General features: G+C 39.2%; 5 protein-coding genes across 5 annotated transcripts; 2 read left to right on the forward strand and 3 right to left on the reverse strand.

The window, feature by feature from the left end:
- Positions 1-16,762: 16,762 nt before the first annotated feature.
- LOC143218354 (uncharacterized) lies at positions 16,763-22,185 on the reverse strand. Its single transcript, XM_076443487.1, has 8 exons — positions 22,136-22,185; positions 18,424-18,540; positions 18,233-18,357; positions 17,873-18,156; positions 17,648-17,797; positions 17,374-17,571; positions 16,969-17,087; positions 16,763-16,856 (listed from the first exon to the last, which is right to left on the reverse strand). Exons 1-8 carry the CDS (start codon positions 22,183-22,185, stop codon positions 16,763-16,765), a joined length of 1,137 nt encoding a protein of 378 aa, XP_076299602.1.
- Positions 22,186-38,161: 15,976 nt separating this feature from the next.
- LOC143218355 (uncharacterized) lies at positions 38,162-42,606 on the forward strand. The gene is made up of 3 exons (XM_076443488.1): positions 38,162-38,215; positions 39,423-39,630; positions 40,514-42,606. Exons 1-3 carry the CDS (start codon positions 38,162-38,164, stop codon positions 42,604-42,606), a joined length of 2,355 nt encoding a protein of 784 aa, XP_076299603.1.
- Positions 42,607-48,469: 5,863 nt separating this feature from the next.
- LOC143218356 (uncharacterized) lies at positions 48,470-55,699 on the reverse strand. The gene is made up of 3 exons (XM_076443489.1): positions 54,259-55,699; positions 53,243-54,185; positions 48,470-48,581 (listed from the first exon to the last, which is right to left on the reverse strand). Exons 1-3 carry the CDS (start codon positions 55,697-55,699, stop codon positions 48,470-48,472), a joined length of 2,496 nt encoding a protein of 831 aa, XP_076299604.1.
- A 4,058-nt stretch (positions 55,700-59,757) lies between these two features.
- On the forward strand, positions 59,758-65,279 carry LOC143218357 (uncharacterized). Its single transcript, XM_076443490.1, is given in 11 exon segments — positions 59,758-59,793; positions 62,448-62,581; positions 62,651-62,857; positions 63,303-63,467; positions 63,754-63,940; positions 63,942-63,979; positions 64,062-64,325; positions 64,410-64,514; positions 64,617-64,761; positions 64,825-64,903; positions 64,906-65,279. Coding segments are annotated over 11 exon segments (1,734 nt in total).
- A 179-nt stretch (positions 65,280-65,458) lies between these two features.
- On the reverse strand, positions 65,459-69,295 carry LOC143218431 (melanization protease 1-like). Its single transcript, XM_076443583.1, has 5 exons — positions 68,935-69,295; positions 68,614-68,789; positions 66,748-67,060; positions 66,063-66,334; positions 65,459-65,981 (listed from the first exon to the last, which is right to left on the reverse strand). Exons 1-5 carry the CDS (start codon positions 68,993-68,995, stop codon positions 65,634-65,636), a joined length of 1,170 nt encoding a protein of 389 aa, XP_076299698.1. The 5' UTR covers positions 68,996-69,295; the 3' UTR covers positions 65,459-65,633.
- Between the last annotated feature and the right edge of the window lie 52,691 nt (positions 69,296-121,986).

Below are 121,986 nucleotides of genomic sequence, written 5' to 3' on the forward strand. Positions count from 1 at the left end.
ATCCGTATTTTTAAAAACGGGTCCGTAAAGAGGACACTTGGGGCTATATTATTATTATTTTTATTTTTTTTATTTTCTGATGCTTTCATAGCAATGCACCTGTTTAAAACAATTGCAAAATAAACTATGAAAACAAATATTTTCTGAACTGAAATAATTTTTATTAAATACTCTGATGGTTTCACTATGAGTACCCAAAACTAAGTTTCATCAATTTGCTAGTTTAGCCGTTATAATTTAATGAAAAACTTGTGACACACACCTCATATTACACGTCCGTAAAACCAACAGTTTTCAAGATTTAAAAGAATTCTTCGAGATACGTGTATACATTTGCTAAAGACTGCAACATATTCAAATTTGAACAAAATTCGAAACAGTAGTCCTATCTCGCATGGAAAGATTCATGTGCACTAATTGTATACATATAGATTAACTCTCATGGAAGTATGGATACTCGAAAATAATTAAAAATTAAAACAATTAGAAGAAACTGCGATTTACATAGATCAATCGTAAGTAAAAAAATTCAAATTGCAATTTTTGAGAGAAAACCTCTTTTAAATCCATTTAGTTCGTTATTACTTTATTGTCGGAGCCACGAAGAAAGACTCAGACATCTCCCTATACCTCAATAGAAATTATGTGCTATAAACCTTGCAGACCTCCACGGTCAGTTCTGCGCACACCATGTGCAGTGACTCTTTTATCTGTCTTCCAACTGGAAGACACTTTTGGCCAAGTTGAGATGGGACACCTTTCATGTAGTGAAAAAACATTTTCAATTTGTTTATGTCCAACAAGTAGTCCAATACAATGCCCGTACGAAGCGATAGCGGAACAGCAGTGGGTTCAAAGTTGTGCAGAATTACAATTGAATTACTCGAGGAATCATAATTATTAGGCCGAAACGAAAATTCTCGCGGTTTTAATTAAAATCAAAATAACAAAAACCGTAAGGACTTTCTCTCCGACTTAATACAAACTAATTGATTACATTGTAATTCAGTCATATTGTAATTTATAATTCATATCTTCATTCAATTAAAGTACAATGTAATTCGTAATTGCAATTGGAGTACAATTATAAAATAGCGGTACGTATTCTGAAGGAGGACGAGGAATAGAAACTACACCGCATGGACAGCAAACAAGAGCATATGAAAGAAAAACATAAAAATATATCCGCACTTCTTCGAAGTTCTGGACTATAATTTGGAGAGCTGTATTTTAATGTAATATGTAATTCAGTGATGACGTAGATGAATTACTATATAATTGAAATACAATGTAATTCAATTGTATAATTGAATTAGGAAAACTCTGAGTGGGTTAAGATATTACACCGTTACCCGCCCACTACTACGCGATTGTCGGGGGTGGCAAGGCGCCATCTCGTATGGGTCCGAACTGGTGACATTGTATTGATGCGAGCGTGAGAAGAAGCGTCCCAGGCAGGACTACGGTGACGTGTCTCTAGGAACGAATGAGCGGCCGATTGGATCAGAGCGGAGGAGGCAGACCTCGTTTCACACGCATTTTCGGCTGTCGACGAAATATTGGCTACAGCGGCCACACATACCATGTAGCGTGCAGCGTCGAAGTCGAAGCATTGGGACTATACTCTATCCAACGAGAGAGCAGTACCGCGTGAAGACCAGTTTTCGTTTGTCGCTGCGCATCTTCGCCCTAATTGGTTCAAGAAAGTGGGGAGGGGATAGTGGAGTGAGAGATGATAGGCTCGCTGCGCCCCCACCATCTTCCAAGCTGCGCGCAACGGTACTGTTCTATCGTTGGATATAGTTTACGGGCGCGGCTGTGGTGGGGATAGGCAGACCTAGCGATCATAGGCTCGATTTGTTTATGTGCCGTTCCCGGGGCTGTTCTCTATGGAGAGGTTTATGACAGGTCATTACTATTGAGCTGGAAGTCGACACTTTCTCGGACAACACGTGTTGACTTGTGTTAACTTAAAAATTACTTTACAGTAAAACATTATGAATCGGACGCGCTAAAAACTGCTTTCTGAAAAATAGCTTCGCCGTCGATCGCTTAATAATGACCCGTCCATTTGCATGCCCAATGTTTTATTGCACGTGCCGATAGCCGCTACGCTATCGTACGTCGCACAGTGGTGCTAAATCCCCAAGACGTGGCAATAATTCGTTCATTATGGTAATGTAATTTTAAAAAATCTATGTGTATTGAAATACATTGCAGTATTAATACGTTACAGTAATAATGCATCGATCGTAGAGATTATAATAGAACCTAAGCACAAACACTGACATTGGAAACAACTGCAACATACACTATTGAAGGAAAAAATTTTTTCTCATTTCTTTGTTGTTTTTGCGTATATGCACTCCTTGATTTTCAAAAGTTTCATAGTGTAAATATTATTCAGTGCGGTGAGTACATTACTTTAAATTATAAAAAATGCAAAGCTTGTTGAATTTTATCTGTTGTAATAACAGTATTACTTTTACTGGGTATGAGCAGAGTAGGAATATATAGACTGGTTTTAATATAACACTTTAATCTGATACTTGTATATAAGACCTTCTGGTTGTGCGGTCGTACAGAGACTGTATTAGATACATTGTTCAGAGTATACACAACACGCAGTAGTACACAACAGGTGTCACTACAACTATCTGTTCAGATGATAATTGTTTGCACCTACTTTATCGACAGACTTGCCGTTATTACAATCAACACTTCCTCTTAACGGTAAGTTTGTCTAAGAGATTTATTAATTTTTTATTTCTATAATTACAACATAGATTGAATATTATTTCTTTTAGAAACCAAAAAATATTACTGAATTGCCTTGTCTATAGCTTTTAACATATGTAGTCACAAGAATAATAAACCAAACTGAGTAATACACATCATTGATTCATGAGCGCTGTTAATTAATGCTTGTTTCTACATAGTATATTGTAAACTATTCTTAAATTCTTTAAATTTTACATTGCTTAAGGGTTTAGTTAGTAGATCAGCTAACTGTTTTTCAGATGGACAGTATTCTATGTCAATAGTCCCTTCATTATATTTTTCGCTGATAAATTGAAATCGTACATCAATATGCTTGCTTCTTTTATGAATTATTCCGTTTTTAATTAGGCTCAAAGCGCTCTGATTGTCTATTAATAGTGTAGCCTTTACCTTTGAATTAGTTAAAGTTTCTAACACAGTTTTTAGGTATGTAAGTTCTCTACAACATTCTGCAGCAGCGATGTATTCGGATTCGGTGGTTGACAGTGCAACTATGGATTGTTTGTGAGAGCACCAGCTGATAGGTCCATTTCCATAAAATATGACAAAGCCAGTAGTACTCTTTCTTGTGGATACGTCACCAGCAAAGTCCGAATCGCTGTAGCCAATTAATTCATTTTCTCGTTGAGCGTTTTGTTTTGAAAACTGAATACCAATGTTTTTAGTTCCCTGTAAATATCTGAGAATACGTTTTATATTACTTATATCTAAGTTTGTTGGTTTGTCTACGAATCTGCTTACGTAATTGACAGCGAACGCGATGTCCGGTCGAGTTTTCGACGTTAAATATTGTAAATTACCAACTAATTCTCTATAAGGAAAACGAGTATCTGATGTTTCATCATTTAAATTAGTATTCGTATGAATACTTACTATAGGAGTGGAAACAGCCTTTGAATTTCCCATTCCATATTCTGTTAATACTTTTTCAACAAATTTACTTTGATCTAATATTAACGAAGTATTATTTCTAGTTATATTAACACCTAAGAAATTTTCAAAAGAGCCAAAAAATTTTACCTCAAATTCTTTTGACAGTTTTTCTTTAATTTGATTCAAATATTTAGTATTTTTACTTAGTATTATTCCGTCGTCTACGTATATTGCCAATATTAAATGACCTCCCTTTGATTTGAAAATACATTGGTCTGAAGGAATCGGATCTAGCCCGTTTTGTTTTACAAATGATTTGAAACGTTGATTCCAATTTATTGGAGCTTGTTTCAGTCCGTACAAAGCTTTTTGCAACTTACAGAATTTGTTTGTGTTTCCGAATCCTTCTAGTAACTTTATACATATAGACTTCCTCATCTAAGTGTCCATACAGGAACGCAGTTTTTATATCAAATTTCAGAATTTTGTAATTTCCTAAAACAGATAAGGCCATTAACAGTCTGAAAAGATTTGCATGTAGCACAGGACTATAGGTTTCGTTGAAGTCAACTCCTTTTTGTTGTTCACATCCTCTGACTACTAAACGTGCCCTGTGTCTTCCATCATCCTTTATTTTGAATATCCATCTTGCACTCAAAATCTTTTTGTCTGATATGTGATTAGGATCTACCTCAATCCATGTTTTATTTTTTTTTAAGGATGACTTTTCCTCTTCGATTGCAGCTTTCCATTTTTCTGCATCTTCTCCATAGATTGCTTCCTTGTACGTTAGATGTACATAGTACTCTCCAAGTCTTTCTGGTAGATTTCTTTGTCTTTCACTTCTTCTTGGCATTTCTTGTCGATCTTGATCAGTATTTTGTATATCTTCATCCTCATTTGCAGATGTTTCGTTTTCTTCCGAGTTTTCTGATCTGTCTGTCTCTTCAGAGTTTTCTGATCTGTCTGTCTCTTCCGAGTTTTCTTCTTCTTGATTTTCTTCTGTATTCTCTGTTTGATGTTCGTCTGTTTTACTGTCTTCTATTCTAATCATGACCTTTGATATTTTACTTTCATTGTTTTCTTGTTCTTCTTTATTCTCATTGTTAAAGATTACATCTCGTGCTAGTGTTATTTTTCTATTTTGTTCATCCCATAAGCGATATCCGCAAGTGGAGTAGCCAACCATAACATATTTAGTACTCCTTTCATCTAATTTTTTTAGTCGTCCAAGCTTTTTTGCATAGGCGTTACATCCGAAGATTTGTAAATTATCCAGGTTAGGAATTGTTCCATGCCAATTTTCCGCTGGCGTTTTATCACTCGTGGTGGTAGGACTTCTGTTTAACAAATAAACTGCTGTTCTTACAGCTTCTCCCCACATCTCTTTGTTTAATCCGGAATCCAGCAAAAGAGCTCTTGCTTTTTCCATAATTGTCCGGTTCAACCTTTCGGCTTTGCCGTTTAGCTGTGGAGAATAAGGTATCGTAAAATCTAATACGGTTCCATTGTTTTTACACCATTGTTCTAGATCTTTATTTGCAAATTCTCTACCATTGTCACACCGCAGCTTTGTTACTTGTTTTCCCCATTTAGTTTTACATTGATTTAAATAGTATTTAATTGTTTCTGTTACCTCATATTTTCCTTTGATGGGAAATACAGCTGTGAAATGCGTGAAGTCATCGAGAATTGTTACAAAATATCTCATCCCGTCCCAGGTAGGTGGTTCTATCGGTCCACACACGTCGGAATGTATGATTTCCAATGGTTTTGAGGCTCTGTTTCTCTCCGTATTAAACGGTTTTCGCGTTTGTTTCGCTCTCATGCATATGTCACATGTTTCTAGGTTATTAGTAGATATAGACATTGAGTTCATACCTTTACTTAATTTTTCCAATTTCTTCATGTTTGCTCCGCTCAAATGCCCAAGTTTTCGGTGCCATAGTAAGGTCTCGTTTTGCAATGTTAGCAAACTTGTAGTTTTGTTTGTTTTATTGAAATCGATTGCATATAGTCCATTCTGTCCTCGAGATCGTTCAAGTACCGTTGTATTATTTTTTGAAATCTCTACTTTGTCCTTGGTGAACACAACCTTTCCATTGTTTTGAGTGATTGCATTTACAGACAATAAATTTTTCGTGAGTTCTGGAATCAGTATTACATTGTTTAGTGTGCAATTTTCAGTTATTACTTGCCCTGTTGCTTTGGCCTTCATAGTTACCGACTTTTTTGCAGTAGATATTTCGGACTCTACAGTTTTTACATCACTTAGAAGATTAATGTTGTTAATCATGTGGTTCGATGCACCTGAGTCAACTACCCATTTATTTTCACAGTCATTGTTTTTATTAACGTAGAAACATACCTTGTCTTGAGTACGTCTAGCAGTTGATACATTTTTATTCTTTCTAAAATAACAGTCTCTCTCTAAGTGGTTAGATTTCTTACAGATTCCGCATCTTTGTGATGATTGGTCACTCGCCGATTCGAAAGATTTCTCCTTATATCCTCTTTCGTTGCGATTACGTTCTGTTGACCTGCAATACTTAGCCAAATGGTTAAAACCATTGCATTTGAAACACCTTCTAACAGAAGCTTTAAAGGCAACATTGTCGGGCGAATCGTCCTTTTGTTTGTTTCTGTTTTCTTCTAGCTGTAACCTTGTTATTAAATTCGTCAAGGTCCTTTCGGCCAATGGCGTCGAATCCCACGCGCTTGCGAAATGTTTGAACTGAACAGGAAGAGTAGCTAATATTTTTGTTATTAACATTGTATCGTCTATTGTTTGATCCAATGAATTTAATCGATGAGCTAAATTTTCAAGAGTACTCACGTGAGTCGATATATCGCTTCCTTTTTCGAAAGTACAGTTAAAGAATTCTTGCAGCAATGTACATTTCATTTGTTCCGTATCTTTTCCGTATATGGCCGTTAATTTCTTGAACATTTCCATTGAGGTTTTACAATGCAGGAGATGCATTTGCGGTTTTTTCTCACTTGAAAGTATGATAACTTTTTGCGCTTTTGCATCCTTAAGTTCCCAGTCTAGCTTCTTTTGCTCGTTCCAATCGTTTGCTGGCACAATTTTCCCAGTCGCTACATCGAGTATGTTTTGCGACTTAAACAGAATCGTCACTTGGAATTTCCAGAACTGAAAGTTGGTTTCGTCCTTCAGTTTTTCTATATGATCTGCTTCATTATAACCGTTTCTGGCAGCCATTTTCACTTTTGTTTCACGACCACGTGTATTTGAATTTCGAACAGAACACTTATGGTTTAACTTGTTAGCCTTATTAATTTTTTCACTTTCCTACAGTTTTACTTATTACTGCTCTTTATTTTTTCTTACTTGATTTTAATTTTGCTTAGACTTTTCGACAGCTCTTAGTATTAGGTTAGTTTTTAGTTTTTACCTTTTTTACTTTTCTTTGGACTTGGGCCCATAACCTGTTGAATTTTATCTGTTGTAATAACAGTATTACTTTTACTGGGTATGAGCAGAGTAGGAATATATAGACTGGTTTTAATATAACACTTTAATCTGATACTTGTATATAAGACCTTCTGGTTGTGCGGTCGTACAGAGACTGTATTAGATACATTGTTCAGAGTATACACAACACGCAGTAGTACACAACAGGTGTCACTACAACTATCTGTTCAGATGATAATTGTTTGCACCTACTTTATCGACAGACTTGCCGTTATTACAATCAACAAAGCTAATCATTAATTTTTTTTGTATATGTATTATTGAGACCCTATGGGTGCCACCGATTTTTATTTGGTTATAATCCAAAAATTTGCGACTTTATGTTACTTTTCCACAAATAAGGTCACAATGGTTTTAGAAAGTGCGAGATAAACGATTATTTCGAATCCACATTTATTAAGATTAAGATTTTTAAAACTAAGAAAATATGAAAACACTATCCGAATACGCAAAGTCACAAGTTTTTCATTAAATTATATCATAGTGTAACCATAAGAGTATTTAATAAAAATGACTTCAGTTGAAAAAATATTTGTTTTCATAGTTTATTTTGCAATTGTTTTAAACAGGTCCATAGCTATCATAGCACCAGAAAATAAAAAAAATAAAAATTATGATAATATAGCCCCAAGTGTCCTCTTTACGGCCCCGTTTTTGAAAATACGGATACTTCAAAATTGGCGACATGAAAATTATTTGAAGTGAACGCTGTTCCGTCCTACGCCGGACGAAAATCAAAATTATTTGATTTTCCTCCTACGTCGTCAGACGTCAAGGCCCCATGGGGTTTGTCCATTGTTACCCTTCTCGAAGTACCTGAAAAAGGTTCGGCTCCCCGTGATTTTGACCATTTCGTCAGACGACGGGCCCACTGTAAGAACATTTTCCGGCAAAGTCGGCCGTACTGGCACCAACACATGCCTCTCGAGGCGCTCGAAACTCTCGTCTGTGTGGTCGGTTGTAGGACGAAGGACGAAAACGGCTCCACTGTAGGCGAACCCTAAATAGGCAAGAATGCGCGCCCGATTGGTAGGCTTGAAGGGGGCGCCCCTAGGCACACACGCAGTTTCGACTAGAGCGTTCTATTGGCCGACGCAGTCACACCCACTACTCGAGTCGCGTGTCGAATAGCGAATCAGACGTACGAGCGATTCGAGGAACCTCAACGGCGTAGGCGTCACTCTCTCTCCCTCTCTCGTAGCCCCCCGTAAATACGGGAATCCCATTACTATGCGTCGTATGCAGGCTTGCCATATTCCGCGCGGTACCAGGCCCCATCTCGCCACGCTACTACGCTGAGCCCGCCCCACTCTTTCCACTAACACTGACGCGTACCGTTAACTTAGCTTGCTCCACGCGGTACGCGTCAGTGTAGTGGGAAGAGTGGGGCGAGCTCAGCGTAGTAGAGTGGCGAGGGGCGCAGCGGTAAGGGGCCTGGCACGCGCGGAATATGGCAAGCCTGGTCGTATGACGCAAGTAGCTGAAAGGACGTGATCACGCGGCGAGTACGGGACTGTCAGAGGTGGGGGTAGGCGGCGCTAGCTGGTGACCCCTCTTGCCTCTGTGCCCCACCGGGGACCATTTTGTCACCTCACAGCAATACTTGTTAGTGGTTTCATGCCGATATACCTGGCTGGCCGTCGCGCGTCGGGTTGCCTGGCCGTGTTTATTGCACCACTTGGCCACGGCGACCGAAGCCTTTGCCGCCCTGGCAGAAAATTATTCGAAGCTACACCGTTTCTGGTTTCCAGATGGCTGGGAAACCCCAAGGCTTGGTCGCCACATATGCGGTCTCGGCGAATCCTAGGGCCCGCTTCAAGCACTTCAAGCGGCAATAATAAGTGGACACCCTTAAAAATCGCATAACTTTTTAGAAATTGGTCCAAAGGACTTGAGTTTTTTTAAGATGTTAGATCGGCTAGTTCGCTAGAGAATAGGGGATCTAGGGCACTTCGTCGAAAGACATTTCGTCGAATCGACATTTCGTCGAAGTGACATTTCGTCGAAGTGACATTTCGTCGATGGGAAATTTCGTCGAATGGACATTTCGTCGAAAATACATTTCGTCCAATTTCTTGACCCAAGTTTTTGTTTTAATTTTTTGTTTTGTTTTTGGTTTTGGTTTTGGTTGCCCAAACCCCCCTATATTGGAAAAGGAAAAAGTTGTTCAAAATGTCCATATCTATATCATATATAAATTTTATCAAAATCGGAGAGGGTGGTGCTTTTGTAAATAATTACCGAAACCTTCTTTTTAAAAACACTGGGTGCGTGTTAAGCACTGGGTGGGTGTGTGTGGTGTCAGGCTGGACCTTTCCGCCCCCCCCCTGTTTTCTCTCTTATCTCTACAGCGTCAAAATGTAAACAAACGTCGCACCGAAACAGTCTACGTTGCAGCGGAGCGTTCAGGAATATGAAAAATTGAATACAGTATTCGCGATAGTTTTTTGCAAATATCTCGAAAACTAAAAGCGACCCCCCTATATTGGAAAAGGAAAAAGTTGTTTAGAATGTGTTGCTGCATAACATATATAAATTTCATCAAAATCGGAGAGGGTGGTGCTTTTGTAAATAATTACCAAGGTTTCCGTTAAGAAATTAACATTTGCACCAATTTTCACTATCATATTCGTAATCAGCACGTGAAAATACGTAAGAATCTAGAGTATAATTTAGAAACAGTGGTTGCGTGTTAAGCACTGGGAGTGTGTGTGAGGTGTCAGAGAGAAAACAGGGGGGGGGGTGGAAAGGGCCAGCCTGACAACCAAACCAAACCAAAACCAAAACCAAAACCAAAAACAAAAAATTAAAACAAAAACTTGGGTCAAGAAATTGGACGAAATGTATTTTCGACGAAATGTCCATTCGACGAAATGTCCGAATTCGATTTTTGACGAAATATCCTTCGACGAAATGTCCGGGTCCCGAGAATAGGTAAACAAAAATTTATTACGATTGCAATTGGTAGGAATTATACAAAATTTTAAAAAATGATGTTTCGTCAACTTTTTTATCTGGGCCATTAACGATAATTTAAAAAATGCGTTTTATAGATTTCAGTAACTTATATGCATACTGAAAATTTCATCGGAATCGGTCAACATTGCAATGAGCTACAAACGTTTAAAAATGAGAGCTTGAGGGTGAAAGTCGCAGATTTTCAGCCTTGCCAGGGCATTTCGCCCTTACGTGATCATCTTTATACGCGTTTGTAGCTCATTGCAATGTTGACCGATTTCGATGAAATTTTCAGTATGCATATGTTACCGAAATCTATAAAACGCATTTTTAAATTATCGTTACAGGCCCAGATAAAAAAGTTGACAAAACATCATTTTTTAAAATTTTGTATAATTCCTACCAATTGCAATCGTAATAAATTTTTGTTTACCTATTCTCTAGCGAACTAGCCGATCTAGCATCTTAAAAAAATTCACGCCCTATGGACCAATTTCTAAAAAGTTATGCGATTTTTAAGGGTGTCCACTTATTATTGCCGCTGACTGTATATGTATGTATATCTAATTAAAAATTCTGGCAAAATTCTGGCCGCAGGGAGTTGGTGAAGGGATGATCGGTGAATGGCACAGGGAATAGTGAATCTCTCTTGTAACTTTTAATTTACTATTATTATTCTTTATTGTACCAAATGAAACAAAGTCAAAATCTTTACACAAATCAAAACCTATCTCATTGTGGCCAGTAGCATGTTCTGGAATAGGCGGGATACCTAAACAATACAAAGAAAATCAGTAATGTACAATATATTTATACGTGCGTTGAATGGCATAATTAGATATACGTACCACACCAGCAAATTAGAGGTCTTCCTCTTCGTCGCAGCTTCCTGCTCCTCCATCCCTGGACAACACATTATACTTTTCCTCAGATTCCAATAGATTTCCACATTACCACGGAGGTACTATTGTCAATGCGGTTTTTTTTCAGTGGTATCCCCAGTAGGCCTATTCCACTATGTCGTCGCGTTGACCAACGAAGTGGCCAACCTAAAAAAAAACCTAAAAAAAATAAACATTAGTTTAATAGATTACATATACTTACTTTTATTACAATATAGGGTAATTAACTTGCTGTACCAGCATTTGCTGGCCGTTCCCGGGGTTGTTCTCTATGGAGAGGTTTATGACAGGTCATTACTATTGAGCTGGAAGTCGACACTTTCTCGGACAACGCGTGTTGACACAGTAAAAAATTATGAAGTGGACGCGCTAAAAACAGCTTTCTGAAAAATAGTTTCGCCGTCGATCGCCCAATGACCCGTCCATTTGCATGCCCAATGTTTTATTGCACGTGCCGATAGCCGCTACGCTATCGTACGTCGCACAGTGGTGCAAAATCCCCAAGACGTGGCAATAATTCGTTTATTATGGCAATGTCATTTTGAAAAATCTATGTGTATTGAAATACATTGCAGTATTAATACGTTACAGTATTAATGCAACGATTGTACATTATAATAGAACCTAAGCACAAACACTGACATTGGAAACAACTGCGACATATACTATTGAAGGAAAAATTTTTTTCTCATTTGTTACGTCCCGCGATTCAAATTTGTTGCTTAAGGCAACCTGCGAGCTCGCGGATCAAGACGCTAATAATTAATTCAGCTTTTGAGTCCACACGGCGAGTCTAACCGTGTCTGACTCGGGTCACGACGCAACGGATTCCCTACGGTTTACAAATAGCACTCACCGGATCTTGACCTAGATGATAACGATACTAGCCGCTGCTCTCGTAAGATGATCCTTCCAGGCTCCGTTCTTTTTAGGGAGCCGGGCACGTCGCGTGTTTGGCCGGCTGATAAGAAGATCGGTCTCGGGCGAGGTCGACGGCCGGATCCTGACCCAGACAACAGCGATACTGATCGCTGTTTTCGTAATATGAATCCCTCAGCCTTCGCTCGTCTTGGGGAGCCGGGTAGACAGCGTGCTCAGCTGACTGATAGGACGATCGATCTCGGATGAGATCGATAGGCTGTAGCGAAAGTCGAGCAGGTGTCCTCCAAAGAATCTGCTCCTTCTGGATCGAAACGATGCGAACCTTTCGCGTGAATATCGTGTCGCGAATGATTATTATCGGAACTCCGCGCACACCGATGACTCTAGTGAATTCGTCTTTGACGGCCTCTTCACGGAAGTAATCGCGTAGGATCTTCCGCAATTGGTATTTACGCCCGGCGCGACGAGGCATGTGATATCGTACGAGCAACAAACGGGAATTTACGTTAATGGAAGCAATAGCTGGCTTCGCACTGAATCCGTAGATCGTACCGAGCTACCTGATGGGCTCTGTCGCACAATATTGTATAAAGAATCTGTGTGAAGAATGCAACGAAGGATTCGATACCACATACGACGAGTGTTAGGGAGTCGGAATGATTAGAGACCGATTAAAATGTAAAATATGAACTTTAATAAAAGGAAACTGAAGGAATATGCCGTTGACGACTACACAGAATACTTAATGTTAATAACGCAAGAACTAGAGTAAGGTATCAGAACGCGAGATTGAAAGTGAGGGGATGACTCCAGGTGGAGTCCGGAATGGAACTGAAAGAATGGGATGCTCCATTGAGCTCCTTTGATTTGGGAGGTGTCAATGGAGTGGGTAATTAGGAGTGGGAATGGGCGGCAGGTTAGGGAGCGCTAACGCGAGGAGTAGGGATCGCTGGACGCGATGACGCATGACGTACTGCCGAGCGCCGCGTGGCAACAGGGACAGTTGACGGGATTGGATTTGGAGTAAGATTTATGAGTGGAATGGGAAAGGAAAATGAAAGATAGAGCGGAGAGTAGGCGGTGCGTGGATCGCTTACGCACGACGGTGAACATGCACTTATAATTGTGTTTGTGTTACAATGGGTGTGTACTTATTGCTAGCAATATGTATACATATACAGGGTGTCCCAAAACTCGTGAAAATCCCGAAAGGGGGTGGTTCCTGAGACCATTCTAAGAGACATTTTCCTTTGCACCAAAGTCAACTGCGGCTTTGTTTAGGAGTTATTAACGAAAAACACGGACCAATCAGAGCGCGCCCTGGGCCGCCGCGCCGTCACGATGCGATGTCACGGCGTACCGCGACACTCGCTTGCCGGCGCGGCTTGGCGCGCCGGGCCAGGGCGCGCTCTGATTGGTCCGTGTTTTTCGTTAATAACTCCTAAACAAAGCCGCAGTTGACATTGGTGCAAAGGAAAATGTCTCTTAGAATGGTCTCAGGAACCACCCCCTTTCGGGATTTTCACGAGTTTTGGGACACCCTGTATACATATATGATAATACACGATTATATGTATAGTCTTATAACTACGCAATACGTCATCGGACGTAACACAACTTTTACTATTTCCTCTACAATTCCAACCAATCGCAATTTCTGGAAGAAAAAGGTTCAAATCGTATAATATTAGTCCAATATTAAAAATGTTATGTCCGTTCTTAGAACTTAGGGGAATGAACCGACAAAAACCTCCGCCATTATGTGTGACTTATACTTATTTTTGAATCGTTTAATTTTACCGTTCTTTTTCAGTTGCCAAAATTGCTGTCACTGTAGGAAAAATCCCAAAACCGAAACACTCGCAGAAGAACGAAGATTGTAATGGAAAATGAATTATACATATGCGGCGAGTAGCCTGATCCTGTGCACAGTAATATGTAAGGGGCATGAATCCTTGCGGCCAGAGTGAGCGTAGTGAGGGTAGCTACCCTTGAGGCTATACATATGTATAATGAGACCCGTCAGGGCTGATTGGTTCATTTGCGGTACGAAATTTGTGGAACGTTGACCTGCGGCTCTGTTGATTTTCAGTTTATATAGATAGTTTAACAAATAGAACTCGTGTGCGACTAATGATACGTAAATGTTTGTTTAAATACTATTATTATATAGACTGCAGAATTATAAATTTGTGATAAGAATGGGTAGGTCTAATTTCTGACACCAAAAAAAATTTGTGAAGGATTTAAATTTACTACTATATTAGTTTTAACCTATTAAATATATATTCAACAAGATATTAAATATTTATTTCACACCAGAGCTTGTTGCAATTCAGGAGAAAGCTTTTATTTTGCATAAAGATCCGCAGTCTAACTATTATAAATGGACTGCTAAATTTGTTCGTTAGTTCTCACGTTGGTAATCATGGTATTTTTATAATTTCCTTTCCAAAAATAACACAGTCAGCAGGACCGTCTCGAGCAGAAATCGAGCAAAGCCTGGCGAGGAGATGGCGGGCATCTGCCCGGCAGAAGCTGCTCGGGCTGAACGAAGGCAGAGGTCAGGAGTGTCAGGACCGAGCTGCCTTCGTTCTGCCCGAGCAGCTTCTGCCGGGCAGATGCCCGTCCAAAATCGAGCATTTTGCTTACTGGCAAGTGAACTCATTTTTACGGGATTAGTTCTATGCTCTTGTAGCATTCGCAATCATTTAACATTCAGTTACACGCACTCCACTTTCTACATAATTTCTATATTAAATAAAATGACTGCTTCAATAGGCAAAATGAATATTTGTCAGTGTAGTATCCGACACCTTTGTTCACGCTTGTAACACTAAATTTAAAGTTTTGAGTTAAATATTCGATATACTACGTTTATTATAACAAAATTTAGCGTGATTTCTAAGTGAAATGATTTCCGGCTAACTTCAAAAATTAATATTTTCGTAAAAATTCTGGATGATCGTTATACTGATTGTGTTTACCTGCGACTATCGCACCTGTATGAAAACATCGATGCTCGCGAGGTTCAACGTATTTGTTAAGACATGCATGGAAAATTCCATGTAAAATACCGTTGGTCCTCGGCAGAGTTGGGCAAAATGTAATTTCAATTACAGTTACAATTACTTGCCAATTACTGTAATTTGGAATTGCAGAAATACAATTACAATTACATGTAATTGTAATTGGAATTGCAATTACTTGACGAATCACTGTAATTGTAATTGTGGTCCGCAATTACAATTACTGGTTGAGCGAAAGTAATTGCAATTCCAATTCCAATTACATGTAATTGTAACTGTAATTGTTAGTAGCAGTTACAAGACTTACAAGTAATTGTAGCTGGTAGTTGCAATTCCTTTCCAAACTCCAAGCAGACGACGCTCGCGCGTCGCGTGTGAATGTTCATGTTCACGCGCGACGCGCGAGCGTCGTCTGTTTGGAGTTTGGAAAGGAATTGCAGCTACCAGCCACAATTACTTGTAACTGCTACTAACAATTACAGTTACAATTACATGTCATTGGAATTGGAATCGCAGAAATACAATTACAATTACATGTAATTGTAATTGGAATTGCAATTACTTTCGCTGAACCAGTAATTGTAATTGTGGTCCGCAATTACAATTACTGGTAGAGCGAAAGTAATTGCAATTCCAATTACAGTTACATGTAATTGTAATTGAAGATGTAATTAATTACTCATGTAATTAATTCCTGCCCAACTCTGGTCCTCGGGACACTTCTACAAGGGTCTCGAGGAGGCCAGCACTTTCTTATTTTTTATGAGGGTCCGAGGCTCAAATTGCACACCCTTGGACCATCGTCTTCGGGACCATCATTAAGCGCAACTCCTTGAGAGTTCCGGATAAATAACTCTGTCTGCCGAGTCCTTGGAAAATACGTTTTTCAAAGAAGCATTGTCCCCGAAGTCGATGGTCGTCGTCCGCGTGAGACCAGGGGTCATAAATTAAACGCACGTGTTGGCCACTTGGGCCTTTCGTTGTTACGCGACTCTGGGTCCGTTGCTAGTACCGTCTTTGTTTGTACACTTGCTTTCCGCGATTGGCTTGAGGTGGGGATGTCCTCCCCCGCCGATAGGGATGCATAGGAATAGCTCCTCCCTCGGGTCAGTCAACGAATGGGATGTTCTTTCCCTCAAAAATGTACCATTTTCCCCACTTTTAAATCTCACCACCGAGGTGAGGAACGAGCTGACGCAGGGACAGCGACAGACACAATTTCTCTCTGAAGATATACAGTCTTCCGCAAAAAAGCTCGATTCGAGACAGAACTTCCAGTTCGAACAAGTGTAAGATATTGTAAATATAGTGAATAAACCAGAGGTTCGTTAAGGCAAAATAGGTGTCGAGCTGTCGTTCATTGAAATTTACAACGCAGAACCTCTCAAATACATATATTAAGAGAAGCTGCGTACATAACAGTATTCGAGTTACATGGCAAAGAAACAAACAGTGACACTGCCTTCTTAGACATTGTTCTTATTAAAATAACTTGTTTTTATTTTATATTCGAACTCGTAAGATTGCTATTGAAAAAATAAAATTTTCATTTATGATTTGAAGAGTAGGATTTTCTTCAGTCGATTATATGCATAAAACGGAACGGCATTCTAATGTTTATTGTTTTTCTACAGGGGAGACAATTGACAGAGGCAGAATTGGAGGTTCAGAGATCTCTACATAGAGAGTCTTTCCATTGCGGAGTGGTATCTGAACAAGCGCTCAAACCCGCCTAAAATTTTAATCAACACCCCGGTTGATTGTCGCCCACCATCTTGGAAGCATCGTGATTGGAAAACAACTTCTGTGACGAATTTGAACACATTAACTATATCAAGTATCTATAGGAAGGTAGGTTTCTCGATGAGGGCGGTGGCATCCTTTTCAATTCGTTTCTGTTTAATATTATCCGGGGATGCATAGGCAAACATGTATCTAATAAACAGAGCAAGTTACATAAATAAAAGTATCAAGTTAGGTCATTACAAATCATATATGTGTACACACACGCACGCGCATGCACACGTACATACATGCATATACATACAATGATGGATGGAAGGCTACAGCTCTAACACTCTTTTTACGATTCGTTAAAGTTGCTCTGGATTTTCCAGCTGCTAAATCCCACAACCTTATAGTGCAATCATGGCTTCCAGTAACAATCTGGTAAGAAAAATAGAAACGTATTACAATGTTATAATTAGACTCCGGATCTTTATGCAAAATAAAAAGTTTGAGCATCAATTACAAGACACAGGAGCTAAATATAAATTTATATTTTTTACTAATAATTTTGATGTAGTAATAATAATATATTAATACTTTTAAAGTATATTAATCTTTTCACTGTTTCAAATTGCTCGTACTCATTTTTGTGATAAATGCATAAAATCCGTCGTATAGTTATAAATCTTTAAACAATTTCAAAAGTTCTTGGCGAAGAATATACCTGTGGTTCTACAGCTTGATAAATAACACTAGCAACTGTATTAGTGTGACCTGCCAGTGTGTGTACATTGGCTTTGGTACGCATATCCCATACTCTTGCAGTGGAATCTCTACCAGCAGTTACTAATACATCTATTGTATTAGGATGTAACGCCATGGAGTACACTGCTGATAAATGACCATGATAATGTCTTATAACCTGTACACAGAACACAGTTAGTTACAACTATAAAATTGATGTTATATGTATATTTCAGATATGTCAATTTACTTACCTTATTGTATTCAAGATCCCAACATTTTACTTGTCGATCTTCTCCGCAAGAAAATAGGTACGGGTGACGTTGAGAAAATGTTAATCCACGAACACTGCTTATGTGCCCAGTCAAAGACACTTTTAGTTTACCACTTGCAAGATCCCATATCTACATTATTCATGTATAAATAGGATTACATGTTTTGAAATATGTACCTTGTATAAATAATAAAACATGTCTTACCTTAATAACTCTGTCTGCTGAGCCGGTAGAGAACCATTCGTTTCCTGGTTCGACAGCACAGCATCGTACCCAACCGAGATGGCCACTGATAACTCTGTATAATTTCCATGGCGCATGCCATTTTGGTTTTGCCAATGACGGTGTCTTGTTCTGTGGTATCATCAAGATGTTATTAACTGTATTCCCTCCTCTCTCTGTATTTATTTGCGTTACGACTCCATTGTTATTGTGTAATGGATTATAAGGTATCACTGCACTGTTATTGGTTCCACCAAACGATTCGTCTGTAAATCAGATTCTTATATTTAATAACACTATACCAATCAAATTTATGTAAACATAAACAATTAATACACGTACCGCCAGGTGGTGGAGGATCTGCATTCTCATGTACGTTTTCCATTTTTGATAAATTACTGGTTTTCACTCGCTCCAATATGGGGCCATAACAGTCTTTTGCTTTCAAGGTTTTTTTCATTCTCAACCTACAGAAAATTAGCATATTATTTACGAAATAGTACATGAAATAGAATGAAGTGGTATGTACTTACAACTTAGGATCCACTGGTGGCAAAGTACCTTGATTTGTTAGGAACATGTCATGAGTTCTTTTTAATGATCTGAAGACAAGAGTGTGCACACAGTGAAACAGTGAAAAGATTAAAAGACTTTAAAACTATTAATATATCTATTTTTCTTACTAGATTGCTACTTGAAGTCATGATCGCACTATAAGGTTGTGGGATTTAGCAGCTGGAAAATCCAGAGCAACTTTAACGAATCGTAAAAAGAGTGTTAGAGCTGTAGCCTTCCATCCATCATTGTATGTATATGCATGTATGTACGTGTGCATGCGCGTGCGTGTGTGTACACATATATGATTTGTAATGACCTAACTTGATACTTTTATTTATGTAACTTGCTCTGTTTATTAGATACATGTTTGCCTATGCATCCCCGGATAATATTAAACAGAAACGAATTGAAAAGGATGCCACCGCCCTCATCGAGAAACCTACCTTCCTATAGATACTTGATATAGTTAATGTGTTCAAATTCGTCACAGAAGTTATTTTCCAATCACGATGCTTCCAAGATGGTGGGCGACAATCAACCGGGGTGTTGATTAAAATTTTAGGCGGGTTCGAGCGTTTGTTCAGATACCACTCCGCAATGGAAAGACTCTCTATGTAGAGCTCTCTGAACCTCCAATTCTGCCTCTGTCAATTGTCCCCCTCTAGAAAAAGAGTAAACATTAGAATGCCGTTCCGTTTTATACATATAACACTGTCCAACACCAAACTTGTTTTCAATATACTGTTGAGTCCTACTTATAGAGTTTTTTGCGCTGATTCCGAATCTGTCCTTAATTTTTCTCCTATACGCACAGTTTTTGAAAAACATGGCTTTGAAAAAAAACATATTTTTCAACTTTAAACAAATAGTGTGATGTTATTATAAAAGATATTGAATTGTTCTTTACAGCAAAAGATTCTGTAGACTTTCCCGAATACAGTGATATCCAATATTAATACATTATGATTGTTTAAACATGTTTAAACAATGATTAAAGACGGAGAGACGCCACTTTTGCACCAATTTTTGAGGATATTTTTCAATTTATCTAAAAAAATCAGGGTCCAGCGGAAAATCGAACTATACCACGCGATAGAGCAGACTTTTATCTTGAGTTGTCAGCAGTGGCGCTCACCACCAGAACGGTCGTTCGCCGCTCCGTATCCCGTCGCTGCGCCGTATCCCGTCCCGAGCGCCACTGGCGGAAACTCATGTCGGGCGAAGATATTTTGCTTTCTGGTTCGTAAAAAACGTCGACGTTACAAACTTGATAGGGTGGTTTCTCAAGATAAAAGTCTGCTCTATCGCGTGGTATAGTTCGATTTTCCGCTGGACCCTAATTTTTTGAGCTAAATTGAAAAATATCCTCAAAAATTGGTGCAAAAGTGGCGTCTCTCCATCTTTAATCATTGTTTAAACACGTTTAAACGATCATAATGTATTAATATTGGATATCCTTGTATTCGGGAAAGTCTACAGAATCTTTTGCTGTAAAGAACAACTCAATATCTTTTATAATAACATCACAATATTTGTTTAAAGTTGAAAAATATGTCTTTTTTTTAAACTGCATTTTCTCAAAAACTGGACGTACAGGAAAAAAATTAAAAACAGATTCGGAATCAGCGCGAAAAACTCTATAAGAATCGCATAGTGGGAATCGAAATACTTTTTGGCTGTTGGACAGTGTAATTAACCCTTTGCAGCTGTTTTAACTTCGGAGCTGTTTTAACTCGAAAATGAAACATCTCGTTCTAGGTAGAATAATTTCGTTCTATACGATTCTTTTCATTTGATGGATTTGAAATTGATATACACTCCGAGACAGAAAGATAGCACATCGTCTATTTCTCCTCATTTGGTAAATTACACTAAAGAAAATGAGTTTTTCTCAAAAACTGATTTATTTTGACATAGTATGAACATTGTTTTAAATCGATATGAAGCAGTGAATTTTTCGATTTTTGTCAATGGTTCGGCGCACTGTGGCGAGCGTGCGATTCGTACGAAACGAACGGCATGCATGAAGGAATTGATTCGAAATAATTTCAAGCGTAATACGACATTGAAGTTCTCGCCGTGCCACGTTTAAATTATTATATTGTACAAACTTTAAAAAACGCAATACTCTTAAAAAAATAATTTTAAAAATATTTTATTTGTCTATATTTCAATATATGAACAATACTTCCAGCAGATACGATTAGAATCCCACACCGAATGATTTTCTTTTTCGTTAAACACTTTTTTTTCTTCTTTCTTAACCATATAATTGTTGTAGTGATATTTCTCAAATATATTGTCAAAGCAATATTTATATTGCATTTTTACGTTTGTTAAAAATGTTCAATATTACATAATACACATACAAAAGGTAAAGAAATATCGAAAAAGTTGATTTTTATTTTTTTTAAGTACATTGCACTATATATATATGGTATATATAAAATTCTGAAAAACATTAAGAAAAATGATTTCGACAATATCCCATTACTGAATTTTTATAAAACTGTTATCTCCCATACTTCAATAGGAAATATGCATTTTTTTCGAATGTTTTAAAATATGCAATTTTTTAAAGACGTTCGCATAATTCGAAAATCTGAAAAGCATATGCATTAATAATCACGATGGGACACAACTAACATATTAATATAAATAAACGAGTTATGTACTTTGGAAACTTTAAAATAAAACTCATTTCACGGCTACACATCAGATACATTGTATACATTGTTCGTTTCGTGTAAGCCGTTCGCTTCGGTGCGAGTAAGCTATCTTCTCGCATCGGTGAGATCGGTGCTTTGAAAAATATATTTAATATATTTCTACAACAATTATATGGTTAACAAAAAAGAAAAAAAGCGGGATTCGATTCGCAGCGGGAGACCTTGCCGTCTGCACTAATTGTATCTGCTGGAAGTATTCTTCATATTAATTGAAATATAGGCAAATAAAATATTTTTAAAATTATTTTTTTAAGAGCATTGCATTTTTTAAAGTTTGTACTTTATTTTTCTGAATACAAGAATGTTCACTATTACATAATACACCTACAAAAGGTAAAGAAATATCGGAAAAGATTATTTTTATTTTTTTTAAGTACGATGCACTACATAAAAAATTCTGGAAAAAATTAAAAACGGTTGTTTTAACAATATCTCATTATTGAATTTTTATATACCTGATATTTCCCAAACTTCAATAGGAAATATGCATTTTTCCGAATTTTTGGTAATTTCCAATTTTTTAAAACCTGTTCGCAAAGTCTGTAAAATCTGAAAAAATATACATTAATAATCATGATAAGACACATCCAACATAATAATTTAAACGTGGCACTGCGAGAACTTCAATGTCGTATTACGTTTGAATTTATTTCGAGTCGATTCCTTCATGCAAGCCGTTCATTTCGTACGAATCACACGCTCGCTGCAAGCCGCGGTAAGCTCGACTGGACTCGCATCGATGCAAGTAACTCGCACCGATGCGAACCGATGACGTCGACGCGAGTAGCTCGCATCGATGCGGGTAGCTTGCATCGATGCGAGCTACTCGCATCGTGCGAGCCGCTCGCTTCGTGCGAGTACTCGACTCGGCTCGACCAATCGAGTCTCGACTCGACTCGACCAGTCGAGCTCGAGCTTAGCTCGGCTCGCCTGCAGCCCTAGTCCTGACACTCCTGACCTCTGCCTTCGTTCAGCCCGAGCAGCTTCTGCCGGGCAGATGCCCGCCATCTCTTCGCCAGGCTTCGCTCGATTTCTGCTCGAGACGGTCTGGCTGACTGTGTTATTGTTGGAAAGGAAAATATAAAAATACCATGATTACCAACGTGAGAACTAACGAACAAATTTAGCAGTCCATTTATAATAGTTAGACTGCGGATCTTTATGAAAAATAAAAGCTTTCTCCTGAATTGCAACAAGCTCTGGTGTGAAATAAATATTTAATATCTTGCGGAATATACTTAATAGGTTGAAACTAATATAGTAGTAAATTTAAATCCTTCACAAATTTTTTTTGGTGTCAGAAATTAGACCTACCCATTCTTATCATAAATGTATAATTCGTCAGTCTATATAATAATAGTATTTAAACAAACACTTACGTATTATTAGTCGCACACGAGTTCTATTTCTTAAACTATCTATATAAACTGAAAATTAACAGAGCCGCAGGTCAATGTTCCACAAATTTCGTACCGCAAATGAATCAATCAGCCCTGACGGGCCTCATTATACATATAGCCTCAAGGGTAGCTACCCCTACTACGCTCACTCTGGCCGCAAGGATTCATGCCCCTTATTACTGTGCACTGTGCACAGGATCAGGCTACTCGCCGCATAATTCATTTTCCATTACAATCTTCGTTCTTCTGCGATTGTTTCGGTTTCGGGATTTTTCCTACAGTGACAGCAATTTTGGCAACTGCAAAATAACGGTAAAATTAAACAATTCAAAAATAAGTATAAGTCACACCACACACACAGCCTACTCTAGTAAGTACAGTAAATGTTCTATAAACGCGAAAATCTTTCAACGATAAACGCGAAAAAAATATCCCCTCCAAACTAATACACTGACTCGGCTCGGTATATCGGTGTGAACCACTACAAACGCGACGCGGAGAGTCGCAGTCGTCGGCAGAGTTCAAACGCACCCGTGAGTCATCATAACGTTACACCACAGTCAAACTTCTTCATTTTCCATGATTCTGTTATGGGATTTTCACTACCTTATTTCTGGCATTTTTCTGATTAGAATGATACCAAACACGATATAATTTAAGCAGAATTTAGTGGTTTAATTGACGTTGAAAGTGTCGAGCGCAAGGAAGGACAGCGTATGTGATAGAAAGAGACGCAGAGTCGCAGCGCGCCGGCACAGTTCAAACGCCCGTGAGTCATCATAACGTTACACCAACAATGAATGAAGATCGAAACGTTGAAAGTTCCTAACTAACGTGCAAATTTTGCTTTTTTCCTATTAACTGATCGAACCGTTGCGCCGAGAACATTTGAATATTATACGTTACACCAACAGTCAAACTTCTTCATTTCCGATGATTCTGTTATGGGACTTTCACTACCTTATTTCTGGCATTTTTCTGATTAAAATGATACCAAACACGATATAATTTGAAAGAATTTAGTGGTTTAATTGACGGTACGTACATATGAAGTGACTTTAGAACATGAAAAAGAAAGAGAAATTGCGATCTCGACGCTATGCAAAGATTAAAAAACGAGAAAAATTACTTTATAAAATATGCTGAACTGTTTTATATTTTTATTATTTAACGTTCGGTTTCGCAAATATAAAGACGCGATGAACTATGACCGATCATGTCGCAAAACCGAACACCGTGTCAAGTCACGGGCGTCGCTCGCTCCATTACAATTTTTTTATAAGAAACAAAATTAAATAAATCTTAAATAAATCTTAAGTACATTACTTAAAACAGTTAAAAAACTACAAAAAGTGTGTCTTTTCCTGACGGATGCAAACGCTCCGATTCGATAGTTTTCCTTCGATGGTATTAAACTGTAGAGGTTTAAATGACGATGGACGTTTCGGGCGCAAGGAAGGATAGCGCGTATAATTCGCTTGGACAAATCAAATCTCTAGTCCACTGGAGACTCGAACAGCGACGATAACATAATTCAGGTTTTAGTAGGAGAAACACAATGTAATTGAAAGCAACACAACGAGTAGTAAACGACGAACACGCGAGGAGGTTTTTGTCCTCAATTAACGACCTTGTCTATACAATTAGGTCCAAGTGGTTTTCCAGCATTACGTGATAAGCAAACTGGACAAGTACATACTTTCCATGAAGCAGTGAATTCCTTCCGGAACGATGCTTGCATGCCGATGGTGTTCGTCATGGTTTCGCATCACTTCCGTTTGGTTATGGGAGGAGGATGTGTTTGAGACGACGATTTGCTGAATTGGAAATGGTGGTGGCCATTAGGAAAGTAATTATACCTATTATCTTAATGCTGAAAAAATTGAAATCAATTAATATAAATCTTGGAAAATCGAACATCTTCTATTGAAAAATAAAAAATGAAGGTGACCTTAAAATCTCCGGAAATCTTTCACCTACAAAACAACTCTTTATACTGAAAAACTTCGGTTAACACGTTCAGGCCATTTGCTTTGTTCTGTACTGCATTTTAGGTATTATAATACCTCATTCTCTCTCTATTGGTGGAAAGAAGAGGAAAGGAAAAAGGAGTTAAAGAAGTGGGGAACAGAATTTCGGAGTTATATTACAGTGCGCTCGTTACGTACAGTTCCCGTTAGCGTCCTCGGTGGTCACTGTAAATGCTCAGGAACAATAAACCGAGAATTCGCCGTTTATTACCGGGGAGGATTAGGCTTGTTGGGATGCCTTAAGACTCGTTTCCGGGATTGCAGAGGTGCGGGATTCGCGCTCTCATTTCTCGATAATACAAAAATGGAGTGTTACTATCTTTTTTCGTTTACGAGGCGTAATTTGCATTATTCGGCAGCATGTAGCTATGAGAATAGCTACATGCGCAGTTGTATGCTTCCGAATAATGCAAATTACGCTTCGTAAACGAAAAAATGGGACTTTTGAGGGCGACAGCGCCCTAGATCGATTTTTTATCTAGCGTTTTTGACTACTGAAAACCCCCATTTTAGTATTACATCGAGAAATGAGAATGTGAGTGCCGCACTCTTGCAATGCTGGAAAAGGGAGTCTACTCCCTTAATCTGCTACCTAGGTGCCGCGATAATGCGACGTATACCTGGCTGTAATGCGGACCTTTAGTTCACCTAGGCACGTCTCCATCATTAACGCGCGTTTTCAGTAAGCAAAATTCTCGGAATTTGCTTTGAATTGGACAGGACACTGTTCAAGCAGAATATTATATATCTATTTCCGAATAAAAAGTAGATGAAAAGCACACTCAGCTTCGAGCATCGAGTGCAGGCTGCAATCGATATCGGCTCGAAGCAGATCTGACTTACTGACTGACGTATAGTAAACGTACGGACACTGATCGCGTATATTTGTTGCCATTTCCAGAATTTCCAAGAACAGCAATAATAGAAATTCGAACCGTTTCACGATATTCAAAATTACTTTCGCTGTTTTATACCAGGGTACGCGACGAAGTAATAAAACGTCAATAAAACTGGGCAATTACTTCGACCGTCGCGAGGGCCAATAAATCATGGGTAGTTACCAAAACAACCCTGGATTTTCGGACTCTGTTTATTGCGCGCGCTGTGCTTCCCCACAATGAAACCCCTGCACGAAATTACCTGAACCTTTTCCCGGAATGTTCGTTTGACAAACAAATTTTCACATAATCATCCATTTCATTTCCAAAGTACAGTACCAGGACCTCGACGAACCGGCTTGATCGAGAGACAAACAGCCCGGACAAATTAAGGCCCGATGGATAATTGAGACCCGAGGGAAACCAATAAAGCTACAGAAAACGAAGAAAAGAGCGGGAGAGACGACTCGCAGGTGTGTGCATGTAACAAATTTTTGTAACTGGCTACTAAATAACTAAATAACTACATCGTGCGATTCGTTTAGTTCAGTATCGGATTATTTAATTTTCCAAGTGAGAAAAGAGCTGCTTTTTAATGAAATTGAATACACGTTGTTCTTTTAAGTATATCTTCATGTTCGATTGTTATAAAATTGATCTTGTTCCAGATTCTCCAGCGTTATCAGACTGAATATCATTACGAGAACCTGGATTACCATATCAACTCTATGTACACGCCTAAAGGACCCCTGAACTTGAAATTCATCGACAGGTAGGCCGCTTCGAAGAAGCAGCGAACGATAAATCCATTATTTCTAGATTGGGGATTTTAGGCTATACATTTTTGCATACGCATTCGCCGTCTAGTTATTTATTACCACGTTTTTATTAGCTCGCTTTCTTGTCTGTCTATCTGTCTGTCTGTTTGTTTGTTCGGTACAAATTTTGCAATTCATTTTATTTTGGTATATGTACAAAAATAAAAAAAAAGAAAACAAGTAGCAAGGTGACTTTACACATTTAACGAATGTCTTCGACGATCTATCTATACTCTATACGATTCTTATTCATTATCTTCGTATCACCTTGAACTCCAGTTCACCATCAGGAGCGTACATGAACGTGATTTTGTATTCGAGTGGTTCGCGGTGGGTACTCCAATTTGTAGGAGCGTATTAACTGAAACATACAGTGACTCCCACTAATATGTATATTCGGACACTCTTAAAAACACCATAACCCCTTTTCAATATTAAACTATGCGATTTGAACTTTTTTGGGAAGCTAAAGCAGGATGTGAAAAGGAATTTTTTCAAAAATTGCATTTGGTCGGAATTGTAGAGAAAATATTGAAAGTTGCATTTTACAACTTTTTTGTATAGACCTATGTATATTGAAATTTTAAGAAATACGTTTTGTAGATCTGTGTAAATTATATGCACCGTGGAAGTTTCATAGAAATCGGTTGATGCGGGAAAAAATGACAGGCATTGAAAGATGTAAGAATCCTTAGAATTATACTGCAGATGGAGGCCGAAAATCGTGAAAAACTGCAAGTTTTACCATCTTTAAGCGTTTGTAGCTCATTACAACGTCGACCGATTTTGATGAAATTTCCAGAATATGTTTAATTGATACAGATCTACGAAACGTGTTTTCTAAATTTTCCATATAAGCCCACATAAAAAAGTTGAAAAATACAACTTTTAGTATTTTCTCTGCAATTTCGACAACTTGCAGTTTTTTTTCAAAAAATTTTGTCACGTTCTGTAGAAAACCAATTGTTCTAACTTCTCCAAAAATTTCAAGTCGTATATTCCAATATTAAAAAAGTTATGGTAATTTTAAAAGTGTCCGAATATTAGTGGGAGTCACTGTAATTGTTTCGGAAATATAAATTGACAGGAATTAGTCGGATTCATTCAAAAAATATCAATTAATCTTGCATCTCCAAATCGGCAAACCTTCTACCTAAACACATGCGAGCACAATGACCATAGGGCAACACTCTAGAGCCCATTTGTGGATCTCATTATCGAAGTCGCCAGGTAGTTCTCCATCCTCTGTTTTAATCTCTTTTCGATCCTGAAACAAATCGTTCGCAATAATATGTTTATACTTCTAATCACATCTCTAATCATTAGACTGCGGATCTGTATGCAAAATAAAGAAATGTTTGCATTGATTGCAAAACACAGGAGCCAAATAACAATTTCATTCTTCTTTTAATTATCTTATTGAGGTGAAACTAATACACTGGTGGCCTTAAATCTTTTTAATACCTCGACTGTTTTAAATTGTACGTATGTAAAAATGTTATTATAATTATTAGATATTATTAAATGTTATTATATGATAAGGAGATCTCGTTGAATAATTTGTATCGTCAATTTTTTCGCCGGTCAGGTGAATCTTTCGGGATTTAGACGAGTCAAGGCTGTCGATTGCGATAGTATGGACCACGAAACGTAAGGTCAACCGAAATTACCTTTTTATGAAATCGACGGTGACCACTTCGATGGGGGCGTGTGATGTACGTTCGAACAGTATGCGGTTGTAGAGCTGGTTTCTGCACACGCGTACGAAATTTTCGACAAAATCTCGCAGTGTTTAGAACAATCAAATATTTCAGCATGTTATCTCCGGTAAGATAAAAGTCTACTCTATCGAGTGGTATAGTTCGAATTTCCTCTGGACTCTTATTTTTTGAGATAAATTGAAAAATATCTTCAAGAATTGGTGCAAAAGTGGTGTCTCTCCGTCTTTAATCATTGTTTAAACATGTTTAAACAATCATAATGTATTAATATTGGATATCACTGTATTCGGGAAAGTCTACGCAATCTTTTGCTGCAAAGAACAAGTCAATATCTTTTATAATAACATCACAATATTTGTTTGAAGTTGAAAAATATGTCTTTTTTTCAAAGCCTTGTTCCTGAAAAACTGCGCGTATAGGAAAAAAATTAAAAACAGATTCGGAATCAGCGCGAAAAACTCTATAAGAATGACCCTATAGTAATTGGGGAACATAAAAAAAGTTGAAATTTGTTGGACAGTGTAATTCTACTCCATTCAATAAAAATAGATAAGTTAATGAAGCCTTGTTTCATTTAATTCATACATGTTAAGAAAGACACACTAAAAATATGTGTTAAAAAAAATTGAATTTCTAATGTTTCATAAACAGAAATTTTTTACATTAATTTCAGATTGTGCTATTTTTTCGTCCCGGTGTGTACTAACGATCTTCTCTCATTGAGAAGCGCACTTCGCGCGAGACTCGACGTCAAATGAGACTACTGGATCTTGCCCCGCGTCCAGCCCTCCCTTCCACACATACGTTTGATCGCCCGCTAAGTGGGTAACGTTGCGAATTCCGGGCGCGCTACGAGGAAGAGCTTCCCACCCGACTATTTTCTTCACGCCCTCCCTTTCACTCCAACTCTAATCTCTATTCCACTTTCTTCGTTAAGGGTGCGCCTACAGTGCATCCTACGACCGACAGACATGGTGACGTCAGAGCCGTCTGGCAGACATTTCAAATGTGTGGGTAGGCCCAGGTAGGCCCAGGTAGGCCCAGGTAGGCCCGTCTGTGAGGCCCTTCTAGTTTTGTCCTGCATCAACCGACAGGACGGCCCTCGCGCCATATATTTCGGTGCAGCGTTCACTTCAAATAATTTTCATGTCGCCAATTTTGAAGTATCCGTATTTTTAAAAACGGGTCCGTAAAGAGGACACTTGGGGCTATATTATTATTATTTTTATTTTTTTTATTTTCTGGTGCTTTCATAGCAATGCACCTGTTTAAAACAATTGCAAAATAAGCTATGAAAACAAATATTTTCTGAACTGAAATAATTTTTATTAAATACTCTGATGGTTTCACTATGAGTACCCAAAACTAAGTTTCATCAATTTGCTAGTTTAGCCGTTATAATTTAATGAAAATCTTGTGACACACACCTCATATTACACGTCCGTAAAACCAACAGTTTTCAAGATTTCAAAGAATTCTTTGAGATACGTCTATATTTTGCTAAAGACTGCAACATATTCAAATTTGAACAAAATTCGAAACAGTAGTCCTATCTCGCATGGAAAGATTCATGTGCACTAATTGTATACATATAGATTAACTCTCATGGAAGTATGGATACTCGAAAATAATTAAAAATTAAAACCATTAGAAGAAACTGCGATTTACATAGATCAATCGTAAGCAAAAAAATTCAAATTGCAATTTTTGAGAGAAAACCTCTCTTAAATCCATTTAGTTCGTTATTACTTTATTGTCGGAGCCACGAAGAAAGACTCAGACATCTCCCTATACCTCAATAGCAATTATGTGCTATAAACCTTCCAGACCTCCACGGTCAGTTTTGGGCTGCAGCTAATCATCTTGGGGTTTCCCGTCAAACCCGCACACCATGTGCAGTGACTCTTTTCTCTGTCTTCCACTTGGAAGACACTTTTGGCCAAGTTGAGATGGGACACCTTTCATGTAGTGAAAAAACATTTTCAATTTGTTTATGTCCAACAAGTAGTCCAATACAATGCCCGTACGAAGCGATAGCGGAACAGCAGTGGGTTCAAAGTAGTGCAGAATTACAATTGAATTACTCGAGGAATCGAAATTATTAGGCCGGAAAGAAAATTCTTGCGGTTTTAATTAAAATCAAAATAACAAAAACCGTAAGGACTTTCTCTCCGACCTAATACAAACTAATTGATTACATTGTAATTCAGTCATATTGTAATTTATAATTCATATCTTCATTCAATTAAAGTTCAATGTAATTCGTAATTGCAATTGGAGTACAATTATAAAATGGCGTTACGTATTCTTAAGGAGGACGAGGAATAGAAACTACACCGCATGGACAGCAAACAAGAGCATATGAAAGAAAAACATAAAAATATATCCGCACTTCTACAAAGTTCTGGATTATAATTTGGAGAGCTGTATTTTAATGTAATATGTAATTCAGTGATGACGTAGCTGAATTACTATATAATTGAAATACAATGTAATTCAATTGTGTAATTGAATTAGGAAAACTCTGAGTGGGTTAAGATATTACACCGTTACCCGCCCACTACTACGCGATTGTCGGGGGTGGCAAGGCGCCATCTCGTATGGGTCCGAACTGGTGACATTGTATTGATGCGAGCGTGAGAAGAAGCGTCCCAGGCAGGACTACGGTGACGTGTCTCTAGGAACGAATGAGCGGCCGATTGGATCAGAGCGGAGGAGGCAGACCTCGTTTCACACGCATTTTCGGCTGTCGACGAAATATTGGCTACAGCGGCCACACATACCATGTAGCGTGCAGCGTCGAAGTCAAAATATTGCGACTACGGGCGCGGCTGTGGTGGGGATAGGCAGACCTAGCGATGATAGGCTCGATTTGTTTATGTGCCGTTCCCGGGGCTGTTCTCTATGGAGAGGTTTATGACAGGTCATTACTATTGAGCTGCAAGTCGACACTTTCTCGGACAACACGTGTTGACTTGTGTTAACTTAAAAATTACTTTACAGTAAAACATTATGAACAGGACGCGCTAAAAACAGCTTTCTGAAAAATTGCTTCGCTTTCGATCGCCCAATAATGACCCGAACATTTGAATGCCCAATGTTTTATAGCCGCTACGCTATCGTACGTCGCACAGTGGTGCAAAATCCCCAAGAAATGGCAATAATTCGTTTATTATGTCATTTTTAAAAATCTGTGTGTATTGAAATACATTACAGTATTAATGCATCGATCATAGATTGTAATAGAACCTAACCCAAACACTGACATTGGAAAGAACTGTGACATACATTTGAAGGAAAAAATTTTGTCTCATTTCTTTGTTGTTTTTGTGTATATGCACACTCCTTGATTTTCGAAAGTTTGATAGCGTAGATATTATTCAGTGCGGTGAGTACATTACTTTAAATTATAAAAAATATAAAGCTAATTATTAATTTTTTTGTATGTTATTGGGTCTCCGAGTCCCACCGATTTTTATTTGTTTATAATCCAAAAGTTGGCGACTTTTTGTGACTTTCCGACAAAATAAAGTCACGATGGTTTTGGAAAGAGCGAGGTAAACGATTATTTCGAATCCACATTTATTAAGATTAAGATTTTTAAAACTAAGAAAATATGAAAACACTATCCGAATACCCAAAGTCACAAGTTTTTCATTAAATTATATCATAGTGTAACCATAAGAGTATTTAATAAAAATGATTTCAGTTGAAAAAATATTTGTTTTCATAGTTTATTTTGCAATTGTTTTAAACAAGTCCATAGCTATCATAGCACCAGAAAATTGAAAAAAAAAATTATGATAATATAGCCCCAAGTGTCCTCTTTACGGCCCCGTTTTTAAAAATACGGATACTTCAAAATTGGCGACATGAAAATTATTTGAAGTGAACGCTGTTTCGTCCTACGCCGGACGAAAATCAAAATTATTTGATTTTCCTCCTACGTCGTCAGACGTCGAGGCCCCATGGGGTTTGTCCATTGTTACCCTTCTCGAAGTACCTGAAAAAGGTTCGGCTCCCCGTGATTTTGACCATTTCGTCAGACGACGGGCCCACTGTAAGCACATTTTCCGGAAAAGTCGGCCGTACTGGCACCAACACATGCCTCTCGAGGCGCTCGAAACTCTCGTCTGTGTGGTCGGTTGTAGGACGAAGGACGAAAACGGCTCCACTGTAGGCGCACCCTAACGCGACCAACATCGATTTTCCCGATCGTGGGACCCCCTCTGTCCAGCTTCTCTCTTCTCGTTTAACCCCCATTCTCGTTTTTATACAGGTTCCGCACTCCGAAGTCGCCCTTTTGCAAGTCAATTTCACCCTTTCGCAAATCAATTTCACCATTGAGCATTCAGACCTGCGTATAATTTAATCGAAATAAATAAATAAAATCAATTTTATATATTCTTAATGGGTGAAATTGATTCGCTAAAGAGTGAAATTATTTTCGCAAAAACCTATAAAGTTTTTAGCGTCAGAATCTGCTCCTTTCCGAAGTTTTTCTTCTGTTTTATGCGACCGAGCAACATTTTGCTCGCATGATCATCCAATTAAGCGAGCACAATGAACTCGAGTGCTTGTCTATGATAAATCGCATGCATGGTAAAATAATTATACATATCTCGCTCGCAGTAATACACTGTGATTCCTGTCAACAGTTTCGCGTTTAGAGAGCTTTTCACGTTGATCGAAACGGCAACTCGGATGGAAACAAACGTGCAATACGGCAAGGAAAGGTCAGACAGACAGGTATAGACGCTTCCGAGGATTTATATTGTTTTCAATGTCGCCGGTCGTTTACCCTGCCATAGTCCGGCCACTCTAAGCGACCGTAATTATCCTTACGGGCACCGTCGTGTCGCTTCGGTTCTTCCACGCCATAATTAATCCTCCGGCAACCCTCCCTCTTCCAAGTTTTCCCCGAAATTCTATACAATTGTACTTGCAGCTGGCAGCTATTCCTTCTGACGCGTTAACGGTAACGTTAGCGTTTCCGCTTTATAATATTTGTCATTGTTGTAATATCCTGCAGTTTCTACCGTCTTTAACTCTTAGCACTCCAGTGGTGACTTGAAATCACCACGAAAAATTGCTGTACCATTATTCAAAAGATTGTTTACATTCTTAAACATGTTGGTAGCTAATCAATTACTAAACCTTTAATTATTGTATGAGGTATTACACTCCGGGACGAAGATATAGCACACTTTGAAATTAATGTAATTTCTGTTTATGAAACATTAGAAATTCCATTTTTTTATACACATATTTTTAGTGTGTATTTCTTAATATGAATGAAATGAGACGAAGCTTCATTAACTTATCTTTCTTTATTGAATGGAGTAGAATTACACTGTCCAACAAATTTCAACTTTTTATATGTTTTCTAATTACTGTTGGGTCCTTTTTATAGAGTTTTTCGCGCTGATTCCGAATCTGCTTTTAATTTTTTTTCTATATATACGCACAGTTTTTCAGGAACATGGCTTTGAAAAAAAAACATATTTTACAACTTTAAACAAATATTGTGATGAAACCACCCTTTGTCGTTTGCAACGTTGACGTTTTTTCGAACCAGAAAGCAAAATATCTTCGCCCGACATAAGTTGCCGCCAGTGGCGCTCACCATTGGTACGGCCGTTCGCGCGCCGCGCCGTATCCCGCCACTGGCATTTTGCTTTTTTGTTCGAAAAAACGTCGACGTTGCAAACTTCTAAAGATAAAAGTCTGCTCTATCACGTGGTATAGTTCGATTTTCCGCCGGACCCTTTTTTTTTTGAGATAAATTGAAAAATATCCTAAAAAATTGGTGCAAAAGTGGTGTCTCTCCGTCTTTAATCATTGTTTAAACATGTTTAAACAATCATAATGTATTAATATTGGATATCACTGTATTCGGGAAAGTCTAGAGAATCTTTTGCTGTAAAGAACAGTTCAATATCTTTTATAATAACATCACAATATTTGTTTAAAGTTGAAAAATATGTCTTTTTTTTAAACTGCATTTTCTCAAAAACTGGACGTACAGGAAAAAAAATTAAAAACAGATTCGGAATCAGCGCGAAAAACTCTATAAGAATCGCATAGTGGGAATCGAAATACTTTTTGGCTGTTGGACAGTGTAATTAACCCTTTGCAGCTGTTTTAACTTCGGAGCTGTTTTAACTCGAAAATGAAACATCTCGTTCTAGGTAGAATAATTTCGTTCTATACGATTCTTTTCATTTGATGGATTTGAAATTGATATACACTCCGAGACAGAAAGATAGCACATCGTCTATTTCTCCTCATTTGGTAAATTACACTAAAGAAAATGAATATTTTAATATGTCAACACATTCTGACATGGCTGTACGTGCAATGTACTGAATATCATCCACCATATTTACTTCAATAGAATTTTCGAAATGAAAACGTAAATCAAAGTGTGATGATATCGGCGCACAGGTTCGATCAATGATAAAACACAAGCAATTTTGCAAATTAATTAAACACTCAACGTTTCGATCCTGATGTGGATCATTTTCAAGAGTAAAATTTTGCGTCTGAAAAATAATGATCGAACATTGATCGAACCTGTGCGTCGATATCATCACACTTTGATTATCAAAATTACGATCGACAAACATATTGAATTTATGAAAACGTAAATATTGGGGCACACAAGCGGGACAAAATGATAGCACAAATAACAGTTTTACATTTGTCAGTTGTACAGAAGTTACTGAAGAGCAAACATTCATTGCAAAACGTAATTGATATAGTGGGTACTAGCTTCTTTCGTGCTTATTTAATAAAACAACATACTTAAGTGTCAAGAATGGGTCGTGGAAAAACACTAAGCGTATGTGAAAATACGATATTGAAGTCAAAGGAAGAACAAGATTGAATTACACAAATATCAAAAACTGTAAATAGATGCCGAAAATTTATGAGCTTGTTAAAAAATCCTGAAAATTACGGGAAACAGAAAAGTTCTGGGCGCCCACAAATTTTAACTGCCCGTGAAAAACGTGCAACATTGAGAATAGCACCAAATTCGAGGATGACTGTGTCATTTCTACTGACGTGTTGCCATAGATTATAAGCATAGTTAATAAGAGTAGGATATTGTAACCGTAATTATTAAGAATATTCATTAGTTATAAATAGTCATACTTCGCTACGTTCATCTGATCCGATTCTCACATCATACGATACACCCATTCTTATCTTAACCCTTGTATAATCATAATATCGTAATGTATTCCCCGTAGCAGTATCACGTAGCATTCACCGTAATCATTAATCGCGCATCTCATAACATCCGTAGCGTTATGTCTAACGAGACATCGCGTAGAAGATAAGACACCTATGTGTTCGACCTCACGATCCTAAAAAGAGTTCAGTTAATTCAGTTCAATTCGGACAGCCAGTCTGTCACGTTCGTTCAAGACTCCAGCGAGGCTCGTCGCCTCCTGGATGTCCCGGTCCGGACTCCGACGAGTCCTCGCTCTCATCCGCCTTTGAGCGGTCTTGCTATATCACGCGCTTCTAATTCATTGTAATTTCATTTCATACGTTACAAATATATTCCCAGTTATTAATTGAATAAGTGAGTCTCGCTTAGTTCTTCTCCCTACATCCTCGCGCTTGCGATACTCTCCTATTCGATTAGCGTTCGTCGCTATCAATTACGAAAGCTCGTGCGCGTCAACGAACGCGAGACGGAGGACAACAGCGGGGTATCCTCCGTCAACCGAGGACCACCAACGACGTGATCTTCCCAGGACGAGTGAGGGTCATCGTTCTACCTACGACGACCCAGCCTGATTCGACTGTAGCCGTCAACGAGCAAACGAAGGCAGTTCGCATAAAGGAAACCTGCCTGTATTCACCGATCGCCATATAAGTAGCTAAATATTTCCCTGCAAAGATTCACGCCGTCTCAGTTATCTCTGTTCTCGTCCGCCGCTTTGGGCGAATCTACTACCTGTAAGCGTTAAGTAGTACATATACCCATGTTCGCGAAAGTCGTGGTTCCCAGTCAGACGTCGGACGTAACGTGCCGCGTGGACAAAAGGTTGTATCGCATTTGAGCGTCCAGTAAGGGGAATGGGTCGCGGAACGATAGTTTCGCGAATGTCAGACTCCGGGACGTAACAACTGCGAGACAAATTGCCGAAAGTGTTGGCGTAAACACGAACGGGGAGAATGTACGTTGTGTTTTACAAAAATGCAAGCACTTAGCGCGAAGAGAATAGAAAAATATACCTTGGTTAAAGAAGGAGCACAAAGGTTGTCGCACACTAGACCGACACGGCGTCTACCTGCACCGCGCCGCTAGGCCGTTTTGGGTTTCTTCTGTGTATTTCAATGGGGATGCGGACAATAGGCCGTACCGACGCGGCAGGTAGACGTGCTAGAGCGGCTATGTATCGGGAGGGAAAAAATGCGCACACGATACCTGCCAGCGCCGACATTTGACTTTCTTCTATATAGTTTCAATGGAGGTGCGCGCACTAGACCGTCACCGCTCAGCACCGACACGACGTGCAACGTCTCGGCAAAAGGGACATTCTCGGCGAGAATGTTTTGCCGGCCGCTCGATGTGGTGTTCGAACGGAAAACGACTAAACGACTAAAATGAAGATCGCAAACAATAGAATTGGTTCGTTGATTTCGTATATTTGTCAATTCATGACAATTTTAGTTATACTATAGTTAGTTATTTAAAGTTTTAAATATTTATAAAAGAAATTTTACTCGCATAACTTAAAAATACTGCAAATTTTGCGATAATTGTTATCCAGACGGCATAAACAATAGTCTCTTTTTAATTTGATAAAAAAAATCATTTGTAAAAAGTTCATATTTTATCACAAGAAATGCAGTAATCGTTGAATTTCACAGAAGTTATTCGGGAAATCTAGTTAATTGAAAATATTTGTTCTATTTACAAACAATCATTATCGATGATAGACATTATCTTTGACTGATAAATATCCATTATAAAGGACAACAATTCTTTTTGGTCATATGGAACCGTTATCGATGATGGAAATAATTTTTGGCTATTAGTATTATAGTCTTATTTATTATAGTCGAACTGAACTCTTTTTAGGATCGTGAGGTCGAACACATAGGTGTCTTATCTTCTACGCGATGTCTCGTTAGACATAACGCTACGGATGTTATGAGATGCGCGATTAATGATTACGGTGAATGCTACGTGATACTGCTACGGGGAATACATTACGATATTATGATTATACAAGGGTTAAGATAAGAATGGGTGTATCGTATGATGTGAGAATCGGATCAGATCTAGTATAGAACGAAATTATTCTACCTAGAACGAGACGTTTCATTTTCGAGTTAAAACAGCTCCGAAGTTAAAACAGCTGCAAAGGGTTAATTATTATAACTATCTTTTAAATCTTCAATATAGGCCCACATAAAAAAGTTGTGAAATGCAACTTTTAGTATTTTCTCTACAATTCCGGCCCAACTGCAATTTCTGGAAAAATATCTTTTCACATCCTGCAGTGAACTAATTGCTCTAGCTTCACAAAGAAGTTCAAATCGTACAGTTCAATATTGAAAATGTTATGCCTGTTCATAAAACTTGGGGGAATGAATCGACAAAGCTCCGGCATTATGCGACCTCTACTTATTTATTATTTGTTTAATTTCATCGTTCTTTTTCAATTGCCAAAATTTCTGTCACCGTAGAAAAAATCCCGAAACCGAAACATTAGCAGAAGAGCGAAGATTGTAATGGAAAAATGAATTACGCGGCGAGTAGCTTGATGCTGTGCACAGTCAGGGATGAGAATCCTTGCGGGCAGAGTGCGCGTGGTGGGGGTAGCTACCCTTGAAGGGTATATAATGAGGCCCGTCAGGGTTGATCGGTTCATTTGCGCCACGAAATTTGTGGAACGTTCATCAGTCGACTAGTTATCCGTACTTACCTGGCAAAGTTGTGGTTCTGTTGATTTTCAAAACAGCAACATGACGGAGGCGATCTGACGACTCTATTTGTAAACACGCGTTTAGTTTAGCATCGTGCCGTTCATAGTTTAACAAATAGAACTCCGAAGTTGTGATAATTATCCCTTTTGTTGCATTGTGCTTGACTTCGAATTTGTTACGGAAATGTCTGTGCCGGTGACGTGGATTAGAAACAACATGCTGAGCTGCGACCAACACGTAAGTGTTTGTTTAAATACTTATTATTAGACTGCGCATCTTTATGCAAAATAAAAAATGTTTGCATTGATTGCAAGACACAGAAGCCAAATAGAAATTCCTTTCTTCTTTTAATTGTCTTATTTAGCTCAAATTAATACACTAATGTCTTCAAATCTTCTTAATTCGTCCACTGCTTTAAATTGTACGTGTCCATTTTCGTTATAAATGCATAAAATCCACAGTCTACTTATTATTAGACTGCGGATTTTATGCATTTTTAATAAAAATGGGTAATTTCTCACTGTAAACAAATTTGAATGATTTAAACGTACTGCTATACTAGTTCTAATCTGTTAAATATATTCAACAAGATATTAAATATTTATTTCACACCAGAGCTTGTTGCAATTCAGGTAGAAAGTTTCTATTTCGCATAGAGATCTGCAGTCTAACTACATTGTAAATGGACTGCTACATTTGTTTGTTGATTTTCACCTTGATACTCGTGGTATTTTTATATTTTCCTTTCTAACAATAAATCAACTCATTTTTACGGGATTAGTTCTACGCTCTTGTAGCATTTGCATTCAGTTACTCGCACTCCACTTTCTACACATAATTTCTATATTAAATAAAATAGCTGCTTCAATGCGCAAAATGAATATTTGTCAGTGTAGTAGTCGACACCTTTGTTCACGCTTGTAACACTAAATTTAAAGTTTTGAGGCTGAAATTATTGTACGCGAGTAATTAAAAGTTAAATATTCGATATACTACGTTTATTATAACAAAATTTAGCGTGATTTCTAAGTAAAATGATTTCCGGCTAACTTGAAAAATAAGTGTTTTGGTAAATTCTGGGTGATCGTTATACTGAGTATGTTTACCTGTGACTATCACGCCTGTATGGAAACATAATACTCGCGAGGTTCAACGTATTCGAGAGTTACATGGCAAAGAAACAAACAGTGACACTGCCTTCTCAGGCATTGTTCTGATTAAAATAATCCCAATTATCAATCGTAAATGTTGAATATCTAATTTAAAGATGCCTTCGGCGCTATCGTGTCGATCAATTAATGCATCTTATTAAAATAACTTGTTTTTATTTTATACTCGAACTCAGATTGCTATTTAATAAAATAAAGTTCTCATTCATGATTTGAAGAGTAAGATTTTCTTCAGTTGATTATATAATACGGAACGGCATTCTAATGTTTACTCTTTTTCACAGGGGAGACAATTGACAGAAGCAGAATTGAAGTTTCAGAGATCTCTACAGAGTCTCTCCATTCCGGAGTGGTATCGGAACAAACGCTTGAGCCCGCCGAAAATTTTTAACAACACTCCGGTTGATCGTCGCTCACCATCTTGGAAGGATCCTGATTGGAAAAGAACTTCTGTGACGAATTTGAACACATTAACTATATCAGGTATCTATTGCCATTCAATCTAATTAATAAAACTATATAGAGTTGAAAGTTCGATTTAAATTGGGTCGCTGAAAGTTGAATTTGAATTCGTATGTAAATATAATGATTAAAAATTGAATTTAAATTGATATTTACAGTAGCGGACGAAAGTTTAAGACCGCTCTAAAGAAGACGATAACTTTTTTAATATTGTACTATACGAATTGAACTTTTTTGGGAAAGCTAGAGCAATTAGTCTACTACAGGATGTGAAAAAAACCTGTTCAAAAATTGCAATTGATTGGAATTGTTGGAAAAACACTAAAAGTTGAATTTTTAACTTTTTTATGTGGGCCTATATTGAAAATTTAAAAAATACGTTTTGTAGATCTGTGCGTATTAAACGTATTTTATAAATTTTCAATATAGGCCCACATAAAAAAGTTAAAAATTCAACTTTTAGTATTTTTCCAACAATTCCGATCAATTGCAATTTTTGAACAGGTTTCTTTTCACATCCTTTAGTAAACTAATTGCTCTAGCTTCCCAAAAAAGTTCAAATCGTATACTACAGTATTAAAAAAGTTATAGTCTTCTTTAGAGCGGTCTTAAACTTTCATCCGCTACTGTATCTGAATATAATGATTAAAAGTTGAATTTGAATTGGGATTTAAATACATATAATGATTGAAAGTTGAATTTCGATTTAAATTGGGTCGCTGAAAGTTGAATTTGAATTCGTATATGAATATAATGAATAAAAGTTGAATTTGAATTGGGATTTAAATATAATGTTGGAAAGTTGAATTTGAATTTCGATTTAAAAGAATTATGTGACTTAAACCACTTCCACAATTATCGTCACATTTGTCATTTACTAACAAACTTCTGCCATCGTTTACAGACGCACCAGCACGTAGATCGCAGGAAAAGCCAGAACCGAGCAATCCGTCTACAGGCACCTACAAGATTCAACGCCACCAAAAATCTCCAAACTCGAAACAGCAGAAAGCTCCATCAACAACGACAGAAAAGATGGACACAAGTATCCCACACATAACACCAAGACGTGACATCAGCAAGACATTCCCAAAAATGTCTCCGTCTCGAAAGGTGAGCAACATCAACATCGTGCTCAGTCGAAAGCCTTATCCTTTAGAGCTACCGCGTCAAGATGACGTGGATCAAATTGACGCATCGAATTACGGTACATACGTGATAATAAAACGTGGGAAAACTGCCAAGAAGACCAAAAACGACTTGTCCAAGTCTGCAGAAGACTCTGAAATCACTCCGCAGAAGACAAGCTCGTCTAACAAGAGAGAGAGCGAGAGAGAAGAGCAACCGCGCGCGCGCAGAGTCCGCACAGCTTCGACACCAAAATTCTCTCCGGGTAGTCTGCTCTCGTCAACGATCCTTGAAGAATCTCCGAAAGGAAAAAGCCTGCCTTCGGAGAACATTCTGAGGAAACTCTCAATCTTCGAGGACAGCTGGAAGGACGCATCGATGCGCGATGACTCTAACAAGGCCTCGCAGAGTATGGAATATAGAAGTTCGACTTTGAAATCAGAGTGTGATAAACCACTATCGGTCAGCTACGAAGAGATATGCAAAGATGGACAGAAACTGAGAAACTTATTAGACAATAACATCCGGTCAATCGAACCAATCCTCTTCGAGCCAGTGGACTCTCCTAATTCATCAACTTCGGTTCGAGAGATCGTGAAGAAGGTGGAGAACATTAATATCAGCGAGAGAACTCCTGCGAAGCGATCCCACCTGAAATGGAAGAAATCGATGGTTCCTGCGGAGTCGAAGGATCTTGCAGAGTCTCCGAAGACTCCGGTGCGGCTGGAGAAGGATGCGAAGTCTCCCTGCGCCAGGACCCATAACTCCAGAAGGATGTCGACAGTTCCTGAGGAGTTGAAGGAGCTTCAAGAGGTTTCAACAATGCTGGCGCAACAGAGGAAGGAGATGGAGAGAAATAATGCAGACTCTCCCGCTACTAAATTCTTCAACTCGAGAAGAACGTCATGGGGGTCTTGCGAGATAAAGAACGTTGAAGAGTCCTCGAAGAGGAAGGACACTGGCCAGGATCCGGATCAGGCAAACTCTCCGAGCACCAGGTTCCTGACCTCGAGGAGGAAGTCGATGGAGCTGGAAAACTTGGTGAGGAGCAAACAGCCTCCTAAAGAGAAGAGCGTGGTCCGAGAGATCATCACAGCTGTGACAGCGAGGGCTATCAAGAAAGCCCTGTTGCGAGAGCAGAACAACGTTCCTAAAGCACAGCAGAATTATGTGAAGGCCGTGGTGGACGCTTTGGAGAAAGGGAACTCGTCGCTCTTGGATGAGACTATTCAGGAATCGTTCACTTCGACGATCAGAAATGAAGTCGAGTTAGGAAGTGCTAGCGAGTCGGATGCGAAATCCTCCTCGACGGCACTGTATTCCAACGACACCGAGAACAGCGACTCTGAAGGAAGGTCTCCAGTTTTGGTGGAAAGCGATGACAGTTGCAAAACCATCGACTTCGATATGTCTTTGGACCAAGGCAAGGCTTCGGAGCAGAAACATTGTCAAGAAGACGACTCCGTTTATTGGATTCCGGTGGCCAGGTGCAAACTACCCAGGACTAGCTCCCTTCTGAGCATGATGTCGAGACTCTCGACAAATGGCAATTCATCTCCGTGCGTCAGCCCCATCAGGAGCGACAGTGAGAACGAAAACGCGCATTCCGTTCCATGGGGAGCAACGTTCAGAAAAAATCCTGCGCTGTCCAGGAACCTCTTCAAGATCGACGAGACCGTCGTCATCGATTCTGGGTACTCGGATAAATCCGATAAATCACCGGCCGGCTGCACGACCACAGATAGCAACTGGTCCGAAGACGCACAGTATGAGAGTGCAAACGAAGTTGGTAAGAACAGGATCACGAGAGCGTCCAGGAGGAAGTCTGGCATTGGAACCACGTTCCGGGTTAGCAAGTTTTTGCGATAAAAGGAAAATAGTTTTCTTACGGATAACGAGTTAGACAGCGGATTTGATGCGTTTATTAAAAACATTAGGAGAATTTAGAAGTGCTGTTATACTGTTTTCAGCCTGTTCGATTTATTTTACGGTTTCAATAATTAGAACGTTTGTGTGGTTCGTAATTTCTGTACATTAACAAAACCAAAATGGCGATATATTATTCATTGTTGCTTGAGAAATAGAATTTTAGCGGTAATAACAGATTAGCTTCCTCAACGATAGCGAAAAGGGTAATCGCGGCTCCTAGCAACATTTATGTACATACCCTCCAGGGCAATTTGTTATTCACTACTGAAGAAATCGAATTGTAATTTTGCTAAAAGGAGACTAGTTTCCGGGACGAGAAGAATAATTTTCTTAGCAATGGTAGTAAGAGAGGTTTTGGCCCTTAGGAGCGCCGTTGACTTGCCGTACGGGGTAATTTTCTACTTATCATTGACTTTGTGATAGAAAAAGTTGGGGCAATATATTATCTACTCTTAAGAAAAGAGACTTTTAATGTTTATAATCTTTGTAATTAGTACCCTCCTGAGAATGAGGGTAGTAGAAGATTATTTTTAGATCTATAGATCACTGTAAAAGCCAGAATCATTCCCCCCGGGGCAATGTTTGTTCTGCGTTCGCGTTTTGCGGTTCTTCTGCGAGTTTCTTGTGATATTAGATTCGCTTGTGATCGAGTATTGATAGATTTAGAAACGTTCTTGCAACGTTTCTAAGCTGCGTTTTGCGTTTCGTCGTTGAACGGACCACTGATTTTCATATTTTAATCCGCCGAGGACGAGTTAACTCGTCGATTGTCATCGACTCGGACTTCCTAGATATCATTGATGTTATTGTATATGCTAAAAAAAGTCGCACTGCAGTGGCCGAAATAATGTATAATGTATGTTCATTATGTATTTTTACATAAAAAATTAAAAAAAATAAAAATTCAATACTTAGTTGTAAATTAATTTTTGTAGTGTTTTTAATTTTAATTTCAGACTACGCCTCTCTAATCCCATTTTCCAATTCTGAAACAGTGCTGTACTGTTTCCCATTGTCGTATAACTTTCCTGCTAATATTCCCCAAAGATTTTCAATCGGATTTAAGTCCAGATTCCTTGATGGCCAGGGTAAAACTTCAACTTTTACCCTCTCAAAATAGTTCTTAATTGTTTTTGTACGATGTATTGCTGCATTATCGTGTTGAAATATTAAATTAGGTCCACCAATTTTGTCGGCATATTCATCCAGTATGCATTCCAATAGTTTCTGATATTTTTAGCATTGGTTGTTGGAGGGAGCACATTATCGGAGCCTTACCGTTCCACCCGAATACAGCCCGACCAGGTCTCTCTCCCTCCCTCCCGCCCTCCCACCCTCCCTCCCTCCCTCCCACAAATCGTTTGTCGTCGCAACGACCATATACATACGTTCACTAAAAACTTGGAAGTTGACCGACAATTGCAAAGGACATCGCTTTGCAACAATTATACAAAGGCGCATAACGTTCTCTCGCTTAAGACTAATGATAGGTTCACATAGCCGCATCGGCTGATTTACTGCATCTACTCTTATTTTCGTTTTCGTAAGTGTTATGCATTTATATGTTTTTATTTCGCAAGAATGTATTCTACACATTATGTATGCAGTCAGTCGACTATCAACAGTATTAGTGTAATGATGTACCTGTTTCAAAAATTCTTTGAAAACTATCGAGTACAAGATACGAAATAATATTAGGTGTTCACGGAGAAATATTTAAAACTTACTATTGAGAGTGCAATTTTTTGAAAGTTTTTGTATGGTAAGTACACAGATTTATAAAGTTTAAGAATTACCAAAAATATTTCATGTTCGTTTAATATTAAAGCACAATGACACGGGGAAATCGTTAAATGCTAGCGAAAAGTGCCAAATTATTGCTTTCCACAATTTATGAGTCTCTCTAACAGAGAAATTGCAAGAAGATTGAAAAGGTCATTAAATGTCATAAACAATTTTTTAAAATTAAAAGAAAAATACGGCAGTAAAAAATCTACAGGTAATCCAAAAAAATTAACGCATATAATAGGGACAAAGATAAAATTTTTCAAGAAGCACGGCAAAATATATGCTCAATGCCTCTAAAATAAAAATGAAATTACATTTGCCAGTTGGTGTTCGACGTGCACAGCAAGTTGTGAGATCGAGTGGGACACTTAAATATTCTAAAAAAGCGAAAAAACCTCCGCTAACTGCATGAATTTCACAAGGAGGAGAGATTAAAGTTTGCAGAATATCATATGTCATGGACCGAAAAGTGGAAGACGGTGATTTTTTCTGATGAAATAAAATCTAATTTGGACGGCCCAGATGGGTATTAATATTACTGGCACGATCTGCATGATGAGAAAGTGTAAAAATGACAAGAGTCCATGGAGGAGGATGTGTAATGGTTTGGGCTGCATTCGGCTGGAACGGTAAGACCCCGATAATGTGGTTCCCTCCAAAAACCAATGCTGAAAAACAGGGATTCATACCGGTATAATACCGGTATACAAAATAAGGGTATTATACCGGTATTACCCCAATAACCTTTATAGAAACCGAAATACCGGTATTTTCGGTTGTACGTTGTACCGAAATACCGGTATGATACTATTTGAAAGTACCGATATATTTTCTCATATTTGCCGGTAATTTTTTAAATTTTCTTATTTTATTCAACAACAACAGACGTCTTGCGACAACGAACAAGCGATACCGCGACGACGCACGGAGACCGCCGCGCTGCGGAGCGCGGAAGGCGGAAATAATTGAATACGCGGCAAGGCCAAAGGCACATAGGATTTTTGTTTTAATAAAGCAATCTTTCATTTTGTCATTAGCCATCACGAACGACATACGTTTTCTCAGATCCCTCACCACCTCCATTTTTCCTCCGTATATACCACTTTTTCGATATCGGAACGTTATCCGTTATTGTATATATTTAATACTTTATACTTACTTTTTAGTTGATATTAGAATATTTCTTATTCATTATAGTTCATTAGTGCGTTATTTTAGTTCGTTTTTAGTTTTTCTAGCATTAATCTTAGTACAATTAGAGTCAGTGTCAGTGTAAGAAATGGGTCGAAGGAAGATAAATGCTGTTTTTGAATACTTCGAGTCAGGGCTTGAAAACAGTTATGATATCGGTTTCGGTCCTTGAAACAGTTATGAAGGACCGATATTCTGAATAACTGTTATGAAGGCCCGAAATTTTGGTTGATATCGCTTTCGATTACGGTCCTTCGTACATGGATATCGGTCCTAGCATAACGGTCTAGGTCTAACCAACTGCATCGACTGGTGCAGTCAAAAATGTAGGTTTCCGTTTTAAAAAAAAGTGCAGTTGCATTGTTCTGATGCACCGATGCACAAAAGTGCTTAAAATTAATTATGTAGTATGCACCGTCTGATGCCATTCAACTTTTTCTTATAACATTTTCCTCTATTCCCGACCGTTTAGGAGGTACAGTGTTGTATACCCGATAACCTATGTAAACGCCGATACATCACGACAACCAAGCCACGGACACGTCAGCCTAAACTTATAAGTTATTAGAACTAGATAGGACTATACAACCCTCAGACCTTGTCCTTTCCACGTCATACTTTCGACAACGCATCCTTCCCACTCCCTTCCACATTCTCCTCTCCAAAATAGGTTATATTTATTATATATAACCTATTATATATAACCTATTTGTGTATATAAAAATATAGGCCGTTTATTACCGGGGAGGATTAGGCTTGTTGGGGTGCCTTAAGACTCGTTTCCAGGATTGCAGGGGTGCGGGATTCGCGTTCTCATTTCTCGATAATACAAAAATGGAGTGTTTCTATCTTTTTTCGTTTACGAGGCGTAATTTGCATTATTCGGCAGCATGTAGCTATGAGAATGTTCTTCGCCTTGGCTACTGGGAGACCAAGGAAGAATCTTTTTCGTTATGTCAAATGGAAGTGTCGCGGTGCGAGCTTCGAAAACGACTGACGAAAAAATTGACTTCTAGCCGTCGAGCGTTTTCAAAGGTCCCTCTATGTATTCGAGAGGGGGTATTGCGTGAAGAACCTTCTATGTGGTGAGAAGGTGTCGTTGTGAGGACTCTTCTATGTATGCGAGAAGAGTGTTCCTCGAATGGAACAGTTGAAGATCGCCGATTGCCTTTTGATGTGAAACGACCACGGATTTGTTTTGACAAAATAGCATCAACCAAATGAGAACACCATGGTCGCTCGGCGTTTCTTTCCAGAGGCTTCCAAGAAGGCCTGACTGGAAGGCGAAGTAGGGTGACACCCGACTCGGACAACACATACATTGTCTCTGTGATTTGAAACTATCTAAAAGGTAGCGTCTGTATGTGACGGAACATACATCGTGTGATTCGTTTAGTTCAGTGTCGGATTATATTTAATTTTCCAAGTGAGAGAAAAGAGCTGCTTTCTAATGAAATTGAATACACGTTCGTCTTTTAAGTATATCTTCATGTTCGATTGTTGTAAAATTGTTCTTGTTCCAGATTCTCCAGCGTTATAAGAGTCAATATCATTACGAGAAGCTAGATTACCATATCAACTCTATGTACACGCCCAAAGGACCCCTGAACATGAAATTCATCGACAGGTAGGCCGCTTTGAAGCAGCAGGGAACCATAAATCCATTATTTCCAGATTGGGGATTTTATATAGGCTATACATTTTTGCATACGCATTCGCCGTCTAGTTATTTATTACTACGTTTTTATTAGCTCTCTTTTTTGTCTGTCTGTTTGTTTGTTTGTTCCGTACAAATTTTGCAGTTCATTTTATTTTGGTATACATACAAAAATAAAAAAAAAGAAAACAAGTAGCAAGGTGACTTTATACATTCAACGAATGTCTTCGACGATCTATCTATACTCTATACGATTCTTATTCATTATCTTCGTATCACCTTGAACTCCAGTTCACCATCAGGAGCGTACATGAACGTGATTTTGTATTCGAGTGATTCGCGGTGGGGACTCCAATTTGTAGGAGCGTATTAACTGAAACATACTGTGACTCCCACTAATATTCGGACACTCTTAAAAACACCATAACCTTTTCAATAATAAACTATGCGATTTGAACTTTTTTGGGAAGCTAAAGCAATTAGATGACTACAGGATTTGAAAAGGAATTTTTTCAAAAATTGCATTTGGTCGGAATTGTAGAGAAAATATTAAAAGTTGCATTTTACAACTTTTTTGTATAGGCCTATATTGAAATTTTAAGAAATACGGTTTGTAGATTTGTGTAAATTATATGCACTGTGGAAGTTTCATAGAAATCGGTTGATGCGGGAAAAAATGACAGGCATTGAAAGATGTAAGAATCCTTAGAATTATACTGCAGTTGGAGGCCGAAAATCGTGAAAAACTGCAATTTTTACCATCTTTAAACGTTTGTAGCTCATTACAACGTCGACCGATTTTGATGAAATTTCCAGAATATGTTTAATTGATACAGATCTACGAAACGTGTTTTCTAAATTTTCCATATAAGCCCACATAAAAAAGTTGAAAAATACAACTTTTAGTATTTTCTCTGCAATTCCGACAACTTGCAGTTTTTTTTCAAAAAATTTTGTCACGTTCTGTAGCAAACCATTTGTTCTAACTTTTCCAAAAATTTCAAGTCGTATATTCCAATATTGAAAAAGTTATGTTGTTTTTAAGACTGTCCGAATATTAGTGGGAGTCACTGTAATTGTTTCGGAAATATAAATTGACAGGAATTAGTCGGATTCATTCAAAAAATATTAATTAATCTTGCATCTCCAAATCGGCAAACCTTCTATCTAAACACATTCGAGCACAATGACCATAGGGCAACACTCTAGAGCCCATTTGTTGATCTCATTGTCGAAGTCGCCAGGTAGTTCTCCATCCTCTGTTTTAATCTCTTCGATCCTGACACAAATCGTTCGCAATGATATTTTCATACTTCTAATCACGTCTCAAATTATTAGACTGCGGATCTGTATGCAAAATAAAGAAATGTTTGCATTGATTGCAAAACACAGGAGCCAAATAACAATTTCATTCTTCTTTTAATTATCTTATTGAGGTGAAACTAATACACTGGTGGCCTTAAATCTTTATAATACCTCGAGTGTCTTAAACTGTACGTACCCATTTTTGTCATAAATGCATAAAATCCGCAGTCTACTAATCATGATTGAGTGTATGATATAAAAATGTTATTATAACTATTAGATATCATTAAATGTTATTAAAAGATAAGGAGACCTCGTTGAATAATTTATATCGTCAATTTTTTCGTCAGTCAGGTGAATCTTTCGGGATTTAGACGAGTCAAGGCTGTCGATTGCGATAGTATGGACCACGAAACGTAAGGTCAACCGAAATTACCTTTTTATGAAATCGACGGTGACCACTTCGGTGAGGGCGTGTGATGTACGTTCGAACAGTATGCGGTTGTAGAGCTGGTTTCTGCACGCGCGTACGAAATTTTCGCCAAAATCTCGCAGTGTTTAGAACAATCAAATATTTCAGCATGTCATCTCCGGTGTAACTCATGCTTGTCAACCAGACGTTCTTGCGAGTTGTTTGATGGCCAAGGGGAACCGCGCGTGTGATCCAACGGTACCACGTCGAACTTCAGTTTGTTCTTGACGCAGTCATGCGGTGATTGCAAGAATGTAATGCAGAAACCGAGTTGCGTTAAGAATATCTCATCACCTTGGCATTAAGAAGTTATCTTTCACAAGAATGCAATTTTATAAGATACGGCTGAACGTAGCGGATCTTTATGCAAAATAAACATTCTCCACCTGCATCGCAACAAAGTGGAATGAAATAGAAATTGATTTGCTTTCAAAATATTTTTAACAGGTTGAAAACAATGTAACAGTAATGTTAAATTCTTCTAATACTCATTCTTGCCATAAATCCATAAAATCCTTAGCACTCGAATTGCTGTACAATTATTCCAAATATTATTTACATTAATAAATGTGTTGGTATTATACAAATAAATTATATTAAAGATGTGTGCTTCGAAATTTATAAAGAAAATTTTATTGGATAGAAAGATTTATATCTTTTGAGTTAATACACGGTTGTTAGAAGTTAATCGCTAAAGTATTCTCAAGTTATTAAAGCGAATGTAACAATTTCGGTCACGAAAGAAACCATCCACGGACCATGTTCTTCCACAGCATTCTGAAAACCAGTGTTACAGAAATTTACATACACACTGACAATTTTCTTCTCTCGATTACACACGTGCCATGGAATTCTTTGCTTCTTTCGGGAAGGTTCCGTTTCGTCTTTTCGTCCGTCTATCGATAAATGTTTATTCAATTACAATTGAAACGACAATTATTAATAGAGGAAGTTGTGCAATTGGTTCGAACAATTTTTATCATTTCTGAATATTTTACCAAATCAATTCTCTTCGTTTACAACACAAGACAAATTCAATTTCCCATCGTCTCGCTCGAAGATGCGCAAGCAACAGTTCAATGCAATACGTGCAGGTACACTCCATAAAACCCCGAGCCCCAACGCATTCAAACTTCCACCGTACAGAGCGGTGCAATTGGGCCCAATTGGTTACCTGGGCGCGCAATCAGTCTCCAGAATTCCACCCTTACCATAAAACCATCGAGGGGTCCGTGTTCGCCCGTTCCGATCCCCCTTTGTCCGCTGTCCCGTTACGTTCTTTTGGCTTCGCCGCGGTCAACGATCGTAAATCGGGCCCGATCGCGTTACCATTCTAATCTCTTGGGCCTGTAGACGTGGGTCCGGCAGCTTTTAGCACCTGTCCAGGAACGGGAGATCGAACCAGGTCGCGAAAATCGTGATGTATTATACAGGGTCTGTCCGGAAAGTAATGCGACCACATTCTTTTTTTAAATCTATTGAACATATGAGTACAAACCTTTAAAATTCTTCAAAGTAGGACCCTTGGGCGTCGACACATTTTTTCCAGGGCGATTTCCATGCTGCGTATGCTCCCTGGAAGACGTTATCTGAAGCCTTTCGTAGTACCCTTGTCGCAGCCTCGTCGAGCACTTCCACCCAAAACTTTTCCGTAGATTACGGGGAAAACAGTAAACGGTACTTCTTAGTTGGATCACAACACTTCCTCAAACCCCCTACAGTCCTGACTTGTCTCCCGCCGACTTCTTCTTGTTTCCAAAAATTAAAAATGTGCTAAAAGGATGCCATTTTGAAAGTGTGGAACGCGTCAAAGAGGCTGTGACGAGGGTACTACGAGAGGTTCCAAAAAACACCTTCCAGGGAGCATACGAAGCATGAAAATCGCGCTGAAAAAAAATGTGTCGATGCCCAAGGATCCTGCTTTGAAGAAATTTAAAGGTTTGAACCCATATGTTTAATAGATTTTTTTTAAAAAGATGTGGTTGAGAAGCGCACTTCGCGCGAGACTCGACGTCAAATGGGACCACTGGATCTTGCCCCGCGTCCAGTCCTCCCCACTACACACGCGATTGATTGCCCACCAAGTGGGTAACGTTCCGAATTCCGGACCCCCTACGAGGAAGAGCTTCCCACCCGACCACTTTCTTCACGCCCTCCCTTTCACTCCAACTCTAATCTCCATTCCACTTTCTTCCTTAACGCGACCAACATCGATTTTCCCGATCGTGGGACCACCTCTTTCCAGCTTCTCTCTTCTCGTTTAACCCCCATTCTCGTTTTTATACAGGTTCCGCACTCCGAAGTCGCCCTTTTGCAAGTCAATTTCATCCTTTCGCAAATCAATTTCACCATTGAGCATTCAGACCTACGTATAATTTAATCGAAATAAATAAATAAAATCAATTGTGGTGCTCTTCACAAGTTTTATTCGACAACGTCCGTACACTTCTGCGGTTCGTTTCAATCTCTGCATATTCATACAATTGCCGATGTAAGGCGTACATGATTCGTTAGGTGTCGCTAATGGTCATTATGCGACACCTGCCGCGATTCTCACTTTACTCTTTCTCACTCTACTCTCTCTCAGTCTCTCTCTCTCTCACTCACTCATACGGCATACTGCTACACGGTGACCATAGTTCGGCCATTCCTGCATTTTCGACGCCCTCGTCGATGCATTTACAATAACTGTTCGTTTCGTACATACATATACATACATTTACTGTTCTAATCTATTTCTATTTCGTGTGGTTTTACAACTGCTGCGCGCGTCTGCGTTCGATTTTTATATTCCCCTGCGCTCATATTAATGTGTTTCAGTTTGTCTACTGCTACAATTCCGCGGTAAGCTCGCTGACTTTGCTGCTCGCCCTCAATGTCGCGTATTACATAGCGATCGTTTTCAAGAACCTGTTCTACCTCATATGGACCACGATATTTCGGTGTCAATTTACGGTTTTCGCCCGTCGCGGGTGGTTCGCTTTTCAATAAAACTATATCGCCTATTTTGTATTGTCTAGCTTTGGTTCGTGTCTTATTAAATTGTTTAGCGAGCGCTTCTTTGTTTTTCTCTAACAGTGTAGCAACGCACGCTCCTTCTTCCTGTGTTCCTAACTCTTCGTTGAGTTCGCGGATCTCGCGAGTCAATGGACTTTCGTGCCATCCGGTAACTTTATAATTGAAAATGATATCGTATGGAGTTCTACGTGTTACTCTGTGTTGGCTGCTGTTCAGCGCCCACTGGACTTCGTGTACATGTCTATCCCAGTCTTCACCGAATAAATTTTCAGTAGTCGTGGAAAGACAGTTAAGTATAACGCTATTCAATCGCTCGATCTGTCCATTGGCGCGCGGCGTACCCGTAGCAATTTTTATGTGTTAAATCTCGTGCTCGTTACAAAATTTTTCGAATACGTGAGCGGTAAACGCCGTACCCCGATCGCTTATAATCCTTTCTGGTCGCCCGTAATGCGACATGAAGCCTAATAGAAATTTTAACGTAGTTTCCGCGCCGACATCTACTACTGCCTGTAATGTCACGTATTTACTGTACCCGCATATGGTTGCGACTATGTATTTATTTCCTTGTTCGGTGGTCGGTAGTGGCCCTAAATGGTCTATATGCACGCTCTGAAACGGTGTATTACCTTTATCTAGTGGGTGTAAAAATCCGGGCTTTTTGCCGCCGGGATTCTTATAATACAAGCAGCTTATGCATCTATTCACGTATTTCGTAACAAAATCGCGCATTTTCGGAAAGTAATACGTCTCCTTTACTTTGCTAAGGGTTTTTTCAATTCCCAAGTGAGCTAATGACTTGTGCGCTTCCGCTACTACCTCGTATCGCAGTTCGGTCGGTACGTACAATCGCCAACGCCCTTTCGTAATTTTGTACACTCGCGCATTGTACATAGTGAATTTATCATGGGCGTCTCGCTCGCCTGCTTCTAAACGATCACGCAATGCTAAAATTTCCGCGTCTGCTCGTTGCATCGCCGCTATCCAATGGGTATGTATTAATTTTGATTCCTAGAACTGGAAGTCCTGTGACAACCGTTTCCCGTGCTTCCTCTACCGGGTTTCGACTTAATACGTCCGCTACGTCATTTTGTTTGGCAGTGTGGTATTCGATTGAATAGTCAAATTCTGATAATTTGACGAACCATCTACCGATGCACGGATTTAGATCCCTTTTGCTACCTAACATTTTTAGGCTGTTGCAGTCTGTTTTTATAACAAAATGAATCCCTATCAAATACACGCGAAATCGCTCTAAAGCGCAAACAATGGCAAGAGCTTCTAGCTCGAAAGAATGATATTTTGCCTCTTCAGACGTTGTTTTGCGGCTATAAAAACTAATTGGGTGCCAATCCTTTCCGTTTTGCTGTTGTAACAGCACCGCACCTAAGCCTGACGCACATGCGTCCGTGTGCACTTCCGTTTTCGCGCTGTGGTCGTATATCGTGAGGACTGGTTTCGATATCAACATTCTTTTAATTGTTTCAAATGCGTTATTTTGAGTTGTTTCCCAAATAAATTTTTCGTTTTTCTTTAAGAGGTCCGTCAGAGGTTTTGCTATAAGGGCAAAGCCTTTGACGAATCGTCGGAAATAGCTAGCCAGTCCTACGAAACTCCTCACGTCGCGAGCTGTTTTCGGCGTTGGAAATGACCTAACGCACTCTACTTTTCGCTCGCTCGGTTGTATCCCTAGCGCTGATACTTCGAAGCCTAAGTATTCAATTTGTGACTTGAAAAAGTGGCATTTACGTAAATTAATTGTCAATCCGGCTTCCCTAAAGACTGTAAAAATTGTGGTTAGACGTGCTAGACCTTCTTCTACCGTCATACTGGGGATTATGACATCGTCTAAATATGCCAACGCTATATCGTACTTTAATGAACCTAGTACCGTATTTATCATTCGTTGAAAGACCGAAGGTGCATTGCATAGCCCGAAAGGCATTCTTTTGAATTGATATTGGCCATCCGGCGAAACGAAGGCTGTCTTGTCTCGCGATTTCGGATCTACTAGTACTTGATAATAGCCGCTGAAGAGATCAAGGCTGGTGTAATGCTTTTGTCCCCGTAGTCTATCTAACTGATCGTCTATTCGTGGTAGGGGATATCTGTCCTTTACCGTTAAATTATTTATACCGCGATAATCAACGCTCATTCGTACTTCGCCGTTTCTCTTCGTACACCTCTCTTCTCGATACCACGTCTCCCTCCTTGATTGTCAGCTCCTCACCGGTAATGTTCAGCACTGGCAGAATGGTCTCTCCCTGTTCGTCCATAGAGACGATGCACCTCGGTATAACTGGGCCCTTTTCTCGGAGGCCTCCCTCCACGCATAGTCCTTGGTCAGGCAGGTCTCCTGCTACAATTATATGACCTAGATAATTGTCTGGGATGACATACGTACCGCTTGCTCGCAATGTCGTCTTAGTAACACTGTACGGCACGGTCTGCAACGGGTTGTCGTCAGTCTTCGATATCTGTAATTCGCCAGCTCTGCTGAGGATGATGACGTCAGGGTGCTCTGTGTACGGGTGGCCCACCAACAGGGGTACCGCTTGGCTCTTGCTTGGAACGACGTGTATTTCTGATTTCACCTCTACACCGTCAATACTTATATTTGCTGTAAACACGCCCAACGGCTGTACTCGACCTTCTCCATATCCTACGAAACTGTTCAGGGTCGTTTCATGGTATGTTATGCCTAGCTCATGTGCGATATCTTGGCGTAAAGCCGTTACGCTGCTGCCAAGGTCAACATAGCATTTCACACTCCGACCACTAATAACTGCGTTTTTGAAGTACTTTTGGTGAGTATCTCCATCTATATACAGAACTCTCGCGGGCATATCGCGTTGACCGCTACGAATTGTCGTGTTTGGGCGAATGTTTTCCGTGCACGACCGCGAATAATGGCCCGACTTTCCACATTTGAAGCATGTTATACTTTGTGTTGCTTTTGGACACGTACGTACGGTGTGACCTTGTTGTTTACAGGCGAAGCATCTTGGCTGATTGTCGTCACGAGGCCCTGGATTGTTTCGACTCTCTTCCGTCTTTGCCGTCTCCTTCCAATATAGATTCGCGCTTCGCAAGTCTGCGAGAAGCTCACTGGGCTTCTTGTACCGGCTTAAAGGTCCTAAATAATCTCGAAAACGGGGATTATTAAGCCCGTCGGCGATCCACTCGATCGCTTCGCGGTCGCCCATTTGCGCACGATTACACTTCGCAAGTTTTTCATAAAAGTACTCGGCTATATCTTGACTTGGTTTCTTTTTGTAATTTTGAGCATCCAATCTAAGACTCACCTCACTCTCGTCTGATGGGAAGCTGTCTTTTAATAGTACTTTCCATTGTGCCCATGTCCGCTGGACACGTGGTAGACTGTCTCGCCATTTCCGTGCTACACCCTTTAGTTTAGCAAGGGCATAGTGTCGTATCGCTACCTCGTCCCAGTTGTACAGGTCTCCGTATTCCTCCATTTTCTCGATCCATTCCTCGATGGTTAGCTCGTTTGTAACAGGATCAAACGCCGGCAGCACACTCGTCGTGTCTCGAAAATGCCTACTCCTCTCATCTTCATAAAACTCCCCGTTTGTCGCCATTTCGGAGGATAAAATTACGTATTCGCCCCTACTGGCCGCGATTTTAGTCCGAAATGTAATGCAGATGCAGTATTCGCGCCTCACGCCTGCCTGCTATACCTCGACAAAGGAACCGACACGTTAACGACGTAATACGCGCCACGTGCTCCAAGTTTCGCGCACTTCCTATTACGACTGCTCCGCTCGTTTTCTCCGCGTTCTCACACGAATCGCTAATATCGATTAAATATTAATATCGCGATCGACTACACTCGATTACGTGAAACGTAGCGATCCCACTTCTGATATCTGTGGTGCTCTTCACAAGTTTTATTCGACAACGTCCGTACACTTCTGCGGTTCGTTTCAATCTCTGCATATTCATACAATTGCCGATGTAAGGCGTACATGATTCGTTAGGTGTCGCTAATGGTCATTATGCGACACCTGCCGCGATTCTCACTTTACTCTTTCTCACTCTACTCTCTCTCAGTCTCTCTCTCTCACTCACTCATACGGCATACTGCTACACGGTGACCATACAATTTAATATATTCTTAATGGGTGAAATTGATTCGCTAAAGAGTTAAATTATTTTCGCAAAACCTATAAAGTTTTTAGCGTCGGAATCTGCTCCTTTCCGAAGTTTTTCTTCTGTTTTATGCGACCGAGCAACATTTTGATCGCATGATCATCCAATTAAGCGAGCACAATGAACTCGAGTGTTTGTCTGTGATAAATCGCATGCATGGTAAAATAATTATACATATCTCGCTCGCAGTAACACACTGTGGTTCCTGTCAACAGTTTCGCGTTTAGGGAGCGTTTCACGTTGATCGAAACGGCAACTCGGATGGAAACAAACGTGCAATACGGCAAGGAAAGGTCAGACAGACAGGTATAGACGCTTCCCAGGATTTATATTGTCATCAATGTCGCCGGTCGTTTTACCCTGCCATAGTCCGGCCACTCTAAGCGACCGTGATTATCCTTACGGGCACCGTCGGTTCTTCCACGCCATAATTAATCGCAGCTATTCCTTTTGACGCGTTAACGGTAACGTTATAGCGTTTCTATTGATAATAATTGTCAGTCGAGTGGTAACTCAGAATCACCACTAACAATTGCTGTACCATTATTCAAAATATTGTTTATTAAATATTGTTGAACATGTTGGTAGCTAATCAATTACTAAACCTTTAATTATTGTATGAGGTATTACAATCAATTTCATATCCATCAAATGAAAAGAATCGTACAGAACGAAATTATTCTACCTAGAACGAGATGTTTCATTTTCGAGTTACAACAGCTCCGAAGTTAAAACAGATGCAAAAGGTTAATTATTATAACTATCTTTTAAGTTTTCAATATAGGCACACATAAAAAAGTTGTGAAATGCAACTTTTAGTATTTTCTCTACAATTCCGGCCAACTGCAATTTCTGGAAAAATATCTTTTCACATCATGCAGTAAACTAATTTCTCCAACTTCTCACGAAAAGTCCATATCGTATAGTCCAACATTTAAAAAGTTACAGTTACACGAATCAATACAATCCCTGGCAAAAAGTTTCCGATCCGGAGGCATTGATACGGATTTTACAAAAAACTATTACTTTATGGAGTTAAAACTGATGGGAAATTAAAAGGGGCTTATTAAAGAATGAAGAACAACAAATTAACATAAGATTCCATTTATTATAATAAAGAAACGAGAAAATAAACAAAATGTTACACGGAAAACGGTTCCCGTTTGATCAAACTGCTGGAAGAAAGTTTTCGATTCGATTTACAATGTGCAACACCAAATATGTTCAACAATTACTGTTGGATGATTCTTATACAGCTGTTTTCGTTGATTCTGAATCTGCCCATGATTTTTCTCCTAGACGCACAGTTATGAGAAATTAATTGTGAAAAAAACATATTTTTCAACTTTAAACAAATATTGTGATGTTATTATCAAAGATATTGGATTGTTCTTTGCAGCAAAAGATTCTGTAGACTTTCCCGAATACAGTGATGTCCAATATTAATACATTATGAATGTTTAAACACATGTTTAAACAATCGTTAAAGATGGAGAGACACCACCTTTGCACCAACTGTTCAGGATATTTTTCAGCTTATCTTCAAAAATAAGGGCAAATCTACAAAAAACCTATTTTTCAAATTTTCAATATAGCCCCCCTCCCCCCATCGACATAAAAATGTTGTCAAATGCAACTTTTACTATTTTCACTACAATTCCGACCAATCGGAATTTCTGGAAGAAAAAGGTTCAAATCGTATAGTCCAATATTAAAAATGTTATGTCCGTTCTTAGAACTTGGGGGAATGAACCGACAATATGTGTGACTTATAATTATTTTTGAATTGTTTAATTTTACCGTTCTTTTTCAGTTGCCAAAATTGCTGTCACTGTAGGAAAAATCCCGAAACCGAAACACTCGCTGAAGAACGAAGATTGTAATGAAAAATGAATTATATGCGGCGAGTAGCCTGATCCTGTGCGCAGTAATAAGGGGCATAAATCCTTGCGGCCAGAGTGAGCGTAGGGGGTAGCTTTCCTTGAGGCTATGTAATGAGGCCCGTCAGGTTGCGGTACGAAATTTGTGGAACGTTGACCTGCGGCTCTGTTGATTTTCAGTTTATAAGATAGTTTAAGAAATAGAACTCGAAGTTGTGTGACAATTATCCCGTTGTTGTATTGTGTTGTCTTCGGATTTTTACGGAACGTGTGCGACTAATAATACGTAAGTGTTTGTTTAAATACTATTATTATATAGACTGCAGAATTATATATTTATGATAAAAATATATAGGTAGGTCTAATTTCTGCCTTCGTTCAAAATCGAGCATTTTTCTTACTGGCAAGTGAACTCATTTTTACGGGATTAGTTCTATGCTCTTGTAGCATTCGCAATAATTTAACATTCAGTTACTCGCACTCCACTTTCTACATACTTTCTATATTAAATAAAATAACTGCTTCAATGTGCAAAATGAATATTTGTCAGTGTAGTAGTCGACTTTTTCACGCTTGTAACACTAAATTTAAAGTTTTGAGGCTGAAAGTATTGTACGCGAGTAATTAAAAGTTAAATATTCGATATACTATGTTTATTATAACAAAATTTAGCATGATTTCTAAGTGAAATGATTTCCGGCTAACTTAAAAAATTAGTGTTTTCGTAAATTCTGGATGGTCGATTTTGAAGGGTAGGATTTTCTCTAGATGATTATATGTATGTATACAATTAGTGCACATGAATCTTTCCATGCGAGATAGGACTACTGTTTCGAATTTTGTTCAAATTTGACTACGTTGCAGTCTTTAGCAAAATATAGACGTATCTCGAAGAATTCTTTGAAATCTTGGAAACTGTTGGTTTTACGGACGTGTAATATGAGGTGTGTGTCACAAATTTTTCATTAAATTATAACGGCTAAACTAGCAAATTGATGAAACTTAGTTTTGGGTACTCATAGTGAAACCATCAGAGTATTTAATAAAAACTATTTCAGTTCAGAAAATATTTGTTTTCATAGTTAATTTTGCAATTGTTTTAAACAGGTGCATTGCTATGAAAGCACCAGAAAATAAAAAAAATAATTATAATATAGCCGCAAGTGTCCTCTTTACGGACCCGTTTTTAAAAATACGGATACTTCAAAATTGGCGACATGAAAATTATTTGAAGTGAACGCTGCACCGAAATATATGGCGTGAGGGCCGTCCTGTCGGTTGTTGCAGGACGAAACTAGAAGGGCCTCACAGACGGGCCTACCTGGGCCTACCCACACATTTGAAATGTCTGCCTGACGGCTCTGACGTCACCATGTCTGTCGGTCGTAGGATGCACTGTAGGCGCACCCTAAGGGTACGATAGCAGTGGACCCGTTTTCGTCCTACATCAGACATCAGCCCACACAGACGAGCGTTCGGAAGGGATGTGTTGGTGTCTTTTCGTCCGTTTTCGTCCAGCAAGGTGCTCACAGTGGGCCAGAAGCCGGACGAAATGGTCAAAATCACGGGGAGCCGAACCTTTTTCAGGTACTTCGAGGAGGGTAACAATGGACAAACCCCATGGGGCCTCGACGCTGGACGATGTAGGAGGAAGTTAAAATGATTTTGATTTTTGTCTGATGTAGGACGAACAGCGTTCACTTCAAATAATTTCATGTCGCCAATTTTGAAGTATCCGTATTTTTAAAAACGGGTCCATAAACAGGACACTTGGGGCTATATTATCATTATTTTTATTTTTCCAATTTCCTGACGGTATGATAGCAATGCGCCTGTTTAAAAAACAATCGCAAAATAAACTATGAAAATAAATATTTTTTCAACTGAAATAATTTTTATTAAATACTCTTATGGTTTCAGTATGTGCACCCAAAACTAAAATTGTCATTGTTTTGTTAGTTTGGCCGTTATAATTTAATGAAGAAGTTGTGACACCTCATATTCCACGTCCGCGTAGAACCATCAATTTTCAAGATTTCAAAGAATTCTCTTTGAGATACGTTCATATTTTACTAAAGACTGCAACATATCCAAATTTGAACAAAATTCGAAACAGGAGTCCTATTTTGCATGGAATGATACATGTGCATTAATTGTATGTAGATCAACGTTCACGGAAGTATGGATACTCGAGAATAATTAAAAACTAAAACAATTATAAGATACTGCGATTTTTAGATCAATCGTAAGCAGAATTATTATCTGTAATTGTTGTTTATTTTAATTATCATTTCATTGATCGTCTGATTTTTGAAAAAAACTGAAACACGCCACATCCGGATAGTGTTTTCATTTTCGTAGTTTTAAAAATGTTAAGCTTAATAAATATGGATTCAAGAAAATCGTTTATCTCGCTGTTTTCAAAACGATAGTGACCTTACTTATCGGAAAGTTAAAAATGTCGCAAACTGAGTTAAGTAAAGTACAACTCGTGTTGTCCGAGAAAGTGCCGACTTCCAGCTCAATAGTAATTACCTGTCATAAACCTCTCCATAGAGAACACCCCCGGGAACGGCACATAAACAAATCGAGCCTATCATTGTTAGGTCTGCCTATCCCCACCACAGCCGCGCCCGTAGTCCCAATGTTTTGACTTCCACGTTGCACGCTACATGGTATGTGTGGTCGCTGTAGCCAATATTTCGACGACACAGCCGCAAATGCGTGTGAAACGAGGCCTGCCTCCTCCACTCTGACCCAATCGGCCGCGCATTCAAACCTAGACACGTCACCGTACTCCTGCCCTGAACAGCTTCTTCTCAGGCTCGCATGAATACAATGACACTAGTTCGGACCCATACGAGATGGCGCCTTGCCACCCCCTGCAATCGCGTAGTAGTGGGCGGTAACGGTATAATCGCTCGTACGGGGCAGTGTATTCGACTACTTGTTGAACATAAACCGATTAAAAATGATTTTTCACTACGTGAAAGGTGTAATTTTAGGACAAATGCTGTAGACCCTTATTTCAGCATGCCTAGAGAATATTCAGCAATTTTATGGACTCAAAATAAAAAACAATTCAAATCTAACAGCTGTTTGTAGTTCGCAAGCTATTTCTCGTGCGAAAAAAATGTTCAAACAAATGTTGCATGGTTCCTAGGGGGCATATGTATAGTGCTTCAATCTGATTTTTGTTACTTTGATTCAAGATGAATCATACAAGATGCAAATGGTTTTTCCTGGCAAGACAGCTGTTGCAGACTGCCGGACCTCGTTCAGCGTAGCCTTTTGGAAACTCGGAGTTTATTGTACCAGCATTTGCTGGTACAGCCGAAAACAAACTATTGTAAAGAACGGAGCATGCTTTGTCCAACATTATGAATTGGACGCGCTAAAAACATTATGACAATGGTCATTGTAAAAAATAAAAACTTTGCTACACCAGCAAATGCTGGTGCAATAAACCCCGAGTTTCTAAAAGGCTTCGCTGAACGAGGTCCAGCGGGAATGTACTCACCGCACCGAATAATATTTACACTATGAAACTTTTGAAAATCAAGGAGTGCATGTACACAAAAACAACAAAGAAATGAGAAAAAATTTTTTTCTTCAATAGTATATGTCGCAGTTGTTTCCAATGTCAGTGTTTGTGCTTAGGTTCTATTATAATCTACAATCGTTGCATTAATACTGTAACTATTAATACTGCAATGTATTTCAATACACATAGATTTTTCAAAATGACATTACCATAATAAACGAATTATTGCCACGTCTTGGGGATTTTGCACCACTGTGCGACATACGATAGCGTAGCGGCTATCGCCACGTGGAATAAAACATTGGGCATGCAAATGGACGGGTCATTTGCATTATTGGGCGATCGACGGCGAAGCTATTTTTCAAAAAGCTGTTTTTAGCGCGTCCAATTCATAATTTTTTACTGTGTCAACACGCGTTGTCCGAGAAAGTGTCGACTTCCAGCTCAATAGGAATGACCTGTCATAAACCTCTCCATAGAGAACAACCCCGGGAACGGCCAGCAAATGCTGGTACAATAAACTCCGAGTTTCCATAACGAGGGCCGTCCTGTCGGTCGATGCAGGACGAAACTAGAAGGGTCTCACAGACGGGCCTACCTGGGCCTACCCACGCATTTGAAATGTCTGCCAGACGGCTCTGACGTCACCAAGTCTGTCTGATGTAGGACTCACTGTGATCGTACCCTAAGGGGCCGCATCTGGCATCCCTGCTCGCGTAACATCGTCGCGTAACACCACTTCCGTCACATCAGAAAATCATTACCCCCAGCAAAGAAGTTTCACTTCAAAAATGTTATCTGGAAGAGTTCAGGATAGCTACTCCTGTACTTGATTCATCCGACAAGTTTCTTTACCTTACGGAGGATCAAGATTTTCCAACGAATAGGTACGTGCAATGAACTAGGTACAAGCTCGCTGTATTCATTTGACTGTAGTTTCTATACCATGCCTGCAGACATAAGCAAAGGGAGAAAGAGTCTAAAACAATATGTAACGAGCAAATACATTTGGCCGATAATAGTTGGAGACTGTGGGACGAATCAAAGAGTCAAGATTGTAATTCGGAAAGCGACACGGATAGTATAGGAACAAGAAGTTTGTCAACCAGTACCTCCAAAGAGTGGCATCCTACCGTACCTAAGCCATTTAGTTTTACTTTAAGGCAGGCATGCACAGGTGGACGATTTGGGAGCAGGAGCAATCGACCCTGCTCCTAAGCAGGGTCGGAGCAGTGACCTTGCTCGGACGTATGGAAGGGGAACCCACCAATTGTAAACGGAGCACGAGAGAAGACGAGAAGAAGAGCGTATGAGAGTGGGGGCGGCGTCTACGTTGTTGTAGTCTGACCACTCCGGCGCGCTCTCCACTTCCCCACGCCCCTCCCACTCGTCTTCTCTCGTGCTCTGTTTACAAGTCACGCTTAGTGGGTTCCCCTTCCATACGTCCGATCTGCTCTGAGAGCATACGGGGAGCAACTTGGGAGCACGGGAGCTGCTCTGAGAGCAAAGAGCTGTGCATGCCTGCTTTAAGGTAACATATACATAGATATACAATATGTATAAGATTAAAATGTATGTATAATGTAAATCGACTGTCGAATGTTTCAGAGAAGAAGCAGAAAAGTATATGGAGCAAGTTGAAACGGGGGATACGCAGCGCAAACATTATGGGAATACCGATAAAAGTCCTTGCAGAAAGCGTCGTATAAGACCGATTCCGCTTACATCGAAAATTCCACTTTACGACAAATTATTAGTGAAAAAAGAAGAATGGTTTGATCTCGTTTGCGTTTTACTCACAGGTTGAGTCAATAAGCAATATCATGTGAATCATTGGTTTATTTTTGAGAACCAAAGTCAACTCAATTTCGAATTACATAGTGGTTTTTGCCGATTCGATTTAAAAGAAATACACAGTGTTAGCCGACACAACCTGTCCATCTTATATAAAACACTTTCTATAGCAGTTCTTTTTATTGATTCATCCAGTATATACTTATTTCCTTTTTTCACGATAGCAAACAGATCCAAGTTACAAGATACCGTATTTATCTTGTAGAAGTCGTCTGATTCGCGAAGAAAGTGCCTTAAACCTAATGTCTCAGGTGCGTCCGTTTCGGCTCGAATGCGATCGTCGAGCACGGAGATCTTTGGTACGATCTAGCCCAGAGATTCGCAGTAAAAGCGTGAACGTGTGCACGAAATTCAAAGCTAAACCCGTACCGAAGAATCTCTTCAGTACCGATATACATATACGATCGTATGCTCGAGGACGAATATTACAGGTCAATAGAATAGATCAATTGTCTAGAAACGATTGACTCTACTACGCAGGCATAGCTAATCAGAATCGGCTGGAATGTTCAGGCACTTGCAGAAAAGAGTCAGAGCGGCAGAGTTGATGAAGTCCTCTTCTTTGCCGCCGTCGATGGCGAGGCGAGAAGGCGTGAAATCCGCGTACACGGATATGGAAGACGCAAAGAAAAGTTGCGACGAGAATCTGGGCAGCAGGAATTCTCGCCGGTCGTCGAACGTTACGTCACCGCCGCTAGAAAGATGCAGATCAGCGATGTCGCTTTTGCCGGAACGAGGAAATAATTTAGCAGCTACTTTGAGGTGTCAAGTGTCACGGTGCTTATCGGAACGCTGTTTGTCTGTTTGTTGTACCGGAAACCGTTCGCATCACGCTATATCGCGCTCTTGTTTATGTTTCAGAGAGAAATTCGAGCGCGAAATAAAGGACAAAATGGAGGAGAAACGTCGAGAACAGGAAATAACAATGAGCTCTCCCGTGTGTAGAGCTCCGAGGTCCGCGGCAAGGTACGATTCTCTTCAAGTAAGATCACCGTACGCGTATCATTTTAGCGCGAGACGTTCTCACGACGAGTAGGTACCTACAAGTGTATACATTTTGAACATAAGGCACGATCATCAGAGGGACCTTAACATCCGAACCTCGCTTCGTCGCGACGAAGCGCGCGAACAAGCGGAACGTCATCGGTTACAGATGGAAATGATGCTGGATCGCGTGACTCAAATACCAACTTTGTTCGAACGTCACTCTCAGGTGAATCGAGCGATCTTTGACGCAGTGGATTACGGAAAACCGTTAACGAGGTTTTTGTTTCAGACTTACCAGGTGCTGATGGAAACGCAACAAAAAGACGGACCGAAGTTGCTGCAACGAAAGAAGAAAAGAAAACAACAGAGGCAACAGTCGCGCGTGGTGGGCATATCAACTACGATAGCATTTGTAGACCGGATTCTGGATCACTCACCAGCTCCTCCGGAACGTTATTGTCCGCGAGTCAATCGTCAAAATCTTCGGACGCATCCATGTCGCATGCTTCCGACAAATCGACAGCGAAATCTCAGTGTTCGTTTTCGAAAAAGAGAGGCGATCGCGGTCAATTGAAGGTTTCCATAAACGAGACGGCGGAGCTGATCAACAATCAAACTGAACACAACGAGTTGCACGACGAATTACACGACGATCGACGTTCTTCTAGCGACGAGCACAATGAGAACGCGTCGCAAACCGGTAACCACGATATCGAGAGTAACGGTAGCGTCAATCGATGCTGATACATGATCATAGCAATGACGTTATATGTACAACGCTTCTTTCGGTCGTTCTGCTTACGATTTCAATACGATTATGTTTTTTCGACTTCGAATGCACAATAAACGGTTCTTTAATCAATAGTAATTTATTGTTAACGTTATAGTAAAATTTACAAAGGTAAAACTATAGAATAGTTGGAATGCGACCACCGTACACAGTTTTACGCACGCGTAACGATTACGACCCCGCCGTATCGGGAATTACAGCGTTGGAAAGTCAGTTGAAGCGTTTCAGCGAAAAGAATGTTGTTTCCGGTTGGATTGGTCGACCGCGTATAAAAGATGTCAAAGTCCTAAGAAAATGTGTACAGTAATCTAAGGTCTAACGATGCCCAAGATCCAGTCTATGTAATAAACAACGTTTGTGTAAACGCCGGGGACTCCTTCTATGGCGCAGCCACGTTGTCCGAAGCTAACGATCCCGAACTGAACGGATTTCACGGTGTCCTTGAAGAGCGTCGGTAACTGGAGCGGTCCACCGCTGTCTCCGGTGCACGCGTCCGTAATTCTGCTGCCGCCAGCGCACAACTGCTTGTGCCAGATTTGTGCTTTGCCCTTGTAGGCTTGTGCGCAATCCGGCAAAGTGGCGATCGTCAATTTCACTTGCAGCAGGGCCTGACTCCGCATACCGCTCTCCGTCGTACCCCAGCCCGTCACTACCACCTGTCGTCGAAACATTCAGAGGAAATGGTCACGAGAACGCTACGAGGAAAACTAAGCTTATTCAAAGCTGACAAAACTTACCTTTTTCCTTGGCAGAGTAGAGTTGAATCCCACCGGCAGGCAGATCGGCCTCACGTTCTTCGGCCTGTAATCAGCGTCTCCGTTCAATCGTAACAGGGCGATGTCGTTCTGCGCCGATTTCGGCGTATAGTCAGGATGAAAATGCACGCTCTCAAGGCCAAAGTCTTGATACCTCTCCGCGCAGGCCACCTCGAGACCCCAGTCGTCTTTGTCGCAGTCGCGTTCCGTGGACAAATCGTGTTCCCCTATCCGTACGCCGATCAGTCTAGTACCTAAAGACAATATATCGGTTGTTCTATTTTTACTGCTTCGGTGGTAGTAGTAGTAGAATAGTATCAATAAACGGGACCGTCGTCCTTTCGAGGTTCAGGTGTCCGGATTAACAATAACAGCTGCGCGGTTCGGGATGGAATGGACGCTTTAATTGCCCCCTCATCCGGGACGAAAGTCTTTTCTTTGGAAAACGGAGAATTTGTTCCACGCTAGGCTACCCAATAAACAGGACCCCCGCCCTTTCAAGATTCTGAGGTCTGGACAAACAATAAGAGCCGCGCAGTTCGGGATGGAATGAAGGCTTTAATTGCCCTCTAATCGGGGACAACAACTTTTTATTTGGAAAACCGAAAATTTCGTCGACGCTAGGATACTCTCTCGTATGATATTTGGTTATCGAATACTGACTTACCAGAGGGTAGCCTTGTGACGCAGTGGGCAGCGGTTAGCACGTATCGCTTGTTGATCAGCGTTCCACCGCATTTGAAATCCGGGACACCGTTTCCGGAAATGTAACCGAGCAATGCCATCCACGGAAATTCGAACACGCCGGTTTTGTTACCACCGATGATTTTTTGCGTGTACACCGGACCACACGAGTCTTCGTTTATCAGATGTAAGTTCGGGTGGTTGGAAACGTCCGGGGGTGCGGGCACGTTTATGAGATCGACCTGCGGGCTTGGAGATTCCGTTGACGTTGGGGGTGGTTCTGTCGTTATTACAGGCTGAAACCATTGTTCTATTATTCACTGCAATTCCTTTGTGGCGATCAGCTACTCAACCGCGACACATCATAGCTACGATGAAAAATCAACAGTATCGAAAACACAAATACAGTAGAACCTCAATTATCTGTGTTAATTAGTGGAACATGATTGAACGCACCCGAATAATGCAAATTACGACTGGTAAACGAAAAGATAGGACTTTTGAAGGCGATGGCGGCCTAGATCGATCTTTTATCTAGCGCTTTTGACTACTGAAAAACCCCACTTTTGTATTACACTGTCCAACAGCCAAAAAGTATTTCGATTCCCACTATGCGATTCTTATAGAGTTTTCCGCGCTGATTCCGAATCTGGTTTTAATTTTTTTCCTATACGTCCAGTTTTTGAGAAAATGGAGTTTAAAAAAAAGACATATTTTTCAACTTTAAACAAATATTGCGATGCTATTATAAAACATATTGAATTGTTCTTTACAGCAAAAGATTCTGTAGACTTTCCCGAATACAGTGATATCCAATATTAATACATTATGATTGTTTAAACATGTTTAAACCATGATTAAAGATGGAGATGCACCACTTTTGCACCAATTTTTGCGGATATTTTCGAATTTATCTCAAAAAATAAGGGTCCAGCGAAAAATTGAACTATACCACGCGAAAGAGCAGATTTTTATCTTGAAAAACCCCCGTTTGAAGTTTGCATGGTCGACGTTTTTTTCGAACCAGAAAGCAAAATATCTTCGCGCGACATGAGTTTCCGCCAGTGGCGCTCGGGACGGGATACGGCGCAGCGACGGGATACGGAGCGGCGAACGACCGTTCTGGTGGTGAGCGCCACTGGTGACAACTCATGTCGGGCGAAGATATTTTGCTTTCTGGTTCGAAGAAAACGTCGACCATGCAAACATCACAGGGGGGTTTCTCAAGATAAAAGTCTGCTCTTTCGCGTGGTATAGTTCAATTTTTCGCTGGACCCTTATTTTTTGAGATAAATTCGAAAATATCCGCAAAAATTGGTGCAAAAGTGGTGCATCTCCGTCTTTAATCATTGTTTAAACATGTTTAAACAATCATAATGTATCAATATTGGATATCACTGTATTCGGGAAAGTCTACAGAATCTTTTGCTGTAAAGAACAATTCAATATGTTTTATAATAACATCGCAATATTTGTTTAAAGTTGAAAAATATGTCTTTTTTTTAAACTCCATTTTCTCAAAAACTGGACGTATAGGGAAAAAATTAAAACCAGATTCGGAATCAGCGCGGAAAACTCTATAAGAAACGCATAGTGGGAATCGAAATACTTTTAAAAAGTTGAAATTTGTTGGACAGTGTTATCGAGAAATAAGAACGCGCATCCTGGAAAAACGATTCTACTCCATTAACGCAAACTAATTCTTTGCGGAAAGTATTCAGACAAAGAATAATTCAGATAAAGAATTCGAACATCAGAGGTCCGGATAATCGAGGCGTCTAACAGTTTTGATCGAGGCTGTACGTTGTAGTTGTACACGGCCCGTACACAGGCACCTGTTTATATTTACCTGCTGTGCGCAACAAACTTTGGGAGTCCTGCCCTCGAAGCCGCATAGCAAGCTTCGCAAGTAGTTCTTAATTTCTCTGGTCAAGGGTCTGTGTTGCAAGAGTTGAACCACTGCCGGACAATTCCGCACATTGATGCACAGACCGGGTCTATTCTCGGGTGTGGAGCACCTGTCCTCTATCGGGAAGAAGAAAACTCAATATTATCGGACATGGCTAGAGTTTTTGCGGAGTGTTTGAAAATCGAGGTCCGTCGGGTCATCGTCGGCTCATTGGCTCGTCGGATCCGGTAAACGCGTTATTATACTCGAAATTATACTCACGTGCAGTACACCTCTGCAGAAGAAGAACCATCAGCACGGGGAGAAGAATGTGACGAGTCATTCTTGTGCAGACTCTGTCAGTCGCTTCTCTTTGCTTCGGAAAGACGTTCAAAAATCAGCGAGACACTTTGCGCACTGTTTGACCGTGGATCGTTCGCAGGAGTGCGTCACACGATTCTTTCTCCCGTTATACCGATCTGATTCAATCGTTTGAACAAACACCGACATCAACAAGGAAGACGATCGTCACGTTCCGAACGATCCACTCCCATTCGACACTTGTCTGCAGCCAGTGATTTTTCAAACCTGTTTCGGAAACTGTTTATTTTCTGATTCTGCCGAGAACGGATACCCGCGCGACGATCCTTGACGTTCTAACCAGTGATGCCAGAATCGGGGACGCGAGGACGCTTCCCCTCCAGCACAGGTTCCCCCTCTCTGACGGACCGTCCTCGCCGTAGCTTCTGCTGCGCACGCGCTACACACGAACGTACTTCTACTCTGCCCGTGTGAGTGCATGCTCGATTGCACGCGCGCTACACAAACAAGCGTACCTCTACCATGTCCGTGTGACTACCTGCTCGACCGAACGCGTCGGCGACGCGTTCCTTCGATTTTCACCAATTTTCATGTTGCCGAAGTTTCGGAAGCACGATTCGAAAAGTCGGGATCTGGAGACGGCGCGCATGTGAATCCCGGGACGGCGCGGCGCGACGCGGTGCACATTTTGCTATAACTTTTGATCTAAAAAAGATATCGAAGCGAAATTTGGACTAAATTTTTTTTTAAAAAACCGGGTTTAATGGTTCATCCTAAAATATGTTTTGTATTTCTTAAAAAATTTTTCTCGTTGATTTTTAAAGTTAAGGTAGTCCAGAAGGCCCCCAACACAAATTGATTTTTAGTCGAACCATGCTCAATAAACAATTACGAAAAAATTTATAAATATTCCACTTAATAGCACACATGATTGAGATTTTTTTCAGATTTTTCAGATTATGCAGACATGTTTGTGAAAATCTCGTAATTGAAAATCTCGAAACATTCGAAGAAAATGCATATTTCGTATTGAACTTTTCGAGATACCAGTTTTATAAAAATTCATTAGTCCGATATTATTGAAACAATTGTCCTTAATTTTTCTCAGAATTTTTTATGAATTGTATCGTTGTTAAAAAATCAAAATCAATTTTTTCGATACTTCTTTGTTGATGTATTATGTAATACTGAATATTTTTATAATCAGAAAAATAATGTACAGACTTGATAATGCAATATAAAATATTTTATTTACGTTATATTTCAATATACATATGTGCATCACTCCTAACAATTTTGGTAATCACATAATTATTGTAACGACATTTTACATGTGTTACAATAGTGGTAGAGCGTTTATTCCAGTATACTAAGTACGGTGTTATGAACAATTATAGTACAGGATAAGGATTTGTGGATATTTGTGAGAAGAATTTAAAAGTGAAAGGGCATTGACCCCTTCTACTCGATAATTCCATAGGGCGGATATTAGAAATGCCCTTGTGGATTTTAACGAGTAGGTAGGTTCAATGTCGTCCACCGATTTTTTAAACATTTTCACCTCGCTGGAGCCCCAAATGAGAACCAAGGTATGCATGCGTTTGTCACTTGATACGAGACTGTCGCGCGCCTGTCTGACGTACGCAACGTATACTTTTGTTAGAAGTGTTGCAGCATTTTAGGCGGATTTTTAATTGTTAATAACTAAATAACAAAGCCGAAATCGCAATTTTTTTATTCTTCATTTTCGTCTTATATTATCGTCGAGAACCACCCCTTAAATTTTCTCCCACCTGTAGGTAAACACCCTGTATATTTTATGTAGGTATATTTTTTTTCTTTATGTATATATTTTATTATAGTTTTTATTATAGTAATTTCTTTATGAATATAAATATATATATATATATACAATAAATATATATATATATATAAATATATATATACATATATATGTATATCTACTTCATAGGTATAGTCTCTATGGCCTATATTATGTAAATTGGCATACCTTTATTATTGTGAAGTTACCTATATATTCTGTCCATTATCATTGCTGTAATGTTTATAAAATATTATTTGACATTCAATTTTGAATAAAATTCAATTTAATTTTTGGTCATGTTTCCTCATTTTTGTAGATGATGCATTGAAGAGCAATTTTTCTTAACTGACCCCTGTTTCCATCACTTGCAAACATACAGTGTGATCTCAAACGAAACAAAGATACTTTGAGGTCTTATAGGAAATTTCAGGCTGATCACGAATATACCATGTATAAGGGTCACTGAATTGAATTTAACCGTTTTTCACGCAAAAACACTAAAAAAAACTGAGAAAAAAACGGTATTTTAAGGAAAAAACTGTTAAATTCTATTCAGGGACCCTGAGTATACGGTATATTCGTGATCAGCGTGAAATTTCCTATAAGAATTCGTCAAGAACAGACTTTTGTCCACTCCGACCATAAGAACGCCGCACTGTGCGCCGCCCCCACTCTCATACGCTCTTCTTCTCGTCTTCTCTCGTGCTCCGTGTACAATTGGTGGGTTCCCCTTCCATACGTCCGAGCAAGGTCACTGCTCCGACCCCTGCTGAGGAGCAGGGTCGATTGCTCCTGCTCCCAAATCGTCCACCTGTGCATGCCTGATGTAAACAATATTTTAAATAATGGTACAGCAATTTTTCGTGGTGATTTCGAGTCACCACTGGAGTGCTAAGGATTAAAGATGGTAGAAATTGCAGGATATTACAACAATGACAAATATTATAAAGCAGATACGCTAACGTTACCGTTAACGCGTCGGAAGGAAATTCCTTCAAGGAATAGCTGCAAGCTGCAAGTACAATTGTATAGAATTTCAGGGAAAACTTGGAAGAGAGGGAGGGTTGCCGGAGGATTAATTATGGAGTGGAAGAACCGACGCGACGGTGCCCGTAAGGATAATCACGGTCGCTTAGAGTGGCCGGACTATGGCAGGGTAAAACGACCGGCGACATTGAAGACAATATAAATCCTCGGAAGCGTCTATACCTGTCTGTCTGACCTTTCCTTGCCGTATTGCACGTTTGTTTTCATCCGAGTTGTCGTTTCGATCAACGTGAAACGCTCCCTAAACGCGAAACTGTTGACAGGAACCACAGTGTGTTACTGCGAGCGAGATATGTATCATTATTTTACCATGCATGCGATTTATCACAGACAAACACTCGAGTTCACTGTGCTCGCTTAATTGGATGATCATGCGATCAAAATGTTGCTCGGTCGCATAAAACAGAAGAAAAACTTCGGAAAGGAGCAGATTCCGACGCTAAAAACTTTATAGGTTTTGCGAAAATAATTTCACTCTTTAGCGAATCAATTTCACCCATTAAGAATATATAAAATTGATTTCATTTATTTATTTCGATTAAATTATACGCAGGTCTGAATGCACAATGGTGAAATTGATTTGCGAAAGGGTGAAATTGACTTGCAAAAGGGCGACTTCGGAGTGCGGAACCTGTATAAAAACGAGAATGGAGGTTAAACGAGAAGAGAGAAGCTGGAAAGAGGGGGTCCCACGATCGGGAAAATCGATGTTGGTCGCGTTAACGAAGAAAGTGGAATGGAGATTAGAGTTGGAGTGAAAGGAAGGGCGTGAAGAAAATGGTCGGGTGGGAAGCTCTCCCTCGTAGCGGGCCCGGAATTCGGAACGTTACCCACTTGGCGGGCGATCAAACGCATGTGTGGAAGGGAGGGCTGGACGCGGGGCAAGATCCAGTGGTCTCATTTGACGTCGAGTCTCGCGCGAAGTGCGCTTCTCAATGAGAGAAGATGGTTAGTATTGCTGTGAGCTAACGAGAAGATCCCTGGCAGGAATGCGGTGACGTAGGCAAGAATGCGCACCCGATTGGTTGGCTTGGAGGGGGGCGCCTAGGCTCACACGCAGTTTCGACTAGAGCGTTCTATTGGCCGACGCAGTCACCCCCACTACTCGAGTCGCGTGACGAAGAGAGGGAATCAGACGTACCCTAGGGTACTCAGTGAGGGTACTCAACGGCGTAGGCACAAAATTCAGAATACTGCTGAAAAATTGTCATGACGTAAAACTTTCTTATTTTCCTATTCTTATTATAAAATGTTCAAATCAGTATTGACATTAACATTCTACAGCACATATTAATAATCGTATATATATTATAAGCTCTCTCTCTCCCGCTCTCTCTCTCTCCCGCTCTCTCTCTCTCCCGCTCTCTCTCTCTCTCTCTCCCGCTCTCTCTCGCTCTCTCTCTCCCGCTCTCTCTCGCTCTCTCTCTCTCCCGCTCTCTCTCGCTCTCTCTCTCCCGCTCTCTCTCTCTCTCGCTCTCTCTCCCGCTCTCTCTCTCTCTCGCTCTCTCTCCCGCTCTCTCGCTCTCTGTCTCTAATGTAAAAAGCTAAAAAAAAAAGTATAAAAAAAGTTACCACGACGGGACTCGAACCCGAGTCCACGGCATAGCAGTTCAGCTCGCTGCCACTACGCCACACCATTACTTAGTAAAAAATTGAACTATGTAAACTGACATGTTGCGTCCACAAAACTTTAATTTGCAAATATCTCGAAAATTACTGAATAGTTGCCCCTATAATGGGGTATATTCGTAATCAGGGGAACGAGATCTGTAACTCTGTAAAGTCTCAACTAAATCTGTGACGCGAAGGCTTTGCATTCTCCTTGTGTAAATTGTCACTTTTCATGACTGCAATAGGATCCTCGTATTCACGGCATTGAATATTGGCTGTAAGTCGTGAAACATCGTAGCCCTCCGTAAATACGGGAATACTGCTACTATGCGTCGTGTGACGTAGCAGCTGAAAGGGCGTGGTCACGCGGCGAGTACGGGACCGTCAGAGGTGGGGGTAGGCGGCGAGTACGGACCGTCAGAGGTGGGGGTAGGCGGCGCTAGCTGGAGACCCCTCTTGCCTCTGTGCCCCCCCCCGGGGATCATCTCGTGAGCTCACAGCAATACACACCGGGACGAAAAAATAGCACAATCTGAAATTAATGTAAAAAATTTCTGTTTATGGAACATTAGAAATTCAATTTTTTTTACACATATTTTTAGTGTGTCTTTCTTAACATGTATGAATTAAATGAAACGAAGCTTCATTAACTTATCTATTTTTATTGAATGGAGTAGAATTACACTGTCCAACAAATTTCAACTTTTTTTATGTTCCCCAATTACTGTAGGGTCATTCTTATAGAGTTTTTCGAGCTGATACCGAATCTGTTTTTAATTTTTTTTCTATACGCGCAGTTTTTCAGGAACAAGGCTTTGAAAAAAAAGACATATTTTTCAACTTCAAACAAATATTGTGATGTTATTATAAAAGATATTGAATTGTTCTTTGCAGCAAAAGATTGTATAGACTTTCCCGAATACAGTGATATGCAATATTAATACATGATGATGGTTTAAACATGTTTAAACAATGATTAAAGACGGAGAGACACCACTTTTGCACCAATTTTTGAGGATATTTTTCAAATTATCTCAAAAAATAAGGGTTCAGCGGAAAAACGAACTATACCACGCGATAGAGCAGACTTTTATATTGAGAAATCACTCTTTAAAGTTCGCAACGTCGACGTTTTATTCGCACAAAAAAGAAAATGCCAGTGACGGGATACGGCGCGCGAACGGCCGTACCAATGGTGAGCGCCAGTGGCGGCAACTCATGTCGGGCGAAGATATTTTGCTTTCTGGTTCGAAAAAAACGTCGACGATCCAAACGTGACAGGGTGTCTTCTCAAGATAAAAGTCTACTCTATCGAGTGGTATAGTTCGAATTTCCGCTGGACCCTTATTTTTTGAGATAATATCCTCAAGAATTGGTGCAAAAGTGGTGTCTCTCCGTCTTTAATCATTGTTTAAACACGTTTAAACAATCATATTATAATGTATTAATATTGCATATCACTGTATTCAAGAAAGTCTACAGAATCTTTTGCTGCAAAGAAAAATTCAATACCTTTTATAATGACATCACAATATTCGTTTAAAGTTGAAGAATATGTTTTTTTTTCAAAGCCATGTTCCTCAAAAACTGTGCGTATAGGAAAAAAATTAAAAACAGATTCGGAATCGGCGCGAAAAACTCTATACAGGGTGTCCCAGAACAAGTGTCGTTCCTTGAAATGGGAGGTTCCTGAGACCATTCTAAGAGACATTTTCCTTTGCACCAATGTCAACTGCGGCTTTGTTTAGGAGTTATTAACGAAAAACACGGACCAATCAGAACGCGCCCTGGCCCGGCGCGCCAAGCCGCGCCGGCAAGCGAGTGTCGCGGTACGCCGTGACCATAGACATATACATAGAGATAGACTGCGCGGCCTGAACGAAGCGCTGAAGCCCACAATGGCGGCGTGCGAGAGAGAGAGAGCATTAGCCGGGGTCCATAGCGCTCTCTTTCTAATTGATGTGTCGACACATCATATAGAAAGAGAGCGCTATGGACCCCGGCTAATGCTCTCTCTCTCACTCTTTGTACCGCGCGCCGCCATTGTGGGCTTCAACTCGCCCATAAGACGGCGCAGTCTATCTCTATATGTCTATGGCCGTGACATCGCATCGTGACGGCGCGGCGCGGCGGCCCAGGGCGCGCTCTGATTGGTCCGTGTTTTTGGTTAATAACTCCTAAACAAAGCCGCAGTTGACATTGGTGCAAAGGAAAATGTCCCTTAGAATGGTCTCAGGAACCTCCCATTTCAAGGAACGACACTTGTTCTGGGACACCCTGTATGGTGGATAATATTCAGTACATTGTGTACGTACAGGCATGTCAGAATATGTTGACATATTGAAATATTAATTTTCTTTAGTTTAATGTACCAAATAAGGAAAAATAGATGTTGTGCTATCTTTTTGTCCCGGAGTGTATAATACATCACGGTTTTCGCGACCTGGTTCGATCTCGCGTTCCTGGATAGGTGCTATAAGCTGCCGGACCCACGTCTACAGTCTGCAGGCCCAAGAGATTAGAATGGTAACGCGATCGGGCCCGATTTACGATCGTTGACCGCGGCGAAGCCAAAAGAACGTAACGGGACAGCGGACAAAGGGGGTTCGGAACGGGCGAACACGGACCCCTCGATGGTTTTATGGTAAGGGTGGATTCTGGAGACTGATTGCGCGCCCAGGTAACCAATTGGGCCCAATTGCACCGCTCTGTACGGTGGAAGTTTGAATGCGTTGGGGCTCGGGGTTTTATGGAGTGTACCTGCACGTATTGCATTGAAATGTTGCTTGCGCATCTTCGAGGGAGACGATGGGAAATTGAATTTGTCTTGTGTTGTAAACGAAGAGAATTGATTTCACAACTTCCTCTTTTAATAATTGTCAAAAGAAGCTAAAAATTTAATTTCACGTATATAATCGAGAGAAGAAAATTGTCAGTGTGTATGTAAATTTATGCAACGCTGGTTTTCGGAATGCTGTGGAAGAACATGGTCCGTGAATGATTTCTTTCGTGACCGAAATGGTTACATTCGCTTTAATAACTTGAGAATACTTTAGCGATTAACTTCTAACAGCCGTGTATTAACTCGAAAGATATAAATCTTTCTATCCAATAAAATTTTGTTTATAAATCTCGAAGCATATCTTTAATATAATTTATTTGTATGATACCAACACATTTATTAATGTAAACAATATTTGGGATAATTGTACAGCAATTCGAGTGCTAAGGATTTTATGGATTTATGGCAAGAATGAGTATGTATTAGAAGAATTTAACATTACTGTTACACAGTGCCGTAACGAGGGCGTGGCGAAAGAGGCGCCCGCCACTGGCGCAACTGGGTTTGGGGCGCAAAACAAAGAATACCGACCCGGTTGAGGGTCGCTTGGAAGCTTTCCAAATCTTGCAAAAAAATTACGAACTCTCATTACAAAACTAAAACAGAATTAAGGATGTTCATAACAATGCCTGTAACGACAGCTTCCTCTGCAAACGTTCGTTTGGCAAATTAAAAATTGTAAAATCGTGCCTTCGTTCTTCTATTGGACAAGAGCGATTAACAAACATGTCTATAATATCAATTGAAAAAGATGTTGCCAAAACATGAAATTATGACGATATAATAGATGTGTTTGCAAATGAAAAAACGAGAAAAATTACTTTATAAAATATGCTGAACTGTTTTATGTTTTTATTATATTATTTTAACATATACCTATGTTTTGTATTTCTTTTATCTTGTCGTCATTGAATATGAATAAAAATTTGTTCTTATTTTTTAGGTTATAGATTATTTATTCATACAAATACCTTGACAACTACATTATTGCATATACAGGCAACTCATTTTAATGATGTTAATAGTATTTAATATATTGCATTTGGTAAAATTGAACTTGTTACATTAAAATTTTTAACTTTTTTATCATTGTTGGGTTACGGGGGGCGCAAGTTAGACACTTGCCACTATTGCCACAGGCGCTTCATACCCTTGTTACGGCACTGCTGTTACATTGTTTTCAACCTGTTAAAAATATTTTGAAAGCAAATCAATTTCTATTTCACTCCACTTTGTTGCGATGCAGGTGGAAAATGTTTATTTTGCATAAAGATCCGCTACGTTCAGCCGGATCTTATAAAATTGCATTCTTGTGAAAGATTCCACTTTGTTACCAACTGATATAACTTCTTAATGCCAAGGTGATGAGATATTCTTAACGCAACTCGGTTTCTGCATTACATTCTTGCAATCACCGCATGACTGCGTCAAGAACAAACTAAAGTTCGAAGTGGTACCGTTGGATCACACGCGCGGTTCCCTTTGGCCATCAAACAACTCGCGAGAACGTCTGGTTGACAAGCATGAGTTACACCGGAGATGACATGCTGAAATATTTGATTGTTCTAAACACTGCGAGATTTTGGCGAAAATTTCGTACGCGCGTGCAGAAACCGGCTCTACAACCGCATATATACTGTTCGAACGTACATCACACGCCCTCACCGAAGTGGTCACCGTCGATTTCATAAAAAGGTAATTTCGGTTGACCTTACGTTTCGTGGTCCATACTATCGCAATCGACAGCCTTGACTCGTCTAAATCCCGAAAGATTCACCTGACTGACGAAAAAATTGACGATATAAATTATTCAACGAGATCTCCTTATCTTTTAATAACATTTAATGATATCTAATAATTATAATAACATTTTTACATCATACACTCAATCATGATTAGTAGACTGCGGATTTTATGCATTTATGACAAAAATGGGTACGTACAATTTAAAACACTCGAGGTATTAAAAAGATTTAAGGCCACCAGTGTATTAGTTTCACCTCAAGAAGATAATTAAAAGAAGAATGAAATTGTTATTTGGCTCCTGTGTTTTGCAATCAATGCAAACATTTCTTTATTTTGCATACAGATCCGCAGTCTAATAATTTGAGACGTGATTAGAGGTATGAACATATCATTGCGAACGATTTGTTTCAGGATCGAAGAGATTAAAACAGAGGATGGAGAACTATCTGGCGACTTCGACATTGAGATCCACAAATGGGCTCTAGAGTGTTGCCCTATGGTCATTGTGCTCGCATGTGTTTAGATAGAAGGTTTGCCGATTTGGAGATGCAAGATTAAAGGACCCTTTAGTTTGCACCGTCTCCGGCGCGCGGACATGTTGGACAGGGGTTCGCTGAATCTTTTACTCCCCTCTACACCTCAGGAGATGCCTATCCTAGAGCCGGTCCGTCGCCGGAGAAATTCCAAGCTCTCCGAAATTTTTCCGGCCGCCGCTCCGGCGTGGCACAGGCAGAATATAACATGCTGTATTTAGTTAAAAAGCTATTGACTAGAACTTGTCAGAGTTTGTCGTGTCAATAGGTGGCGAATACGTTGTTAAGGAATTTAAACGTTATAACAAAGAGTTTGATTTTTTTGAAAAGTTAGTACAATTATTAATTGATTACATGACGTGGAAAAAGATTTGTGGAAAATGCAATTGGTCGGAATTGCAGAGGAAATACTAACAGTTGTATTTCGCAATTTTTTTGGCGTGGCTCTTTATTGAAAATTTGAAGAGCACGTTGTGTGGATCTATTCCTGGCCAGCGTTTCTCTTGCAAATTATTAGAAAAACATGAAAGATGAAAAAGTAGTACATACTGTTTTTTATACGCAACGCAACGACATATGTAATTTTTTTGTGTTTATGATATTTTGTTAGATGTAAATCCGTATATTGTACAGCGACCCTCAAGGTCATGCAAGCTCGGAAACGAAAGAAGCATGTTGAATATTTAATACCAATGTGTTTGCAAGTATTTCAAAATGCTTCTTTCGTTTCTGACCTTGCATGACCTTGAGGGTCACTGCACAGTATACGAATGAATTCGACTAGACACGCGCTCTCATGTGACATAAGAAATAATAAAGGATTCTATTTAAAAAAATTGAAGGTCACCTTCATATCTAACAAAATATCATAAACACAAAAAAATTACATATGTCGTTGCGTTGTGCGTATAAAAAACAGTATATACTACTTTTTCCTCTTTCATGTTTTTCTAATAATTTGCAAGAAAAACGCTGGCCAGGAATAGTGTGAAACACCCTGTAGATCCACACAACGTGCTCTTCAAATTTTCAATAAAGGGCCACCTCAAAAAAATTGCGAAATACAACTGTTAATATTTCCTCTGCAATTCCGACCAATTGCAATTTTCTACAAATCTTTTTCACGTCATGTTGTCAATTAATTGTACTAACTTTTCAAAAAAATTAAACTCGCGGGTAGCGGTTTTCATATCTTAGCCCACAGCTGTCCCGCTATCATTCGTACGGGGCAGTGTTTTGAACTAGTCAGAACATAAACAAATCCGCGAGCAACACAACACGCCTTTTCGGGCAACGTTGCAATCTATTGGTGTGATTTTTGAGCTGGTACATTATAATTTAGAATGTGGAAGTCCCTTCCAACACGTGTTGGCCACGTGTTTTCCTTCGTGCTTTTGTCGGACGGAGGTCATAAAGTAATTTATGATCGTCAACGAAACTTATTTTTACGCTACCCTCATTTATACCTGTCTTTACCTGTAATAAAATTTATGGACTTAAGGTAACGGACGAACAGGAGAACACCTTCTATGTGCAGCTGTTTGTAGTTATTGGGGTGTTTCACATTCCATGTGTACCGTATGAAATTTTTAAACGGTGTGTACAAGGTCAATCAAGTTGCAAAGTGTCGCAGTGTAAAATGAACAATTTACTTACTACTTTCCTGTGCATACTCCCCTCTACGTGTATTCTCGAAGACTACATACAATGACTCCCACTAATATTTGGACACTCCAAAAAAGACGATAACTTTCCAAATATTGGACTATATGATTTGAGCTTTTTTAGAAAGCCAGATCAATTAGTTTACTACAGGACGCGAAAGGAAATTTTTTCTTTTTTACGTGGGCCTATATTGAAAATTTAAAACATACGTTTTGTAGATCTGTGTCAATTCTGAAAATTCCTTCAAAATAACTCGATGTTGCAATAAGCTGCAAACGTTCAAAGATGTTGAAAATTTTAATTTTTCACGAATTTTAACCGATTTCGATGAAACTTTCACAATTGACACAGATCTACAAAACGTACTTTTTAAATTTTCAATATAGGCCCACATAAAAAAATTGTAAAATGCAACTTTCAGTATTTTTTTCTACAATTCCGATCAATTGCAATTTTTTAAAAAATTTCTTTTCCCATCCTGTAGTAAACTAATTGCTCTAGCTTCACAAAAAAGTTAAAATCGTATAGTAGAATATTTAAAAAGTCATCGTCTTTTTTTGAGCGTCCGAATATTAGTGGGAGTCGCTGTATGTAGCATTTTTACATTTATTTTCCTCCGGAGAAGTCGGGGCGCCTACAAATTATTTTACAGTCAACACATGTTGCCCGAGAAAGTGCCGACTTCCAACTCAATAGTAATGAACTGTGATACACCTCTCCATAGAGAACAGCCCCGGGAACGGCACATAAACAAAGCGAGCCTATCGCTAAGTCTTGCTATCATCCCCACCACAGCCCCGCGCCTATAGCCCCAATGTTTTGACTTTGACGTTGGACGCTACGTAGTATGTGTGGCCGCTGTAGCCAATATTTCGACGACAGCCGAAAGTGCGTGTGAAACGAGGTCTGCCTCCTCCACTCTGATCCAATTGGCCGCGCCTTCGTACCTAGATACGTCCTGCCTGGGAACCTTCTTCTCAGGCTCGCATCAATACAATGTCAACAGTTCGGACCCATACGAGATGGCGCCTTGCCAGTCCCTACAATCGCGTAGTAGTGGGCGGTAGCGGTTTATTATATCTGAACCCACTGCGCTGTTCCCCCCCATCGCTCGTACTTACGGGGCAGTGTATTGGACTACTTGTTGGACATAAACAAATTGAAAATGTTTTTCACTACGTGGAAGGTGTAATGTCTAAAGAATATTCAGCAATTTTATTCACCCGAAACAGCAAACAATTTAAACCTAACAGCTGTTTGTAGTTACTGGAGTATTTCACATCTCATGTGTGTCGTATGAAATTTTTATATGATGCGTACAGTTGCAAAGTATCGTAGTGGGCGAAATGACACTATTGGTTTCCCTAAAATGAACGTTTTATTATTTTCCGGTGTATCCGAAATAATTTTTGATATCATATGTGTATTAGGTTGGAAGGAAAGAGTTATGGCGCATTTTAAATAAGCAAGTAATTTTACTTGTATATGGAAAACACATGTTGCTAATTAGTCATTGAGATACGGGAATTGACAAGTTACCTGAATGATGGCAACAAGTTGTTACGAACAATGAAAAAAGAACGGTATTTCAAAGAGCAAGAATCGTAGAATACGACCATATATTTAAACATTTTTTCACACTAGATCCGGTGGAAAATTTGCAGAACGAAGATATGTCTCTAATATATTTTCTAGCAATTATTTTAAATCATTATTTAAGAAGAATTCACCAAGCGGTAGGAACGCTTCCGTCTTCCATGATGTTATAAAGGAGACCTACCGATAGTTTACCTAAGGAGTTGTAGAGCACATAAAAACCTTTTTTTTGTGCCACGCACAGCAGGCAGCAGCGACCCTCGTCGAGAGTTTATGACCTGACGGTGCCGCCGATGTCCGTCGCCCTATCCTTAAGCATTGGGGCCGGCCGGAGGCTGTGGCAAACTAAAGGGTCCTTAATTGATATTTTTTGAATGAATCCGACTAATTCCTGTCAATTTATATTTCCGAAACAATTACAGTGACTCCCACTAATATTCGGACACTCTTAAAAACACCATAACCTTTTTAATATTGGAATATACGACTTGAAATTTTTGGAGAAGTTAGAACAATTGGTTTGCTACAGAACGTGACAAAATTTTTTCAAAAAACCTGCAAGCTGTCGGAATTGCAGAGAAAATACTAAAAGTTGTATTTTTCAACTTTTTTATGTGGGCTTATATGGATGTTACGTATGCAGACGCTACCGTTTGTGACTCTTGACCCTTCCGGAGATATGTGTCGAAACAAAGGGCCTATTTAAGAACAAAGGGCTCACTCAAAATCGGATCATAGAGGGGCTTCTTGCAAGCGATATAACTTCTAAGAATTAATTTCTAATCAGAAGTAGCACGTGGCCCCCACCATCGCTAGGTCCGATTTTGGGTACGATGGCCGGTTGCGACAGCCGGCCAATAGACAGTTGGCGCGCCGGGCCGACTGTCGCAACTCGCGTCTAGGTCGCGCTCTGATTGGTCCGTGTTTTTCGTTAATAACTCCTAAACAAAGCCGCGGATAACATTTTTGCAAAGGAAAATGTCGCTTGATATGGTCTCAGGAACCACCTCCTTTCGGGATTTTCACGAATTTTGGGACACCCTGTATAAGGGCATGGATCCCTCCTATTAGTTGGGTTGATTCAAGTGAACACGCGCAGTACGTATCGTTCCACGTTGAAAGTCACGTCAAGCAAGATCGGGTGTGCTAAAGTCTTTGTCGAGCACTCTGTGGTAGATCGCCCCCGCATTTCTCGGTGCGTGAAAACTGAGAGCGTTTAGTCCGCGAGTCCGCGACACTTTACACTGAACATTTCTATCCTCAATTACTATCAACAATATATTACTTGTATTAATCTATTCGAAGTTCATTTCCATTAGGCATATTCCTTTTCGATCTTCCAGTAGCTAGTATTCTACGACGATACACCTTTGCCGCTCGAGGTGTATCTATTTCAATCAATAAGTTACGAGACAGCGGAACCACGACCTTATCCTTTATAGAGATAGACATCGGCTAGTCCACTCCCTTGTTCCCTCGAGGCGACCCGGTGGTAAAATAGACATCGGCTAGTCCTCGTGTACCCCTACAGTGGCGACCCGGTGGTGAAATAGACATCGGCTAGTCCACTTTTCCATATTCTACACACGAGACGACCCGGTGGTGAGATAGACACCGGCTAGTCCTACGTGTACCCTTCCTACCTAGACCCAAAATATCTCTAAATCCTAACTCCCCTCGGTTCCCGCATCGCTGCCTGAACCTTGGCTCGTAACATGGAAAATAAAAAAAGACGTTTCGTAGATCTGTATCAATTAAACATATTCTGAAAATATCGTGAAAATCGGTCGACGTTGTAATGAGCTACAAACGTTTAAAGATGGTAAAAATTGCAGTTTTTCACGATTTTCGGCCTCCAACTGCAGTAATTCTAAGGATTCTTACATCTTTCAATGCCTGTAATTTTTTCCCGCATCAACCGATTTCCATGAAACTTCCACAGTGCATATAATTTACACAGATCTACAAAACGTATTTCTTAAAATTGCAATATAGGCCTATACAAAAAAGTTGTAAAATGCAACTTTTAATATTTTCTCTATAATTCCGATCAAATGCAATTTTTGAAAAAATTCCTTTTCACATCCTGCTTTAGCTTCTCAAAAAAGTTCAAATCGCATAGTTCAATATTGAAAAGGGGTTATGGTGTTTTTAAGAGTGTCCGAATATACATATGTATAGTATGAATATACAGAATATGTATAGTATGGAATGCTTACATTACCCATTCTGTAATTGCCTTATAATACTATCACCGACGAGATTCTATCTCGTCTCTTTATCTAAATAGAACCAGACGATATATGACATTGTTCACGCCCGGGGCGGACCAACTTGAATGATACTGTAACGTCCTAACGTCCGTCATCGGACTCCCTTCTTATATTTGCGTCACAAACAAACGCATAATTAATTAATATTAAAGTCTGACAAGATTTCATCTGACGTCATCACTTTGGAATGTGATCTCGTCAAGCCTCAATGATTTTGGGAATAACAATTTCAAGGCCTGCTCACTCAGGCATAAGATCTTATTGTTTCCCCCACTGATCCACTGCCTGCTCTCTCAACCATGAAATTCTTTCTATTGTCTCCCCACCACAAACCCACCTGGCAACAGGCCTATAAAAGCCAGGACCGGAGAGCAGAACGTCACTTACAGAGTGTCAGACACAAATTCACAAATTCATTAATTAACTAGTACAGCTCTCGCTAGTATTTCGGCAGTGTCAGTTACGATTATTAAATTCATCACGAACCTTAGAATTTCGACATTAATAAAAGTGTTCAGACGCTCTCTTACTGTTTTACGCTCTTACGTTTTAGTCTCTCTTACGCATTTACTTACTTACAGAGTGTCAGACACAAATTCATTAAATCATTTCGAGCACTTCAAAATCGTCAGTCAGTCGGTCGAGATTGTTTAATCTAGAGTCACGAACATAGCACTGAATATCTATTCAATATTCGCGTAGCTTTTCTAATCTACGTTTACAACGTTCCGAATTCCATAAACCAGTTCTCATTGATGAACAAATCGGGACGCTATAAAGTATTTATAGTTAACACCCGTGATCTGAGAGAACGCCTCCGTTCACCAAATTCTCCTTACGATTCACGTACGGTTTTACAACGATCTATTCATCAAAGTGACGTGTGCGCGTGCGACGGGAACGAAGTGCGAGTGAAGTGAAAATCGCGTACCTACAAGAACCCACTATCCTTTTCTCCCTCGAATTAGGCGGACTTGGTCCAGCCGTTCGGGCACCCTCCTAAATCCCGAATCAAAACCTCTCTCGAGATCGAATATCAAAATACCAAGAAATTTCACTCAGACCGGGATCTGCGTGGTACGCTCCCACGTCACCGCGAGTCGCGAGCGAGAAATCGAAAGCGCGAATTTGAATCGTTCCTAAATCCTTCCAACGCCCGACATCGGACGTTACAATAAATACATTTTGTTACAAAACAACTTTCGATGGAAATGAGGAAGAGCGATGAATTTTTCTTTTAATTAAAGCTGAAACTTTGCAGAATATGCGCAAAATATGGAGATTACAGTACGAACGGTTTTTAACCTTGAGAAAATTCGTTAAACTTGCACAATTTCAAGAACATGTGGTTTCTCCGTTATCACGGGCGGAAAATTTTTTTTTAACATGCTGTATATCATTTCCGGTAGATTTTTTCATGCTGATTTCAAATCTGGTCTCAAAATTTGTCTACGACCTCTGGTTTTTTTCAAGAAATTGATTTTTGTGACAAGAAATCATTTCAACGAAAACATGATTTCATTAATTTCTTGTCACCAAAATCGATTTCTTGAAAAAAACCAGAGATACAAACAATTGGAAACACACAGAGCTGGAAACAATTACGAAAAATAAACAAGGTCTGCAATTTATTGCTGTGAGCTGACAAGAAGGTCCCTGCCAGGAATGCGGTGACGTAGGCAAGAATGCGCGCCCGATTGGTTGGCTTGGAGGGGACGCCCCTAGGCACACACACAGTTTCGACTAGAGCATTCTATTGACCGACGCAGTCACCCCCACTACTCGAGTCGCGTGTCGAATAGCGAATCAGACGTACGAGCGATTCGAGGAACCTCAACGGCGTAGGCGTCACTCTCTCTCCCTCTCTCGTAGCCCCCCGTAAATACGGAAATCCTATTACTATGCGTCGTATGACGCAAGCAGCTGAAAGGGCGTGGTCACGCGGCGAGTATTGTCCGTCCGCCGAGAGTTGTTTCAGAATCTCGTCAGTGGGGTGCAGGGGGACTCGCCGAGTTCCCACTCTTCACGCAAGGCTGACGACCCCACTCTTACGCTTCGGCGTAGGGCGTGACCGGTCAACATAGACGTAAATAAGTAGAATCCGCGTAAACACCGGGGGGCACATAATATTCTCTGATTCACTAACCGCGAAGACTGGAGTCTTACTGCATTAATAAAATGTAAGGTAATTGTGCATAAAAGGTCCCACCTCACCGATTTCGATGATTTTTTAATATGTTGTCAGGGTGAAGATTCTGAACAACTTTTTCCTATACATACAACCGCCGCTCAGCCTTAGTTTTTGAGAGATTTGCGAAAAACTGCAGCTACTACTACATTTAATTTTGCCTATACGTGCACGCCCGTGCTGTGCGTATGCTTCAGCATGATGCGACCGCTCGTCAACTGTTTCTACAGATATATCACTACGAGCGTCGGACGATCCGATATACCGCGTGAATTTTTTAAATCATATGATGATGAAGAATGAGTACATATTATATTACGACGACACCACACACACCCACCCAGTGCTCAACACGGGTGGGCTACATACGTTTAAAAATGAGAGCTTAAGGGTGAAAGTCGCAGATTTTCAGCCTTGCCAGGGCATTTCGCCCTTACGTGACCATCTTTATACGCGTTTGTAGCTCATTGCAATGTTGACCGATTTCGATGAAATTTTCAGTATGCATAAAAGTTACCGAAATCTATGTATAAAACGCATTTTTAAATTATCGTTACAGGCCCAGATAAAAAAGTTGACAAAACATCATTTTTTAAAATTTTGTATAATTCCTACCAATTGCAATCGTAATAAATTTTTGTTTACCTATTCTCTAGCGAACTAGCCGATCTAACATCTTAAAAAAATTCACGTCCTGTGGACCAATTTCTAAAAAGTTATGCGATTTTTAAGGGTGTTCACTTATTATTGCCGCTGACTGTATACATATGTATATCTAATTAAAAATTCTGGCAAAATTGATGGGCGAATGGCACAGGGAATAGTGAATCTTGTAACTCTTAATTTACTACTATTATTCTTTATTGTACCAAATGAAACAAAGTCAAAATCTTTACACAAATCAAAACCTATCTCATTGTGGCCAGTAGCATGTTCTGGAATAGGCGGGATACCTAAAAAATACAAAGAAAATCAGTAATGTACAATATATTTATACGTGCTTTGAATGGCATAATTAGATATACACTATATCCAACGATAGAACAGTACCGTTGCGCGCAGCTTGGAAGATGGTGGGGGCGCAGCGAGCCTATCATCTCTCACTCCACTATCCCCTCCCCACTTTCTTGAACCAATTAGGGCGAAGATGCGCAGCGACGAACGAAAACTGGTCTTCACGCGGTACTGCTCTCTCGTTGGATAGAGTATACGTACCACACCAGCAAATTAGAGGTCTTCCTCTTCGTCGCAGGTTCCTGCTCCTCCTTCCCTGGACAGCACATTATACTTTTCCTCAGATTACAATAGATTTCCACATTACCACGGAGGTACTATTGTCAATGCGTTTGTTTTCCGTGGTATCCCCAGTAGGCCTATTTCACTATGTCGCCGCGTTGACCAACGAAGTGGCCAACCTAAAAAAAACCTAAAAAAATAAACATTAGTTTAATAGATTACATATACATACTTTTATTATAATATACGGTAATTAACTTACTCACGACGCACAGTGGACTATTTGGCCCGAAAAGCTGGCTAAAACTATTGCAACGTTATTTATGGTCTCAAGGTCATAATATTATATATCGTTGAATTCGTCTTAAAATCAGCTACAACATTATGAAATAAAAAATACATTTTAACATTAAAAAAATCAAAGTGACCTTGATTGATTGTTATAAAAACTAGAGGGGTGTTGTTGCTCGCTCGCTTCGCGAGCTTCGCGAGCTTCGCGAGCTTCGCAAGTAGGGTTGTCGTAGCTCGCTCGCTTTGCGAGCTCGCGAGAGGGTTAGTGGTACGGATGTTATTTGGTGTGTGACTCTCCACGAGCCACACAAAGAACTTCCCGATTCGTTAGTTGCAGTATATTATTATCATTATTAAGTGTACGTTTTAAGAAGATTATACGTTTTCAGGGAAATTCAATAGTTTTCTACTTATCAAAATGTTTACTATATGGCGTCGCATTAAACCAACATCGTAGGCTCGTTGCTCGCTTGGTTCCTTGTTATAGCATACTAATGTTGCAAAATAAATTGTCTTAATTAGTTTTTCGCAAACGATACAACTCCTCATTATCCGGGTTTGCAGTATTGATCTTGGTTTTCTTCGATACTGTTAATTTAAATTGTCCCAAGATATATAAACCGCGCTCAATTTTGAAACTCTGCTCAGTGCTACATACAAAATTTGTAAAGTTCGCCTTTCTGATTTTTTAAAATCCAAACATACTTTCTCGTATGTTTGTCCCTGACTTTTATGAATCGTAATCGCTTCAGCAGGAACCACTGGAAATTGACTACGTGTGATTTGATATTTTTCCTCTCTCGACATATTTACTTGATTCGATATTTTTATTATTGGTGCTAAATGATCAATATTGGCATTTTTCATATAATCACGATAACGAGTTCTTACTTTCACTCCTACTCTGGCCAATTGAAAATCTAACCAAAATATAGACGGAATTTTAGTATTTTCTTGAAAAGTAATAAATTTTAATATTCCGCATGTGTGCTCCATTAACCAATCCGTTTTTAACATCAATGTTATTAATAATTATCATATAGTTTATATTAATTTTCAATTTAATCTCAGTTAATAATTCGTTTTGAACTGATTGTGTTTTTAAAGATTGTAATATACATTTTTTTTGTACTTTCATCGATATTCTTCGAAAATGTATTCTCGGCAGTAGAGATGATTAACTCACTCTTGCATTGGGATAATTTACGATTATTGAAAGCGTAAAATTCGTCGTAAGACAAAAAAAAATTGAAAAAAAAATTTTTTGTATAATTACGTTTGTTTCTTCGGTGGAAACTTTCCGTTCTCTCGTATAAATTGCATTGTTGAATGAACTTCTTTCGAAAAAAACTAAAAAAACTAAAAAACTACTTGACCAAAATGGACCAAAATCTAATCAGCTCTAAGTTACAGCGGGGCACATCGATTGCATCATTCATCATCCTGATCGCGTTGTTACTTTTTCTGAAAACGTTAACGAAAAATTTGATTACATAGAAACGGCCATACGCACGCGCGCGCACACACACACACACACACACACACACACACACACACACACACACACATACGAACATTTTGCTGAAAATGGTCTAATATGGCTGCAATGACCTTGAAACGTGTAGATCTGCTAAAAAATCGATTTTCGATTTTCGGGGTCATTACAATAACTTCCCTATAAAATCGGGAAGTTAAAAATATTTTCAAAATTTTATACATCGAAGTTTGTAGATGTTGGAACACTGTTCAACTTTTGTTGGAACCATTTTTTAAAACAAAATTATTTTATTTGGTTTTATTACGCTAAGAGCTCTTGCGAATAAAATAATGCCATTATATTCTGCAGTTCAAAAAAATGTATAGGATAGAAACTTTGCAAACAAATTTATAATTTGTAACCGGATTGTTTATAACCTTCTATTGTTTTGATCGGGTTTAAAGTAAACGGGCTTATAGGGTGAAAACCCAAACATAAAAATGCGAAAACCGAGCGGCACGGCTGGCGAGTCACCGAAGTGTCGAACGATCTCGTATCGAAAAGAATTACGGATGAGGGTAGACAATCTGATCAGCGTCGGCAGGGGCACGTACGCGTGAGCCAGCCGACTCTATTGTTGTCTAAACACACCCGTTATCTGGACAATTAAATTTTAAGGCCCTTAGCAGTCAAAAGTACAAAAGACTGGAATATCGATCGGCGTGGCCGGTAATTCACGGGAACGGAGATTGATTGCAATTCATTTGACACACCCGTTATCTGGATAAGGCCCTTAACAAACAGAAATACACAAGATTGGAATATCGATCGGCGTGGCCGGTGATTCACGGGAACGGAGGTCGATTCCAATTTACTTGACACACCCGTTATCTGGATAATTAAACTTTAAGGCCCTTAACAATCAAAAGTACAAAGTTGGAATATCGATCGGCGTGGTCGGTAATTCACGGGAACGAAGATCGATTCCAATTCACTTGATCTCCCACCAGAGCCCGTGGAAATTGGTACCCAGAGCTGGCAGGGCACAGAAACGTGGACTGGGCAGCTCTGCACCAGCCGAGCAAACCCAGAGAGCTCAAACACCGGATTGGTTACGAAATCCGATGTTAAATTAACGACAGGTTCGTGCCTCCAGGCACTGGATGACGGAGAGGTTGAGACAAATATGAATAATTTTTGGGAGATAATATCTGGTAGAATTGAGATATATTCTAGTAAATTGATATGGATGAGAACAGTATCACTACCGTTCAGTAGTTTACAAGCGTATAATGAAACGACGCATGGTTAGCTTCGGTGTATAACCCAACCATAATAAGGTAGAGCGAAACGCGACGACCATAAACCGTAAACAAAGTATTCCCGGCTAGGAATTCGTGTAAGAAATTCGTATGGTTAACTCGATCGCGGTTCTCATCTGGACCGCCCGTCGGACGGACGACAGACAATGTAACTAATCTTCAATTAAATTCTTTATAAACCTGGTTGCAGATATATATATATAACTCATAAACTTAATCAGTCTCACTGCCAGAATTGAAGGCAATTCAATAGTTGGCCTTCCTGTCGCAATTTAAACAATCTATCAAATAGAGCTTGAACGCTCAACTAAATATGTTTTAGAACTAAATTTTACTTGAATGTAGAAGTTATTCTTATAACTCTGAATGCGACTAGAAGTGCCATTCTCGCCGGGCATCGAACACAGTGAATAATTCGTCTTATTGGCGATTCTAATGTACTCAACAATTAGATCTCGTAATTTAACAATTTAATATTCGCTAATATTATTGCAAATTTTTACATGTACCGTGACTCAAACGCCCTTTAGCCGGGCTGGCAACTAAATAGACAATTATCTGCCTTATTGGCAATTGGCAAATGTCAATTCCAACTCTTCGAGATTCTCGATTTCACGCGGAACGCGAGTTGACTCATACGTGCTTACTGGATCGAGCCCAGACGTAGAGTGATCATTCTGTCGCTCGCATCGACCTCCTTCGATCGCAATCGAGAGGGGATCGATGCGCACGCATCCTCTTATCTATATGGATCACTCCTGTGATCCTTGTCTACGACGATGTTACGCTTGACGTCACACCTGTCGCAGTGGGGATCGATATCCATTCACGCAATACTTTGGTATGTAACCTGGACGGTTACAAATTCTATATAAATATATTTTTGTTTATATTATTTCATTTTAAGATATTACATTCATTCTTACTCATCTATTTCTGAATCGCCTTCTATGTCTCTACTACTTGTATTAAATTCTTGTTGCTCTGAAATTAAAAGTTGTAATGTTTCGGGCGAAAACGCAACATAAACTATAGTAAACTTATATATGTGTATTTTGGCATTGCTTCTTTTCTATCAATTGGTTTATATTTGCAGATATAGACGACACAGCAACTCGCACAGGAATTTTTCTAAATTCATGTAATTTTAATAGAAATTATGTATGTCAACATTTTGAAATTTATTTAGGGTACAATGAGGCTGCGGGACACTGTAGGAATTTTTAAAAGTCAAAATGTAATAAAATCTTTAAAGGGCCGCACGAGAAAGTGCGGCGGGCCGCGACGCTCGCGCGTGAAGAGGCCCGTCGCACAGTGGGCTGGATCGTGAAATTTAGTGACATTTTGTTACAACTCTTGAACCATAAGAGATATCGGGATGAAATTTGCACTAAAATGCATTAAAAAAATAGTCAATTTCAACTGTAAACAAATAAAATTTTTTCTAATTTGTTAAACAATAATTGTTAAATAATTTTCATTGATTTTTTTTATTAAAATAAAATTGTTTAAGTGTAATCTTCCGAACTATTTTTTACTCTTACTAAATATGTATTTTATATTTACATTTCATACATGTAATGTTTTCTGGAATACGTAAAATATAAATTCGAGAAATCTTTTAATAATCAACGCATACAAAATGCACCGAGGAGGTAAAAACGCCTTACAAGCGTGTCAAAAGATGTTTTTTATAATAATTATAAATAATTTTTTTTTAAGTATTATTTCATGTATATGTAATGTGTTTATAAAAGATAAAAATATGAACAAAAATATAACAAGTATAAAAGATAAGCCAATTAATCAAGATTGAGATATATATTAAATTTATAAATAATATTATTTCTAAATAAATATTACCCCTCTAAAATAACGTTAATTTTATATAAATTTAATAAATAATATACCCCTCTAAAATAATATTGATTTGTATAAACTTAATTATTTATTAATATTACCCCCTATATAAATTTAATTAAATTTTATAAACAACGTTTCTTACTAAAATAATGTTAATCCTAATATAAATTTAATTAAATTTAATAAATAATATTAATTTATATAAATTTAGTTCTTTATTAATATTACCCTCTAAAATAATATTAACCCTATTAAATTTAATTAAATTTAATAAATAATATTATTTCCCTAAAATAATATTAATCTTATACAAAATTTATTAAAATTTTATAAATATTAATTCTATATAAATTTAATTTAATTCATAAATAATATTCTTCTAAAATAATTTTAATTCTATATAAATTTAATAAATTATTTTTCCCTCTAAATTAATATTGATTTACTTAAATTTATTTATTATTATTACCCCTAAAATAATATTAACCCTATATAAATTTAACAAATAACATACCCCTCAAAAATAATATTAATACTATATAAATTTATTAAACTTTATAAATAATATTAATTCTATACAATTTAATTAAATTTAATAAATAATAGTAGTAAATAGATTTATTTTGTTTGCCTTTCGGCCTTAAAATGGGGGGTACATGTGTGTTTGTGTCAGTGTATGTTTATTTGAACATTTTCTAACTTATTCTTCCTTTTTTCTAAAACTCTCCTCATCCACTCTGTGCCCTCTTTGTCTCCTTTCAGAATTCCTCGCACTCCTATGTCTACTCTTTTCAGCTCCTTACATTCTCTTACCATGTGGATTAGGGTCTCTGGCTTCTCTTTAGATAGTCTGCAGACTCTATCCTTCTCCTTAGTCCAGTACTTGTTGTTCTGTTCCCCATTCCCACATCTGAATCTGGCAATCATTCTTTGGTCTCTGCCCTCGTATGCTTTGCATAGGTATCCAGCCATCTGAGCCTCCCTGATTTCTCTATACTGTTTGTTGTATCTGCTTTCTGTTATTTTGTCATATTGCCATTGTAACTGCTCCGCTCTATCGGTTTGTATCAGAAATTCTTCGTACTTTTTACCTTCTCTTCTTTCCGCTTCCATTGTTTCCATGTCTATTCCTTTGTTGAAATAATATGAGTCTCTTGTTTTTTCCCATTTTGACTTCCTCTTTTCTTGTTTCCTGTCTATCTCTTTCCAACTTTCTCTTATAATTGCGTTGCTACTCTGACTTTTGGTTTTCTCCTCGTATCTTAATGCTCTTCTTCCTGCTTCTATTCTTATTTTGTCCGTTTTTGTTTCTTCTAGTATTAGATATGCAGGTGTGTTAAAATCTAGTCCTAAGGTCCAGCGTATATGTATACTTCTCCTGTATTTTTTCCATTTTCTCAGCCTCCATCCATCCCCATATCTCTGAAGCGTACAGTAAAATACTTTTAACTAAACTGTTAAACATCTTCATTCGCCTCTCATAGTTGTTTCTAAACTTTCTTTGACCTATTCCCCATACTTGTGCCATAGCTATTCTTGCTTTTTTCGTTGTTTCTCTTACATGTGCTTCGCTGCTTCCGTTTTTCTGGAAATGGTATCCTAGATAAACATTTAAACATTATTACGATCGATAACTTCAATAACATTTGGTATCCTAGATATTTAAACTCCTTCACTACCTCTAGTTTTTGTCCTTGGTATTCCCATTCCTCTTTTTTCTTCTTCCCCCTCCCTTTATGGAATATCATAATTTTGGTTTTATCCGTATTCAGCTGTAGTTCTTTGTCATCGAAGTATTTTGCGACTCTTTTTATCATATCTTTCAGATCTTGAGGGTCTTTCGCTAGTAACGCCATATCGTCAGCATACGCTAACGTCCAAATTTTTTCTCTCCGTATTACAATACCTCCCGCTTGGTTTTTTCTCATTGTCTCTTCTAGGTCCGCTATGTACAAGTTAAATAGAGTCGGACTCAGTGGGCAACCTTGTCTTACACCCTTTGTTGTCCAGAATTTTGATGTCGTTTGTCCGTTGATTCTTACTATGTTCCTTGTTTCCTCATAGATTTCTCCGATTCTTATCCTTAGCCGTCTACTGATGTCTTGTTTTTCCATAATTTTCTTTAATTTTTCTCTATTTATTTTATCGAAGGCTGCACTCAAATCTATAAAGCATGTATACAATTTCCCTCCTTTGGTCTGTATCTCTCTGTTTACTATGTAATTTAGAATAAAAATATTGTCTATTGTTGATCTACCGCTTCTAAAACCTGCTTGGGTGTCAGGGATTATATTCTTCATTTCTAATTCGTCCTTTAGTCGTTTCTCTAATAGTCCAGTCATTTGGTTCGAAAAAAGAAGGTTACCTGGAAAGTTTTCCGGGAGTTTTGAAAATTGGTAATTTTATAGATTTTGATGTGCTCTTTCCGAATTTCAACTTTGCCACCTCGTATCTTTGCCGCTCGCGCCGCCATATTGGAAAAATGGCGCCTAATAGCAGTTTTTTGACAATATCTCCTTTCCGACTCGTTTTACGATAAAAATATTTATATACAAAATTAAACTAGAGAAAATTTCCTACAATTTATGTAATAACAATTTTTTTGTAAAATCAATAGTTTTGGCGTACGAGCGCCGCAAACTATTATTCATCGACACCAATGCGTGTTTTTCGTATATTTACGAAAAATATTTTACTGGGAATGTAATGTGTCGCATGGCAATGTGTCGCCATTGTTTTCGGGCCCCCTCTCTCCCTCCTGCGAAACAAATGCCGGCAAAATTCAATAGAAGTATTTAGTCTGACAATCAGTATACGCCTATTGTTTTAGAGTGTCGTTTGTGTTTATAGAGCCATGGCTTCTAAAAAAGTAAATTGTTTTATTTGTGTGAATCCATTACAAGAAAGTGAAGTAATTGAAGTGAAGGAAAAAGGATTGGAGACTTTTCGTACGTCAAGTATTAGAAGAAAGGACAACAAGGGTAAACTTTTAGAGGGACTAAGATCGATAGTGGTTCACGATGTATGTAGAAAACGATACAACAATGAGAAGTTAATCGCTGCATCATTGCGTAGAGGAAGCGATGTCACGACTTCTCAACCGCAACTGCGATCCACGCACCCAACATTTTCATTCAAAAATAATTGTTTTTTGTGCGCTGCTGAGACAACAGCAGAGTTTATAGCAAAACAAAAACAGACGCGCTTGTGCAAACGTAATGTTGTGTATAGTGTACGTAAACTATCGATGAAAAACAGTATTTCGGAACTTGCTAGAGCTCGTAATGATGATTGGGGTCGAGCGATTGTTGAGCGTTTCGAGCATGTCAATGATTTGGTCGCAGCCGATGCACAGTATCACAATTCCTGCATGAAGAAATTGTACCAAGCGCCACCGCCTGAAGAAATAAAAAAAAGAGGTCCGTATGCAAACGAGATCGATACTGCGATGCAGTACATTTATTCTTATCTCGAGCAGAATTCCGATGAGTGTCAGTTTTCTCTGGATGAATTGATGGCCAAAATTGAAGGTGATTATCATCCACACACAAAAACGGTGAAAGCACAACTCCTCAAAAAATATGGTGATGATATTTTAATTGCCGTCACTGCCAATAAGGCTCCTGTAGTTTGTTTCCGAAATACGGGGTTTAAGCTATTGACGGAAGCCTGGTACAATCAAAAAAGTGATGACAAGATAGAAGAACGTCGGCGTATTGTAAAGACAGCAGCAGCAATCGTTATAGAGGATATTCGCTCTAGGGTCTATGAGACAAAACATTATCCTCCATCAGATAATTTTTTTCAAGAGTCTGAGTCAGATATACCTGAAACTTTACGCGTTTTTCTGGATGATGTGATTTTGAAGAATAAACGTGCGTCTCTTGAGAAATGGAAGAAAAAAAGCATTGCTCTCGCACATTCTATAATTGCCGCGGCAAGGCCGAAATCTTTCGTATCATCATTACAGGTCGGAGTAGCTGCATTTTTGTTTCAAAAGTATGGATCTCGGCGATTAGTAGATACATTATCATCTCTCGGATTTTGCTCTTCGTACACCGAAACAATGCTGTTCGAAGTTTCAGCTATTATGCGCTCACCGTTGCATATCGATGATAACGCATTTTCACAATTTGTTTTTGACAACGCTGATTTCAACACGCAGACATTAGATGGTCATAACACTTTCCATGCCATGGGCGGTATCCATTGTGTAACACCTAGAAATGCTATCGCTCCCGATCAAAAGATTCAACGATTAAAGCAAATGCCGTCTGCAAAAGTCGTAGGTAGTTGTGGTACCATTGCATTAAAAACATTTGTGAAGAAAAACGATACGGGCTTGGAAACAATAAAGATTCAAAACCTCGGTAGCATTCGTGCTGTTTCGGAAGTAGTTATGCCATCCGTTTCGGACTTATTATGGCTATATGGAAAATGGGTCGACCTGCCTAACATACCTGGATGGAGTGGATTCATGGAACAAGCGACAGCGGAACTCCCCTTCCAAAAATCATTTGTAGGATGCTTACCCTTCATTAATGCTCCACCGAATGATTACGACACAATTTTGACTGCTCTCTTATCTGCTTCTGAAAAATGTGAGTCATTACACCAGCATACTTGTTTCGTTACATTTGACCAGCCCCTGTATTTCAAAGCGCGAGAAATCATTTCCTCGTATGATGAGGACTCCAAATTAAGTAATACTGTCGTAAGACTCGGTGGATTCCATTTGTTAATGTCGTTCATGAGATCAATCGGATACATAATGACTGGAAGCGGATTGAAAGAGCTCTTTAACACCATTTACGCATTAAATTCAATTGAAAAAATTATGGCCGGGCATGCGTATTCGCGTGCGGTAAGAGCACATATATTGACTCATCTTTCAATTGCTAAAATTATACTGCAATCAATAGATTTCACACCCGATCTCAGTGCAGAATTAGAAAGAATTTTATACAATTTCGATAGGTCAGTGATATTCAAGGCTGACCAGGAAGAATTCTACAAAGAACTTGCTGAGAAATTTGAGAATCAATTGGTTAAATTTGAACAACGTGGCGCTACAGCGAAATTATGGGTACAGTATTTCCGGATGGTTACACTTGTTAAACAATTCATCGAAGCAGAAAGAATGGGCAACTGGAATTTACATCTTGACACTGTCCAGAAAATGATGCCTTATTTTCATGCCAGTGGCCACTTCCTATATGCAAAATCTAGCCATTTATATTTGCAAGACATGTTTGATTTGAAGGAAAGAATGACAGCTGAAGAATATGAACTTTTTACAACTAAAGGATACTTTACAATTAGACGTTCCGACAAATTTTGGTGTGGTACATGGCCAGATATGACGATTGAGCAATCATTGATGAGGACGATGAAATGCCTTGGCGGTCTTACTCATGGACGAGGAGTCAAGGAAAGCGTGCTTTCCAAGTGGACTTTAGGAATGGTATTCCTGCACAATATTTGTGACGAAGTTGAAAAGTTTTGTAATGTAGCTTTTTCCAGTTCTGAGCAGCATGTCGAAACGAGAAGTTCGCGGGTTAATCGTGACAACGACGACGTAAAAAAACTGATGGATTGGTTGTGCAACCATCCACCTTTTCCAGAAGTAAAGGATATCATGTCAATAAGCACTGGAATTCTCGGAGATGAAAAGATAAACTGTCACATGTCTCAAGAAATTGGTTGTGCTGGCATCTCTAAAATCATTGGCAGCGATTTCTATACCGTAAAATTCAAACGGAATGACAGAATAAAATCACTTGGTGTTATGAATGCAGGCATCCGGGTAGAAGGTGAAATTGTCCCGATTAATCCTTTATTAATTTTTCAAAGAATGTGCATTGCAAAAGAATCTGAAAAGGAACTTGAAAAGTTCCTTACATACGAACTTGCCCCATTTCCATTATCTCTTTTCAATGACGAAGGCATGCGTAAATGCGTTAAATCTTCTATGTATAAGGCATTTGAGCAACATTCTGGAGATATAAATTTTGGAGATACAATATATGTCATCGACGGAGGACACTTATTACACCGAGTCATTTGGCATCGCGGTGAATCGTTTTCATCTATTTGCAATAACTACGTTACATACGTTCGATCGAAATATACATCCAATGCCATAATTGTATTCGACGGATATCCGGAAGATGTAGCAAACCGTAGTACCAAATATGCGGAGCGATCCCGACGATCACGAAAAACTGCTTCAGTAGACATACTTTTTGACGAGACAATGATTCCAACTGTGTCACAAAACAAATTCCTGGGGAATGATGCAAATAAGAACCGCCTCATTAGAATGTTGAAGACAAAATTTGAAGCTGAGAATTTCATGGTCAAACAAGCCACGGAAGATGCGGATACTCTAATAATCAATACGGCAATAACTGTTTCATCAGCATTCGATTCCATAATAGTTGTCGGCGAAGATGTAGATCTTCTTATTCTTTTGACAGCTCTATCTACGCGATCAAACATATATATTCTCAAACCAGGAAAAGGAAAAATTTCGCAACAAATATATTCAACTGAAAGTATCATAGATAAAACAGCCGCAAATCATATTTTATTCTTGCATGCCTTTAGTGGCTGTGATACAACATCTGCACTCTTTAATCAAGGAAAAATGAAATTTATTAATGTACTCCGAAAAAATCCAAATTTAAACGAGGTTATCCAGGTATTTAAAAATCCAGACGCTGATCCAGAGATCATTGCTAAAGCTGGAGAACGCTTCCTTCTTGAATTATACGGTAATAGTGATGTGAAAAGTAAGAAAAGCATGTCCTTAAACGACTATAGATATGCATGCTTCACAAAATCAGCATATAAAAGTAAATTTAATATTGCGTCGCTACCACCAACAGAAGCAGCAGCACGACAACATTCGTTCCGAACCTATCACCAGGTTCAGCAGTGGTATGGGAATGAACAAAATGCAGAGCAATGGGGATGGAACAGAAACAATAGTGGGCTAATTCCTGTTACAACACTCGAGCCCCCAGCTCCAGAAACCTTGTTGAAACTTATTTATTGCAAATGCAAAAAGGGATGTCAGAAAGCCTGTGGATGCAGAAAAGCTGGGTTAAAATGCTCCGTTTTATGCACGAATTGTAATAGCATCTGTGATAATTCGCAAGTTCCATCATATGATAGCAATGAAGAGGAAGAAACGGAGACTGTTTTCGAACAAACGTATGATCAAATCGAAAACGAAGAGGATCGCGATGAATCTGATAATCCTATCGCGGATGATGCGGAAGAAATTTCGGTCTGTGACGTCTCAATCGATATTGAAGACAATGAACTCGCAACACCTGGTCCATCAAAAACAACAAAGAGGAGAAGATTGCGCTAAATTTCGGAATTGTGCATTGCATGTGGATTAGGCTTACCAGGGACACCACGATAAAAAAAACGCGCCGCTTGTTCTAGCTCAAGGTGGTGTGGAAATGAGTTTTTTAGCCAAAACGTATGTTGAAGTACACTTCGCGGCGCTTGTACGCCAAAACTATTGATTTTACAAAAAAATTGTTATTACATAAATTGTAGGAAATTTTCTCTAGTTTAATTTTGTATATAAATATTTTTATCGTAAAACGAGTCGGAAAGGAGATATTGTCAAAAAACTGCTATTAGGCGCCATTTTTCCAATATGGCGGCGCGAGCGGCAAAGATACGAGGTGGCAAAGTTGAAATTCGGAAAGAGCACATCAAAATCTATAAAATTACCAATTTTCAAAACTCCCGGAAAACTTTCCAGGTAAAACTACCAAATGACTGGACTATAAGACCATTGCGTATATCTTGTAAGCAGTGTTGAGAATTCCTCGATAATTACTTATTTTCTCTTTGTCACCCTTCTTAAAAATGGGTGAAATCACCCCTTCTTTCCATCTCTCTGGAAACCCTTTACCTTTCCATACCTCATTGAAAATTTCTGTTAGCCTTCTTATTATTTTTGCATTTCCGAAAATCCAGGCTTCGTTTTCAATTCTATCCTCTCCGGCTGCCTTTTTCTTTTTCAATTTCTTTATTTGATCCCTTACTTCTAGTTCTGTTATTTCCTCCTCTCTGCTAGTCTCGATTTCTTCTTCCTCCTTTTCTTTTCTGTTGTAGTCATCTTCCCCTTCTAATAACTCTTTAAAGTATTCTTTCCATTCCTCCATTCCTATTTTTTCTGTGATTCCTATTCTCTTTTTTCTTTCTTTGTTTATGAAATCCCAGATTTGATTCTCGTCTTTGATCTGGCTTATCTCTTTCTCCATGTTCTCCTGTAGTTCTCTTTTTCTTTCTTCGCATACTTTCTTGAATTCCCTTTTCTTTTCCTGGTAATTTTCTTTTTCACCATTTCCTTTCTTCCATTTTCTCAGGGCTTTTCTCGCCTCCCTTTTCTTATTTGTACATTCCGCGTTCCACCATTTAAAGCTTCCTATTCTCCATTTCTTTATCTGGATTACTTTTCTCTGCACTGCTTTATTTATACTATCTGTTAATTCTTCGACAATGTCGTCAATGTGTGACTTGTTAAAGTTTCTTTTTTCTAGTTCCTTTTGGAACTCCCGTATGCTATCTTCTGTCCAGACACTCTTTATTCTATTGCTTTTTTCGCTTTGCTCTTTTTGTCTTTCCATTTTCTTGTACAGTTCTACTATAACGGGCATATGGTCTGACTCGATTCTTTCTTCTACTGTTAGTTTCTTGATATTTTCAGTCGTCTCTGCGTTCGCTATTACATAGTCTATCACCGTGCTTCCTCTTGGGCCGACATACGTGAATTCTCCTGCCTCATCTCCTTCCGTGTTACCATTTAGTATGTTCCACCCTCTCTCCTCCGTTAATTCCAATAATAGTTTGCCTTCCGAATTTATCTTTTTGTCTTTAGAATTCCTTGTCTTGTTTTTTTCTCCGAATTGGTAGATATTACCTTCCCGGCCTGTTCTCGCATTGAAATCCCCTCCCACTATCAATTTTCCTTCCTCTATTTCCCTTATCCCCCGTTGTATTTCTTCCTTTGTGCTTCCCATATCTTTGCTATATGTATACTGTTATTATTCTCCATCTTTCGTCTTCTATCCTTATTCTTCTCTCTTCTCCAAAGTTTAATTCTTTTCCTGTTTCCTCTTCTTGTATGCTTTTCCTTAGGCCGGTAATAATTCCTCCGCTCGCTCTACCTTTCTTGTTTTCTCTGGTTGCATATTTACAATTCCAATTAAATTCGTGTGGTAAGATTCCTTTTATTTTTTCCCATTGTTTTTCTTCTATCCATGTCTCTATTAGTCCAATAAAATCCCATTGCTTAACAAAATCCCAAAAATTCTTATCTTTATTTGTTAGACCAGCTATATTCCAGAATCCTATTTTAACTGTACTATACTCGTATTTGGCTTTTGTTTTCTCCTTATTTACATCATTTGATCTGATTTCCTTAGCCACTTCACCTTGGTTGTAAATTGTCATGTGCATTCCGGGTGTGGACGTGTTCATGTTTGTCTGCCCAATTTAATAAATAATATTACCCCTCTAAAATAATATTAATTCTAAATAAATTTAATTAAATTTTATAAATTGTATTAATTTATATAAATTTAACAGGTGTGTTTCGTCGTCGTTCGGCTTCCTCGCGTTCGGGCTCCTTGGTGTTGAACACCTCGCCGACCCAGGGTTCTAAACGACAAGTGGAGTGACGACGCGAGGAACGGAGTCGGTACGGGTGAAATAACTGAGATGAGTCGGTTGCGGGTAAATAAATTATACTCGCTGCCTTTCGGACGCGTAAGCTACGGTGCCTCAGGATACGGTTCCTCAGGATATAGTGCACGGTGATAGTGCTACGGTGCCCGTGAGTTTAAACCGTGTGACCGTGAGGGTACTACCTGTAAGAGGCGTAGGGTGCAGGCAGGATGGACAGGAGTAGGGTTAGATCGCGACTGTCGTCGTGATCTCCCTACCTAGGCCGGGTTGTAGTGGTCCTTCGATGTCCGTGACGCACGGGTCATCGAAGTTCCTCCGGACAGTCGTTCAGGAAGTTCGGTCAAGGTGACGCACCTTGTCTGGCTCGACTGGCCTCGTGGGCGACTCGCCTCACGAGGGTGACTTTCTAGGCGGTTCTTAGGCGACGTCGAAGGGTGACGCACCACTTCTAGTTCGGCCGATTTCGTGGACGACGCGTCTCACGAAATATACCGGTGACGCACCGGGTATGTTCGAGGTGGAGTACAACTCGCACCAGCGGAGCGACAGGAGAACTGGACAGGAGGTTCTCCGACGAAGTCAAAGGGTGACGCACCGCTTCTTGTTCGTCGGCTCTCGGAGGCGACGCGCCTGGCGAAAGTGACCGGTGACGCACCGGGTGTTCGAGGTGGAGCACAGCTCGCACCAGCGGAAGTACAGGACAACAGGATTTCTTCGACGAAGCCGAAGGGGTGACACACCACTTCTTGTTTGTCGACTCTCGGAGGCGACGCGCCTAGCGAAAGAGACCGGTGACGCACCGGGTGTTCGAGGTGGAGCACGGCTCGCACCAGCGGACGGACAGGACAACAGGATTTCTTCGACGAAGCCGAAGGGGTGACACACCACTTCTTGTTTGTCGACTCTCGGAGGCGACGCGCCTAGCGAAAGAGACCGGTGACGCACCGGGTGTTCGAGGTAGAGCACGGCTCGTACCAGCGGAACCAGGATGCCGATAACGGCGGAGACGTGGACAACGGTTACAGGTAGAATACTCAGAGCACTGGAATATCGCACGAGGTGATTCCCGGATGGCTACTGGTAGACTCAGGTGATTTTAGTCTGTTCGCGACGGCTTTTATAGGAACGGTTCGGTGGTAAGGGACGGTGGTGCGGTGCGGTATTTTGATGGTGACGTATACCTTCTTCTGAACGGTATTTTGGAAGTTTGATTTGGATTCCCGTTGGAATATGGGCCTGGGTGCGGGGTACGTGCGGTACAGGCGGTGTTGTTGTTATGACAGGAGGCCGGTGGTACGTTACTAGATTCGCGTCGTCGTGTATAACCAGTGGAGGTGTGACAGGGGTTTGTTCGTAACAGGCCTACGTTATGTAGGTCTGTTACAACTTTATTAGTGTTACCCTTTTAAATAATATTATGCCTTTAAAATAATATTAATTCCATATAAATTTAATAAATAATACTACCTCTCTAAAATAATAAATTTATTTAAATTTAATTATTTATTAATATTCCCTCCTAAAATAATATTTATCCTATATAAATTTAATTAAATTTTATAAATAATACTATTCTCTAATATAATATTAAATCCTTTAAACATCTTTAAACAATCATAATGTATTACTATTGCACATCACTGGATTCAGGAAAGTTTAGAGAATCTTTTGCTGTAAAGAATAATACAATATCTTTTATAATAACATCATAATATCTGTTCAAAGTCGAAAAACGTGTTTTTTTTTCAAACTCAAATTTCTCAAAAACTGTGCGTGTAGGAGAAAAATTAAGGCCAGATTCGGAATCAGCGCTAAAAACTGTATAAGATACACCCAACAGTTATACGGAAACATTTTTGTTGTTGGACAGTGTAATTTTCTCTGTCTTTCCCTATATTCGTCAGTTGCCACTTAATTTCCTAATTTTGAACGCCTGTCTCTCGGTGCCTATTTGATCAAAAAAAAAGATTGACTAATGAAATTTGAAGGAAATTTAATGCTCTTTCCAAAAATGGAAGACAAAAGTTCATAGGACCCACAGTTTTTGAGTAATAGGCGAAAAACCAAAACAAGGTAATAAAAATCGTGGTTTTTTCCCCGTCCCCAAGTTAGCACAGGGTCCTCGAGGTCGAAAACTGAGATTCGACACCTCAGAGTACCCCTAAATGACGTGTCAAAATTTCATTAAGTTCGGAATACTTTCCGAATAGACGCCTTTTTCTCGACCTGCCGACTGGACTACTAATACTGCAATGTATCTCAATACACATAGATTTTTTTAAATGAGATTACCATAATAAACGAATAATTACCACGTCTTGGGGATTTAGCACCACTGTGCGACGTACGATAGCGTAGCGGCTATCGGCACGTGCAATAAAACATTGGGCATGCAAATGGACGGGTCATTATTGAGCGATCGACGGCGAAGCTATTTTTCAGAAAGCAGTTTTTAGCGTGTCCGATTCATAATTTTTTACTGTACAGCAATTTAAAAATTACTTTACAGTCAACACGCGTTGTCCGAGCAAGTGTCGACTTCCAGCTCAATAGTAATGACCTGTCATAAACCTCTCCATAGAGAACAGCCCCGGGAACGGCACATAAACAAATCGAGCCTATCATTGCTAGGTCTGCCTATCCCCACCACAGCCGCGCCCGTAGTCCCAATGTTTTGACTTCCACGTTGCACGCTACATGGTATGTGTGGTCGCTGTAGCCAATGCTTCGACGACACAACAGCCGCAAATGCGTGTGAAACGAGGCCTACCTCCTCCACTCTGACCCAATCGGCCGCTCATTCGTACCTAGAGACACGTCACCGTAGTCTTGCCTGGTAACCTTCTTCTCACGCTCGCATCAATACAATGTCACCAGTTCGGACCCATACGAGATGGCGCCTTGCCCCCCCCCCCCCCTACAATCGCGTAGTAGTGGGCGGTAACGGTTTAATATCTTAACCCACTGTTGTTCCGCTATCGCTAGTACGGGGAAATGTATTGGACTACTTATTGGACTTAAACAAATTGAAAATGTTTTTTCACTACGTGGCAGGTGTCCCCTCCCAACTTGGCCACCACGGAGGTGGAAGACAGATAAAAGAGTTACTGTACACGGTGTGCGGATTGACGGGAAACCCCAAAAATAAATAGCTGCAGCCTACAACTGACCGTGAAGGTCGGCTAGGTTTATAACACATAATTGCTATTGAGGCTCAGGGAGATTTCAGAGTCTTTCTTCGTGGCTCCGACAATACAGTAATAACGAACTAAATGCATTTAAGAGAGGTTTTCTCTCAAAAATTGCAAGGAAGCCACGTTCGTAAGAAAGGCACATTTTTCAACTGTAAACAAATATTGTGATGTTATTATAAAAGACATTGAATTGTTCGGTCCAGACTGTCCAACAGCCAAAAAACGTTTCGATTCTCACTATGCCAGTTTTTCGCGCTGATTCAGAATCTGCCCTTAATTTTTCTCCTAGACGAACAGTTTTTCAGAAATTTGAGTTTGAAAAAAGATATATTTTTCAACTGTATACAAATATTGTGATGTTATAAAAAACATTGAATTGTTCTTTGCAGCAAAAGATTCTGTAGACTTTCCCGAATACAGTGATATCTAATATTAATACATTATGATTGTTTAAACATATTTAAACAATGGTTCTGGAAAGAGCGAGACAAACGATTTTTTCGAATCCATATTTATTGAGCTTAAGATTTTTAAAACTAGAAAATGAAGACACTACCCAAATACCCAAAATTCATCGAAATCGATTGAAGCATGAAACAGATGTAGTAGGCATTGAAAGATGTAAAGATACGAATCTTTGAATTTTTTTGCTTACGATTGATCTATGTAAATCGCAGTTTCTTCTAATTGTTTTAATTTTTAATTATTTTCGAGTATCCATACTTCCATGAGAGTTAATCTACATATACATATACAATTAGTGCACATGAATCTTTCCATGCGAGATAGGACTACTGTTTCGAATTTTGTTCAAATTTGAATATGTTGCAGTCTTTAGCAAAATATAGACGTATCTCAAAGAATTCTTTGAAATCTTGAAAATTGTTGGTTTTACGGACGTGTAATATAAGGTGTGTGTCACAAGTTTTTCATTAAATTATAACGGCTAAACTAGCAAATTGATGAAACTTAGTTTTGGGTACTCATAGTGAAACCATCAGAGTATTTAATAAAAATTATTTCAGTTCAGAAAATATTTGTTTTCATAGTTAATTTTGCAATTGTTTTAAACAGGTGCATTGCTATGAAAGCACCAGAAAATAAAAAAAATAAAAATAATAATAATATAGCCCCAAGTGTCCTCTTTACGGACCCGTTTTTAAAAATACGGATACTTCAAAATTGGCGACATGAAAATTATTTGAAGTGAACGCTGCACCGAAATATATGGCGTTAGGGCCGTCCTGTCGGTTGATGCAGGACGAAACTAGAAGGGCCTCACAGACGGGCCTACCTGGGCCTACCCACACATTTGAAATGTCTGCCAGACGGCTCTGACGTCACCATATCTGTCGGTCGTAGGATGCACTGTAGGCGCACCCTAAGGGTACGATCGCAGTGGACCCGTTTTCGTCCTACATCAGACATCAGCCCACACAGACGACCGTTCGGAAGGGATGTGTTGGTGTCTTTTCGTCCGTTTTCGTCCAGCAAGGTGCTCACAGTGGGCCAGAAACCGGACGAAATGGTCAAAATCACGGGGAGCCGAACCTTTTTCAGGTACTTCGAGGAGGGTAACAATGGACAAACCCCATGGGGCCTCGACGCTGGACGATGTAGGAGGAAGTTAAAATGATTTTGATTTTCGTCTGATGTAGGACGAACAGCGTTCACTTCAAATAATTTTCATGTCGCCAATTTTGAAGTATCCGTATTTTTAAAAACGGGTCCATAAAGAGGACACTTGGGGCTATATTATCATTATTTTTATTTTTCCAATTTCCTGACGGTATGATAGCAATGCGCCTGTTTAAAAAACAATCGCAAAATAAACTATGAAAATAAATATTTTTTCAACTGAAATAATTTTTATTAAATACTCTTATGGTTTCAGTATGTGCACCCAAAACTAAAATTGTCATTGTTTTGTTAGTTTGGCCGTTATAATTTAATGAAGAAGTTGTGACACCTCATATTCCACGTCCGCGTAGAACCATCAATTTTCAAGATTTCAAAGAATTCTCTTTGAGATACGTTCATATTTTACTAAAGACTGCAACATATCCAAATTTGAACAAAATTCGAAACAGGAGTCCTATTTTGCATGGAATGATACATGTGCATTAATTGTATGTAGATCAACGTTCACGGAAGTATGGATACTCGAGAATAATTAAAAACTAAAACAATTATAAGATACTGCGATTTTTAGATCAATCGTAAGCAGAATTATTATCTGTAATTGTTGTTTATTTTAATTATCATTTCATTGATCGTCTGATTTTTGAAAAAAACTGAAACACGCCACATCCGGATAGTGTTTTCATTTTCTTAGTTTTAAAAATGTTAAGCTTAATAAATATGGATTCAAGAAAATCGTTTATCTCGCTGTTTTCAAAACGATAGTGACCTTATTTATCGGAAAGTTAAAAATGTCGCAAACTGAGTTAAGTAAAGTACAACTCGTGTTGTCCGAGAAAGTGCCGACTTCCAGCTCAATAGTAATTACCTGTCATAAACCTCTCCATAGAGAACAGCCCCGGGAACGGCACATAAACAAATCGAGCCTATCATTGTTAGGTCTGCCTATCCCCACCACAGCCGCGCCCGTAGTCCCAATGTTTTGACTTCCACGTTGCACGCTACATGGTATGTGTGGTCGCTGTAGCCAATATTTCGACGACACAGCCGCAAATGCGTGTGAAACGAGGCCTGCCTCCTCCACTCTGACCCAATCGGCCGCGCATTCAAACCTAGACACGTCACCGTACTCCTGCCCTGAACAGCTTCTTCTCAGGCTCGCATGAATACAATGACACTAGTTCGGACCCATACGAGATGGCGCCTTGCCACCCCCTGCAATCGCGTAGTAGTGGGCGGTAACGGTATAATCGCTCATACGGGGCAGTGTATTCGACTACTTGTTGAACATAAACCGATTAAAAATGATTTTTCACTTCGTGAAAGGTGTAATTTTAGGACTAATGCTGTAGACCCTTATTTCAGCATGCCTAGAGAATATTCAGCAATTTTATGGACTCAAAATAAAAAACAATTCAAATCTAACAGCTGTTTGTAGTTTGCAGGGTGAGCCTGACAACACGACGATCTCAAATAATTCGCAAGCTATTTCCCGTGCGAAAAAAATGTTCAAACAAATGTTGCATGGTTCCTTTCTTGAATACAGTGATATGCAATATTAATACATTATAATATGATTGTTTAAACGTGTTTAAACAATGATTAAAGACGGAGAGACACCACTTTTGCACCAATTCTTGAGGATATTATCTCAAAAAATAAGGGTCCAGCGGAAATTCGAACTATACCACTCGATAGAGTAGACTTTTATCTTGAGAAGACACCCTGTCACGTTTGGATCGTCGACGTTTTTTTCGAACCAGAAAGCAAAATATCTTCGCCCGACATGAGTTGCCGCCACTGGCGCTCACCATTGGTACGGCCGTTCGCGCGCCGCGCCGCGCCGTATCCCGTCACTGGCATTTTCTTTTTTGTGCGAATAAAACGTCGACGTTGCGAACTTTAAAGAGTGATTTCTCAATATAAAAGTCTGCTCTATCGCGTGGTATAGTTCGCTTTTCCGCTGAACCCTTATTTTTTGAGATAATTTGAAAAATATCCTCAAAAATTGGTGCAAAAGTGGTGTCTCTCCGTCTTTAATCATTGTTTAAACATGTTTCAATAATCATCATGTATTAATATTGCATATCACTGTATTCGGGAAAGTCTATACAATCTTTTGCTGCAAAGAACAATTCAATATCTTTTATAATAACATCACAATATTTGTTTGAAGTTGAAAAATATGTCTTTTTTTTCAAAGCCTTGTTCCTGAAAAACTGCGCGTATAGAAAAAAAATTAAAAACAGATTCTGTATCAGCGCGAAAAACTCTATAAGAATGACCCTACAGTAATTGGGGAACATAAAAAAAGTTGAAATTTGTTGGACAGTGTAATTCTACTCCAGTGGTCGGCACGGAGGAGACTCTGCAGGCCGTTTTCGGCTCGCGCCGCCTCTTTTCACCGACCGCACGTCCCGTTCCCCGTAACGGCCGAAGTCCTCGAGGCAGCTCAGGCCCGTAACTATCCCAGACCGTATAAACTGCGCGTGGCGCATTAGGGTACGCCTAAGGGTGCGCCTACAGTGCATCCTACGACCGACAGACATGGTGACGTCAGAGCCGTCTGGCAGACATTTCAAATGTGTGGGTAGGCCCAGGTAGGCCCGTCTGTGAGGCCCTTCTAGTTTCGTCCTGCATCAACCGACAGGACGGCCCTCGCGCCATATATTTCGGTGCAGCGTTCACTTCAAGTAATTTTCATGTCGCCAATTTTGAAGTATCCGTATTTTTAAAAACGGGTCCGTAAAGAGGACACTTGGGGCTATATTATTATTATTTTTATTTTTTTTATTTTCTGGTGCTTTCATAGCAATGCACCTGTTTAAAACAATTGCAAAATAAGCTATGAAAACAAATATTTTCTGAACTGAAATAATTTTTATTAAATACTCTGATGGTTTCACTATGAGTACCCAAAACTAAGTTTCATCAATTTGCTAGTTTAGCCGTTATAATTTAATGAAAATCTTGTGACACACACCTCATATTACACGTCCGTAAAACCAACAGTTTTCAAGATTTCAAAGAATTCTTTGAGATACGTCTATATTTTGCTAAAGACTGCAACATATTCAAATTTGAACAAAATTCGAAACAGTAGTCCTGTCTCGCATGGAAAGATTCATGTGCACTAATTGTATACATATAGATTAACTCTCATGGAAGTATGGATACTCGAAAATAATTAAAAATTAAAACAATTAGAAGAAACTGCGATTTACATAGATCAATCGTAAGCAAAAAAATTCAAATTGCAATTTTTGAGAGAAAACCTCTCTTAAATCCATTTAGTTCGTTATTACTTTATTGTCGGAGCCACGAAGAAAGACTCAGACATCTCCCTATACCTCAATAGCAATTATGTGCTATAAACCTTCCAGACCTCCACGGTCAGTTTTGGGCTGCAGCTAATCATCTTGGGGTTTCCCGTCAAACCCGCACACCATGTGCAGTGACTCTTTTCTCTGTCTTCCACTTGGAAGACACTTTTGGCCAAGTTGAGATGGGACACCTTTCATGTAGTGAAAAAACATTTTCAATTTGTTTATGTCCAACAAGTAGTCCAATACAATGCCCGTACGAAGCGATAGCGGAACAGCAGTGGGTTCAAAGTAGTGCAGAATTACAATTGAATTACTCGAGGAATCGAAATTATTAGGCCGAAAAGAAAATTCTTGCGGTTTTAATTAAAATCAAAATAACAAAAACCGTAAGGACTTTCTCTCCGACCTAATACAAACTAATTGATTACATTGTAATTCAGTCATATTGTAATTTATAATTCATATCTTCATTCAATTAAAGTTCAATGTAATTCGTAATTGCAATTGGAGTACAATTATAAAATGGCGTTACGTATTCTTAAGGAGGACGAGGAATAGAAACTACACCGCATGGACAGCAAACAAGAGCATATGAAAGAAAAACATAAAAATATATCCGCACTTCTACAAAGTTCTGGATTATAATTTGGAGAGCTGTATTTTAATGTAATATGTAATTCAGTGATGACGTAGCTGAATTACTATATGTATAATTGAAATACAATGTAATTCAATTGTGTAATTGAATTAGCAAAACTCTGAGAGGGTTAAGATATTAAACCGTTACCGCACACTACTACACGATTGTAGGGGGTGGCAAGGCGCCATCTCGTATGGGTCCGAACTGGTGACATTGTACTGATGCGAGCGTGAGAAGAAGGTTCCTAAATAGGCAGGACTACGGTGACGTGTCTCTAGGTACGATGCGCGCCCGATTGGATCAGAGCGGAGGAGGCAGACCTCGTTTCACACGCATTTTCGGCTGTCGACGAAATATTGGCTACAGCGGCCACACATACCATGTAGCGTGCAGCGTCGAAGTCAAAATATTGGGACTACGGGCGCGGCTGTGGTGGGGATAGGCAGACCTAGCGATGATAGGCTCGATTTGTTTATGTGCCGTTCCCGGGGCTGTTCTCTATGGAGAGGTTTATGACAGGTCATTACTATTGAGCTGCAAGTCGACACTTTCTCGGACAACACGTGTTGACTTGTGTTAACTTAAAAATTACTTTACAGTAAAACATTATGAACAGGACGCGCTAAAAACAGCTTTCTGAAAAATAGCTTCGCTGTCGATCGCCCAATAATGACCCGAACATTTGAATGCCCAATGTTTTATAGCCGCTACGCTATCGTACGTCGCACAGTGGTGCAAAATCCCCAAGAAATGGCAATAATTCGTTTATTATGTCATTTTTAAAAATCTATGTGTATTGAAATACATTACAGTACTAATGCATCGATCATAGATTGTAATAGAACCTAACCCAAACACTGACATTGGAAAGAACTGTGACATACATTTGAAGGAAAAAATTTTGTCTCATTTCTTTGTTGTTTTTGTGTATATGCACACTCCTTGATTTTCGAAAGTTTGATAGTGTAGATATTATTCAGTGCGGTGAGTACATTACTTTAAATTATAAAAAATATAAAGCTAATTATTAATTTTTTTGTATGTTATTGGGTCTCCGAGTCCCACCGATTTTTATTTGTTTATAATCCAAAAGTTGGCGACTTTTTGTGACTTTCCGACAAAATAAAGTCACGATGGTTTTGGAAAGAGCGAGGTAAACGATTATTTCGAATCCACATTTATTAAGATTAAGATTTTTGAAACTAAGAAAATATGAAAACACTATCCGAATACCCAAAGTCACAAGTTTTTCATTAAATTATATCATAGTGTAACCATAAGAGTATTTAATAAAAATGATTTCAGTTGAAAAAATATTTGTTTTCATAGTTTATTTTGCAATTGTTTTAAACAAGTCCATAGCTATCATAGCACCAGAAAATTGAAAAAAAAATTATGATAATATAGCCCCAGGTGTCCTCTTTACGGCCCCGTTTTTAAAAATACGGATACTTCAAAATTGGCGACATGAAAATTATTTGAAGTGAACGCTGTTTCGTCCTACGCCGGACGAAAATCAAAATTATTTGATTTTCCTCCTACGTCGTCAGACGTCGAGGCCCCATGGGGTTTGTCCATTGTTACCCTTCTCGAAGTACCTGAAAAAGGTTCGGCTCCCCGTGATTTTGACCATTTCGTCAGACGACGGGCCCACTGTACGCACATTTTCCGGCAAAGTCGGCCGTACTGGCACCAACACATGCCTCTCGAGGCGCTCGAAACTCTCGTCTGTGTGGTCGGTTGTAGGACGTAGGACGAAAACGGCTCCACTGTAGGCGCACCCTAAGGGTACGATCGCAGTGGACCCGTTTTCGTCCTACATCAGACATCAGCCCACACAGACGACCGTTCGGAAGGGATGTGTTGGTGTCTTTTCGTCCGTTTTCGTCCAGCAAGGTGCTCACAGTGGGCCAGAAACCGGACGAAATGGTCAAAATCACGGGGAGCCGAACCTTTTTCAGGTACTTCGAGAAGGGTAACAATGGACAAACCCCATGGGGCCTCGCCGTCTGACGACGTAGGAGGAAAATCAAATAATTTCAATTTTCGTCCGGCGTAGGACGAAACAGCGTTCACTTCAAATAATTTTCATGTCGCCAATTTTGAAGTATCCGTATTTTTAAAAACGGATCCGTAAAGAGGACACTTGGGGCTACATTATCATAATTTTTATTATTTCAATTTTCTGGTGCTACGATTGCAATGGGCCTGTTTAAAACAATAGCAAAATACACTATGAAAACAAATATTTTTTCAACTGAAATCATTTTTATTAAATACTCTTATGGTTACACTATGATATAATTTAATGAAAAACTTGTGACTTTGGGTATTCGGATAGTTTTTTCATATTTTCTTAGTTTTAAAAATCTTAATATTAATAAATGTGGATTCGAAATAATCGTTTATCTCGCACTTTCTAAAACCATTGTGACCTTATTTGTGGAAAAGTAACATAAAGTCGCAAATTTTTGGATTATAACCAAATAAAAATCGGTGGCACCATAGGGTCTTAATAATATGTATACAAAAAAAATTAATGATTAGCTTTGCATTGTTTATAATTTAAAGTAATGTACTCACCGCACTGAATAATATCTACACTATGAAACTTTCGAAAATCAAGGAGTGCATATACGCAAAAACAACAAAGAAATGAGACAAAATTTTTTCCTTCAAATGTATGTCACAGTTCTTTCCAATGTCAGTGTTTGGGTTAGGTTCTATTACAATCTATGATCGATGCATTAATACTGTAATGTATTTCAATACACATAGCTTTTTAAAAATTACATAATAAACGAATTATTGCCATGTTTTGGGGATTTTGCACCACTGTACGACGTACGATAGCGTAGCGGCTGTAAAACATTGGGCATGCAAATGGTCGGGTCATTATTGGGCGATCGACAGCGAAGCTATTTTCCAGAAAGCTGTTTTTAACGCGTCCTACTCATAATGTTTTACTGTAAAGTACTTTTTAATTTAACACAAGTCAACACGTCATGTCCGATAAAGTGTCGACTTCCAGCTCAATAGTAATGACCTGTCATAAGCCTCTCCATAGAGAACAGCCTCGGGAACGGCACATAAACAAATCGAGCCTATCATTGTTAGGTCTGCCTATCCCCACCACAGCCGCGCCCGTAGTCCCAATGTTTTGACTTCGACGATGCACGCTACATGGTATGTGTGGCCGCTGTAGCCAATATTTCGTCGACAGCCGAAAATGCGTGTGAAACGAGGTCTGCCTCCTCCGCTCTGATCCAATCGGCCGCTCATTCGTTCCTAGAGACACGTCACCGTAGTCCTGCCTGGGACCCTTCTTCTCACGCTCGCATCAATACAATGTCACCAGTTCGGACCCATACGAGATGGCGCCTTGCCACCCTGACAATCGCGTAGTAGTGGGCGGTAACGGTGTAATATCTTAACCCACTCAGAGTTTTGCTAATTCAATTACAGAATTGAATTACATTGTATTTCAATTATATAGTAATTCGGGCATTGTATTGGACTACTTGTTGGACATAAACAAATTGAAAATGTTTTTTCACTACATGAAAGGTGTCCCATCTCTACTTGGCCAAAAGTGTCTTCCAAGTGGAAGACAGATAAAAGAGTCACTGCACATGGTGTGCGGGTTTGACGGGAAACCCTAAGATGATTAGCTGCAGCCCAAAACTGACCGTGGAGGTCTGCAAGGTTTATAGCACATAATTGCTATTGAGGTATAGGGAGATGTCCGAGTTTTTCTTCGTGGCTCCGACAATAAAGTAATAACGAAGTAATTGGATTTAAGAGAGGTTTTCTCTCAAAAATTGCAATTTGAATTTTTTTGCTTACGATTGATCTATGTAAATCGCAGTTTCTTCTAATTGTTTTAATTTTTAATTATTTTCGAGTATCCATACTTCCATGAGAGTTAATCTACATATACATATACAATTAGTGCACATGAATCTTTCCATGCGAGATAGGACTACTGTTTCGAATTTTGTTCAAATTTGAATATGTTGCAGTCTTTAGCAAAATATAGACGTATCTCGAAGAATTCTTTGAAATCTTGAAAACTGTTGGTTAGGGACGTGTAATATGAGTTGTGTGTCACAAGTTTTTCATTAAATTCTAACGACTAAACTAGCAAATTGATGAAACTTAGTTTTGGGTACTCATAGTGAAACCATCAGAGTATTTAATAAAAATTATTTCAGTTCAGAAAATATTTGTTTTCATAGTTTATTTTGCAATTGTTTTAAACAGGTGCATTGCTATGAAAGCACCAGAAAATAAAAAAAATAAAAATAATGATAATATAGCCCCAAGTGTCCTCTTTACGGCCCCGTTTTTAAAAATACGGATACTTCAAAATTGGCGACATGAAAATTATTTGAAGTGAACGCTGCACCGAAATATTGTATGGTGCAAGGGCCGTCCTGTCGGTTGATGCAGGACGAAACTAGAAGGGCCTCTCACAGACGGGCCTACCTGGGCCTACCCACACATTTGAAATGTCTGCCAGACGGCTCTGACGTCACCATGTCTGTCGGTCGTAGGATGCACTGTAGGCGCACCCTTAGGGCGACACCCGTATCAATAGGTTTCCACATTACCATTGAGGTACTATTGTAAATGCGTTTTTTTATGTGGTTTCCCCTGTAGGCCTATTCCACTCTGTTGCATGACAATTTCTGAAACTAACTTTGAACAATAAACACGGAAAAGAGAGAGATATATATATGTATATGTATACATATATATACATATAACTTTGACAAATACTTCGATAACCGTTTCACTGATTTCGATTCCCTTAAAAATGATTTCAGACTATTTCAGAACCCCCTCGCGGCCATAATCGAAGAACAAGCTTCCGAGTATCAAGAGGAACTTCGCGATTTTCATCAAAAAGTTCCTCTGAAGACTAGGGAAGAAAACAGTGTCGAATTTTTTAAAATATTAAATGAATCAAGATATCCTCTCCTCAGAAATTTCGCACTGAGAATTTTTTCAATGTTCGGATCGACATATCTGTGCGTATGTTCGTTTTATAAAATGCGGAATATTAAAGGACCCTTTAGTTTGCCACAGCATCCGGCCGCCACCAATGCTTAAGGATAGGGCGACGGACATCGGCAGCACCGGTCCGATTTCTCTCCGAAATTTTTTCTCGCGCCGGGCCGCAGCCGTCAGGTCATAAACTCTCGACGGGGGTCGCGGCTGCCTGCTGTGCGTGGCACAAAGAAAAGGTTTTTATGTGCTCTACAACTCCTTAGGTAAACTATCGGTAGGTCTCCTTTATAACATCATGGAAGACGGAAGCGTTCCTACCGCTTGGTGAATTCTTCTTAAATAATGATTTAAAATAATTGCTAAAAAATATATTCGAGACATATCTTTGTTCTGCAAATTTTCCACCGGATCTAGTGTGAAAAAATGTTTAAATATATGGTCGTATTCTACGATTCTTGCTCTTTAAAATACCGTTCTTTTTTCATTGTTCGTAACAACTTGTTGCCATCATTCAGGTTACCTGTCAATTCCCGTATCTCAATGACTAATTAGCAACATGTGTTTTCGATATACAAGTAAAATTACTTGCTTATTTAAAATGCGCCATAACTCTTTCCTTCCAACCTAATACACATATGACATCAAAAATTATTTCGGATACACCGGAAAATAATAAAATGTTCACTTTACGGAAACCAATAGTGTCATTTCGCCCACTACGATACTTTGCTACTGTACGCATCATGTAAAAATTTCATACGACACACATGTGATGTGAAGTACTCCAGTAACTACAAACAGCTGTTAGGTTTGAATTGTTTGTTGTTTCGGGTGAATAAAATTGCTGAATATTCTTTAGACATTACACCTTCCACGTAGTGAAAAACATTTTCAATTTGTTTATGTCCAACAAGTAGTCTAATATACTGCCCCGTAAGTACGAGCGATGGGGGGGAACAGCGCAGTGGGTTCAGATATAATAAACCGCTACCGCCCACTACTACGCGATTGTAGGGACTGGCAAGGCGCCATCTCGTATGGGTCCGAACTGTTGACATTGTATTGATGCGAGTCTGAGAAGAAGGTTCCCAGGCAGGACGTATCTAGGTACGAACGCGCGGCCGATTGGATCAGAGTGGAGGAGGCACACCTCGTTTCACACGCACTTTCGGCTGTCGTCGAAATATTGGCTACAGCGGCCACACATACTACGTAGCGTCCAACGTCAAAGTCAAAACATTGGGGCTACAGGCGCGGGGCTGTGGTGGGGATGATAGCAAGACTTAGCGATAGGCTCGCTGTGTTTATGTGCCGTTCCCGGGGCTGTTCTGTATGGAGAGGTTTATGATAGGTCATTACTATTAAGCTGGAAGTCGGCACATTTGGACAACACGTGTTTACTGTAAAGTAATTTGTGTGGTCCCGACTATTCCGGGGCGAAATAAAAATGCTACATCCGAGAAATCTAGTCATAAATGGCCGTTCCCTGTTTATGCCGAGTCCCTGTCATAAATGGCCGCTGTTTCTACATACCTGCAACGTGAATTGTCAACCTTTTTTCATTGTGTTACAACGGCAGCACTAACAAACCGATAAAGATATTTGCGGAACTTCGAGTTGTTTCAGTTGAAAACACATGTTTCTTCTGCCATTCATTTACCGAATATTTTAAACAAATGAGATGTTTTCTTAGCAGGTAAGTACTTAAGAATTTGGAAGAGGAATGAGGACTAAAGTGGCTCTTATAATATCTACTCTTGTCAATAATTTTATGTCTAAATTTCTTTGATGTTTCCAGTTTGCGTCCAGACGTCAAAGTGTTCAAGTGGACAAGTATTTGATATTGTGCGTGTTCTAGGATTTAAATATTGTGAAATTTTCAACAATGGGTCGGGGTTCAAGATTGACTGGTACTGAAATATTAATAATTTAAAGGGAGGGAGAGAGAGAGAGAGAGAGAAAATTGTTCCACTGATAAAATTGCGAAACTGTTGAATATGTATTATGTACAATTTCTTAAAAAATGTAGACGAATATGGATAAAAATAGCGCAGGACGTCAAAGAGTGACAATTGATCGTCAACGGCGTATAATTTTAAGAACTACATCAAATTCTGCTGCTGCTGCAAGAGAAATTGTAGCAGAAGCTAGAGTACACTCCGGGACAAAAAGATAGCACATCGTCTATTTTTCCTCATTTAGTATATTTTAATATTTCAACATATTTTGACATGGCTGTACATACAATGTACTGGATATCATCCACAATATCTACTTCAATACAATTTTCGAAATGAAAACGTAGATTTTGGGGCCCACAAGCGGGACAAAATGATAGCACAAATAGCAGTTTTACATTTGTCAGTTGTGCAGAAGTTACCGAAGAGCAAACATTCATTGCAAAACGTAATTGATAAAGTGGGTACTAGCTTCTTTCGTGCTTATTTAATAAAACAACATACTAAATCGTTAAGATTGGGTCGTGGAAAAGAACTAACTTAAGGAAAGGAAAAAACTTAAAGGAAGAAAACAAAATTGAATTACACAAATGTCAAAAACTGTAAATAGATGCCGAAAAGTTATTATGAGCTTGTTAAATAATCCTGAAAATTACAGGAAAATGAACAGTTCTGGGCGCCCACAAAGTTTAACTGCCCGTGAAAGACGTGCAACATTGAGAACAGCATCAAATTCGAGGATGACTGCGAGACAAATCGCCGAAAGTGTTGGCGTAAACACTAACGGAAAGAACGTACGTTGTGTTTTACAAAAATGCAAGCACTTAGCGTGGAGAGAATTGCAAAAGAAACCTTGGTTAAAGATGGAGCAGAAAGCGTTCCGCTTACAATTTGCCGAAAAGCATATAAATATAAGGACAAAGCGGCAAAGAGTCATACACTCTCCGGGACAAAAAGATAGCACATTTTAAAATTAACGTAATATTTATTTATTTAACATTACAACCAAGGTTTTATTTTTACGCATTCTTGCAAAATATCGATATAAACAGACACAAATGAAATTGAATTGAATTTCGCCAGCGTATACAATTTTATTTAAAAAAAAAAGAATTTTTAAGGAAATATGGTGTGACAAAATGATAGCACATTTAAATGAAAATTATGTATAACAGTAAATCAACGAATGATAATTAATGCTTAATATTTTGTGGCCCCCCCTTTACATTTAATAACAGCCATCATTCTCTTTGGCAAAGATTCATAGAGTTTTTTAATGGTTTTTTGCTCTAATTGCTCCCACTCATCTTGAATACATTTTTTTAATTCGGCAATATCTCCAAATTGTCTGCCATTTCTATATACAGCTCGGGCAAGATTTCCCCAACAATTTTCAATAATGTTGAGGTCGGGTGATCTTGCTGGCCAATCTAAAACGCGAATTTTTTCTCGAGAAAAGTACTCTTTTACTACTTTTGCTGTGTGTACTGCGGCATTATCCTGCTGAAAAGTATACTTCTCTCCAGCAATTCTGGTCGCGTACGTGTTTATTTGTTCCTTAATCATTTCCAAATACATTTTGCTATTCATTTTTCCTGTTATAAATTTGATTTCCATTTTACCATAGTACCCGATACCGCACCAAATCATCACACTACCACCTCCCATTTGTCGACGACTCAAAAACTGTTCCTCTTTTCGCATATCGTGAAAATAGTAACTCAGACCATCAGGTCCATCTAAGTTAAACCTCTTTTCATCCGTAAATATTATTCTTCGCCATTTCTTTCGCATATGAATATTCTTTTCCCCAAAGTGTAACCGATTGTTCTTATGTTGCACAGTTAACCAAGGCTTTTTCTTTAATTTTCTTCGTTGTATGTATTTGCATTTTTGTAAAACACGTCTCACATTCCTTATATTAGTGTCTACACCAACACTTTGTGCAATTTGCCTTGCAGTCATCTTAGAATTCGAGGCTGCTCTTAGTATTGCACGACGTTCCCGGGCGCTTAGACTTTGCGGACGTCCAGAACTCTTCTTTTTACCATAGTTTTCCGGATTTTTCAAGAAATTCATTATTACTTTTCGACTTCTATTCATAATTTTTGCTATTTTTGTCACTGAATATTGTTCTTCTTCCAATTTTATTATAGTGTGAATCTCACACGCGTTCAATCTCTTTCCGCGACCCATTTTTCATAATATTTCGCCTTTTTTAAACAAATATACAACACGAGGTAATATCACGGACTTTATTAACTATGTTCCGAGGTTGTTGTTCGCAATTCGCGAGCTTCGGTGTAACTGGAAAGCGTAGATTTACTACACGTGCTATCATTTTGTCCCACTTGCGAACCACAATATTTACGTTTTCATTTCTAGAGTTCTGTTGAAGTAAATATTGTCGATGATATTCAGTACATTATATATAGAGGCATGTCAGAATATGTTGACATATTAAAATACTAATTTTCTTCGGTTTATTCTACCAAATGAGAAAAAATAGACGATGTGCTATCTTTTTGTCCGGGAGTGTATTTACTGACGAAAAGAGATCTAATTTCGATGGTCCAGACGGCATAGGCTATTACTATCACGATTTGAATGAAGAACAGCAATTTTTAAACGTCGCCAAATGGGAGGCGGCTGTGCGATAATTGAGGCCGATATTGGATACTGGGGTAAAACAGAAATCAAATTTATAAAAGGACGAATGAATAGTGAACGGTATATTGAAATGACAAATGAACAACTAAACACTTATGCTGTAAAAATTGCTGCAAATAAACACATTTTACAACAAGGTAATGTCGCAGTCCACGCGGCGAAAGCGGTCAGGAAATACTTTTCTACAAAAATTATTCGTGTTTTCGAGTGGTCAGCAAGATCTCCAACCTCAATATTGTTAAAAATTGTTGGGGACATCTTGCCAGAGCTGTGTACGAAAATAGCAGACAATTCCAAAATATTAACGACTTAAAATAGTGCATTTTGGACGAATGGAAGGATATTAGCCAAAACAGTATTAAAAAGTTGTATAAATATTTACCAAACCGAATGATTAAAATCGTTAGTTGTAAAGGAGGTCCTACAAAATATTGAGCATTAATTTTTATCGATTAATTCTGTTATATTTCAAGTTTTTCGTTAAGTGTGCTATCATTTTGTGTACCTCTATATTTCGTTAATAATTCTACCTTATTCGATAAAAACAGATAAGTTAATGAAGCTTTGTTTCATTTCATTCATATATGTTGAGAAAGACACAGAAATTACATCAATTTCAAAGTGTGCTATCTTTTCGACCTGGAGTGTAGATACTAAGATACACAATGTACAACGTATTATAAAAGAATGTAAGTACATAAAAAGCGTAAACCACCGCTAACTAAACAACATAAAGGAGCTCGTTTACAATTTTCTGTGAAGTATGTTCATTGGAAGAAAAAATGCCGAAAAGTTATCTTTAGTGATGAAAACAGATTTACGTTAGATGGACCGGATGGCTACCGTTGTTCTTTCCACGATTTGCGCAAGGAACAAAAAATTTTGTGCAGTCGACAATTCGCTGTGGTGGTGGAGTAACGGTGTGAGCTGGAATTGGGTACCATGGAAACACGAAAATTAAATTTATAATTGGAAAAATGAATAGTGCAAAGTACATTAGTTTAATCGACGAACAATTGAAGAGACATGCTCTAAAAATTGCGGGAAAAAACTTTATTCATCAGCAAGATAATGCAAGTGTTCATAACACGAAGATTGTGAAAGAATATTCAAATTTTGGACTAGCTAGCCAGTCTCCAGATTTAAATATTATAGAAAATTGCTGGGCCCATTTAGCCAAATCTCGAACCCGCGACGAATTAAAAACCTGTATTGAACGAAATTGGGTATCGTTAAGCAGAAACGTGGTTAAAAAATTATATAAATTTATAGCAAAACGTTTATTCCAAGTAACACAATCAAAAGGCGGACTTACAAAACATTAAGACATAATTTTTTT

This window comes from Lasioglossum baleicum, chromosome 19 (assembly GCF_051020765.1).
Source record: "Lasioglossum baleicum chromosome 19, iyLasBale1, whole genome shotgun sequence".
Classification (NCBI taxonomy): Eukaryota; Metazoa; Arthropoda; class Insecta; order Hymenoptera; family Halictidae; genus Lasioglossum; species Lasioglossum baleicum.

Coding starts and splice junctions, on each gene's coding strand:
- LOC143218354 (XM_076443487.1), bottom strand. CDS start 22,185: ATGGCGGGCATCTGCCCGGCAGAAGCTGCTCGGGCTGAACGAAGGCAG. Junction 18,157..18,232: donor AGATCCTCCACCACCTGGCG/GTACGTGTATTA, acceptor TCTGATTTACAG/ACGAATCGTTTGGTGGAACC. Junction 17,088..17,373: donor ATCAAGCTGTAGAACCACAG/GTATATTCTTCG, acceptor TTTTCTTACCAG/ATTGTTACTGGAAGCCATGA.
- LOC143218355 (XM_076443488.1), top strand. CDS start 38,162: ATGTCTGTGCCGGTGACGTGGATTAGAAACAACATGCTGAGCTGCGAC. Junction 38,216..39,422: donor TGCTGAGCTGCGACCAACAC/GTAAGTGTTTGT, acceptor AATGTTTACTCT/TTTTCACAGGGGAGACAATT. Junction 39,631..40,513: donor GAACACATTAACTATATCAG/GTATCTATTGCC, acceptor CATCGTTTACAG/ACGCACCAGCACGTAGATCG.
- LOC143218356 (XM_076443489.1), bottom strand. CDS start 55,699: ATGGCGACAAACGGGGAGTTTTATGAAGATGAGAGGAGTAGGCATTTT. Junction 54,186..54,258: donor GTACGAAGAGAAACGGCGAA/GTACGAATGAGC, acceptor TACCACGAATAG/ACGATCAGTTAGATAGACTA. Junction 48,582..53,242: donor AATCCGTGCATCGGTAGATG/GTTCGTCAAATT, acceptor GATTTGTGTCAG/GATCGAAGAGATTAAAACAG.
- LOC143218431 (XM_076443583.1), bottom strand. CDS start 68,995: ATGACTCGTCACATTCTTCTCCCCGTGCTGATGGTTCTTCTTCTGCAG. Junction 68,790..68,934: donor TCTGCAGAGGTGTACTGCAC/GTGAGTATAATT, acceptor TCTTCCCGATAG/AGGACAGGTGCTCCACACCC. Junction 67,061..68,613: donor AAGTTTGTTGCGCACAGCAG/GTAAATATAAAC, acceptor CAATGGTTTCAG/CCTGTAATAACGACAGAACC.